Genomic DNA, 144,179 nt, shown 5'->3' with positions numbered 1-144,179 from the left:
ATATATATATAACAGATGCAGTCTTGTATCCAACATTATATTCAATCGATTTGATTTGTATGTTCTAATTCGAATTTTATTTTTCAAACATGTTTCGTTTCTGTTTAGGAAGAGTATATACATTATAACTTTTTGGAAGTACTCTTAAAAGTTAACTTTTTACACGAACATTTATCTGCCCTCAATTATTTCATTGCATTAAACATAAAGAAATTCAGATTTTTTAACAGGATTTCCTTAAAAATATTTTGCTTTGTCTTTGGAAAATGATATACTATGGTATGTCCTGTGATATAAACATATTAGTTACTGGTGTGTAACTGACAATGACAAAATACTAGAAAAAGGGAGACTAACAAAGCGGCAAAGAAAAAAATGTAAGCCGAACACGAGTGAATATACAATAGCGGTAAACTGGAGATTGTTTGTGCGTGCTGTATTTCTTAATTTTTGTGAGATTTTGTACTATTTAGATAATAATACTCACTCTTTATTACATATATTTTACATCCATTATCGATTTACCTACACGAATGTCATGTCTACACGAAGCATGGATTATATTTATGCAACAAGTAAGTTTTATTTGGTTATGAGAAAGATTTATTGACTTTTTACATGACAAAACAACTACACAAATATACATAAGAACAAATGTCGTAACGTTTTTGTTTTAAATGACATCTACTTCCATAGAAATTAAAAGTACAAGTTAGTTTAATAAGCATTATTAATTACGACTTAACTTCTTCCGGAATGTTTAAATAGCAGACATTTGTGTCTTGTATTATGTATGTTTTAAGTGAGCACTGTATTGAACATGAATACAAAATGATGTAAAACAAAATACCAAGTCTATTGATATTAATTTACTGTGTATACGGACCTTGTTCCCTTGAAATATGAGTAGGCATAACCTTTGTACATGTAACGCTTGATACTAACTAGCTATGTTCTTGAACATGTTGAGTATAACTCTCTAACCCAAATTGTATTCTCGATAATTTTTCAAACCCGCTTACATTGTATGCATACCAATACAAACTACGGAATTGTCTAAACTGCTTAAATAATGACTTTAACTATATATTTGAAAAATGTTTGCAAATGCATATTATCTTGCTTTCAACATATACGACAAAAATGCATAAACAATAATAAGCACAGATATATTGCAGTTCTTTTGCTAGTTATTTTGAATTAACCATTGTGATTTAATTTCAAAATCAATCATCTTTGCTACATGCAAATTAGTTTGTTTGAATTTTCCCTAAAATCTCTGATCTACATGTACATGTACCTTATCACTTCTATGGATAATATATAAAAACGGAGAACAGGAATTGCAAAAAATACCACACAGCACAACACATCACACCAAACAGGGTCTAAGGTGCTCGCTGGATCAGGAAACTAGCTACGATAGCTAGCTATTGGTTGGATTCTGTCGCTCAGAAATAAAAAAAATCAGGAACAACACTCCTATGATAAAGTATTAGAGAGATTGGTCCTTCGACACTAGTGGAAAAAGATTGAGTGTGGTAGTTAATAGATATACAGCGTTGTAAGGATCATCTCCCATAGAGTATTGAAGAGATTGGTCCTGCGACACTAGTAGAAAAAGATTGAGTGTGGTAGTTAATAAATATACAGCGTTGTAAGGATCATCTCCCATAGAGTATTGAAGAGATTGGTCCTGCGACACTAGTAGAAAAAGATTGAGTGTGGTAGTTAATAAATATACAGCGTTGTAAGGATCATCTCCCATAGAGTATTGAAGTTGTTATTCCTGCGACATACACCACCAGTAGAAAAAGATTAAGTTTGGTACTTAGTAATATACAGCGTTGTAACGATTATCTCCCATAGAGTATTGAAGTTGTTAGTCCTGCGACATACATCACAAGTAGAAAAAGATTGAGCTTAGTTCTTAGTAAATATACAGCATTGTAACGAGTTTTTCATTTAGAGTATTGAAGATGTTGTTCGAGCGACATACACCACCAGTAGAAATAGATTGAGTATGGGAGTTAATAAATGCATATTGCGTTGTAATGATCATCTGCCATAGAGTATTGAAGATGTTGGTCTAGCGAATTACACCACCAGCAGAAACAGATTGAGTTGGTTTATTAGTAAATATACAGTTTTGTAACGATTATCTCCCATAGAGTAATGAAGATGTTGGTCCTGCGACATACACCACCAGTAGAAATAGTTTGGTTCTTAGTAAATACACAGCGTTGTAACGATTATTTCATTTGGAGTATTGAAGATGTTTTTCCTGCGACATACACCACCAGTAGAAACAGATTGAGTTTGGTTCTTAGTAAAAATATAGCGTTGTAACGATTATTTCATTTAGAGTATTGAAGATGTTGGTCCTGCGAGATACATCACCAATAGAAACAGATTGAGTTTGTTTCTTAGTAAATATACAGCTATGTAACGTTTTTTGTCATTTAGAGTATTGAAGATGTTGGTCCTGCGACATACACCACCAGTAGAAATAGATTGAGTTTGGTTCTTACGAAATATACAGCGTTGTAACGATTATCTCTGGTGATATCTATGTTTGAAAGCCATACGATTCTGATAATCGATTATGATTTAAATGATACTGAGTTAATAGAAAATTGATGTATTGAGTCGAAGTTTAGTAATTTGAACACATTTTAAAAGTACAATGTTAGTAAAACAATATAAATAAGAAAGAATACATACCGCTGATTTTTAAATATTTTTATTTTTCAATAACTATTGATATTCTAATATATTTGAAAAATATTTTAAAATGAAAGATTACAAATTGATTATACACGTCCAATTATTTCGATTTGTTTTGTCCAATGATGATACAATGCAATAAGACTGTTTAAACTTTATTTCACTCATGCCTTTCAAATTAATCACTTTTAATGATGTGGACACAATGATTTATTAACACAATACAAATATATTTGCTGAGGTCATAGGCCAAGGTTAACATATTTTTTCTGGAGTTGAGTAATCATGTATCCAACGATAGGTGTTATCATTATTATCAATATTATCATCAGATTATGTTTCAAAGCTGACCTATTCAAAGTTATAGTATATCAACCATAATTGGAAATAAATGCATTTATATTCTCTATCAATTTTGTAATTTTTCCCCATTAATTTCAGCTGTCGAAAACTTATCGGCTTCATTCTCCGTCGAGACACTCATCGTGCAATTTATTCTGAAGATTTGTCTATATTTATTTTTCAAATAAGAGTTTCTTGCAACATCTATCCAATCATTTATTTTCTATTCACATGAGACAAGACAAATGTTTTCTTAAATCAGAAAAGATTTATAATGCATGAGGAAAATATATGTAAAATGATTACCAGTGATATCGGTTTTATGGTCATATTGGGAATTCCTTGAAATGACTCATTTATTCCAAGGTTCCATTCGTTAAGACAGAAAAAAACTTCTTTCTGACTAAACGGTTGGATAAGCGTTCTTGATTACTAATTAGATCGTTATTACTGTTTTATGTTTCTTTTCTCTCAGGCATATTCTATTTTTCTTCTTCTGTGGTAATTGTACCAAAACAACGATTTTCCTTCAGGAAAATATGATAGCAATGTCAAAACTTATTCATTTGTTTGACATGTAAACTAACTTAAGAAATATTGTAACATATCGATCAGTATTTTCTGGTTTGTTGCTGCCATAACAAAACAGAAGGAAATGAAAAAATTTTAGGCTATGATAAAAGGACAAGAAACGGTTGTTATGACTTTGTGTAGAAATTGTCATTATAGAGTTATAGAGTAAAATATGCATTAAAATCCAATAAAAACCCAAAGACAAAAGAAACAAAAACACACCAATAACAAAAAAACACACAGATCAAATGAATAGAACAAAAAAAAAAGAAACAAGTACAAATGATTATATATTCACGACGAAACAAAGTATTTTATTATGAATTGATATAGCATATAAGCAATTTTAACTATCATTTTCTAGTTCTAGTTGATGACAAAGAATAGATAGTTTATTACGTCTCCTATTTTATCCGTATTTATGTTCAATTATCCTACAAGAGTACACATTTTTTAATTTCAAAACCCAATCATATTAATACTAACGTTTTACTTACGTCGTATATTATCTGCAATAAACAGATAAACTGCTTTGGAAATATAACGGTGATATTTGACAGCAAATTCTATCACGAACTGTTTTAAAAGACCTGTTGTATACGTACACATGTACTGCATATATATATATATATATATATATATATATATATATATATATATATAGAAGTCTATAAAAAGGACCAACCAGCAAATTTACTATGTACCGGATTGTCTAGAATAGACGATACTGTGCAGATAAGGAAAAAAATTATATAAGTCTAGAGATTTGCACAACGATACTAATATAAGATTACCACCATCGACCACATCACTACTTGGAGTAGGGAGGAGAGAACCACTCGGAAACGATAATTGATAAGAAAATCAAAAACTTTGGCACCAAAAGAGATCAATAAAAATATGTAGTTCAAATCGCGCAGTTCTATTTATTTTGGCTGCATATCTACGCAGTCTCTGTTGTAAATACTTAATCTGCGTCAACTTGATATTTTTAGAATCATACCATTTCAGAACGCATGTAGTTCTATTAATTTTGGATGCATATCTACACAGTCTCTGTTGTAAATACTTAATCTGCGTTAACTTTGATATTTTTAGAATCATACCATTTCAGAACGCGCAGTGCTATTCATTTTGGATGCATATCTACACAGTGTCTGTTGTCGATACTTAACCTGTGTGAACTTATTTAATTTTAAGATTATACAAGCGTGGTTCGGTTTTTAATTTGCATTACGTTCAAGTTGTTTGATTAAAACCAGAATAGATTGATATGATTCATTTAACATCATACTGATGAAGAATATATGTTATCCGAAATATTTATTGATACTTATATTTAGTGTTTCCTTTTTTTAATATTGGTGTAGTTTTGTACACTTTTTTGTACTATTTATTTAAAGCGTACAGTTTCGTTTTTTATAACGATCCAACGCCCTCGTTAGAAAGATTGTGGACCAATAAATAGACGTTTTATATATGCTAATATAAGATGGTTATTTGCGAAAAGGATGTTATAAAATCGTGTTGACAAATATTTCGGCTGAACAAATAGCCTTCGTCAGTGTCAATGCTTTTTTTATCTAATGTTATCAAACGGGTTGCCTAAAAGCAATCTTGGATAGCTAGGGAAAGAATCCCTAGCTATCCAAGATCTTTCCCGACCCGACCCCTTTGATAGCTTTTATAAAAAAATTTTTTTTTAAATTGACACTGACGAAGGCTATTTGATCAGATGAAATATTTGTCAACACGATTTTATAACATCCTCTTCGTATCGTCCCCAAAAAAAAAAAAATAAAATAAAAAAAAAATACCAAGGAAAATTGAAAATTGAAAGTCCTTAATCAAATGGCAAGATCAAAAGCTCAAACACATCAAACGAAACAACTGTCATATTCCTGACTCGGTACAGGCATTTCTGTATGTATAAAATGGTGGGGATTAAACCTGGTCTTATAGCTAGCTAAACCTCTCAAATGTATGACAGTCGCATATAATTCCATTATATTTACAACAATGTATGAGCAAAACAAACAGACATAATAGATAAAATGTCAAAAATTGACATTTAGCCTAACAATTTAAGATCTGCAAATTGCATTAGTAAATTTTTGTTCCTCCCGTAAACGGGATTTGAACCCCTGCTTTTGTGACATCGTGGTGATACCAACCGCCTGCACTGTGTCCAGCGCCCTAGACCACTTGACAAACCAGGCTATATATCATAGCTTTCGTTAGTCGAGTAATTCCTTTCCTTGCCGACTTTATCTAGGGTTATAACACAGTACATGATGTATAGTGGCAAGTAGAATGATGGTGTACCTTCATGATCAGATATGTTTGTCTGTCGTAAAGGATGATAAGGTTATTTACCGTCACATCAAATTCTAATTTTATTATATACGTCTTAACTTGTGAAAACTTTACGACAGACGTTCTCCATCGGATATCCATCCATATATATATATATATATATATATATACTAGAATATGCCCGCGAAATCGCGGTACAATTGGGCAAGCGTTGAAACAAAGAGTTTCAAGGGTGCCTGTGTTTACACATAAAAAGGGGGAGGGGTCCGGACGTCGGGTGCCTGTGTTTACACATAAATAAAGGCAACAGTAGTATACCGGTGTTCAAAAGTCATAAATCGATTTAGGGAAAACAAATCCGGGTTACAAACCAAAATCGAGGGAAACACATCTACTGTAAGAGGAAAACAAAGGAACAACAGGAACACCGAAGTGCAACAAAAATAAACGCCAACACACATAGAAACGAACTATTTGATAACAACTGCCATATTCCTGACTTGGTACAGGACATTTTAAGAAAAAATGGTGGGTTAAACCTTGTTTCATGGCATGCCAAACCTCCCGCTTTATGACAATGTTAAAAAAAGGGGGATCACTTCGACACGTTCAACGCCCATTTCATTTTTGGACAGTTCTGCACGTGAATAAAAAGGGTGGATGTCGTTTAATTTAGCAAAATGATGCACTTACAATACAATACAGGAGCCTTATAGGCCTTACTGTCCTATTTTCTATCCTTTCTTCTTACTATCACTTGGATTTCACGGGAAGTACGTCGACTGAGCATGCGCGAAAGCGTATAAGACACGGATCGATAACGGTCTCCGAATTTGGATATTTTCTCAAAAATTGGCGTTTTCTGTTGAAAAAAGATTGTTTCAAAGACAAATTTAGGAAGTATAAAACACTACATTTATACGTCATATCACAAATATTTCCGACTTTGTATGGTTTCAGAGGAGTTGCGGCTCAATCAAATCGGTCTCTTCCTTTAGTAGTTTAGATACATTTGTATATACATCCGCGAATATACACATGGGCCATTAAATATCTGTCATGCAACGGAAGATATTTATTGGCAGTTGTAAAATACATACTCAGGAGAGTCATACGTTTTATCGTAATCTGAATTTGAGCCTAGTGTCGCTATTCTCCATGTAACTATTCTAGCAAATAGAAACAAAATAGTGATCGCAGTATATCTTCTTGTTGTTTATTGATTACAACACCAATTTGCATTCATTAAAGCCTCGTTGTTGTAATTAAATATTATCTTATCTGAAACGGGTTCTACAAAAATCAATGAATGCAATCCATCACTGTAAAGCCACAATTAAAAAAAGAAGGAATTTTTTAAGGGAATCCCTGGATGTTTGAAGGGAAACCCGGAATGTTTGGAAGGGAATCCCGGGATGTTTGACTTGAATCCCGGGATGTTTGAAGAAAATCCCGGAGTGTTTGCAGGGAATCCCAAAAATTTGAAGTAAATCCCAGGATGTTTGAAGGGAATCCCGGGATGTGCTATCCCGTTTGAAATAACTTTTCTATAGGTACAGCCAAACTTCCAAACCAAATATTTGTATCTATGGAAGAATTTAGTAAAGGTGTTAAGTAATTTGTGGTAACGAAATCCTTGACTTAATAATTTAACAGTAATACATAGATTACGTTCACTGAACTCTTAAACGTCACAACAGACACGGGCATAGCGAACGAGTTGTGCTATATTAACACCGTTAGATGCTGATAAAGGAACATCAACGTCCAAAAAAGGAAAATTAACAACAAGGAACGAAAAATCGTACCTTTTGACGTATTTTTGTGTAGAGTTTCCCGTGTAAAACTGAAATATCTAAATCTAGGAAAGGACAGTTATTACCGTTTATATTTTATTTATTCATTGTAAGTCCCCTTAGGGTAAATCGGCAGTATATTTAGAAAATTGTTAATTATTTAACGAAAAAATATCATCAAGATAACGATAATTGTTGTTGAATTTATCAATTAAATGCAATTTAGACGGGTCTTTACTAAGTTTGGTCATAAACTGTGATTCACTACAGTACAAGAACAAGTCTGCTATTGAAGGGTCGCAATTGCCCATAGGAATAACTACAACTTGTCGATAAACTTTATTGCCGGAACTTACATAAACGTTGTCAAGGAGAAAATTAACAGCTTCAATCATCTCATCACACCTCCAGCAAGTATATCTAGCATATTAACCTTTATCATTTGAAAAGAAGGATTTAAATGAGATACAGCAAATATATTTGCAATCAGATTTATCAAACAACGACCATTTAATTGAATAGGAAAACTTTTGTTTGATAAGATTGTGTGAAAGTAAAGTGTAAAGAGTTGAAAAGTCAAAACTGTCAAAACTGTCAACAGAATCAAAAGGACCATCACAATCACGTTATTTACCTTAAACATCAAAAGAATTTTTTACCCTCCAAAAAAAGTTAATTCCACTATTTTCATATGTTTTATATCAAATTAAAGTTAATGATTTAATTTAGTTCTTTAACAGTAGTTAAGGAACTAGTTAAAAGCACTGAAAGATTAGTTGTATCTTCATCTAACACTTACTAGAGGCCGAGATAAAACGATATTTTACTGTTGTTTTGTGTAGTTTAAGTAAGCAACACATAGAAGGGACCTTCAAATGTTCAGAAGAGGCCATAAGCTGTGATGTGGTTATGATATAATTGTTTACTATATGATTCTCTGTGGAGCGTATGGACTTGAATATAGAAGAATTTAAAATTTCATTCTTAAGAACTTATATTTAGTATTTACGGCATACCACCACCACATTGTTGGCTGCCTTGTCAGCCGGTACAAACATAAACCGCTTTGCAAGTACTTGAAGTTCGTTTCTTATTCTAGAAATAGGCGTATTATGTACTCTTTTATTTGTTTCTAAATCATTTTTAAAATGTAATATTCGAATATCCACTACATTCATACATTTATCTGAATAATAATCTAGAGATTTTCCCCGCTTAAACCAATTTTTATAAATCTGTGAAAGAGCGTCTTTTATGACCTGACGACACTGTTTCCAATCTATTTTAGATGGAGGACGATATTTCAGTCCTTTTTTCAAAAAGTTTTTAACCTCTCGGTCTTGAACGATGTTGAGGTCCCCGTAATAACATGACCATAGGGAATATATCTAAAATTCGACGATTCACAATTTCAAGTTAGAGGAGTATTATTTTAACCACTGACGTCTGATGTTACTGACGTATAATTAAAAATATTAAACTTCTGCTGTTTTTTTTTTTTGTATGTATACGATGTACAGGTGGTTCTGTGTTATCAACATAGGGAGATATAAAGTTTTGGATGGTTGAGTCATGAAATATACTCGATAAGTTTATCGATACGCGGGAACAGCCTATGGTGACAAAAAGGTGTAATTATACGCGAATATTCATAGAGTCGACTGAAAACGAGATTGTGTCACATGTCTTGAAAATAACATGTAATTTACTAATTGGTATTTGACCCAGTTTACATAATAATTGATGCCTACCATTGTTTTTAATATAGATAGATCATCAAGTGCATAATTTATACGATGTTAAATTCGTTAATTTCGATTGATACGTTTGCCATGACACCTATTATTACATTGGCTTTTATCAACAATATTCATGATATCAATAGAAGAAGTTTTAAATATGTTTCCTTGTCCCATTATATTGTCATAAGACCCAGGGAATATGATGTCTGCAGTCGTTTAATCCAAGACAGTTCGATAATTTTATGGGAATCTTCAAATCATTTATGCAATTACCCTTGTTGTCTCTGGATCGAGTGTTTGGAGTTTTATAAATTTAATATTGTGATTGTGTTTTCCTAATTGTTGGTAAATTATACTTTTGAATTTATTAGTTTTTCGGAAGCGGTATAGATGTTCATGTGTTCGTCTAAAAAAATTCCATCTTGTTTGTCCTACATATTGTATACCACACTTTGGCTTTGTTCAAGTAACCAGATAAATGAGGCTTTGGGTTTTTCATGTAATGTCGCAGGAAAATGAGAGCAAAAAAGCTCTCCCATTCACTGTTGATCTAACAGTACTATTAGAAGATAATCAAGAACAGGTTGATCATTTTCAGGCATTGCACGGGAATACTTGTGGATATTCACGTGCATTTTTATTTAATAATCTGGCTGCTATTGTCTGCAAATAGTTTGATTTCAGATAACGTTGATGTTTCTGGCAATTCATTTATGTGGGTCAGAAACAATAAAGGTCCAATAACTGTGCCTTGGGGGTACCCCAGGGAGTACGGGGACTTGAGAGAAGACATATCCTTCTAATATTACGCGCTGCATTCTATTTTTGAGGAAAGAACTAATCCATTTGTTAGTTTTAGGGTTACCTCCATAGTATTCCATTTTGTGTTAAAGGCGAAAGTGTGGTACTTTGTCGAATGCCTTTGCAAAGTCAAGAAGGATGATGTCGACAATGTAAGACATTAAGTTCTCAAAACCTCTCTTCAAAGACGACCCGTGCATATCTGTTTAAAAGTGAAAGTCGGAAATCAGAATACCATACATTAGACTGGCTGGTATAATTTACGACAGAGGATATTTCTGCAAAAAAAAAGTAATTCAATTTAACATCAGAACTGCTACCTTTCAATCATTGGCCATCGACATTAGTAATGTGTTTGCTACTAACCCGAATAATTCATTCGTTATATTTCGCTCACCACTATCGATCGATTCATCAAAAATGTCATTGACCTCAAGATGGCACAGAATCATTCGAGTGAGTTAAAAACAAGAATATTGGAATGTTTTACTTACAATGAGAAATCAACAGAACACTAGTTAGTTTGATATCAAGAGTAGTACAATGTTTTACTTACAATCTATAATCCATAGAACTCGAGTTCGAATGGAGCTAAACCACTATTTCAAGGAAAAGTACAATACGTCAAAGTAACGAAGATATTCAAACGATAAAATCTGTCAGACTTTCAAGTCGTAGAAGTTTGTTGATATCATGAAGCTGTGACTAATACATGGATATATTGAATTTAGATATTGGTCCCAGCATGAAGTCAACGAAGAAAAAAAAACATTTCTAAAATGATTCATTTGTGTATATCTTTTAATGTAAGAAGTGTTTTCATACCATTTTATCAATATTTATACAGTTATGTTATATTCATAGAGTTAATGTGGAGTCTAAAAGATACCTCGTGTTACCGTAAAAAAAATCCCAGAATACAATATATTTTTTTTAAATTTCTTTACATTTACACGAGTTGCATAAAAAAACACCCCGTTGTCTGTTTATTCAGATAAGTGATAGGCACCATAATCAGGCGGAGGTAATAAAACAATGTTATGCAAGAACTTGTCGAAAAAATCGATGGCCACAAAAATAAGTTTATCGTGCCTATTTAAAAGCAGCTCTAAACATACACGATTGGGTTAAAACTCAAGTCTATGCATAAATCAGATAAGAAACTTTGCGGCTCTCCTAGCTCTTATCATAATCTTAACGCTACCGTTAAATTTGTAATTTGCAAAAACATCGAAATAGACTTTGCTTTTAAGTCTATATCAACAGATTGTTCTTCATTGTAAATATCGTGTGTACTTTTAATAGCCTTTTTGTGTAGAATGATATCTCGTGTAATGTTTATGACGCAATTAAATAAATAATACAAATCGTATTATACCGCCTGTGAAGGTATCGCATAGCAACTTATTCGTCAAAGAAACGAATAAATTACTTTTTGTAATAGATTCTAAATTCCAAGCCTTTTCAGATATCCTTGGAGTAATAATAAATAAGGCGCAAATTACATTACAAGACTTGCTTATCTCTGTCGTTACAGCGCAGCTGTATACCGTCTTTATTCTAGTTCACATTCCCTTTCTTATTCTAATATAGCCCATACACATAAGAGGATGTATTAAACAGCGATATAGAACAAATCTCAACATTGTCTTAAGATTGGCTAAAACACTTTAATCCTTATAAAACAAAAGATTTGCCTTAATTGTAATACGCTCCCAGATGATATTGAAATTCAATTTCAAAATCTCAATTTCAAAATCAAGCAGTAGAACTTGTCTCCTGTCATAACCACTTTGGAATTACTTTTGATATCAATGGTAAATTCCACACGCATAAACAAAAACATAATCTTTTGTGCATGCACATGATTAAATGCTCTTAAAAAATTTGAAGTATGTCACATCGCCTTATTTTTATATTAAAGAAATATAATAGACATTATTTTGCTCGTATATACTTTACATTTATAAGACCAATAATGGATTATCAATACCAGTTATGGGATGGTTGTTCTCAACAAGATTATGACAATTTAGAAGATATTCAGGTGGAAGCAGGGAGAATAATAACTACGTTGCCCATGTATGCTAGTCACCGAAGCTATTTACTAGTATTTCGAAACAGGCTGGCAATTGCTAGCGGACATAAGAAAGTCAAGAAAGCAAAATATGTTCTATTCCTTGCATACTGAGACTGCCCGTGATTATCTCTGCGATTTAATGCCCCCACTTGTAGATAAAATATCTAATTGTGATTTGCAATTTTTTAATGGTAACAATTATGTAGTACCCGGTTAAAGACTAGATATAACAAGAACATTTCTTTTTTATATCTACTTCTATTGAATGGAATAGCCTAAACTCAGACATACGGACTTCCAAAAATATCAACGTATTCAAACGAAAGTTGAAATTTAAATTAATATAGACACCTCCTTCTTTAGTTGTAGTAATAGAAAATTAAATATTATCCATACACGTTTGAAAAATATGTGCAGGTCTTTAAATGTACATATGCAGCGTTTTAATATTAAACCAAATCCCGCATGCAGCTGCGACCACCTTGTTGATTATTCTATTTGCCATTTTCCGAGTGCCTTTTTCACAATGAAGCCAAAGAAATATTGTTTTTAAAGGTAGAAAGATATATGGTTTATCAATTAAGCATCTATTGGCTGGTGATGGTGACCTTAAATTTAAGCAAAATTTAGAAATATGTGAGTCGGTACAATCTAATATCAAAATTACACAAAGATTCAGAACATACAATTAAGATTCTGAATTCTTACTAACTCACACTTCTTATCTAGTATTTATATTATATTGTATATTTTTTGTTTTTATATTTTTTAGTGTGTACTAGTATTACATGCATTATTTTTATGTTTTCGTCATTATCAAATATATTTTTGTCTTTATATTTGTATAGGGAGGGGACGTTACTAATGTTGTTATAACTAGTGTCATATCCCTTTGCTACTTATACAAATAAAATATGTTGAAACTAAACTAGATCATATTTCCCGTTGAAAAAAAAACATGTCTAGAGGCGATTGCGAATAGGTAAGCTACAGTTTTGGAATATATCAAGAAAAGAGAAAAACAGTTTATTATTTGTTGATCTTCTTCGTAGTTTTTCGGCATCTTTTCAGGGTATTTCAGAAAAATTATTCTTTAGACTATGAACCATAATAACTATTTTAAGCCTTTTCTAATCATTGCAAATAGTAAATATTTCATTACATAAATCATTCTATTACATAATTTTATTCTTAATTTCTTTTACTTGTTAAAAAAAACTACTGTTCTTGATCTGTTCAAAGAAGTTCCGTAGTCAAAAGGCCCGATGGTGGTGATCACTGCTGTTGACCTGTTCATAGAAGTTCCGTAGTCAAAAGGTCCCGATGGTGGTGATCACTGCTGTTGACCTGTTCATAGAAGTTCCGTAGTCAAAAGGCCACGATGGTGGTGATCACTGTTCTTGGTCTGTTTATAGAAGTTCTGTAGTCAAAAGGCCCCGATGGTGGTGATTACTGCTGTTGATCTGTTCATAGAAGTTCTGTAGTCAAAAGGCCCCGATGGTGGTGATTACTGTTCTTGATCTGTTCATAGAAGTTCTATAGTCAAAAGGCCCCGGTGGTGATGATCACTGCTGTTGATCTGTTCATAGAAGTTCTGTAGTCAAAAGACCCCGATGGTGGTGATTCCTGTTCTTGGTCTGTTCATAGAAGTTCTATAGTCAAAAGGCCCCGGTGGTGGTGATCACTGCTGTTGATCTGTTCATAGATGTTGGTCTGTTCATAGAAGTTCTGTAGTCAAAAGGCCCCGATGATGGTGATCACTGTTCTTGATCTGTTCAGAGAAGTTCTATAGTCAAAAGGCCCCAGTGGTGGTGATCACTGCTGTTGATCTGTTCATAGATGTTGGTCAGTTCATAGAAGTTCTGTAGTCAAAAGGCCCCGGTGGTGGTGATCACTGCTGTTGATCTGTTCATAGATGTTGGTCTGTTCATAGAAGTTCTGTTGTCAAAAGGCCCCGATGATGGTGATCACTGTTCTTGATCTGTTCATAGAAGTTCTATAGTCAAAAGGCCCCAGTGGTGGTGATCACTGCTGTTGATCTGTTCATAGATGTTGGTCTGTTCATAGAAGTTCTGTAGTCAAAAGGCCCCGATGATGGTGATCACTGTTCTTGATCTGTTCATAGAAGTTCTATAGTCAAAAGGCCCCAGTGGTGGTGATCACTGCTGTTGATCTGTTCATAGATGTTTGTCTGTTCATAGAAGTTCTGTAGTCAAAAGGCCTCGATGATGGTGATCACTGCTGTTGATCTGTTCATAGAAGTTCTGTAGTCAAAAGGCCCCGATGATGGTAATCACTGCTTTTGATCTGTTATTTACCGAGGCCTGTCCTGAGGGTCGAGACCTATAGGTGGTCTTTTACTTGCAATGTATTGTCCTAAGGTAATATACTAGTATGCTAAATATCAAAAGCCTAACCTAAAAGCATCAAGATTAAAAAGGTAAGACATGAAATTGTCACTTAAAATCAATACGTTGACCATTGATGACATTCAATGATATGCGACACATCGTGTTGAGGTGATTTACCCACATGCCAAATATCATTAGCTTATGACAACAGTGACATGTTGGGGCATATAGCAAAATTCTTTTTTTAATTATCTATCACTTGACCAAAAACTATTTGTGTTATCTTGTAAAACAACAAAGTCCAATTTGCCAATTCTGGAATGGCAAATTTGTATGTTGTACTGTTATATCACTGTCCCAGGTGAGGGGAGGGTTGGGCGCCCGCTAACATGTTTAATCCCGCCACATTCTGTATGTGCCTGTCCCAAGTCAGGAGCCTGTAAATAAACTCATCATAGATACCAGGATTAAAGTTTTGTTTTTGCGCCAGACGCGCGTTTCGTCTACAAAAGACTCATCAGTGACGCTCGAATCAAAAAAAGTTAAAAAGGCCAAATAAAGTACGAAGTTGAAGAGCATTGAGGACCAAAAATTCCTAAAAGTTTTGCCAAATACAGTTAAGGTAATTTAGTGGTTGTCGTTTGTTGCTGTATATCATATTTGTATTTCGTTCATTGTGTTTTTACATAAATTGTTTGAATTTTTTTACATTTGTCATTTCGGGGCCTTTTATAGCTGACTATGCGGTATAGGTTTTGCTCATTGTTGAAGGCCGTACGGAGACCTATAGTTGTTCACTTCTAAGTCATTTGGTCTCTGGTGGAGAGTTCTCTCATTGGCAATTATACCGCATCTTCTTATTTTTATATATAAAGAAAAGTACCGTACGTCAATGTTCCGCCTTTAGTAATATTCAAACGATAAAATCTGTCAAACTTTCAAATCGAAACCTTTGTGAATATCATGAAGTCAATGAAGAAACAAGAACAATTCTTAAAGGTTTCATTTGTGTTTTTCTTCTAATGGAGCCCTTTTTTTAAAGCAAAGAGAGTTTTCATACCATGTTTATCAATATTAATCATAGAGTTAATGTTGTATTGAGTCTAAAATATCATTCGTGTTACCGAAAAAAAAATTCCCAGAAAGCAATAATTTTTTTTTAAATTTCTTTACACTTACACTAGTTGTATATGATTATGTCATGCAAGAACTTGTCGGAGAAATCGATAGCAACAAAAATAAGTTTATCATGCCTATTTCAACGCATCTCTTCAAATACTAGTACACGATTGGGTTGAAACTCAAGTCTATGCATAAATAAATCAGATAAGAAACTTTGCAGGTCTCCTAATTCTTACCATAATTTTAACGCTAACGTTAAAGTTGTAATTTGCAAAAACATCGAAATAGATTTTGTGTTTAAGTCCATATCGACACATTGTTCTTCATTGTAAATATCGTGTAGCATGTACTTTTAATAGCCCTATTGTGTAGAATGATATCTCTTGCAATGTTTATGACGCTATTGAATAAATTATACAAATCGTATCATATCGCCTGTGAATATATCGCATAGCAACTGTTTCGTCAAAGAAACGGATAACTTATTTTTTCCAATAGTTTCTAAATTCCAAGCCTTATCAGATGTTCCTGGAGTATATATAAATAAGGCGCAAATTATATGACAAGAAATTATCTCTGACGTTATAGCGCACCTGTAAACCCGCCTGCAGCTGCAACCACCTTGTTGATTTTATTCGCCATTTCATTCGATTGTCCTTTTCACAATGAAGCAAAACAAATATTGTTTTTAAAGGTAGAAAGATATATGGTATATCAATTAAGCTTCTATTGGCTAGTGATGGTGACCTTATTTTTTAGCAAAATATAGATATTTTTGAGTCGGTAGAATCTACTATAAAAATTAAACAAAGGTTCAGAACATACCATTAACATTCTGAATTTTTATTACTCAGCTCACATATCACTCCAGTCCAGTCTTATCTACTATTTCATATTATATTGTATTATTTGTTTAGTGTGAACTAGTATTACATGCATTACTATCATGTTTTCGTCATTAACAGAAATGTTTGTGAGGGGACGTTACTAATGTTGTTATATCTAGTGTCCAATCCCTTGGCTCCTTATACTAATAAAATATGTTAAAACTAAACTAGATCATATGTCCCGTTAAAAAAAAAACATGTCTACAGGCGATTGCGGATAGGTAAGCTACAGTTTTGGAATTTATCAAGAAGAAAGAAAAGAAAAAAAAACAGTTTATTATTTGTTGATGTTCTTCGTCGTTTTTCTGAATCTTTTCAGGGTATTCCAGAAAAAATATTGTGTTTAGACTATGAACAATATTAACTATTTTAAGACTTTTCTTATTATTGCAAAAAGTAAATAGTTCATTGTTTTTTACTTGGTATAAAAACTACTATTCTTGATCTGTTCATAGAAGTTCTGTAGTCAAAAGTGGTGGTGATCACTGCTGTTGATCTGTTAGTTACCGAGGCCTGAGCAGAGGGTCGAGACCTATAGGTGGTCTTTTACTTGCAACATATTGTCTTAAGGTAATGTACCCGTATGCTAAATATAAAAAGCTTTACCTGAAGAGTATCAAGATTAAAAAGGTAAGACATGAAATTGTCACGTAAAATCAATACGTTGACCAATACATCGTCTTGAGGTGATTTACCCACATGACAAATATCATTAGCTTATGTCAAAAGAATAAAAGTTATGGTCTTGATACAATTGTGTAAAGAAGGAGAAAAACAATAGCAACAACCAGAAGCATCAGTTAGAAACCGAAAAGATTCTGAAAAAGTCTTTATTGTTATATTGAGGGAATGATCGTTTACGCGATTGAAATAACCGATGCTATACCGGGTTGACATTTTAATCTTTTTATTGCTCTGCGACTTCGTCCATTTTGAAAGTCTGATGATTTTGCATTCTTTGGTAGAAATTATTATGTTACGGTAGAAAATAGTTTTGATTAACCGAGGTTGCTATAAAAAATTGCTTTGTTTTTGGAATAAAATCAGGACATTTGCTTTTCCTCAATCTAAAGCTTTTGTGTGGCTCTTCACCGGGATTGAAATCCAGCTATCACATTCGTTAAATCCCAAATTTAAGTGGTATCATTGCAAACAATGATTCATATTAAATTTTATTAACGTATCCAATAAACCTATTAACTTAATATATTTACAGTCAATATTATGAGATTGTAAACGTTACATAATCTGAAGATTACAGGACAAATGAACAAATATCTATTTTTATTACCTGCTAAGAAAATTTCAAAAAAATTAGATATATAATAGCTCTGGAGGGATTCTCCTTCCACTTCTAATGTTTTAATGACTTCCTTGTAATACTATAGACACGTAGGCTGAACGTGTTATTGAAACATTCACGACTAATACAAGTAGGCTTTTGGTCCAGGGGTAAATATTGCATGCATGTTCAGCATGAGAACAAATTAACAATAAATACAATAGGTCGTCGTTGCGTTTGAGTATACCCTTGTCTAATAGAAATTGTGAATAAGTAAAAGACAAAAAAACATCTGCGATCAGTATCTACAATATAGGTACAAAAGAAAACAAAAACACAGGTACAAGTAAAAAAAGTACAATCGATGTACTATATGGTACGGTATCAAAGAATGCTTGCAGTTATTGATAGCACATATATTATATATCTCTGTTGATGGCAAGCTCTAAGTGTTTTCCCTCCGGACATAGAAATGATGCCTCCTTATATTATAGTATCTGCTGTTGTATTCGGAGATCTATTACAGTAGCTATACGAACAGCACACGAAAACACAAAGGCTGATTCGGTCACCTAACAGGTCTAAGATTACTGTTACACAGTGTACTAGTAATCTCAGAACAGAGTTAATGTGAAACAGTTTCCGAGATTATTCCTTTACAGCAGACGTCTGAATACTGTAGCCGGTGCAATAGAGATATATAATTTTTTTAGGATAAAGACCAACAATTAATAATTTAAAATGGTTTGTTCGAGTTCGGTTTCATCTAGTCGATAGATAAAGGCAACAGTTGCATACCGGTGTTCAAAAGTCACAAATCGATTGAGAGGAAACAAATCCGGTTTACAAACCAAAACCGAGGGAAACACATCAACTATAAGAGGAAAACAAAGGAACAACAGGAACACTGAAGTGCAACAAAAACAAACGCCAACATACATAAAAACGAACTATTTGATAACAACTGCCATATTCCTGACTTGGTACAGGACATTTAAAAAAAATGGTGGGTTGAACTACTATGTAATATGACCTCGTAATGTCTGTAACAAATAAAACATAATCTAGAACATTTTAAAACATTCAGATAAACATAAACTCTTTTCCAGTACGTTTATAGGGCCAGCAATTGATTTTTATAATGATAAAAAATGTTTAAAGAGCTTTAAGCACTCATACTGTTGATTCGGTACCATTTAGAATTGGGTCATCAATTATTTGTTTGGTTGTGAAATTTCATTACAATATGTTTACATCATCATGCAATTATTTTGATTCTGTTGAAAATATTCTCCATGCACTGTGCAAAGCTTGCTCCCGGTTATTAGTAAACGTCAATTCGTTACGTGATTTCATAGCTATTTTACAAACTACGAAAAATCATAAATACAAAAAAATGTTCCCATGGGAAAAATATGTGTTCCCATGGGAAGAAAAGTTTCTTTTGGAAAATTTAGAATTACCCATGGGAATAAACAATTTCCTAATGTTCCCTTGGAAATTGCCGTTTCTATGGGAACTTTAAAATTCCCATAGGAAAAGTGTTTTTTCCCATTGGAACTTTAAATTTTCCCATGGGAACTTCTAATATTCCCATACGAATTCTTAAATTTCGCATGAGAAGTGTACTTTTAATCAGCTGTAGTGACAACAGTGACATGTTGGGACATATGGCAAAATTCAATTTTTTTCAATTATCTATCACTTGACCAAAAACTATTTTTGTTATCTTGTAAAACAACAAAGTCAGATTTGTGAGTTCTCCTCACAGTGTTATATGTTGTACTGTTACACCACTGTCCAAAGTTAGGGAAGGGTTGGGCGCCCGCTAACATGTTTAACCTCGCAACATTCTGTATGTGCCTGTCCCAAGTCAGGAGCCTGTAATTCAGTGGATGTCGTTTGTTGCTGTATATCATATTTGTATTTCCTTCATTGTTTTTTACATAAATCAGGTCGTTAGTATTATCATTTGAATTGTTTTACATTTGTCATATCGGGGCCTTTTATAGCTGACTATGTGGCATGGGTTTTGCACCTTTTTGAAGGCCGTACGGAAACCTATAGTTGTTAACTTCTATGTCATTTGGTCTCTGGTGGAAAGTTGTCTCATTTGCAATTATAGAACATCTCCTTATTTTTATATATAAAGAAAAGTACCATACGTCAATGTTCCGCAGATAGTAATATTCAAACGATAGAATATGTGAAACTTTCAAGTCGAAAAATTTGTGGATATCATGAAGTCAATGAGAAACAAGACCAATTCTTAAATTTTTATTTGTGTATTTCTTGTAATGTATTTTTTCAAAGCAAACATTTTTTCATACCATTTTTATCAATATTTATCATAAAGTTAATGTTGTATTGAGTCTAAAATATCATTCGTGTTACCAACCAAAAAACAAATCCCAGAAAATAATACTTTTTATTAATCTTCTTTACATTTACACGAATCAGTCGGAGTTTATAAAACAATATAAGACATTAAGTTCTGAAGTTCTCTCTTTGAGGACGAACCGTGCATATCTGTTTAAAAGTTAAAGTCGAAAATCAGTATACCGTACATTAGACTGGCTGGTATAATTTACGACAGAGGATATTTCTGCAAATTTAATTTAACATCAGAATTGTTACCTTTCAGTCATTGGTCATCGTCATTAGTAATGTGTTCCCTTCTTACCCGACTAATTCATTCGTTATATTCCGCTCAATATCGATCGATTCATTAAAAATGTCATTGACCGCTTGATGGTACAGAATCATTCGAGTGAGTTGATACCAAGAATATTGCAATGTTTTATTTACAATAGATAATCCATAGAACTCGAGTTCCGAATAGAGCTAAACCATTATTTCAAGGAAAAGTACCATCAGTATAAGATATTCAAACGATGAAATTTGTCAAATTTTTAAGTCGTAGAAGTTTGTTGATATCATGAAGCTGTGACTAATACATGGATAGATTGAACTTGGATATTGGTCCCAGCATGGACCCAACGAAGAAACAAAAACAATTGTAAAAGGTTTCATTTGTGTATATCTTCTAATGAATGTCTTTTACTGCATGAAGTGTTTTCATACTATTTTATCAGTATTTATACAGTTCTGTTATATTCATAGAGTTAATGCGGAGTCTAAAACATCATTCGTGCTACTGAAAAAATATATTTCCCTGAATACAATACATTTTTTTTTTAATTTCTTTACATTTACACGAGTTGCATAAAAAATAGTCCCAGCTGTCTGTTTATTCAGATGAGTGACAGGCATCATAATCAGGCGGGGGTAATAAAACAATGTTATGCAAGAACTTGTCGAAAAAATCGATAGCCACAAAAATAATTTATCATGCCTATTTAAAAGCAGCTCTTAAAATATAAGATACACGAATGAGTTGAAACTCAAGTCTATGCATAAATCAGATAAGAAACTTTGCGGATCTCCTAGCTCTTACCATACTCTTAACTTCTACGTTTAAGTTGCAATTTGCAAAAAAATCGAAATAAATTTTCTTTTTAAAAGTCTATATCAACAGATTGTTCTTCATTGTAATATTGTGTAGCATGTACTTTTGATAGCCCTATTGTGTAGAATTGAATCTCTTGTAATGTTTATGACGCAACTAAATAAATAATACAAATCGTATCATATCGCTTGTGAATATATCGCATAGCAACTGTTTTGTCAAAGATACGGAAAACTTATTTTTTTGTAATAGATTCTAAATTCCAAGCCTTATCAGATGTTGAAGCATATATAAATAAGGCGCAAATTATTTTACAAGACTTAATTATCTTTGTCGTTACAGCGCACCTGTATACCGTCTTTATTCTAGTTTATATTTCTTTTCTTATTCCAGTAATAGCCCATACACTTTAGAGGATGTATTAAACAGCGATTTATAACAATTCTCAACATGGTCTTAAGATTGGCTAATACACTTTAATCCGAATAAGAATAAGACAAAGTATTTGCCTTAATTGTAATACGTCCACAGATGATATTGATTTTTAAAATCTCTATTTCAAAATTAAGCAGTAGAATTTGTCTCCTGTCATAAACACTTTGGAATTACTTTTGATACCAATGGTAAATTCCGCAGACATAAAACAAAAACATAGTTTATTGTGCAAGCACAAGATTAAATGGTCTTAAAAAGATAGAATTGTGTCACATCTCCTTATTTTCATATTAAATAGATATAATAGACATTATTTTGCTCGTGTATACTTGACATTTATAAGACCAATAATGGAATATGCATGCGAGTAAAGAGATGGTTGTACTCAACAAGATTATGACAATTTAGACATATTCAGGTGGGAGCAGGGAGAATAGTAACTACGTTGCCCATGTATGCTAGTCACCGAAGCTATTTACTAGTATTTCGAAACAGGCTGGCAATTGTTCTATTCCTTGCATACTGAGACTGTTTGTGATTACCTCTGCGATTTAATACCCCCACTTGTAGATAAAATATCTAATTAAGATTTGCAAAATAGTAACAGTTATGTACTACCCCGTTAAAGACTAGATATATAACAAGAAAATTTCTTTTTTAAATGCATCTACTTCTATTGAAAGGAATAGCATAAACTCCGACATACGGACTTCCAAAAATATAATTGTATTCAAACAAAAGATGAAATCTAAATTAATACAGCCACCCTTCTACTTAAGTTGTGGTAATAGAAAACTAAATATTATCCATACACGTTTGAGAAGTATGTGCAGTTCTTTAGATACAGATCTGCATGCACCGTGTAAATATTAAACCTAATCCCGGGTGCAGCTCCGACAATCCTGTTGAAGATTCTATTCGCCATTTTCACAATGAATCGAGAGAAATATTGTTTTTAAAAATAGAAGGATATATGCTATATCAATTGAGCTTCTATTGGCTGGTGATAGTGACCTTACATTCCAGCAAAATATAGAAATGTGGGAGTCGGTACAATCTAATATCAAAATTACACAAAGATTCAGAACATACAAATTAAAATTCTGAATTCTGACTTACTCACACTTCACTCCAGTCCAATCTAATATTTCAGTACTGACGTTGTTTATCATCTTAATTACGTGTTAAAGTGTTCGTTTTATTTGTTCTTGTATATTTTTAACCTTTACTGTTTATTCTTTTTTTTTTATTATATACTTATGACGTGGCTCGGTACTTATACATCCCGCCATTGTGTTATTGTGATATGGTCAATTTTGAATTATTGTCTTTCATTTTTGCTTATGTACTTTGTGTATATGCCATTTTGTGTTTTTTTGTTGAAACAGTTATTTGTTATTATAGTAATTAAGATTATATTACAATGCTGACTGCTGTACCCCAATTTTTGACGTTTTTAGCTTTTATGTCTGTTCTGTTTCTTTTGCTCACACATTGTTGTCAATATAATGGAATTCAATGTGACTGTCATACAAGTGAGAGGTTTAGCTAGCTATAAAACCAGGCTTAATCCACCATTTTCTACATGAGGAAATGCCTGTTCCAGGTCAGGAACATGACAGTTGTTTTCCATTCGTTTGATGTGTTTGAGCTTTTGATTATGCCATTTGATAGGGGACTTTCCGTTTTGAATATCCATGGTATTTTTGTTGTTTTTTTTTTTAATTTTTTCATATTATATTGTATTTTCTGTCATTATATGTTTTAGTGTGTACTAGTATTACATGCATTACTATCATGTTTTCGTCATTATCAGATATGTTTTTGTTTTTGTAATTGTATTGGGAGATGACGTCACTAATTTGTTAGTGTCCAATCCTTTTGCTACTTATACAAATAAAATATGTTAAAACTAAACTAGATCATATGTTCCATTAAAAAAAACATGTCTACATGCGATTGCAAATAAGTAAGCTACAATTTTGTTATATATCAAGAAGAAAGAAAAGAAAAAAAAACAGTTCATTATTTGTTGATCTTCTTGGTCGTTTTTCAGAATCTTTTCAGGGTATTCCAGAATAAAAAATATTGTTTAGACAATGAATAAAATTGAGAATGGAAATGGGGAATGTGTCAAAGAGACAACAACCCGACCATAGAAAAGACAACAGCAGAAGGTCACCAACAGGTCTTCAATGCAGCGAGAAATTCCCGCACCCGGAGGCGTCCTTCAGTTGGCCCCTAAACAAATATATATACTAGTTCAGTGATAATGAACGCCATACTAAATTCCAAATTGTACACAAGAAACTAAAATTAAAAATAATACAAGACTAACCATATTAACTATTGTAATCCTTTTCTACCTATTGCAAAAAGTAAATATTTCATTACAAATAAATCATTCTATTTCATAATTTTATTCTTACTTTTTTTTTTACTTGGTATAAAAAGTACTTTTCTTGATCTGTTCATAGAAGTTCTGTAGTCAAAAGGTCCCGATGGTGGTGATCATTCTATAGTCCAAAGGCTCCGATGGTGGTGATCATTCTATAGTCAAAAGGCCCCGATGGTGGTGATCACTGCTGTTGATCTGTTCATAGAAGTTCTGTAGTCAAAAGGCCCCGATGGTGGTGATCATTCTATAGTCAAAAGGCCACGATGGTGGTGATCACTGCTATTGATCTGTTCATAGAAGTTCTGTAGTCAAAAGGCTCCGATTGTGGTGATCATTCTTTAGTCAAAAGGCCCTGATGGTGGTGATCACTGCTGTTGATCTGTTCATAGAAGTTCTGTAGTCAAAAGGACCCGATGGTGGTGACCATTCTATAGTCAAAAGGCCCCGATGGTGGTGATCACTGCTGTTGATCTGTTCATAGAAGTTCTGTAGTCAAAAGGCCCCGATGGTGGTGATCATTCTATAGTCAAAAGGCCCTGATGGTGGTGATCACTGCTGTTGATCTGTTCATAGAAGTTCTGTAGTCAAAAGGCCCTGATGGTGGTGATCATTCTATAGTCAAAGGTCAAAAGGCCCCGATGGTGGTGATCATTCTATAGTCAAAAGGCCCCGATGGTGGTGATCACTGCCGTTGATCTGTTCATAGAAGTTCTATAGTCAAAAGGCGCCGGTGGTGGTGATCACTGCTGCTGATCTGTTCATAGAAGTTCTATTGTCAAAAGGCCCCGGTGGTGGTGATCACTGCAGTTGATCTGTTCACAGAAGTTCTATAGTCAAAAGGCCACGATGGTGGTGGTCACTTCTGTTGATCTTTTAGTTACCAAGGCCTGAGCTGAGGGTCAAGACCTCTGGGTGGTCTTTTACTTGCAATATATTGTCTTAAGGTAATGTACCCGTATGCTAAATATCAAAAGCCTTACCTGAAGAGTATCAAGATTAAAAAGGTAAGACATGAAATGTTCACTTAAAATCAATACGTTGACCATTGACGACATTCCTTGATCTGCGACACCTCGTCCTGAGGTAATTTAACCACTTGCCAAATATCATTAGCTTCAAAGGATTTAAAAGTTATGGTCTTTTTATGTTTTTTTTATTGCTCTGCGATTTCGTCCATTTTGGAAATCTGGTGATTTTGCATTCTTAGGTAAACCATCAAATCTTAACCAAATGGTAAAGCGATAAAAAAGTTTACTGGCACTTCATGTTGAGCTTTTCTGGTATAAAATATAAAAAATATAGATAGGGTAGGTCGACTTTTCATCAATGTATTGTCAATCTGTAAATATTTTGTTAATTATGAGAATGTCATGCCATATGAGAGCTTGTCTCGTTCATTACTCGGACCAATGTAATTTAAAATGACATCGGAATGACATTTCTCCCGCAGGTAAGTGCGGCCAGCTCAATGAGTTTTGACAAAATGACAGTGAGTTTTTCAATACGTCACGTATATATCAGTATATGATATAATATAAGTGTTCTTCTTAATCAATATAAACGTTTTTTTTTCTATTTCTTACGAATTTAATTTTATTAAGCTGAATATGTTATAAAGTATGTCAGGATGAGATCGTCTGGTATCGGCTGTGATATTCTGGAACAAAGTTGATATCTACTGTCGAATAAAATTTTCAATTAGCGACGTATCAAACGAATACAACCGTCAAAATTCATGAACTTTCTGTATAATGGTTGTCATTTTAAATTGTTTCTGGTTTTGACATTAGTTTTATATGGAGTCTTGTTGGTCTAATACAAATACTAAAGAGTTGTGTTTTAAAGTCAAGCTAACGAGATAGAAAGTCTATCGCTGAAGATTTAAAGTCAATCGCTGTAGTATAAAGTTCGGCGCAGTAGATGCAAAGTCCAGCGCTGTAGATCTTCCTTTTAAGAGCTGTAGATTCAAAGTCCTGCCATGGTTCCTAACAAATATGGCTTACTGCTGTGTCATGTATGTGCATGTGTATGGAAACAGCATCTTTCCATAGATTTGATTACAATATGTAAAATGGTAAAATATCATCTTTTAGGTGTTTCCATGGAAACAATTTGCATTTATTTGATACGAAATATTGCAAAAAGGGGGATAAAAATGTCACAAATGTCGCCAAAATATAGTATCAAGTAGAAATTCAATCCATTTGAGTGACATCTTTTCTGAAACCATGGACATTTATCTATCTAGATGTCAAATTAAAAACATATGCATTTAACATAATTTTTCGATAAAATTGAATTGAAAAGTTTGAGCGTATAAAAAATGTTAAAAACACGCTTCAATAATTTCTGGACCAAATGTCGGTACGGATGTGATACAAGGACTGTCAAACAGAAACTTCACTATAAAACATGTGTAAAACATATCTTGATGTTCATATAAATCCCTTTTGAAAGTTATAGTATTCTTCAGCTATCTAAGAATAAATTTTATCGCACACCAACTATCTTATTTGACAAATTCACCGGGGCCGAATTGCGAAACCAATATCCTAACTGTGTATTGCTACCTAATGCCTTCAGCGCTCGACCTTACATCTACAGGGCTAGACCATACATCTTGAGCGCTAGACTTTATTTTTCCAGCGCTTACTTAACATCTTAAGCTCATCAGCGCTAGACTTTACATCTCGTTTTCTAGGCTTTAAAAACTACTACTCTTTAATGTCTACCAACAGGACTCGATCATACAAAACTAATGCCAAAACAAGAAAGAAGCTATAATGACAACCACTATACAGAGGGTTCGCGAATTTTGACGGTCGTATCAAATTGACAATTAGTTAGTTGGAAGTTTTATTTAACAGAAAATCTCAACATTATTCAAGAATATTACAACCGATACCAGACAATATCAACCTGAATACTTTATAAAGAAACTAAGGTTTCAACTCCCTCAGGCAAAGTTGACTTTAGATGAATTTGGCTATTTATTTTACGTATTTTTGACATATAGCTCTTCAACGGTTTCGGTACTTATACATTCTCGGATTTCAAATGTTTGGCTTTGAGCGTTCCTGATGAAGGTAAATCCAGAAAAGCGCTTCGGACGCATGAAATTATTAAACGTGTTGTTTTCAATTTTTTATAACATATTCAGCTGAATAATATATTCGTAAAGAAATAGAAAAAACTGTTATTATACGTTTATAGTGACGAAGAAGAACACTTATATACAGATATATACGTTACGTATTGATGAACTCATTATCATTCTGTCAAAAACTCACTGAGCTGGCCGCACTTACCTGCGGGAGAAAAGTCATTCCGATGTCATTTTAAATTCATTGGTCCGAGTAATGAACGAGACAAGCTCTCATTTAGTTATCTATGGCATGACATTCTCCTAATTAACAAAATATTTACAGATTGACAATACATTGATGAAAAGTCGACCTACCCTATCTAAATTTTTGATATTTTGTATCAGAAAAGCTCAACAGGAAGTGCCATTAAACTTTTTTTTATCGCTTAACCATTTGGTTGAGGTTTTGATGGTTTACCAGGCTTGTTTACGGTAGAAAATAGTTTTGATCAGCCGATATAGGTATAAAAATGTGCTTTGTTTTTTTTGGAATGCAATCAAGACATTTGCTTTTCCTCAATCTAAAACTTTCAAGTGGCTCTTCATCGCGATTGAAATCCAGCTATCACATTTGTTTAATCCCTAATTTAAGTAGCATCATTGCAAACAATAATTCATATTATATTTTATTATCGTATTCAATAAACCGGTTAACCTTAAGTATTGACAGTCGAGATAATTAACGTTACATAATCGGAAGAATACAGGGTTAATGAACAAATATCTATTTTCATTACCTGCTAAGAAAATTTCAAAAACACATTAGTGTACGGTTAATGGTTGATGATACATGTAATTAGATAAATAATAGCTCTGGGGGATTCCTCTAACACTTATAATGCTCTAATAACTTCCCTGTAATACTATAGGCATGTAGGCTGAACGCGTTATTGAAAAATTAACGACTAATAAAAATAGGCTTTGTGATCCAGTGGAAAATATCGCATGCATGCATGTTCAGGGTGAGAACAAATTATTAATAAATACAATAGGTCGACCGGGATGAATTAAGGACGGGCTTCTTGATCTGCCGCTGGAAAATGAGGGTGTTTTAGATAGGGATAGAAATAAAGCCTTGTAACGTGCCATATACGGACCCGTCAAAGAGTTTTAGCAAGGGTTCTTAGCGTGCAGACAGCATGGCATTCTCTCTCTTCACAAGGCATTGGATTCAACGTCCCTACTCTGACCAGACGTGTACTGCGTATTTGTACATCCCGCACAGCCAAACAGACGCCCTATTCTAGCAAGGGTGTTACTGTCGGTGAGATTGAGACGAAATTTGACTATATTTATGTACCCAAGTCGACGTTAGAGTACCCTAGTCTAAGGGAAATTTTCAATAAATAAGAGAATATGAAAGGTCTGCGATCAATATCTATAATATAGGTATAAGAAAAACAAAAACACAGGTACAAGCATTGGCGGATCCAGGGTGTACCGTATCAAAGAATGTTGAGTTGATAGCAAGCTCTAAGTATTTTCCCCGCGGACATAGAAATTATGCCTCCTTCTATTCTAGTATTTGCTGCTGTATTCGGAGTAGATCTATTCCCGTAGCTACACGAACAGTACAGAAAAACATAAAGGTTGATTCGGTCACCTAACAGGTCTGTGATTACTATAACACAGATTTAATGTGAAACGGTTTCCGAGATTATTCCTTGTCAGCAGCCATCTGAAAACTTCTAGTAGGTGCTATAGAGATATAGAAGAATTTGACGATAAAGACCAACAAATAACAATTTTAAATGGTTTGTTCGAGTTTGGTTTCATCTAGCTGATACTAGTAGGTCATACTACTATATACTATGACCTTGTAATGACTGTAACAAACCAAACATAATCTAGAACCGTTTTAAAACATTCAGATAAATATAAACTCTTTTCCAGAACGTTTATAGTGCCATCAATTGATTTTTAGAATGATAAAAAAGGATTAAAGAGCTTTAAGCACTCATACTGTTGATTCGGTACCATTTAGTAGAGCATGGGTCATCAATTATTTGTTTAGCTGTGAAATTTCATTACGATATGTTTACATCATCATGGATTATATTGATTCTGTTAAAAATATTCTCCAATGTGCAAACATTCAGCTGTTAATGATGTGATTCCTTCGTGTTACAGCAATACAAAACACTAGTCAAATCATTCTTATGGCTTAAATAAATTCATACTGTCAAAGCATTTGTTTTTGATTATATTTGCTCAGTGGTATACCATGACTTGCCGTATTTTCTCCCGGATCGCGAAGTAAAATCACGATAGAAAATCGTGAATTTTGAGAGGTCATGTTTTACTCGGCTCTCAATTTTGTCAAAATTTACACCTCCCATTTTTGTTTTTACATACAAAAGGATACACAGGCAATTGCCACCGATTTTTGTTTACCTATATACCTTAATATAACATCAAGGTATATTTGTATTTTTTCAGAGACGAGTGCCTGTGAAGGGATACCAACAACAAAGCTTTTCAAATGTTTCCCCCATTATTTCACAATTTCAAAAACAGTCACACAAACTAAATACGTTATTTCAACAAAATATATTAATTTCTAGAGTTATCCAGAAAAGCATAGTTTCTTATATTGTATGTTTTTTATGAGTAATTGTTCAAAATTTCCCTCCTCTTAATAAAAATTATTATACGTTTAAATGATTATTGCCTGGATATTCATGTGTACCTTTGTTTGCTCATTATGTTTATATAAATTCAAGATAACTATTAGGTATGAGTATAAACCAACACTTAGCAATTATTTCAGAACCATACAACAGTTAGATATATACAAAGCAACGAGTCCTTCTGCAGATTAGAAACTAAGTCTAATATTATTTGCCTTTATGAAAGGGTTAGTTACCACCTTGTCAACAATCTTAAAGAGAACAAGAGGCACATCTGTACCTGTATCGCTCACCTGGTGAAATATTTCATTAGTTTGATAATTAGGACTTGTATATGAACGTACCACTGTTAATTATCTTTTTGTTGCTACTCATTTTTTCAATTTACATGATTAACATAGATCGTATGGTTTTTCAGGTAACAGCCAAAACTGCATAAAAACATCAAAATCAACATTACAGGGGCAATAACTCCAAAACGGGTTGTCAAATTTTCAGAGAAGATAGATCTCTTCATTCTGATCATTTTTGCAGTAACAATTTTGTACATCCAATATTAATGGATTTTTTTTTATGTTTCTGTTATGGTTTTGGTTGGATAATCTGTTATGTCTTATCGGTTGTAGTCCAAATAATTATAAAATTGCCTTTCCATACCATCGTTGATTGCATGTTAGTTACGTAAGCGCGTCACTGTTTTTGATATCCTGTGGTGTTTTTCGTTGATGGAATATGTTCGTTGTTGTTCTGTGGTTTGCATGTTGTGTAGACTATTATATTATTTGTTTGTGCGTTTCTCTGTTATGAATGTTCTTGCGTGTGTTTGTGCTGTATTTCTGTCACGTAGTATTTTAGCGATATTTTTTAACATTGTCATAAAGCGGAAGGTTTGGCATGCCATGAAACCAGGTTCAACCCACCATTTTTTCTTAAAATGTCCTTTACCAAGTCAGGAATATGGCAGTTGTTATCAAATAGTTCGTTTCTATGTGTGTTGGCGTTTGTTTTTCTTGAACTTCGGTGTTCCTGTTGTTCCTTTGTTTTCCTCTTGTAGTTGATGTGTTTCCCTCGGTTTTGGTTTGTAACCCGGATTTGTTTTCTCTCAATCGATTTATGACTTTTGAACACCGGTATACTACTGTTGCCTTTATTTAACCTAGCTCCTATAGCTTTCAGAATAACAGCCAAAAATGTATTATTTCAGGGAGAATAACTCAACCGGTTGACAATTTTGTCTCAAATTTTCAGTCTATAGATTTTGTCTTCTGATTATTTTAGTATTTTATACTTTTAATCTAGCTCCTATATTTTTCACGATAAAAGCCAAAAACTGCAAAAAAAAAAATTTCAGGGGCAAAAACTTCAAAACAGGTCCACCCATTTTTTTCCAGTTTTCAAGTTTTCCACATTAACAGTCAATAATAATTTTAAAGGTAGATACATTTTTTCGTTCTGATCCTTTTTGCAGTTCACACTTTCAACCAAGCTCCTATAGTTTTCACAATAACAGCCAATAACTGCTCCAATTTTCATGACGGATACATCTGGTCATGCTAATCATAGTTTGCAATTTACACTTTAAACATAGCTCATACAGCTTTTGAAAATGATAAAATCAACATTTCAGGGGAGATAACTCCAAAAACAGATTCTTTTTTTCCATAATTTTCAGGCTAGATAGAACTTGTTGTGTTGACCATTTTGACCTTGTCAGTTTTTTTCTCTAACTGCTTCAGTTTAGAGGTATAAACAAGAGTGCACATGCTGAAATGTCTCGCCTGTTTTACTGCCCATTGATTTTATGTTGAAAGTCTTAAAGATAAAGGTTTTACTACAAGTATCACATAAACTTAACATATTTAAAGATCTGTGACACTGAGGTCACGGTCCGATTTTATACTTACCAGACAGACATGTTCAATACACCAAATATAGTTGACCTACTGCTTTAATATAGTATTCGAACCTGACCAAAACACAAAGTTAACATTGACCAATGAGCCAAGAAAATGAGGGGTGTGCTCTTTTGTATTTTTAAAGTTATGGTGTACTTATTAGTGAGATAACTTCTCTTATGTGTGCCACATCATTCTCTCAATTTTAGGCCAGTTTGTGTACTAAAATTCTAATAAGTCGCACACCACCTATTCTTGGCCCCCATTTCTATCCACGTTTAATTTTGCACTTTCAAACATTTATGGGTGGGAATAATATACTGTTATTTACACATCAAACCATATTGGTTACCGGAACTTTTGAAATTCAGAGTAGATCTATAACAGTAGCTACACAAACAGTACGGGAAAACATAAAGGTTGATTCGGTCTGAGATTGCCTATCACAGGGTTATAGTAGTATCAGAACAGATTTAATGTGAAATTGTTTCTGAGATTATTTTTTGACAGCAGCTATCTAAATACTTCTAGTCGGTTCAACAGCGATATAGATGAATTTGACGATAAAGACCAACAATTAACAATTCTGAATGGTTTGTTCGAGATCAGTTTCATCTAGTCACTAGGTCATACTACTAAATATATGACCTTGCAATGACTGTAACAAATAAAACATAATCTAGAACAATTTTAAAACATTCAGATAAATATAAACTCTTTTCCAGTACGTTTATAGTGCCATCAATTGATTTTTAGAATGTTAAAGAAGGATTAAATAGCTTTAAGCACTCCTAATGTTGATTCGGTACATTTAGAAGAGCATGGGTCATCAATTATTTGTTTAGCTGTGAAATTTCATTACGATATGTTTACATCATCATGCAATTATATTGATTCTGTTGAAAATATTCTCCACTGTGCAAACATTCAGCTGCTAGTGGTGTGATTCCTTCATTTTATGGAGCTTTTCAAATGCTTTCAGGTTTGATAACTCCAAAACAGGTGGAACGATTTTTTCCCACAATTTTCAGGATATATAGAATTTGTTAAGCTGACCATTTTTACCTATCAGTTTTTTTCTCTAATTGCTTTAGTTTTAGATATATAAATAAAAGTGTTGTTCGGCCCCTTTTGTCTTATTTTAAGACAAGGAAGCCATGTATGTTGATCAAACTGGAAGAAAATCACATAATTTATAGTTGAAATCTTACAGGTGTAGCAGACAAACTTTGGTTTCAAGCAATTGAGCAGTTTCAGAGGAGAAGATCTTAAGACGACTGATGGAGGCATAGTGATGAGAAAAGCTAAAATGGCCTTTAAGCCAGTTGAGCTAAAAATGCATGTCTCTGCATAGCTCTAACTCAATACAAACAAATGTTACAAACACAATAATGATGGAGTATAGTCAGATTATTTTGAAAGAGTACCATCGCCATATTAAAATTTATGTAACAGCTTGGTAAATTAGAAGGCCTTAATTTTTATTTAAAGGAGACATGACAATCATGATGACACGATTTTTAATTTTTGTTATAAAATTCATATGCTCAATTTTCAGCCACAGTTAAATCCATGCGTATAGACAGTTGAAGTCATCAATCATAATTCATATAAAATATTTACTAAAATTTTGCAGCTTTTAATTTTATAAGTTTATAATTTATATAGTAAACTATGATCTTTTTTTTCTATTTCATAAAGGTGAAAGTAATCTTAATAGGGATTAGGTTTTCTGGACAATAAATACATAATTTAATCAAAGTCTAGTAGCAACCGAATAATTGTTTTACTTACTGAAAAAATAAAATTCTTCAAAAAGTCCACTTTTCAGTAATCATAACAGTGTTTGAAGATGATTGTGGTGATTGATCACTATGCTTATGGAGGATAAATACAGTTTGATTTCCCAAAGTCAAATTTATTTGCATTAACAGATGCACCAATATTCCTGTATATACATCTCTTTATTTGAATATTGCTTTTAATATTAAAATAAGTTCAATATCTTTTTTTTTTAAGTAGACTACAATGAAACGCTGCTGAAATTTGATTCTTCATACTAATGCTAATATTCTAGGGGAGTTAACTCTATAGTGCAAGTGTTCATTCAAGAAATATGGTTTGCGCACTTTAAACTCACTGGTTTTACTCATCTTGTAATATTTAATTTTTGGTCATTTTAAGAGAAACATATTTTAGCTATGTCATGATATCATTTGACAGTGGACCAAGAAACAAAAAAATAAAGTAAATTGCTGACTATCCAAGTGAAGTTTCTTGTATAATGAAATAAGTGTGGTCAAACAGGTAATTATAACCTCCTCTTCTGGGCAAACATTATCAGAATTCTAATGTACTCATTCTCATCCCATTTAAGGCTAAAACAGGGAGAACTTGAAATTAAAAAAAAGAGGAACCTTCGTTAAAGACAGCTTATTCCCATGCCAATTATCAACTGTCTTAATTTTTTTATTTACATGAGTCATTAATGAAGGTCAAGGTGAACTAATTTTAGTTTGGACATTCATCACATGATGCATCAACTAACAAAATTGTCCCGAGCTGCACAAAATATATTAACCACTGGACATTAAGCGACATACAATCAATCAATCAATCAATCAATTACAGAAACTAAAGCATTGACTGGGCTATAGCAATAAGGTCATGCAAGGACTTCTCCTGTTTAGGAGGTAAAACCCTTGCTAAAGTGGGGCATCTGTTTTAGCTGTGTGGAATGTATAAATTTGCAGCTATGTCAGATTCGTGTAGGCAGGGTAACATTCTCTCTGCAAGTTAAAGAACCATTGCAACAACTCTTTTGAGGGGTCTGTAAAATTGCAAAATGTCTGCCCCATCCAACTTACTTCATTGCCAGTGGCAGCACAAATTCCCTGCCCTTCATCCAGGTAGGCCTACCAACAAAGAAACAAACTAACAAATGAACTAACAAGCAAATGTAAACTAATGGATGAAACACTATATCCACCCCAAATATTGTTGATCCGAGGGATAACAAGTGAATAATTAATTACTGTTTTTATTTTACTACTAATACAGAAGTTATCTAAAAACAATACTTAAACAATAAATATTTATTTTTACATGTTAAAATAAAATCGTTTCAATTATCAAACCATTTAGATGTTGCTTTAGAGGACATAATTTTCTGTTTATACGAGTTCACAAGTTTATCAAAATTGTCTACTTTGATTGTCTTCTTTTTCTTTTTCTGTTTAACTGGACTCTGAAATATAATGAAAGATTAATTACAATATCATGATTGATTGATTGATTGTTGGTTGCTTAACGTCCAGTGGCAAATATTTCATGCATATTCAGGACGATATCATGATTGAAATATTCCATCTGTTTATCTTATGACTATACACTTGAATAAATGACGAATCAGTTTTGTGGTATTTTTTTATTTTAAAAAAAAAAACTTTCTGATATTTTGATTACTTGATATTTGGCCAAATTTTATCCTAAAGCATTCTATCAACAATTATATTATATTTAAGCTACCCTTATGTATGTATTGTCAAATTTCTTATTGCTAACTGTAAATTCAGAATTTTTTGCATGCATTTATTATTGCGTTTTTTGAACAATGGACAAAATTATGAGATTAAATATTGTGATTTCAGTAAATTTTTCATACAAATAATGCTATCAGAATTTAAAATACAAGTTTTTACTTTTGTGATCTCTATTCCGTTGCAATTTTCGCAAAAACATAAACAAAAACATCGCAAATTTTTCTGAATTAATTTTACAGTATTCTGGTTTAGAAGTGATTTTTTTCATTTATAAGTATTATAGATTATGATAACATATTTGTATTTGGCAAAACCTCTCAGAATTTTGGGTCATCAATACTCTTCAAGTTCGTACATTATTTTGCCATTTTAACTTTTTTTATTTAAGCATCACTGATGATTCTTTTGTAGATCAAACACACATCTGTCATACAAAATTTAAAGCCTGGTATTTATGATGAGTTAATGTATTACACTAATACATGGTTTTGAATACAGATGTATAAATTTCAAGATTATAAGAAAGATGGATGAATGGACAGTAATTTAGACTGATCAGAAGATATTAAAATTACTCCCTAATTAATTCAGTGATTAAGCTTTACTGTTAATGAACAGAAAAAAAAACCAGTTCTTTAAATATTTTTAGAATTAATTGTTATCAATATATTAATCTTTGCAGTTAAACAAGTAAAATGGTACATACAAAAATATGTACACAAGTAGAAGATTTAAAATAACAAATCATTAAACAAAGAACATGCAATGACAACATCTATACAAACACAGATGCCTAAAACATCAATTCATTCAGAATATATATGAGCCTCAAATCTATGTCAGGACTCAAATCTATGTCCTTTCCTCAAATCTGTCCTTTTTTATATTGCATCATAGATGCCCAAATCTATGTCCTACCTTTCCTCAAATATATGTACTTTGCAAAAAACACATTAAAGTCAGAGTCAGAAGTATATGATGTCCTTGCCGCAAAAGAACGATGGTGGAGCAGGACACTATCGTAGATGAGTGATACAGTATATAAAGCAAGAGGAAAAAATAAATATAATAAAGTCCTATTTTTGGAGAAAATAAAACAGATGTATGGAAATTGCCTGAAAACAAAGAAGGTGCTTAACATGCTTGTTGGGGAAAATATCAGTTAGATCTCATGGCAGTCTTTTCTTACAGGATTCTGGCATTAATAAACCTCATCGCAAAAGGATTGAGGACACATTTGGCTAGATAATTGAATTGTGGGTTTAATAAGTTTAGAGGACATAGACTTTTTACACGGACATAGATTTGCTAATGACATAAGGACTAGACGGTGGTCTTGTTGTAGCTTGTTCGCCTCGAGTGCAGGAGGTCGTGGGTTTGAACCCCGGCCGAGTCAAACCAAAGACTTTAAAATTGGTATTTGCTGCTTCTCCGCTAAGCACCCAGCATTAAGGAGTAAGAGCAAAGACTGGTCGGCTGGGAGTCAGAATAATGTGTCAGGGTAAGGTGATAGTCTTCCTGCGGACTGTTACTTTGTGAACTAGCACGTTAAAAATCCGGCTCAGCGTGTCGGTCTAGTACAAAGCAGGGTTCATATTCATATTACATTAAAATGTTCTCGTCCTGAATATGCATATTAATTTGCCGCTGGACTTTATTCAGCCATCCATCATCATCATCATAAAACTAGACACAGATTTGAAGTAGTACTTTTTAAACGGACATAGACTGCGAATGACGTAACAATAGGACACAGATTTTAGAAAAGGACTTTGAGGCTTCTAAATATATATTGACTGTAAAGGCATTTATTCTTGTATTCTGTTTTTTGTGATCTATTGCATAGGCTTTTTTAATGCATGCTTTAATCACATTAGTAAGGAAAAAGATGCATTTCATAGAGTACTAAAATTAAGGATTTAGGATTTTGATTTATTCACTTAAATTTGTACCCCATAAATTAAAGTATTTTTATAGTACCTCCTTGTGTATCTCTTGTCTGTGTTCTGTCTGTTGTCTGTGTTTTCCTTGGTGTTGCTGTTCTGTCTGAGGTCTGTGTTTTCCTTGGTGTTGCTGTCCTGTCTGTGGTCTAGGTTTGTGCCTGACTTTTGGTCCATAGTGAGTAGGAAGAATATTTTTTATACTGCTGCCGTCAGGTAACTTGACATTTCCAATGTACCTTTCTGTTATTTTCTCCTTTTGTTTACCCATCTTATTCTTTTTTCTCTCCTTCTTACTGTTTGTTACTGTGTCTTTTTCATTTGTAGTATCATCAGTTTTTACTGATTTCTGTTGTTTTAGATTTTTCTGTCTTGCCTAAAAATATAATTTTATCCCTTCTATTTACCTTATAAACCAAATAAGATTAAAAATTACAATGCATGTTTGAACAAAAAATTACAAATTGCTTTCAATACTGTTTCACCAGAAAGATTATCAAATTCAAACTCCAAAACTATCATTTCTAGATAAATCTGTTCTGTTGAAAGAGCTACATAGTCTTTTTAGTCATTTTGACAGAAGACTTACTTTAATTCATATACTCATGAATTAGCTATTTTAATACATCAAACTGATACAATCATTGCCTGCAAACATTACAATGTTAACTCAATATAACCTCACAGAAGATCGTGTTTCAATAATGCTATAATCGTGTACCATTTTTTAACCTCAAATCTTTAATACAATGGTTCATAATAAATTTGCAGTAAATTTGTTAAAATAAATAGCACTACAAAAGTGGAGAAAATGTAAAATTTACTTCAAATTTTCTGAAAATGATTCAAAATTAGAAAGTTATCATAAATGCTGATAACCTGAACAAAGACTTGTAACATACCTGGAATCTTTCCAATCTCTTCTCTTTAGCCAACAGGGCATTCTTATTTTCCAATGAAAATTCAACTATAAGCCTCTGTAACATAAGCATGTACTTTTAATTAAAATATCAATGTGCATTTAATGATGGACTTTTCAACTGTAATGGTATGTTAGAACTGGAATGAAATTAAATCCTAAAGCAGATTTTAATGTAATATCATAAGGATGAAAACCTGAGACATAGGTCAGATAGACATAAACAAACTTCCAAGATGTATATAAAGCTCACTGCACAGTGTAGGCTTGGTATTCATTGTTGAAATATCTCTAGTGACAGACTTTTATTTGGTAGATTGTAGTTAATGATCATATCACCATATTTTGTTATTTATTTCATATTTCTTGTTTAACTAACACCATATAAACACTTTGTTCATGTAGTATGTAAATGTTTTACTCTAATTCTTACCCGATTTATACTTCCCCGACGGGTTGATAATTTTTTTTTTATAATCAATGTGTGATTCGTTTGATCTCAGTTATTCATTGGTCAAATTCAATTGGAACATCAAATTTTCTTGCTTCTTAGAATTTGCTATTGTGATGTCACAAAAAAAGTGGACCATGCCTGATGATGTCTGATTAAAAGAACACATCTTTTTGCGCATAATTCATAAATTCATTTTTTATGTTCAGTGGACCGTGAAATTGGGGTCAAAACTCTAATTTGGCATTAAAATTAGAAAGATCATATCATAGGAAACATGTGTACTAAGTTTCAAGTTGATTGGACTTCAACTTCATCAAAAACTACCTTGACCAAAAAATTTTAACCTGAAGCGGGACAGACGGACGGACGGACGAACGGACGCACAGACCGAAAAACATAATGCCCCTAGGTGGGGCATAAAAAGATACCACCACTGAATCTCACTCAATATGATGTTTCTTCATTCTCAACAGCTAAATTCTAAATATTTAAAACGCTCAGAAAGCCTCGAGTTTTAAATTTGAAATTTAACTTTCTCAAATGGAGAAACTTGATGTAGTGGTAGAATCTATGTATAAACGTTTGACTGTTTAACGTACCCTATTATCGTTGAAGAGATCAGGATCGTTGTTTGTTTTCCTCAAGGCTTCTACCGCATGCTGATGGTCACTGAAATTGATGAAAGCATATCCTCTGGACTTTGCCACACCCTTTGTATTCACTCTTTCTGTGTCTCTCATTATCCGACACTAAAGAAAATACAATAATCTTATCATAACATTTGTATATTATTCAGGTACTTCTCTGATAACAAGGTTGTATATGTATTGCAAAATTAACTAAGAATGCATGTGTGTTGTGTTAAGCATAATCCACTCTTAATTCAAAGTACTGGAAAACAGGAAGCAGGTGTCCCGACAGATCCTAAACAAATCATTATAGTTGAGATGAAGATGAAGATGTACTACTAAGCTCAGTCTGTTATCAAAGCCCCAATACAATTTGAGCCAAGGCCTTACCCAAAAAGAAATTTTAACTTCAAGAATGTCTATGAATAAACATGCGTGAACATCTTGTAGCAAAATATCTTTTTGGCAAGGTTAACAGATCCAAGGTCATAGATTTTGTCATAAAGAGAATAATCATAAAAAAAATAAACAAAGTGCAAATTACTTTTAATATTTTAAAATACCTCTGTAATTTTAGCTTTTTTGCCAGCAGCCTTCAGGAAGATTGCTTTCAATTCCTTCTCATCAATAGATTTAGGTAGATTATGAACACAAAGTCTGGTGGTTGATACAAATATGTTGGGATTTTTCAATCTCTGTCTCTTGGAATTTTCAATCTACAATACACAAATAAAAAAGAAATAAAAGAAGAATGTGTTTGAGGACACAAATGCCCCCGCTCAACTTCAAACAAACAAAAAATGGGACGGATGGATGGACGGACAGAAAGATGGAAGGACTGACAGTCAAGGGTAACACTTAATACCACTGTATCCTATGACGGAGGCGTTAAAAAGGCTTTCCAAACAAAAAATGGGACGGATGGATGGACGGACAGAAAGATGGAAGGACTGACAGTCAAGGGTAACACTTAATACCACTGTATCCTATGACGGAGGCGTTAAAAAGGCTTTCCAAATGAAAGTACCGATAGTTATCTTAAACAGATTCTTATTATTTGGAATGATAATCTAATGTAAGTTAAAAGATAATTGATAAGAAATCAATACAAAATAAAGAGGCAATATTTTATATATTGATTACAAGTTTTTAACACATTGAACGTAACGTTTTTAGAATGATCGTCATGTCCTATGCATAATTTATCTTTTATGTTGTACATAGGATTTAGGAAAACCTCTTGAAACTGATTTTTTTTACGCCATATCTGTTATTATATATGACTATATATGTTTCATACAAGTAGTAAAATTTTGTAATTATTCTTTTATTTCTTTGGAAAATTTTTAGACAAATTTCAAAAAGGGACATCTATGTCCCTACTGCTGTCTGCTGACAAGGGACTTATATATCCCTACCCCATTCAAAGGGTTTTAAGTGTTGATAGTTTGTTAAATGTGTCATGTTCTTTAGCACTGATATATAATATATAAGAAACATATAATTTTAATAAATTCTCAGAACATTAGTAAATCTAAAATCTCCTCTTACCTTCTGTCTTTTTTCTATGTCTTGTTTAGAAAGACCAATAGCATCTTTAGTTCCTCCTCGTATTACTAAAATATATTGCAATAATGTATAAGCTTGTTAGAAAATACAAAATGTTCTTTATTCATTATTCAATCAAACCTTATCAAACAATCAGTTCACAAACAGACATACACCTGGCAATACCTTGACTTGAAATTAATTCTGTGATCATGATAGTTTATTTCATAGTTCCTTATATACTGTTATAGTTCAGTTTTTGTAAGAATGTGTCCTGTTAGCATTACACTTTTTCTTTACTATATATATAAAATTGTATTCAGACCCAATTATTCGCTTCAGCTACATCATTTATAAACACAGAATCTTGATTACAAGCCAGTTTGATATCTTGTTCTATGGAAATAGGACATTGTTTTATTTGTTGATAATGACTCATTTTTCCCTTCATCACACGAGTGAGAATTACTTTTCCTAAATGGATATTGTCAAACGAAAATATCTGGAAAACAAAATAAGACAATTTGATATTGTATTTGTAGCTTACATCCTTCCCTGACAAGATGTAAATTTCTTTTATCCTCTTTGACTTTTTCTTCTTTCTTTGCCAATTCAGTGGCTTTCTGTCTGCTTACAGCTTTGGCTATCAGAAGTTTACGACCATCAACAATAATTCCTCCACCCTGTAATGCAAAATTGTATACATTTGTCAAAAGTTTCAACAAAATTGTACAAAACTGGGACTATATAAATGTGCCTTTTAAATAAGGCTTTAACCAACTATACTACAATATTACAACAATCCATATTGAAAAAAAATATTATGGAATAGAAGGTTGTCTGAGCAAAATACTAAATTTTGAATTTGTTGATTGAAAAAAATATGTCATGGTACCAAGGTACTGGCAATCCTAACTTTATATTACTTTAGGGATCATAGATTTATTCTCACGAAGAAGCTCCGAGCATGCTCGGAGGATGCTCGGAGCGTTTTAAGTAGGCTCTTCTCAGCAGTTAATGTGACAATAATTATCATGATCCATTAAGATGTCAATCAAATCTACACCACTTCTATGATAAGGAAAGTAGAGCATTATAGAGGAAGCTCCATTAACACCTGTGTAAACATCTGGTCTATTCAAATACATTTTGCATGAAATTTTATAAAACTATAAAATAGATAAGAAATTCTTCAACAGTGCTGTGTAATGCTTGGAAAGAAATCTCAAGTCTCCACAAAAAGTAAAAGTCATTTAAATATTTTCTTATTATATTTAATAATCATTTCTTTTTATAATAATAATAAAAATCTCAAACTTTATAATTAGATGATATGATTTAAAAATAGTTTATATTATATAATATGCTACATAAAAGTTATCAAGACACAAACAACAGTCTGGTGGTGATACTAAACAAGTAATTTTTTAGTCACTTTAATTATAAGTATTTTTTGTTTTTAAAAATTATTTAATAACTCAATAGATATTTTAAATGTCAAATAAAGCATTGACTAAATGTAGTTTTTAAGAATTTTATATCATTTCATTAAATAAAATTAAGTATTTATCCAATTTGAGATGAGTATAGAGAGGTTACTTTAAAAAATAATGACAAAAATATTACTTTTAATTAATAAATTATTTTATACAACTTCAAAAAACTTAGTACTTACAATTATTAAAGGAATATAAGTAATTGCTTTTGATTAAGATTCAAATTATAAATAACTTCAAGTCTTAATTAAAGGTTCCATATCTAGTTATAACTGTCTATCTCTAAGATTTTAAGGGGAAATGATATTTTAATAGCCCCAAGAGGCCAATCTTTGACCAAGAAGTGTGGCATCAGAAAAGCAATTAGTGCTTGTTGAGGATTTAAATAGTTTTACCAGTATATTTCATGGGGAAAATAACCAAATGTCTGTGAAAATTTGTTAAAGCTAGTAAAACCTGTATGAATGGACACCTGTAAAAATAATATTAACAGAAGTTACGTATTCATGATATAGAAGTAATATTTGAAACAGCCTCGTTTTCAACATAACTTGTATAGGTAATTTTGAAAATTACTTGTTTAAATAATGCCCCTAACTAAACAATGGTAATATGTTTTTTTTAAATAGTAAACTAAGTTCTTTTATGGAAAATTATGGCTACTTTAAGAAAAGTTGTAATTCATTAGTGGAAGCCTGGTTTGAGGGGGTAATACCACCATTGTTTTCCCTCTAGTACGTCTCTCTTTACTTGGGCTTTTTTTTCTAATTGTGCAGATTTAGCTTTGTTTTAAATAAATAAATTCTTGGCATGAGTATAATTATTTTCCCCCTATAAGTCTTTGTTTAATTGTCATGATTGTTATATTTCAAAAAAATGTGCAGAATTTATCTATGTTTTAAATAAAGAAATACTTGACATAAATAAAGTTTTATCCTGTCCTGTACTACAGTGAAAATATAGCATAACTTTTTAAGTTAAAATCACCAGAAGTTAACCAATCAAATTCTCTCCCCCTTTTTTCCCTGTAGAATATAGTATATTTTTATTGCTTTGAAACACCCAAGATACATGTTTACGACTCAAAAAAACTTTTCTGCAATGAAATGGAGGGTTAATTTCAAACAACTGTCGAATTACATGGAATATTAAAAAAGATCAACCCTTTTTCACATGAAACTGAATGTACTATGTTTTGGTTGTATGGTTATAAATCCATTACCATAGTTTGTGTCTTTGATGACTTTTATATTTAATTTTATATAGTATAAATTTAAAATATATTGATATTTTAAATATAAAAGTTGAGTGTTTTTTTTTGTATCATGTGTATTGAAAAAGAATGATCTTGTTCTGCTGAGAAGAGCCTACTTAAAAAGCTCAGAGCATCCTCCGAGCATGCTCGGAGCTTCCTCCTAAGAATAAATCTATGATCCCTTACCTTATCGTCAGATTTCTGTAAACAAGCTTCTGCTGCTTCACTTGTCTGAAACCGTACAAACCCTGAACCTGTAAAATAAATAGATAGTTTATTACTTCTGTTAACATACAGTGTAAACCGTACAAACCCTGAACCTGTAAAATAAATAGATAGTTTATTACTGCTGTTAACATACAGTGTAAACCGTACAAACCCTGAACCTGTAAAATAAATAGATAGTTTATTACTGCTGTTAACATACAGTGTAAACCGTACAAACCCTGAACCTGTAAAATAAATAGATAGTTTATCACTTCTGTTAACATACAGTGTAAACCGTACAAACCCTGAACCTGTAAAATAAATAGATAGTTTATGACTTCTGTTAACATACAGTGTAAACCGTACAAAACCTGAACCTGTAAAACAAATAGATAGTTTATCACTGCTGTTAACATACAGTGTAAACCGTACAAACCCTGAACCTGTAAAATAAATAGATAGTTTATTACTGCTGTTAACATACAATGTAAACCGTACAAACCCTGAACCTGTAAAATAAATAGATAGTTTATTACTGCTGTTAACATACAGTGTAAACCGTACAAACCCTGAACCTGTAAAATAAATAGATAGTTTATCACTTCTGTTAACATATACAAACCCTGAACCTGTAAAATAAATAGATAGTTTATGACTTCTGTTAACATACAGTGTAAACCGTACAAACCCTGAACCTGTAAAATAAATAGATAGTTTATTACTGCTGTTAACATACAGTGTAAACCGTACAAACCCTGAACCTGTAAAATAAATAGATAGTTTATCACTTCTGTTAACATACAGGGTAAACCGTACAAACCCTGAACCCTTTCGATTTTTATTTTCACCTTTATTGGACCAATAAATGATTTTCCAAAACCCAGCACATTCAAGTAAAATGCATAAGGCCAAAAGTTTTGAAATGTGAAAACTGCCTAATTAGAACAGCTCAAACTGTCAATAAATATGAATAAACAGAGACATTGGGTATATGTCTATGAGAACCCACTTTGACAACAAAAAGACATCTGGAGAGCTGCATAGAAAATGTCTCAGATAAATCAAATCAAGTTTGAATTGAATCTAGAAAAGTTGTAAAAATTTAAACAGAGACTACCACAGATCTACTGCAATCAACACCTATTAATTTTACAGATAACAAAAAAAACGTTCCACTATATAAAGATAAAATGCTTCGCTGAGCGCAGCTGGATACGACCGCAGAGGTACAATCCTGAACAGTTGGGGCGAAAATGGACATAATATTCAGGCTTGATACAGGTCTGAATTTGGATTGTAATTAAATATTAGACACATAATAGGTTTCTGACACCGAATAACTGTAGTCAAAGAACTTTCAATTTATATTGGCTAGGCAATAAATACAAGCCAGTCAAATTGCAGTTTTTGTAGATCTTGTAATACAATCACTTTTGCTGTTTATAGTTTCTATCTATCTTTTATAGCTTCCACGGTTATTGGAAAACACACTAAAATTAATCAATAATCCTTGTTTTGAGCAATAACTCCTATAAGGAGTCAATCGAAATTTCCTTCAAGTTTTTTTTTTATCTTGTATTGTTGATCTATTTTTTGGGTTACATTTCCTGCTTTCTATAATAAAAAATCAAGATAATAGGCAATAAATTGCTTCGCCGAGCGCAGCTGGATACGACCCCAGAGGTCCAACCCTGAACAGTTGGGGCAAAAATGGACGCAATATTCGCGCTTAATACAGGTCTGAATTTGGATTGTAATTAAATATTTGACACATAAAAGGTTTCTGACACAGAATAACTGTAGTCAAAAGAACTTAGAATTGGTTATATGATTTGAATTTATATTCAATTTTGTTGCTTTTGTGCAATACACTTTGCTGTTGCGAATTGACCCCCCTCCCCCCTCCACAAAAAAAATAATAAAAAATTTACACCCCATTTTTTTTTTTGCTTTTGTGCAATACACTATGCTGTTGCGTATTAACCAAATGTTGTATTTCGATTACCTCCCTTACACTGCTTTTAAATTGTCTTAATTGTTCATTAGCCATTACTCTATACATAATTTAAAAGCAGTGTAAGGGAGGTAATTCAAATGATGTATTTGAATTACCACCCTTACACTGCTTTAAATTATGTTTTGTACTAAAGTATTTGTCCATTAACCAGGACACCCTTGTTTTTCCCCCTTTTTTGCCCCTAATTCCTCAACGGTTTGAGCCATAACCCCCCAAATCCAATCCTAACCATCTCTTTATGGTATGGAAACTTGTGGTATAATTTCAGAGAGATCCATACACCGTTCCACAAGTAATGGTCTGGAAACTAGAAAAATGCTTATTTTTGGCCCCTAATTCCTTAACTGTTGGTACCATAACCCCAAAAATCAATCTCAACCTTCCTTTTGTGGTATTGAACCTTATGGTAAAATTTCATAGAGATCCATTCACTTAAACTAAAGTTATTGTGCGAAAACCAATGTGTCTTCGGACGACAACAACGACGACACCAACGTCATACCAATATACGACTGCAAAATTTTTTTTTACGGTCGTATAAAAACAAGATATTGTCAAAAAATCTTCGTTTTATTCCTAGAGGAAGTGGCTTCATATTTTTTATCATATTTGCATTTTTGTAGATCTTGTATTCACTGATCAATTTTGCTGACTACAATTTCTTCCTTTCTTCTATAGTTTTTAAAGGTCTCTCACCTGTACACATTGTTACTGATAGAAAATGACATTCAAGATAGAAGTGATTTGAAAGGTAGAAATCAAAAGTTGATTCAAAGCAATTGCCAAAGCAGGTTTACAAGTGATCCTATAGGATTTATGTCATTTACTATAATACCAAGTTTTGTTTATAAATTGTTACAAATTGTTCACCTTTTGAATGTTCTGTTTTTGGATCACTAACAATCAGGCAATAGTTGACTCTCCCAAATTCTGACATTACTTCACTCAATGTTTCTTTTCCAGTATCATAAGACAGGTTTCTGAAATAATAAAATACAATAAATATAGAGTTATCTGTTTAAACTTTTTATTAACAATATAAATTTAATTTCTCTCATTTTTATCACATTTATACTTTTCCAAACCAGTTGATTACTTTTATTTAATCAACTTGTGGTTCATTTGAACTCATTTCTTCATTTGTTAAAATTCACATATGACATCAAATTTTCTTAATTTTTCTCTGAATTTCCTATTGTACTGTCACTAAAAAAGCACACATGCCAACTTTCACGATTTATGGGGGATTCCCCCCATGAGAGATGTCACCTGAATTTTGAAATTCTTTATTATATAAACTTAAACACCTCAAAACAGGCATTCATTTGATTAAAAAATGGTGCATTTAATCACATAAATACTCATTCAAACAATATAGTATTAGATTAAAAACACTTATGACAATATAAGAGGAGCATTAATAAGGTCTTCTTGCACATAAAATCCCCTATGGAGATTTTGAAAAGTTGGCAGGTATGAAAAGGTGACCATGCATGATGACGTCACATATAAAGAACACATTTTTTGTAGCTTATTGAAAAATGAAAGATAAAGATAGTCTACATGTAGTCCAAATTTGTTAGAGAAAGAGATTCGGCCAACGAAACTTGTGCAATAAGATATTTTTTCACTCTCTGCAGTTAAATTTTAAATATTTAAAAAGCATGGTAAGCCTCACCTTTTAAATATGAAAATTTAACTGGTCTCACATGGAAAAATATTGTAACACATTTTATGCAGTGGTAAAATCTATATTCATTGCACCTTTGTAGTGTAGCAAATTATTGGATCTACATCATATGACCGAAAATCAAAGATCTTTTTTTCAAATTTTTTTTAAAGAAACAGGCATGCTAAAATTTTTTAGAAGGTCTCTTAAAGACCAAACAGCCTATTCAGTTCTACCAGTGATTTTTCCATAAAATTTTGTGTGAAGGTATTTCATGATTTGAGGAACAAAATATGATGAAAAAAATTGGGTGTCACCGACTTAGTTTTGTCACTTTAGCAACCTCAGTTTCGTGTTTTCCCGAATATTACCATGATATTTGGTTGTTATTTAAACTCTCAAAAAATCCCATTATATCAAACCTACAAGCATAATTCTTGTTTCACGTTAAACAGTAGATTTGTGTCTATCAAATACAGGTTCAAGAGTTTAAGACTCTTATTGTTTTGATCTTAAAAAATATGATTTATTTCATTCTCGCAAAAATAAAACGTAAGAATGAAAAACGTTTTCAGTATTAAAAAATATTTCTTCATTAAAATTTCAAGAAGGAAAGTGCCATCTGTACTTTTCAAAATGAAGCCAAAAAAAGTATATGTCACTGACCTTTCAAAAAAGTTTTGAGTAATTTTCATGTTTTTTTTCTCGTTCGTTTTGAAGAAAAGAGTTGTCTTTCTTCAGAACACCGAATCTGATGTCATAGTACAAGTTTTCCTTGCTGGCGCACTATTTAAAAAAAATAGCAAATTGGACGTTTGAAACCCACATTTAAATTTCCAAAATCAAGAATAACAACTATATTCACCTACTTTATTTTCCGGTAATACAAGAGATCACATGTATGTATCAGTATCAGATCTCATGATGTTGTTGCCGCATAAAATTAACTTTCAGAAACACCATCCGTCGAAATAACCTTTTATGTCGCTTTAGAAAGGAAAGTCTATTTTTGTCCTCTCCCTCTCATTAGCAAAATAATTGAAAATAAAAAGAGAAATGAAAGATGACACTGGCTATCTTACAGACTATTTGACTATATTAGACTAGATGTGTGGGTTTTTTTTCTTCAGAAGTTTGCCCTAGCGCACTCCTTCGCCACTGTTGACAGAAGAATGGACTTCTTTATACCATTATGTGTCCCGACTAAGACGAGCGTATGCAAACTATTCCATCTAGTTTGTGGATTCATTATTTCTGAATATTAAAAAATTAAGGAGATTAAAATTATAGGTATAATATATGGATTAAAGTTTTCGATTCTAAAACGTTATACATATCATAAAATACGATCCCCGTTATTACTACCTCACGTGTCTTGAATAAACGAGACAGTAAATATAAAATACAAATAAGTTTTTAATTAAAAAATTAATTTAGAATCTAAGAAATAATTTTCCGTGAAAACTATAAAGTATTTCTCAAAACAGGATGAAATATTATGAATCTAAATTACTCGTTTTGGAAATTAAAACAAAGACAAGGTTGTATGTATAGATTGCCGGCATTGAAAATCGAAATCTGTTTTCAATCTTTCCGGTCATTGTAGCTTTTTAAAAGTGAGAAATTTTATGTTGGATCTTATTCTTGAAGCAATTGTTTTTGTCATATTAAAGTTTTTACAACAAGTTTAGTTTTAAATACCGTAAATTTTGATTGGAATTCTCATTCACTGAGTATTAATTTCTTATATTTTTTTACTTAAGCTTCATTTAGATCAGGCGAAATCTTTATTATTTCTCCTTAAGACAATTTGAAATTAAACAAATAACAAAAGACAATGAACCTTTATCAATTATTTAACTTCATTGCAAGATCAGACATTAATTTACGAAAATCATCCAGAAATAAGTTAATCCCAACATGCATTCGTTGCCAGTATATCGAAACTTCTAGAAAGTATTGTTTATCGGCCTAACCTTCTGAAAACTCAATTTTGAAAATCACATAAGTGCAAATTCTAAGCGTAAGTCATTAAAATATACCAGTGTAAAGTTACACTGGTGTACGAGATTTGCGCCAATTTTTAAAAAAAAAATCGATGTTTAATTTGAGCCGATTTGATTCTTTCATTAGCGCCTTTTTTATTCTTTTTATCACTTGCTATATACTATATTTGCTATACGAGTAAATACATGTACATGTAGTAAACCTAGAATGTATATTGGTAATATATGGATATAAACAGTGTTCCCTTTTGTTTAAGATATATTGTTCGAGAACTTCGTTTTGACACGAGAAAGAAAAGATGGACTTTGTTGTTGGCAAGTACAAGTATAGAAAAGATGAAATGACAAGAAAGAAATATATCAGATGTTGAGCATATAAATACTCAGCAGGGGACAGCATTTATATACATGTTATAATTGACAATTCATAACATATGTACAACTGACTAACGGAATAGGTTTATATGATAAAAAAAAATCTCCTATAATTAACCTGTTCACAATCGGCGCAAATGAAAGACATTATCCGCGCAAGTGAAAGAATAAAAAGTGAAATGCAGATCGGCGCAAATGCAAAAAGCCAAGTTCACAATTTGTATTTTGTTATTTTTATTAGAACAGAGGTTGCGTACAGTGAAGTATCTTTTGTGTCCATTTGTGTTTAATTTTAACTAGATATCAGCGCGACGCTTAATTCCACTTTTCTTGGAAGACATATTTTGAAGCGTACACCATGTTGGAATCCGTGAAAAATGCGAAATAGGACGTTATAATTTGACGTTTTTTTTCAACGTCATAGAGTTTTTACGTCATTACCAAGCTGCAGTAGTTGATGCGCATAAACAATAGGCTGTTTGGTCTTTAGATATTCTTCACACTTTACAGGACAAAAACCAATAAACAATATATTTTTACAACCTTAAAAATAATGTACGTCCATCTTCTACAGTGTCATCTCTCTGTACTCCTGTAAATAAATAGAATAAGTTAATAATATTGTAATCTAAAAACTTATTTATGAGAATTCAAAAAAAATTGATTAAATGTACATAATCATGAAATTAATTACTTGAACCTTAAACTACACATTTGAAGCTATGATAGTGTGAATTCAAATTAAGATTTAAGGGCCTTTTGAAAATGACCTTTAGAAGTGAAATAAATAATGGAGAAACTCACACAAATTCTTTAATTCATTTTAGTAGTATTTGACTTTTGTACTACAGTAATGATTTGATTAAGAAAATACAAAATGAATGATGAATACACTATTCCATTGAAATTGTTGAACTGTGTCTTCTATTACTAGTAAGTGAAATGTGAATGGCTATCAAAACTACACAGATAATTGAGAAGAGCTAGCAGTTCCTGCTCCTCTAGTTACAATACAAATCATTTAAATTTCATCTAAAACAGTTTATATGCCATTGATTCCAATTCTAAGGGAGTCAATCAGAATGCTGGTCAGTCTTTTTACTTTTCTGGTATAAGCAAGTTTGACATCATTAATGTATATTTTTTTACTACTGTGAAAAGTCTCAAGATAAAAATGTTTCTATGTGTATTCAGCTATTATTTCTTTTATGAAAGCTATTACTTACTTTTCTTTTTTTCAAGTGATGGACTAGAATCTTGAAACCCCTCGTCTATGGAATCATTGCCCGATGAATGATCACTTTCTTCCTCTCCACTATCATCACTATGAGACATTTCATCACTTTCATCAGATTCCTCGTCCTCTGACTCATCTGATGCTTCTGTATCACTAGCACTGTCATCATCTACAATCATTTCTATATGATTTACATTTACCACAGATCCATATATCTTACTACTGAACAAAGGACAAATAAAAGTTGACAATCAGGAGAAGGACTTGTAAGACCTTTTGTGGCAGTCAAGAGTCTAAAATTAAAGAATTAACATTAAAATTTAAAACAACTTTTGCAAACAAAAAAAAAAATTTAACAAATCAAATATTAAAAAGTGTGACATTATATTGTAACAAGAGTGCACATACAGAAATTTATTGCCTGATTGAATTTATGTTGAAAGTCTTTGAGATCAAATTCTCCTGAGACGGACATTTACACCTTATAATCATTCCATACACCAAATATAAATCACCTAAAGCTTATAATATCTAAGAGGAAGACGTAACAACCAAAATGAAGTGTTGACCAATGAACCATGAAAAGGAGGTTGAAGTCATATGAACCCTGCCAGACGCACATGTACATATTTCAATCATTCTGTACACCAAACATAGTTCATTAACAGTGATATTGTTGTCTTTTTTCAAAACTACCTCTACCATTTTTTTTGGGGAAAAATGCATAATTTTTATTGAAATTGGGAAGTTGGTTTATTTTTTTTTTAAACACATCACCGAATTTTTGCTAAACTTTACTGTCTTTTTTTCAGAGTTTTATCACGTATATTTTGATTGTCAGACATTTTAAACATGAAAGGTACTTTTTGGGGACGGGAAAGAGACGGAAACAATGATGGTACTTAATGCGTTGAAAACCACGTGTTACAAACACCGTGATGATTCTGTTCAGAAACCTGGATCTCAAAAGTGCTTTCATAATATCAAAATAATAACATGAATACGAAATTTACATTCATTAATACCAATGCCATCACTTTTGGGAAAAATGTAAAACTTATTGGGAGGAATTTTAAGTCATTTTTTTTAGTAATTGGGAATTTTCTCTAGGGGAAAAAGCCGAATTTCGGATGTAATTTGAGGCAAACAATATCACTGATTTATTGCTTATATTATCTGAGAATAAGACCTAACCACCAAAACTTAACCTGAATCACTGATCCATGAAATGAGGTTAAGGTCAGACAAGCTTGTCTGACAGACATGTAAACCTTGCAATGATTCTATATACCAAATACAGTTATCCTTTTACTCAAAATAAGTGAGAAAATCATTTGTTAAAGAAACTTTACATTTTTATTAAACAGGCACTGAATTAAAGTACAAAAGACATATGCCATATGGAACTTCACAACATGAGGCATTTGTATACAAGATATGAAGTATCAATGTCTTCTACCTTATGAAATTAAGCTTTACACTGTTGCTGAATTAGCATCCCTGTCTCACACAATGCTCAACCATTTGTATACATATGGCAAAGTGCATGAAAACCCCCCAACACATTAAGCATGTTAAGAGAAAATGTTAAACAGGAGGTTAATCATTTCTTAAATAAATAAATAAATAAATAATCTTTATTTCAAGAGGATAATCCCATTAGTTAAAACTAATCTTCCTGAGAGTCATCATAATAATAATAACATATTCATAAAGTACATACAATATTATAATGATATATACACAATATACAATTTTATATAGATATCAATGAAAAAGCATATAAATCTGCCTTCTTCATGAAAAAATTGTAACATTTTGTTTTAAAAGATACAAGTGTATTTCTCATCTTTATTTCATTTGGTAAAGTGTTCCTTTTTTGAGAACCAGAATATATAAAAGTTTTCTTCAACAAATTTGTTTTTGGCTTCTGGAGTTTTAATAGTTTTTCATCAGCTTTAAGTACAGCAAATTGTTTAAGGATGAGTTGTAGAAACAGAAGAATGAACCAACAGACTATTAAACAAACAATCAGTAATTACTCTCCTATAACAGATGAGGCATATAACAACACAAAAATAAATTATCTAGGCTTGTGGTCATAAAACTTTACTCAATACTCAGAGTACAAAATTTATGCTTACAACACTCAATCCAGTATTTTGATTGGTTGAATTCTGAGTCTGAGTACAATAATCGTACTTGAAATTTTTATAACCACAATGCCTGAAATCAATAGCGCAGTTTTTAAGTATACACTAGATACAGCATATTTTATAAATGAATGCATTCAGATCTTCTGCTGTTTGGTTAAATTTTCAATTTAACAGTGCTAAAATTTTTGAAGCTTTAAAATGTTGTGATGACTGTTCATTTTTGAATCAACCCCTGAATGTTTTAATTTTTTTGCTGGACTGGTCATGATGGACAGTTGTATCAATAGCAGTTGTTACTATCTGTTGAGTTATAACGTTATAACATTACTATACCATGTTTCTAAGACATAGATGATTAAAAATGTCCAATACCTTGTTCCATGCTACTAGAGTCACCATCTGATTCAACTTTGTTGTCTTTCTCAAACTTATTTTTTGGTACTGCCCAATCAACAGCTACTGATCTACCTAAAACAGAAATCATTAGCATGATTATTCAAAAACTTAAATCTGATCAAGCTAAAATAGAGAGTGTTGAGTACTAAACAGAAAAAAATCTCATCAAAGATACCAGGCTTAAAACTTTGTAGGCCAGACATGTTTCATCTACAAAAGACTCTTCAGTGATGCTCTAATAATAAAAAAATGTCAAATAAAGAACAAGTTGAAGAGCATAGAGAATCCAAAATTCCGCATGTTTTGTCAAACCGTGCTTTTTCGCACAAAGGATACCCCCACTATAAGTATTCTGTAAACAGAAAGTTGAGTTCACACATCACATGATATAGCATGCTCTCATGAAGCTAGATAAAAAAAATTTGGAAGCTTTGATTAATAGTTCCTGAGAAAAATGTGACATAAATTTCATACATAGCCATTATGTGTAAGAATGGGTTGGAACAGGGCTTCCAAAAAATATCTGAGCCAGCCAGACATTTTTGTCTTGTCCCGATTTTAATCCATTAAGAATTAGTAACAAAAGGCAATCATGGTAATCAGTTGGGCATCGTTATAACAATGATAGACACTTAAACGATATTAAACTTGACTTTTGATATAAATTTGATGTTCTGACGTAAACTATTAAATTGACAGTGCATCATTCGAAAGTGTGCAACATCAGCGGTACTTATATCTGCCTTAGACTTTTTATTTGTGCAAAATTACGCTGTCAACAACTTCACTTTCGTTTTTAAAAGGCACATTTTCTAATACCTGATGCTGACTTGACAATGGTAAAACACGGACCAAATACGGATACATTTAATCTGTGTACATTTACAAAGCACGATTGAGTTTAAGTAGCTCTTTCCACCTTATTTCTTCAGGAAAATATTTGAAATGAACGTTAGATAAAGGTAACAATGATAATTTTAGCATTTTTGAAAAATTCGGATGCATAATTTAATCTCACACCTGCACACACGTGTACTAGTTCAAACAACGTGGATCTGACGATTTTTCGCTTTAACCATTATAACCACCTTTTTAAATTTTCATCAAATCATATTTATATACGTATTTCTGATAATCTTAATCTTTTTGACTAAATTAGTTAGATGCAATCTGCTGAAATTTAAGAAAATAACTTTAAATAGACTGATCAATGTCCAGTACAAAATAGTTTACCTGTCGCCTGAACAGGTAAAATTCTGCTGTCAGACAACTAATTAACCTTCATTGTAATGAGAGGGTATTAAAGTAGTGTTTTGATAGTAATTATTCATCATGTCACTTTTATGACTGGAAACGTGTGGCTGTTTAAGGCAAAAGGTCAGGTCAAAAAGATTGCATAAACTACTATTTTTTTTCTGAATTATGTATAAATGGCAAAACCACATTATATGTCCGGTTCAGGCTCGACACAACAAGTAAAAAATATACTTAAACTGTCAAGTCCGAACAATACGACCGTTTTGGAAGCCCTCGATTGGAAGGAAGATATAATAAAAAAAAATTGACTAATTATATCAAAAAAAGGTCTCCATTCTTATAAATAATTGATAAATTATAGATACATATAATGAACATTCACCTCTGATCATTTTTGTATTCATTTTCTGTAATGCCTGCTCTGCCGATGTTAAGTCTGTAAACTGTACAAACCCAAACCCAAACATTCTACCATCTACAAAAATATACAAAGGTTAACATATATGTACTTAAGAATCCTCTTTACCTAAAACAAATTTTATTCTTCTAAGAATTCTTTAAAACTATATATCTTCATATTTAAACTAACATCTTCACCAGAGACCACATGACACAGAAATTAGCAACCATAGGTCACTATTTCTTCACCATTGAAGAAAACCCATACTGCATAGTAAGCTATAAAAGTTTATATTCAGAACCTTTTTAAAGAATAATACTGCTATAACTAAGCAAATACTGTGCAACAAGATGATTTTCCTTAAGTTCATGTCTGAAAATCATCGGGTGAGATTCAGATGTTTGTTTTGTTTTATATATTAAAAATTTCATCTTATATACATCAACAAAATATTATCTTAATCTTATGCGAATGAATGATTGATGGCTGTTTAATGTACAGTGGCAAATATTACAGGCATATTCAAGAAGAATGAGAATGAGATATATCCCAGCCATCTTAAAATAGAGAGATAACACTATTTTAGTTTCACTGTTTATGCGTTAATAAATTACACAAATAGATAATACTTACTAGGCTGTTTAGGAATTTTGACCTCTTTTACTTCACCAAACTGACTAAATACTTCTTTTAAATGAGGTTCTGAGCACTGAAAACAAATTTGATATTTCATTCATGCTCTTCAATACTGTACTGTTTCAGATTAATGATCTTGTGAAAGAGTCTTAAAATGGTTTATTTAAAACAGGAACTAAAGTAAATTAATATTTCAATATATTGGTAAAATATTCACAGTGTTTGCCAATACCTATCAAACAATTCTGTAACAGTGCAATAACTTCATAACTTCGTAGAGTGAATTTTAAAAATAGCTGATCAGTAGCAGTAGAATTTTGAAAGTGACTATAGTTCTGATATATTTTAGAGTCAATACACAAAAAAATATCAACCCAACTTTCAGTTATCTGGTAAAGTGTAAACATGGATGCGGTGTAGCAAACGACTACATTTTTGAAAGACAAGCATTATTACTGAGTGTCTAAAAGGTAATTCAATATAAATTCAATAGATGTATAAGGTTTGCTATGTGGTTTCAAAGAAAATTCTTCCAAATAACATCATGAGTTGCTACTGTAAACAGGGAAATTTTCGCGGCAATTTTATTTTCGCTATTTTTGCAGTAAGAGTTGAAACGCGAAAATAAATTGACCGCGAATATTTCAAGGAAATCTGAACATGAATATGAAGACCGTACATGAACGTATGTCAATAGGATATGTAGATGGCTAATTTAAAACATCGGTTTTACAGACGACAGATCTATACCGCAAAACATAACTTTATTTTTAAAGGAAAGTCAGTGTTAGATATCAAAACTTTATCTCATGATAGTCCTAATTAATCCAAGTGGACATTACAGATATTGCTAAATAAGGCCTAAAAAAAAATAAATCTGTGTTTCCGGTAACATCATTTTGAAAAATAGGGTCGGTAGGTCAGATTTTTTTTTTTTTTTTTTTTGATTTTTTTTGACATTGTAAACGAAATCCGGAAAATTATCATGGTTTTTCCAAGTCCGGGTCCGTAATTAGTTTTAAATACCGGAAGTGCGGCCATTTGCAATGTTTTTGAAGCACCTGCTGTGCAAATTTCTTGGATTTTAACCTATTTCATGTATTTGGAATACCTTTTGACATAAATAAAATGTTTTACTGGCTTTCTGTGCCAGTAGAAGCAAGTTAGATAAATAATTATGTTGATTTACAGAAGCCTGTGTCAAAAACAGGGTCGGTTGAAACCAATTTTTTTTTTTTTTTTGAAGATCCAATAAAAAAATTAGGGTCGGGGCTAAAAAAACAGGGTCGGTCGGGTTACCGGAAACACAGATTTTTTTTTTCTCGGCCTAAACAACTGTCGTTACAGTTATGTAAATGACACCTGTCAATCAGTTTTAAAATGATTACCCATTGTATCTGCTGAACAGATCAATCAGATTAAAATATTAATTAATAAGAAGTAATTCTGTCAGCATTTTATTTACTCTTAATTAGGTCATTCCTCTTTGTGTATTGTGATTGTGTTTTTACAAGCAAACATGACTAATAGTTTTAAATGTGAACCAACAAACGGAATTTTGATTGGTTTTATCACTTGATTTAAATACATTTATTAACACTGTACAGTTTCCAAATCATTTATGAAAAAAAAAAACTTATATAGGACACAGACCGGGACATCGCGAATTCAAAACGGCACGAATCTAGATTTTGTTGGTAACTCGTGAAAAAAAGACGGCGCGAAAAATTCGCGGTTTACAGTATCAATTTCTGATAAAAAAATTGCAGGAAATACATATCATAAGATGAAATAATCAAACTGTTTTTCATTATACAAGGTAAATAATTTGTCATGGCAGTAAATAAAGTAAATGTATTTGGCATGACAGAATCTTTAAAGCTTGAAATGCAGGATAAGACAGTGATATTCTGCAAGAAGGCTGAAGTGTGGAAATATCATTATATATTCCATCCTTCCTAAATTCAAGGGTTTGTGGGTTCAAGGGATGCTCTCTGAACAAGCTTTTGATTGAACATCTCCACCCCTACATAAAAATCATAAAACGGAATGGCACTGTCTTATTTGTACAGGTTAAGGTTTGAATCAATATATATATACATTACATGGAATGACAAATTTCTGATGATAAGTCTGCTCTGCTTCAATGACTTTTGAGGAATTTCTTTGTTTTCTTTTGATAACTGTATGGCCTGTAATCCTGCAAAAAAACAAAATTGCCTTATAGAATGAATAGAATTGAATATAATGAAAAAAGTGTGTTTTCAAGATACTAAATCTACATTCAAAATGTGTGACATAAATTGATTATATATCATGTATTACAAACATGTGTTTTATGCATGTATCAAAAGCGATGTTTAAATTTTGATATCTAGTTAATATTTCATACACCACTGATTGAGTTTAGGTTTCATTACAGTTATCTCCCTTTATGTGTACATTAATGTTATCTCTGATCATTTCTTTACATCTAAACAGATAAAAAATCTATTTTTTGTTAACAATTTTATCTGACAAACCTTTAGTAATATTATAATCAAACTTCATTCATGTAGCTTTTAGTCAGGGATTTTCCAGAATTAATTGAATGACGGGGTCGAAAGGCACTTTTATTAAAATTTGATGGGTAGTGGTTATTTTAGACGGATAGCCTTAACAATTACATGAAATAATCAATTAAAATTTTATGCATGGCAGAGTTATATAAAAAGTGCCTTCCAATTGAATTTACCTTTCTTTTCTACCTTCTTTTGTCCTTTCTTTAAATCTCTGATAGACTTAAACCTAACAAATACTGTTAGCTGATTCCTGCCTTTTATTGGATAGTCAATCTTAGATATGTTCTTTATTTTTCTGCAAAAATAAAGAGTAGAAATCTGTTATACATATTGCAAAGAAAGACTAGTTCTGACTGTTTCAGACTTCTTGTGTATGCAATTTTTCTGGAAAATGAAACAAAAAAACATGAACTTAAATTTTCTATTCTTTTGTCATAAAGTTTTGTTCTCAACAGACCCTCATTGTCAATTTCTAGATGTAAGTTATGAAACAGACATAACTGTATCTGTGGTATCCTTTATTTCAAGTTCGATGTGATTCACGCATTCATGAATTAATGTCTTGTTTGGTCACTTGTTGAAAAGTTTTTCATATTTGAATTTTCGATTGGATATTCTATAAGTATTATTAAAACAACATAAAATAAATTAGGAATGTATCCATGGGCTACAGATGATGCCCCCGCTTGCATATAACATTATATCGAGACATAACACAAGAACTGTAAAAGTGACGCTACCCAAATTCTTACTTGATCTGAGTTTTGTTGTAATAAGCATTGTGTGTAAGTTTCATAACATTGGGTTGAGGCAAACTTAAGTTAGAATACGGAAACGAAAAATTCAGCAATTTTTCCATTTGAAAAGGGGTATAACTCTAGAAAGGTAAAAGTGATGCCACCCAAATTCAAACTTGATCTGTGTTTTGTGGTAATAAGCATTGTGTATAAGTTTCATAACACTTGGTTGAAGTAATCTAAAGTTAAAGAACGGAAACCAATTTCGGGACGTACGGACAGACACTACTGCGGGGGCATAAATATCAAATCTTTCAAAGAAAAACATTGTATAAAGAATTACATTTCCTCATGTAGATTTTGCTATGAAGTTTTATTGATGTTTATGGTTTTTGTGATAAAAGGCATTTAGTAAGAAAACATCTTGAATTTCATTCATTGTAATAAATTACCACTATCAATGAATATGTATCTTAAATTAATATTTACAATTTATCAAGAGTTGTCTCCACTTGGTCTTCATCTGGAATTCCTGACACTACTAATGTTTTGGCCTTTAGATAAGATATTTCTTCCTTCTTTGTACCTGTGAAAAAACAAAAGTAAATGTGAAGAAGACTTCTTTATCCTGAGTATGTCTATTACTGCAGTCTGTCAAGGTGATAAAATCATTATTCATACCTGCCAACCTCTTGGAATCTCCACCGGTGATTGCAAGTACAAGAGGACCTGTTGGATCTCTTACGGCATAAGCATTTTTATTTTACTATTCTTTGGTTTTGATTGAGTACATATGTACTTAAATGTCGTTTTAACTCCTTTGATTGTCTGTTTATTAGGTATTCAGTTTATATAATGGAAGATTTCAAGAGTCAGACATACCACTCTCATGGGATCAATTATGTCATCACCTACAATTTTATCTTTTATATTCTTTAAATCTTTGATGGATTAGTTTTTACAGTTTTGAAGCAAATACTTAATTACAATTTTATTTACAAAATAACAAAACAGATATATATATATATATATCGTCTTTATGGGAAATAAAAAAATAAAGTATAAGCAGTTTATTTCCTATTGGATTAAACTTTCTTCAGACATATTTATCTGTTATACCGAAACCAGAAAAATTTCAATGATTTAAACCATGAACTTATGAGGTCATCTCGAATACCAAATGCCAAATACTGTATAAAAATCAGAAATTTGGCAATGTTTTTTTTTTTGCGAAATGAGCAAAGGAATAGGTATCACAAAAATAAATTATCTTGCATTTTAAATTTTGATAGCATTATTTGCATAAAGAATTTACTAAAATCACAATAATTAATCTAGGATTTTTGTTCATTTAAAAATAAAATCGCAATAATAAATGCACACAAAAATTTCCGATTTTATAGATGAAAATTTATAATCCAATGATATGTCAATTTCTACCCATTGATATATTACCTCTGTGAAATTACACCCCATTGATATATTGGACATTCCAGAAAAGTTACCCATACCAGTGTGTGTATATATCTTCAAATAGAAAGAGACCCCCCCCCCCCCCCCCAGTCAAAGTCTAGACCAGAACATAAACAAGAGGCTGTCAGAGAGACAGCAAACCGGATTTTCCTGCAGAGGTTGAACCCTGAACAGTTGAGCAAGTATGGACACATTAAAACTTAAAACAGCTCTGAATTTGGATTGTGATTGAATATTTGACACATCAGAGGTTTGTGACACAAAATGAATGTAGTCAAAGAACTGATATATTTGAAATTGGACATTTAAATACCTATTATGGTCCAATATCCCAAATCTAAGTACATATTAGAATCAGCATATCAAAGAACCCCAAGAATTCAATTTTTGATGAAATCAGACAAAAGTTTAATCTAGGACCCTTTGGACCTCAATGTGGACCAATTTGATAAAGGAGCCCACAATCCAAAATCTCTCAATACATGGTTAGATTCAGCATTTCAAAGAACATAAATTCAATTTTTGTTGAATCAAACAAAGTTTAATGTTGGACCCTGATTTGGACCAACTTGAAACTGGTCCTAAAAATCTAATATTTAAATAGAGTTTAGATTCAGCATTTGAAAGAACCCTATATATATATATTTAATTTATGTTGAAATGAAACACAGGTTAATTTTATCCATAATATTTTCTGTGCAAAGGGAAATAACTCAAACTGGATAAATAGTTCTCTAAAATAAGATATGATGCAATTTTTCAAATTATAATCAATAATATAATAACAACAACCAGTGATGACTAAGTTCTCTAAAATAAGATATGATTTAACACTCAAACATTGTTAGAATCAGCATATCAAAGAACCAAAGAATTCAATATTTGATGAAATTAAACAAAAGTTTAATTTAGGACCCTTTGGACCTCAATGTGGTATTATCTTATTAACAATGAAAAGCTCAACCATTTACAAGTTCTTAAACAGGAGGGGGGGTGGGGTGACCCAAGGGGACTCACCTTATATTTCATTTGATTTGTTTTATTGTCCCATACAAGAATATATATGGTTTCAGGTGGGGATCTTGACCATTTACAAGTTTTCAAAAAGAAGGGGGTGGGGGTTACCCCAGGAGACTTTCCCTCAATTTCATTTGATTTGTTTTATTGTCCCATTCAAGAATATATATGGTTTAGGGGTGCGGATCTCGACCGTTTACAAGTTATCAAAAAGAAGGGGGGTGGGGGTTACCCCCATGGACTTTCCCTATATTTCATTTGATTTGTTTTATTGTCCCATACAAGAATATATATGGATTAGTTGTGGGGATCTCGACCGTTTACAAGTTCTCAAACAGAAGGGGGTGGGGTGACCCCAGGGGACTCGCCTTTTATTTCATTAGATTTGTTTTATTGTCCCATACAAGAATATATATGGTTTCGGGGTGGGGCTCTTGACTGTTTACAAGTTTTCAAAAAAAAGGGGGCTGGGGGTGACCCCCCTGGACTTCCCCTATATTTCATTTGATTTGTTTTATTGTCCCATACAAGAATATATATGGTTTAGAGGTAAGGATCTCGACCGTTTACAAGTTATCAAAAAGAAGGGGGGTGGGGGTTAGCCCCATGGACTTCTTCTATATTTCATTTGATCTGATTTAATGTCCCATACAAGAATATATATGGTTTCGGGGTGGGGATCTTGACCGTTTACAAGTTCTCAATAAGAAGGGGGTGGGGGGGAACCCCATGGACTTCCCCTATATTTTCATTTGATTTGTGTTATTGTCCCATACAAGAATATATATGGTTTAGGGGTTAGGATCTCGACCGTTTACAAGTACTCAACCAGGAGGGGGTTGGGTTGACCCCAGGGGACTCGCCTTTTACTTCATTTGATTAGTTTTATTGTCCCATACAAGAATATATATGGTTTCAGGGTGGGGATCTTGACCATTTACAAGTTTTCAAAAAGAAGGGGGTGGGGGTTACCCCAGGGGACTTCCCCTCAATTTCATTTGATTTGTTTTAATGTCCCATTCAAGAATATATATGGTTCAGGGGTGGGGATCTGGACAGTTTACAAGTTATCAAAAAGAAGGGGGTGGGGGTTACCCCCATGGACTTCCCCAATATTTCATTTGATTTGTTTTATTGACCCATACAAGAATATATATGGTTCAGGGGTGGGGATCTCGACCGTTTACAAGTTATCAAAAAGAAGGGGGGTGGGGGTGGTCCCGGGGACCCCCAGTATTTCATCTGATTTGTTTTATTGTCCCATACAAGAATATGTATGGTTTAGGGGTGGGGATCTCGACCGTTTACACGATAAAACTCAAATTTATTTCCATGAACCAGTAACAAAACACCAAAATAATTCTCTAAAATTAGATATGACTTAACCACTCATAAATCTCTAAAATTAGATATGATTTTATATCTATCAATTAAACACATCACTTTTCTAAACAAATAACTCAAACTTATTTCCATAAACCAGTAAAAAACCAGCAAAATACTTCTCTAAAATCAGATATGATGTTATATCTATTTCCATATTATAATCAAATTTAATTAATAGTTGCTAATATTGTTTCTTTCATGTGTCAAAAAATAATACAGATCTGCAACTTATCTATCAATGTCAAAAACTTTATCTCATAATAAAAATAGATTATTATCTAATTAAAAACAAGTTCAGATTCAGCACTTGAAAGAACCCTAAATGTATTTAATTTGTGTTCAAATATAACACACACAAACTGATTAATTTTCCCAGGGGACCTGCCCGTTATTTCATATGATTTGTTTTTTGTCCCATACAAGGATATATATGGTTTAGGGGCAGGGATCTCGACCATTTACAAGTTCTTAAACAGGAAGAAGGTGGGAATGACCCCAAGGAACTCACCTTTTATTTCATTTCATTTGTTTTGTTGTAACATACAAGAATATATATGGTTTCGCCGTGGGGATCTTGACCATTTACAAGTTTTCAAAAAAAAAGGAGAGTAGGGGTTACCCCAGGGGACTTCCCCTAAATTTAATTTGCTTTAATTTATTGTCCCATACAAGTACATATATGGTTTAGGGGTGGGGATCTCAACCGTTTACAAGTTTTCAAAAAGAAGGGGGTAGGGTTTACCCACGGGGACTTCCCCTATATTTCATTTGATTTGATATATTGTCCCATACAAGAATATATATGGTTTCTGGGTGGGAATCTTGACCATTTACAAGTTATCAAAAAAAAGGGGGGTAGGGGTTACCCCAATGGACTTCCCCTATATTTCAATCAGAAAACAGTAAATTTTCAAATAAATCTGTCACTCCAATGATTATCATATGCTAAAATATTTCAAAGATCTAATTAACAATGAAAATAAATCATTATCATATGCTGAAATATTTATAATATCTAATTGAACAGAACTATGGTTGTTTAACATAGTACTCTAACATAATTAATAATGTAATAATCTTCAAAATGTCTAATTCTCCCTTCATTGAAGACCTGTTGGTGACCTTCTGCTGTTGTCTGTTCTATGGTCGGGTTGTTGTCTCTTTGACACATTCCCCATTTCCATTCTCAATTTTAATGATATAGCCTATAATCATTACCACTTAGGAAATAGATAATTTTCAAATAAATCTGTCACTCCAATTTTTATTCTGAGATAAGACAAATCATAAAAAGATAACAACAGTAAAATATTTTAAAATTCTACTTTTGGATATTAAAAATGAAGATAACTCACAAAGGAGATATACTAAAATCTTGAAAATTAATAGAGACCTTCATTAAGTCCCAGGAAACAACATATTTAAATTTGAAAAAAATTTGTTAAAGCGTTTTCATGTTATTGTGCGGACGCTGTTTGGCAGCCGCCAGAGCTGCCCAGCCGCCCGCTGTATATAACCATTTTAATAACCGATATTTCCTTCGAAAAATCCGGTTAAAAAAGAATATTGTTAAGGTTTAATTCAAAACATAGATTGTTGAAAGTTAAGAGTTGAATTCTCTTCTAGTTTTCGAGCTGAATAAGTTCAAGTCTGACAGAATCAGCAAAAGATCAGCAATGAATGCTTACAAGAGAAAATAAATATGACAAAATGTTAGGTCCCTACCTAAATAATTCACATTGATTGTATTAAATATCAGACAGGTTTGAAAAGTAGTAAAAAAGTTAAATGCAATTAAAATCCGATAAAAGTGCATTTCATATAAGAGACATACATGTATTTATCGAGATTGAAGCTCTAAAAACACCTTGCCAGACAGTGGTTGGTATAATTCATTTGTGAAGCTTAAAAACGAAATAGAAAATTGCCAATTTGGTTTAAATATAGTTTGCAAACAGGAATATCATGACTGATTTACCGTAAATTCAGAAATTATTGCAAGTTTTTAATTAATGCGAATAATGTGACTTGGTGACTATCACCATTATGAAAACTTGCATTCTGAAATCTGACACATTTATTTGTATGTTACATTTCCTGTAATCGCAATAATAATTTTCACATTTTGGTCTGTCATGTCGAAATCGTAATATAAATGTATGCAATAATTTCTGAATTTACTGTATCTTGAAAGGTATTTAAAAACCCAGTGTTTAGCTTGCCGAACAAGTGAAACTGCGAGCTACTGCTCACTGATGATACCCCCACCCAAATATATCGGTAAACAGGAAGTTGTTGAGTGATGAATCTGAAAACTCATCACACAGTATAGCTGACTCATAAAAACCCTGAAACCAAATTTCAGAAATCTTTGTAATGTAGTTCCTGAGATAAATGTGACGAAAATTTTCAACTACTTGGATGTCAAGTGTAAAATGATGTAAGTGTTCGATAAACAGGAAGCTGTTGAGTGATGAATCTGAAAACACATGACACTGTATAGCTGACTTATATAAACCCTGAAACCAAATTTCAGAAATCCTTATGTAGTTCCTGAGAAAAATGTGACGAAAAATATTCATGGGACGGACGGACGGACGGACGGACAGACAGAGGTAAAACAGTATACCCCACTTTTTTAAAGCGGGGGTATAATAAACCTTGTATGATATAGAAAGAAGCTATGAACATACAGTTTCTTTGAAAATGCCACTGTAATTTGTTATGAGTTTAGATGTAGTAAGAATGAATACACTAAATTGAACACTATATATATTACTTACCTTTAATGGTTTTATGATTAGATATGACCCAATATGTTCTGTTAAGCATTGTTACACTTTCAGACAGCTTGTATTCAGCAGTACAAGTAGATCTTATAATTGTTTAGTAAGTTTTTTATATCAAGACTCAAAGAATAGATTAGAGGTCATTAAACTGGTTTTCTTTTTTTATCTAAAAATGAGAAAAATACTTATTTTTTCTGGTCAAACTGATATTGTTTTCCTCAGAAACTGTTATTAGTATTTTTTATTTAAAAAATTAACAAACTGTAAAAGGTCAAGTAAAGACTGTAGATATATTTAAATGTTTTTCTCCACATTACCTACGTAGACCTAATAACAGGTAAAGTGTTAATCTCTTCATTGATTTATTACTGTTTATCAAAAAAAAAAAACAGTATATCAAAAACGTTAAGACTGAAAAAACCTGAACACACCAATATAATGTTGACTTACCTTCACTTTTTTCTTCTTCTGGCTCCTTTGTCTGTTTCTCTTCATTTTCAACTTTCTGTGACAATGACTTCTTTATTTTAGTATCCTTCTTTTTGTTTGCGTAATTAACGTATATTTTCCTTTTATCAACGGACTTTATTTGGTTCTTTGCCTTCTCAGCATCTTCACTGAAATTTATCAACCAAGAAGACATTTTATATCATACATTATCATAATGTCAATCTGTTTAACATGTAATTTATGTTCTGACTCCAACTATACTGATGGCAAAAAGAAAACAACATCCATTTGCTAAAATTTTCAATTGTCAATTTCAGTTGAATTTTTTTGGCAATGCAGGTTCTTAACATATATTTGGCAACTTTCAGCCTTTTTCTGTTTTGTAATTATGAGGTCTAAACATTTATATTTTACACTTTATCTATGGACAAAAAACAAAAAAATTGGAGAGCAACTTACTAATACTTGTTTATAAACAATTTGACATGCAACACATTTTCTCATAAATTTTATTCAAGTTGATTGTTTTGATTTTAATCCCCAGTTTTAATTTTAATCAAGACAATATCATTTATTTTTTTAAAGAAGATTACAAGTATAATTCTGCAAAATATCCAACAAGAATAGATTGAATGTCATTAAATCATTAAACTGAGTGACTAAAATTATACTATTGCATGTAAAAGAGAACGTTATTGCAGTTTGATTTAAGCTGAAGGCTCTAATGGGAATCAATATTGTCTGCTGATATATAAAAACAGTAATATTGAAAATTAGATAAAGAGGAGAGGCAGTAATTAACACTTTATTTGATCCAAATTATAGTTCAAATATAGAAGTCAACATACAAGATCACATTATGTTTTTCGGGCCTTATTTCTGTTTACTTCTGGCACATTCATGAGACATGCCAAAAAAACCAAGATAAAACTATAACCAAAATAATTTATTAATGATATTTATGGTATTTTTTTTTTAGTTCTTTCTTACATCTAGTATCATACAGAGCTAGCAGAGTGGATTAAGGATTTAACTATATACATGTACTATAATATGTCACTGTGATTTGTAGTGGCCCATCGTTAAATATAGTACTTGCCACCAATAAACTGCCACTTTACATCATGACAATACACATTAATTCAACTACATTCAGCACACTGAAATGTGTCGTATGCTTTACTGTTATGATTGAATTTATGTTGAAAGTCTTTATTTAAGATAAAGTTTTTACTTCAAGTATCACATAAACTTAACATTATCAATGATCCAAGTCAAAGAAGTCAAGGTCAGATGAAACATGCCAGTCAGACATAAACACTATACAATCATTCCTTACACCAAATAAAGTTAACCTATTGCTTATAGTATCTAAGAAACAGACCTAACCATTAACCAATGAACCATCAAAATGTGGTCAAGGTCGCATGAAACATGCCGGATGGACATCTACATCTTACAATCATTGCATACACCAAATATAGTTGACCTATTGCTTGGTATGTGAGAAAAGGACATAATCACAAAAACTTGAAAACCTTGATCACTGATCCATGAAAACAGGTCATGGTCAGGTGAACCCTATCTGATGGACATCTAGACCTTGCAAGGATCCCATATACCAAACATTGTTATTCTATTACTCATCATAAGTGAGAAATTCAGATGATAAAAGAACTTTAGTTTTTTTAAGCATTCACTGATGAACCATGAATATGAGGTCAATGAAATGGACATTTGACAGACTGAAACTTTGTAACATAAGGTATCTGTTTACAAGGTATGAAGCAACCAGGTCTTCTATCTTCTGAAATATAAAGCTTTAAACAAATAGTTTACTCTGTCGCCATCAATGGATTGTAATCACTAGGTCTCGCTTTCGTCACTGACAAGACATCTAAAGTACAACCAACCTCTTAATTGTTATCCTTACATCAGAGAAAATGTCACATATACTATAACCTTTAAATGTTTATACTTACATCAGAGAAAATGTCACATATACTATAACCTTTAAATGTTTATACTTACATCAATGAAAATGTGACATATAATATAAACTTTAAATTTTTATACTAACATCAATGAAAGTGTGACATATCCATAACTTTTAAATTTTTATACTTACATCAATGAAAATGTGACATATCCATAACCTTTGCATTTCTCATCACCTGCAATGTTGCAAAAGAATTCTATATAAGAAAAGTTTGAACTATAAAACTACTGAACACATGATAAGTTTATTAGTCATGTTAATCAGACTGAATTTCATTTGGTTTTTGCTGTTTTAATATCACCATCTAAATGGGGGTCTGAAATGTTTTGGAAATGACGATTGTTCCCTATTCTACAGATACATTTTTGTTCCTTTGGACCATCAGATAATTGCCAAACTAGACATACATGACATATTAGTATTGATATCATATTTTTAATCGAATCCAATGTTTCTTTACTGGAACAGCTAAAATTCATATATAAGAGCAATGAACAAATAATATTACACAAAATTGATATTTATTTCTATGCATACTACCCCATGACTATTAAGAAAATGTCTGTAAGGATACAACTCATATATAATATAATATAAAACTTTGTACTCATTAGTGAGGAGACTCAAATTTAGGAAATATATCTACAAATCACAGTTGAATAAATATTTTGTCAGATATTATGCATGACAGTCATCAAGAGTTATGTCAGATGCTTGAGATTTATGTCAGACATTATGCCTGGCATCCATCAAGAGTTATGTCAGACACTTGAGATTTATGTCTGACATTACGTCTGGCATCCATCAAGAGTTAAATGTCAGACCCTTGAGATTTATGATTGACATTATGCATGACAGTCATCAAGTTATGTCAGACTCAAGATTTATAACCGACATTACGCCTGGCATCAATCAAGAGTTATGTCAGACCCTTGAGATTTATATTGTACATGATGCATGACATCCATCAAGAGTGATATCAGACGCTTGAGATTTATGTCAGACATTATGCCTAGCATAAATCAAGAGTAATGCGAGACCCTTGAGATTTATGTCAGTCCTAGCATTGTTGATGAATTTAATAATGATATCCCTAGGAGTTAGTGTTTTGTACATATTTACTTGTGATTATCTTTTAGAAACAGTAACTATCCAAGACTATTGTATTTCATAAAAAGGCTCTTATGACAATCCAAGTCAACAGGAACAATATATGATTAATATCTTATAGATAACATTAAATATACCATATGCTTGCATTTAGAATTAAATCTCTTTTGGTGATGAATGTGAGGGAAAAGTGCCTTCCAATCATCCACTCAACTTCCACTGCAATAGACAGATAAGCCTTGTATGCAACTGTCCTTTGACAGCAAGCTTAGCCCCAGCTTAGCCTCAGAAGCCAATTTAATTGTCCATGAGGTTCCTTCATAACCAGTAGCAAAATACACAAGTAAAAAGATCCTGTAAATCTATTGTTGGAGAAAATATACATGATATAGCTCAATCTCTATCCAGCTATACAAAATTATCTCCCTTTGCATATTTTTATAATTTTTTTGTTTTTTATTTATCATTCTGAATTGCAATCTAAAATTGCAGACATAATCAATAGGTTCATCTGAACATAATTATGTAATAAACTATAAAATTATTTTACTTTTACTGCAAACAAATAATTTCCCCATAAAATCATGATAAAAGCTGAAATTTTATGCACAGTAAGACTCCTCCGTGTTTTGGACTTATGCCTTCATAAATTTTAGACTGAACTTTTAAGCATTATATTGCAGAAACTGAAATTTCAGATATGGTAAATATCAAAGCGAAAAAAATTGTTAATTGGGCTAAGCTCAAATTGTAGATTAATTGTACTTAATAAAATGTTCTGTTTTCAGTGCCACTAAATGTGGCTACATGGAAATATTAAAGTGCATCATCCAACTTTTTCAAATGAAGCCTTTGTCATTCTAAGAAAAGTGCACTTTGGGGTTTACATGTTAGACTGTCCATTTTCAATCAGAAGTTTGTTTACTATTGATTGAGGACTTCTTTGTACATGTTAATGTAAAAAGAAGTAATTATGGAGATCTCTCTACAGCAGTTTTGTCCTCAATCAATAGTCAACAAACTCCTGATTGAAATTATTCCAAAAAGAGGCCTCTGCATATTATTTCTCACATCATTTTTCCTTATTGTATCTTTAAATCATTAAATTTAAAGTACTGAAATGTTAAACATGGAATTCATGGACTTTTCACCAGTATTATAGTTCTTTTAAGAACAAACAGTGAATTTTCTGGGTTTGATGAGATTTCATAAATAAATTTTCTTCAGAAATGCTCAGGGTCAAAATCCTTAGTTGTGTTAATACAGGCCAGTGTCTCAGTTTTATATATAAAAAAAAATCAGTCTATAATTAGAACACAATCTTTTATTAATAAAATATGATATACATATATATTCATGTCTTTATATGAACATAATATGTAGGTGTTATAATGAAGAAAAAAAGTTCTAGACCTCACTACAGTAAAAAAAATCAATAAAAAGCTAAGGAAAGCTGCTGTGTTAATTAACTTTTTCAAATCTTTGTAAAAAAAAAGAATAATAACATACTGTCTTGTCTACCCTTTCTTTGTTGTTTTTGTTTGATAACATTACAAGAAATACATGTATAAAGAAGGTTTTTTTTAATAGATTGGTAATGATTTCATGTATATCAAAGTGATCGAAAACAATGCTAGTAAGATTGGAACTTGGAAGAGTAGTTTGAACATTTTCAAATCATATTTAGGTATGGTATGGACCTTGACATAGCACTATTGCAGACAGTTGCATTTAATGCAGTTCTTACGAAAAAACAGTATTTTTCAGTGGATAAAATGAGCTAATGTGAGTCAATGATTGTAGGTCCCTTAATTTACATAACAATTTTGTTTAAATTGCAATGTAATATTTGAATCAAATAATGTTCCTGGTTTCATGTTTTATGTTTTCATTTTTAGTACAGACATGACAGAAGAAAGTACCAAATCAAGATTCTTCTAATAACTAAAGTTTATCAATTATCCTTGTACATGTTGTAAGACATATGGACCAATAGATTCTAAGATCTTTGTCTCCAAAAATTATCCTGAAAAGGTTGTTTTGGGGGTATTTTGTATGTTAAAACATAGGTTTACTATTTTTCTTTTCTAAGGATTGCTTATTGATTTTGAAAACAAAGATGAATAGTTAGTGTACAATAGTGTAGGGTGGCACATGGGAATTTCTTTATGTCTATAACTTTCATATATAAAGTTTTTAATACTGCGGTTTCATTAATATTCGTTGGATATCAATTTTCGTGGATTTCGTGGGTACAGGGCAACCACGAATTTAAATGTTCAACGAATTACACATTTTCTAAAGGAATGTATGCAGACTTTGCCAAAACAACGAAATTAGATATCCACGAAAATGCAAGTTTTCCTCAATCCACGAAAATTGGTATCCACGAAAATAAATGAATCCACAGTAAACTGTTGACAGAGATATGTCTCGCATTTTGTAACTTTGATAGTATAATGCAAATGTTGAAATTAAAATGGCATTATTTAAACAAACTTTAACTACTAAGTTAAACTAGTCAACTATGTAACAGTTTCAAGGTCAGTAAACCATGATGAGGGGGGGGGGGGGGGGGGGGCCATATCATCTCCATGGAAATGAGACTTGCAAATGCCAATACATCTGCATACCAAATATCATTGACTTAACATTAGTGGTTCCCCTTAAACTGATCTAATCACAAACTTTAACATGTAAACTATGCCAAACATTCAAGTGAATAGACCCTGACTAAGGGCGTGGGGCCAAATTATCTCCATGGAAATGAGATATGCCAATGCTTATACAACTGCATACTAAATATCATTGACCTACCACTAGTGTTTCCCCATAAACTAACCTAATCACAAACTAATACATGTAAATTAAGCAAAAGTTTCAAAGTCAATAGACCATGACTGAGGGAGCAGGGCCAAATAATTTCCTGTCAACTGACTTAACATTAGCGGTTCATCTGAAACTGATCTAATCACAAACTAATACATGTAAACTAAGCAAAAGTTTCAAAGTCAATAGACCATGACTGAGGGGCGGAGCCAAATAATCTCCATGGAAATGAGATATGCCAATGCTAATACAGCTGCATACCAAATATCATTGACCTACCACTAGTGGTTCACTATAAACTGGACCTAATCACAAACTAATACACCGACATCGGAAACAGCATACCTATTTCTCGCTTTTTTACTCTGTCAAGGCAAGACAAAAATTGTACATATTAAAAATTATTAAAAAAAAATAATTTAAATTCCAAGATACACTTTATATAAAGATAACCTGGAGTGCAGTGGCTGTCATTTGTTACTGTATATCAATCTATGTTTACTTTCATTAATGCTTTTCCTTCATACACGATGAGAATCATCGTGTCAAACATGAACTAAACCATGACACTACTGAATCAAACCAAGACACTGAATTGTCAGTTGGCAAAAGTAGTTATTTTTTCAGAAAAATTGACTGCAATTGTACATGTATATTATAACAAAATATGTGATTTTTCATGGTTGGTAAACGAAAAAGCAACTTTAAAATTTTTACATACACAATCATTATTCTGTGTCAAATTATTAACTATATGATACAAATTTCGAACTTACTAACATACAATGTATAAGCTATAAACACAGGGCCTAATTTAGGATTTTGGAGAGGGAGAAGTGACTTCTCCTTCCATGAGAGAGAAGGGAGAAGTGGTCAATTTCTTGGAGAAGTGAGATTCCATTACCGTTTCGGTTGCATAGTGTTCTCGTGCTTATTACTTAGGAAATTGTTTTATATGCAATAAAAAATATACAGTTTTTTCATGTTATTGTACAAAATGTATATATAGAAAGTTCTTAATAAAAAGGTTTAGACAATATAGTTGTTATTTATTCATTGATACCATTTGTACTGTCAACTTAAATTTAAGTTTAAATAAAATTTGTTGCTTGGGACATGAGGGAGTAGCCTAGTAATATTATGATGCATTAAATTCATGTGCCTCTGCCTCAATTTATTTTTAAATGTCCAGAAAAATATGACTCCCAGTTTACCCGATGAATTTCACATGACTGGGAATTTAATTTATATCACCACTTGTCATTATTTTTTAAAACATTATTGAATGTCCAGGACATCATGTTACATGTAGTTGTAAATTGAGATTCTCGTTAAAGATTGTAAGCCTATAAATGAAAATATCTGTCAATCACATATCAATTAACCGATGCAGAGCTAATTTCTATCATTTTTTAAAGATATCTTCCCTATCAACGAAATTGTCGTGAAAAAAAATCCACTGCTGATCACAGCTGGTCGAGTGTCGTACGTTTGCAATCACATTATCCATCAGCTGTCTTTCTACCTTTTATATTTCAATTTTTATGCAATGAATATAATAAATCTACCGTTATTTCCCACCAAATAGTACAAATTGATTGACTCGTAATAAATAAAAATAAAACAAATCAGCTGAGTGATTACGCAACATCCTCAAATAAATATCATCGTAAAATGATAACTTTAACAGACGGTCAGTTTTCTGATTGAATAGTTTTAAATGTTATATCCAAGGATGTTCAAAGTCGCCGTTGTATTTATTTAATTTGATCGTCGACAGTATTAACATAGATCATTACCAGCCTGAATTCATGTTCAGAAGATTCTCTAGAAATAAATGAGGAATGTGTCCATGTCCAATGATGCCCCCACTTGTATATAACATTATATAGGGACATAACTCAAGGACGATAAAAGTGACGCTACCCAAATTCATATTTGATCTGATTTTGTGGTAATTTAAGCATTGTGTATAAGTTTCATAACATTTGGTTGAGGCAAACTTAAGTTAGAGAACGGAAACGAAAAATTCAGTAATTTTTCCATTTGTAATTTGTGATATCCCTTTCATAGAGTTTGTCAACCAGCTCCTGAATTTAACCACGCTTTTCTTCTCATGCCAAAAGATAAATAAATTTCAAAATTGAAATGTTCTCCTTTTCAATACAGTGAAATTGCAAGTAGTTAAAGTTCAAATTTAGAGCAGAAAGGAGACTTTCAAAATTAATGGCTGGAATTGTGATGTGTTTGGTTCATTTGGTGCACCATCAAGTTGTTCTCTTCTTGCTGCACAGTTGCAAGATACAACATTAATGTCCATATCAAATGGAAATTTTATCCTTTAGTGACTAGATTCATAAGTGACGGTAACTAGTCCTCTTACTTACAAAATATCATGCAAAAATCACCACTTTTTTAATGTTTTTTTTTTATTTTTTCGTTGCTACATTGTAATAAGAAAAGTTACATAGATATAAGAAGATGTGGTATGAGTGCCAATGAGACAACTCTCCATCCAAATCAAAATTTATAAAAGTAAACCATTGCCCACACCGAACAGTAAGCTATAAAGGGCCCCAAAAAATTACTAGTGTAAAACCATTCAAACGGGAAAACCAACGGTCTAATCTATATAAAAAACGAGAAACACTTATGAACCACATCAACAAACGACAACTACTGAACATCAGATTCCTGACTTAGGACAGGTGCAAACAAATGTTTTAATGGTACAAAACGTTCACCCTTTTTCTGAAACAATAGTGTAACATCACAACATAGAAAGACACACTATAAAATATCAACTGAAATAGCTTAACTCAATCAAAGGACATATTAACACCATTGAACATACACTGAACAAATAAATTTGACCTATGACACAATGTAAATACAAAATAAATAAACTAAGGGAAGAATTAAATAATAAAAGTAACATGTTATACATGACTGAATCCATGGTGTTTAACTTATTTTTGGCAACTCTTCATATGTTACAACAATATTTCCAAACAAGAGTTCAGGATTGACAATACTGATGGAAAACTGTGAATTTCTGATGGTAACTGGTACAATTGGTATCAGGTCGTTCCGGCCCCAAGTCGATCTGATCCGTCCTAAGTCGATTCAGCCCCATAGCAGTCAAGGATATAACTCTATAGGGTTATTAGAGAAAAATAACATACATTTGTTGTTGTGGACTAAAAAATCAAAGACCTGTGATAACATATGTATGTTACATGTTTCAAAGGGACAATATATACATCATTAGTTTTGTTTAAATGTATACAAGTTTTATTGATATTACTGTTGTCTTTATGTATACTTAACTATAGAAAGATATAGCAGTTCATATTTTGCCAATAATGCATAGTACACCTATGTTATTACAGAAAAAATATGCCTGTAATAACTAAAGGGTGTTATTACAGCTTCTCTTTATCACTCCAAAGCATTTGCTCAGACATACATCATGTTTAATTACAATATATTTTAATTCGTTGTAAGAAATAATGATCAGAGCATGTAATGAGGTTCTGCGCAAGCTTCCCAGTAATTCTCAAGTGCCTCATATAATAAGTTACAAGCCTTTAATAACTAAGCCTTGTTATTACAGTTAAGATTATCACTTAAAAGCCTTGTCTCATTGATTTACCATGGTTAATGATAAATGTATTAATTTAATTCAAAAATTAGTTATCAAGGCTATGCATTTAGTTTCTGCACAAAGTTTCAAGAGTTCCCTAGTGTCCACTAAAAGTTAAAAGGTTGATGATTTATTTTACAAATAACAAACATATGTTACAGATTTAGAAAATTTAAGGATTAAAGAGTAGACAACTCATAAAAATATCTGTAATAACACATGCAAGATATTTTCTGTAATAACCCTATAGAGTTATATCCCTGACTGCATAGTAAAAAAAATTAATAATCATTTTAAAAAATCAGATAATTAAGCGACATATTTGTAACAGGGTAAAAGGAAATTGCACATGATAATTTTTTTTTAAATTTCGCCAATGATCGGAGGAATATTTTAAGTATTGATGTCAGATTAATGAAATAATAAGTGAAATATACCTAATATTAGAGGAACGTTCAGAGGATTTATTTTAAATCGATATGAAAAGGAGTGATTGTGAGGTCAGATCATCAGCATGTAAATATGAAGTTATTTTCTATGATAACTTGGAGTTATATAGTTTTTACTTAATTCACACATTTAATATATACATGTAAGGAGATGATTACAGTCCAATGGAACATATAATTATGTAATCATCGTAATGACTTGTTCAAATGAAATCAATGTGTATAATTGGTTTGTTTATTTATCAATTATCGGAGGATCATGATACAAAGTAACATGTACCGGTCATAATCACTTAATTCAATCAAATATAATAGAAAAATAATCAAAATTATTATACTGCATAATCATCCGTACTTATTAAGGTGATAAATAGATTTGAATTCAAATATTTTATATCAAAATAATAATACAGGGCTCACACTACTTCAGAATCACAGGGAGAAGTGACTTCTCTTTTTGAAACTGATAGGGAGAAGTGGTGAGATTTGAAAGAGAAGAGCTCATTTGCTCGTGCGCTACAATGTCTGGTTTTTGTCGAGCCTGCGACTTTTGTCGCAGAAAACTCGACATAGAGATAGTGATCAGGCGGTGGCGGCGACGGCGTTAGCTAACTTCTTAAACGCTTTATATTTTAGAAGCTAGAAGACCTGGATGCTTCATACTTTGTATATAGATGCCTTATGTTACGAAGTTTCCGTCTGTCTTATGTCCATTGTCCTTGACTTCATTTTCATGGTTCAGTGACTACTTGAGAAAAAAGTCAACATTTTTTGTAATGTTAATTTCTTTCTTATTATGAGTAATAGGATAACTATATTTAGTATGTGCGTACGTCCTCATGCTTGTCAGACAGTTTTCATTTGACCTCGACCTCATTTCATGGATTTTGGAGTTTTTGTGGTCAAGTCCATATATCAGATACTATAAGCAGTAGGTCTACTATATTTGGTATATGGAATGATTGTAAGGTGTACATGTCCAACTGGTAGGTGTCATCTGACCTTGACCTCATTTTCATGGTTCAGTGGTCAAAGTTAAGTTTTTGAGTTTTGGTCTTTTTTTCTAATACTATATGCAATAGGTCAACTATAAATGGTGTATTGAAATATTTTATGATGTACATGTCAGTCTCACAGGTTTTATTTGACCTTGACCTCATTTTCACGGTTCATTTTTCAGTGTTAAGTTTTTGTGTTTTGGTCTGTTTTTCTTCAACTATAAGCAATAGATCAACTATATTTGATGTCTGGAAGGATTGTAAGGTGTATATGCATATGTCTGTCTGGCAGGTATCATCTGACCTTGACCTCATTTTCATGGTTCATTGGTCAATGTTAAGTTTTCATGGTTAAGTTTGTTTTTTAGATACTATAAGCAATACATTTGTAGGTCAACTATATTTAATGCCTAAATTGATTGTAAGGTGTACATGTCTGTCTGGCATGGTTCATCTGACCTTGACCTCATTTTCATGGTTCATTGGTCAATGTTAAGTTTTCTTGTTTAAGACTGTTTCTTAGAAACAATAAGCAATATGTCAACTATGTTTGGTTTATTGAATGATTGTAAGGTGTACATGTATTTCTCGTTTGGTTTATCCTACCTTGACCTCGTTTTCTTGGATCATGTTAAGTTTATGTGTTACTTGTAGTAAAGCTTTGTATTTAGGACCATCAACATAAAAGCAATGGTTAGTAAAGAAGGCGAGACATTTCAGAGTGTGCACTCTTGTTACTATAGTATTAAGGGCCATATGTATCTTATTTTCTTTTTATATTGTTCAATCCATATCTGAGTATACAATTAAAGTAACAGTTCAAATTCAAAGTTGTTAAAGTTTATCATATTTAATTGTACAATTATATTAGTCCTCATGTGAGAAAATACCAACTAAATATCTAGCACTAAAAAGATTTTTTGTGATCAAAAAGGAAAAGAAAGTATAATATATCAATTACAATTCAATTAAAAAACTGTTCTGTTTATCATGTTTATGAAATTCAGTGTTTCTAATTAAAAAGATGTATAAATTTAACAAAGTTTAGCTGGGCCATAATTTATTGATATTAGAGTAATAGTCCTAGAGTTAAGCAGCTTTAATCAATAAATTCAAACAATGCATATACAAAATGTACATGGAAATATATCCATTAATCAAGTAGATCTAACTAAAAGTTTGTTAATGCATGTGGAATGCATAATTTTTCCTTTTGGATCAATAATCTTCTGTCAGCTGTGTCATTCATGCATCCGTGGTTATTATCGTAAAAATACGGATTTCGGTCATAGCTGGTCCGTTTCAGATGAATCCCGCCTCCGATCCGTAGTTCGGACACATATTTCAATGGCGGACAAAGAAAATTTACAAAAATAAACGATGTTTGACAAGCTATTTGGAAAGGAATATGACGTTTTTAATGCAATAAATGGATTAAACATTTACTGAAGGCAACTTTCAACACATTCTAATGAAGTAACAAACTTATTTTGCTGAAAGTTAGAATGATTTGATGTACGCTCTTCATTTTCTAACAAGTACTGGAAGTGATAAAAAGTTCTTTTTTATAATATAACATGCAACATACTGTAAAGTCAATGCTTTAACCAATTTTCTAAAGAAAATAATCGTTTGTGTCTGAATTTCTTTACTTTAATATAAATGAAAAATTGCTGTTTCATCGACTTGGTAAAAATTAAAAATTGCAGAAGACGAAAGCGACTGAAAGAGAGTATGGTGAACAACAGTGGGATAAGATATCGCTTTTGACGGCCGGGAAAGCGACTTTATCGCCCCAGCCGCCTGCTAGCGTGAGGCCTGATAATATATTTTGATATGAAATCTTAATATAAATATTTTAAAAATATTCCTATGTCTCATCTAATGAAAATTATATATATTAAAATATGCTGCAACACAATTTTTCATCATCCACCATTTATATTATTATACAATTCATTTACATTTATACATGTATTCTACAATTCAAGTAGATGTTTTTATTTTTTTATTCCTTATAAATATTTTTTTTTAAATTGGGGCCAATTTGACTTTAAATATGGACCAAATCGACATAATAGCGTATAATTTAATCATGTTAATTTTACAGATAGAGATAAATTTAAACTGGTATGACTATTGATGCATCATAAATTTATTTAATTGTGTAAGATATAAAGAAGACAACTCGAATTAATGAGGCAAGAAGTTTGATAATATTTAACAAAACCATCAACAGATATCTAAAATAATCTTACGCAGACCATATGTCTATATTGATAAATAGTTTAGTACCATCCTCTTCAAAACCCTGTAGCTAAAACACTTGTGTATATATATGCATTCTTTATAATAATCACCTTTGTTTTTCACAACAAAACATTGCTTGAGCGGTCCAATATCACTAAACGTTTTCTCTAAACTTTCATTGTTCGTACTAAATGGTAAATTTCTAATAAATAATGTTTTGCTTTTTCTCTCGTCCATGCTTTGCAGTTGTACTGGTTCTAACCTCTAATGCTGCTAACGGTAATCATACTTGTTTCTGACAAGGAACCAGTGAAAATGGTCACATAATAAACTTAGAGTCAAAGTAGGTGACAAAAATCCGAAAAGACTGCAGACAAGCGTGAGATTTTTATTAAACGCATATGAGGGTCTTGATGGGGTTTATGGATTAGAGAAAAAACATACAAAACGTGCAGAATAAAGAGACAATAAAAAATAAGAATAGAGAATAATGGACCAAAAAATAAAGAATAGCGAAAATGGGCTAAGAAATTAAAGAATAGATAGAAGCTATTTTGTCGGCGCCGGCAAAATAGAAAATATGCTATTTTCCCGGCTCTGATTAAAATATCTTAAATAAAGCCGGCAAAATAGCATATTTCTATAGAAATGACTATTTCGTCGGCGCCGGCAATATGATGAATTTGTTATTTTGCCAGTTCTTTACTTTGGAAAGGATTATAAAAACTTCAAAAGTGAATAAAAACTTATATGAGAGTCTGGTTGGGGTCCTTTGTTTCTATATTCTTTAATTTCTTAAGCCATTTTTCTCTATTCTTTTTTTTGCGTAAACCCCTGAGGGTTTACGCAGTATATATTGGACGACCTCCGTAGTCTTTCGGAACACCGGAAGTCTTTTCGGAATACATCTGTTCTTTTCTATGACCACCTGCGTAATAGGTAGTTAATTGAGTGGTGAGTTTTCAAAGGGACACTGACCTGTGTCGTCTACCCTCTCCAAAAAATATAGTTACAAATGGAAAAATCCATTCTTGTGTTTTTATCATGTGAAACCCCTCCCCAAATAAACCTAGTTAAAACATAATGTAGCAGGTGCACAGCTTTGTGTCTTATAAGTCTTATAGATGAAGTTTTGGGAATTCCGTCAAATCATTTACAAGGATCGGCCGGAGTTGCGGCAATCTGTATTCATAAGTCAAGTTAGAGGGTCTAGTTGACAGAGGCCCAAGGCGTGTTTGGCGAAAAAATAGAACGGAATGTTATAAGCAAAATAAAAACACACATAAAAAAACCCAGCTTAGTACAAATTATTTATCTTAAAATGAAAATCAATATCCTTATTCAAAGGACAGGCGGTTGCAAAAACAACATTTTTTTTTTAAATTGCGTACTGGACATGAACTACATGTATACTGCATTGGCCTTTTCATTCCTGCTTCCTTCTCAGTTTCTATCACACAGTCGTTTAAAACAACAAAGCTACAGCATCTTTTTATTTGGGCTTATTTACAAAAGGACAAGCTAGAAATAAAAAAGTGAGATTTGTTTGAAAAAGTATAAAGTTCCGGTTTCATACTGTTTCACTCAAAAAACTTGGTTTGAGTTTTTTGCACGTGCATGGTATTTATAAATTGATCAACAATATCGTGAATATGATAGCCAATGACCAAACAACAAAACAACACCAATATTAAAAAAAGAAAACATTAAATGTAATTATCTATAAGTATTTCGGCGAGGAAAAAACTAAAATTTGCTTCCGCAATTTGCAGATTTAACATTGTTGTTATGATATTTAGAGTAGTTATATGTATATAAATATAAATCATTATATATATATATATATATATATATATATATATATATATATATATATATATATATATATATATATATATATATATGTAAAAAAAAAAGTGTGCAGCTTAGAATTTTTAACTATTTTCAAACTGGCTACAAAAACAAATAATCATGATTCATTGATTAAATTTCTTCACATTTGCATTTGAACTTTAGCCTGAAAACTAACTCTTTTCTAAAAAAAAAACCAGCACCTTAGAATGGAACATCCAGTGGGTGACTTAGCATGTTGTCTTTAGGGAGAGAGGAGATAAACAAATGATTCCTTTAACAAGAATATTTCACTCCACATTGAACAAAAGTTACATTAAGTAAACAATCAATGTCAGTTTCTAGTTCTTATACATCTTTATTAAACAATTATCTGATATTTAATGCCAAACAAGCATTTGGGTTTACGATTGCATTTCTTTTTTTAAAGAAAGCAACTTGTTTTAACCATTATTCTCTATTCTTTATATTTTTGAAACCCATTATTCTCTATACTTTATTATTTTTGCCTACTGTTCTCTATTCTTTATTTATTTTTTTATTTTTTTGCTCTTTATTCCGTGTTTTTTTTTTACCATATTCTCTAATCTGTACATTTTACAAGTTATCCTATATCTTTTATCTTTTTAAAGAATATATTTTGATTAATTGATTTATGAGATATCTTGTATAGTTTATAAGATATCTTATTAGTTAAAAAGAGATATACAATATCTCGAAAATTGGAAAAATATAAAAACGGCTTGCCATACATAACACAATTATAGTAGTCTCAGTCTCAGGAGACATCACGGATCGGTTTTAATTGTATATACATTTGGTTCAATTCTTTGTCCTTCGATGCCGCAATAGACATAGACAGATAAATCCTTATTTGAATTCAACATAGTACATTAAAGCTTTGATGAGCTTTTTCGACGGTACCAAATCTTGATAAAAACGTATACAAACACAAAATAAACGTGACAAAGCATCATGCACATATAAAACAAACAGCTGAATACATCCATGAACTATATAAAAAGATTTATAGCAAACTTTCTTAAAATTTACACGGAACTGTAACAAATCAACAGCATCCATCACGGTGGCTAGACCTCTATTGCGGACATCTCACGGCCTGGAACATCCGAGCGCGTGTAAAAAATCAAAAGTTTAAAATAAGCTAGATATAAGAAGATGTGGTATGAGTGCCAATGAGACAACTCTCCATCCAAGTAAAAATTTATAAAAGTAAACCATTATAGGCTCTAGAAAGCTAAAACCTGTCATACTAGCTAAACTAATGAATTAATAAAATCATTGATAAGCAATTTATAATTTATGAATAAATAGATAAGAGTTGCAGAGCTGACAAAATTATTACAAACTGACAACATGAACCAGTTACACTTCGGCTAACTGACCATTCAAGGACAGAATCAAGATTTTGAAATGCAAAAAAAAAACTATTTCCCATCCTGACTCGGATGATCCGGAAGATTTTTCTACAGGGTAGCTGCCGCAAATCTGAACGACTATTGTAATAATAATAATATGTTTTTAATGTTTGGGGCAACTTGTATATTCATGTGGGAAAAGTTATACAAACATTTACGACAAAAGAGACGGTTTTTACGATTTTTGGGTTAATTTTTCTTCCTTTGTCCCTTTCTTACGGTGTGTATATTACACTTATCGTTCGCTATGCCCATGTCTGTAGTATTACACTTATCGTTCGCTATACCCATGTCTGTAGTATTATACTTATCGTTCGCTATGCCCATGTCTGTAGTATTACACGTATCGTTCGCTATGCCCATGTCTGTAGTATTACACTTATTGTTCTCTATGCCCATGTCTGTAGTATTACACTAATCGTTCCTTATGCCCATGTCTGTAGTATTACACTTATCGTTCGGTATGCCCATGTCTGTAGTATTACACTTATCGTTCGGTATATATGCCCATGTCTGTAGTATTACACGTATCGTTTGCTATGCCCATGTCTGTAGTATTTACGACAAAAGAGACGGTTTTTACTATTTTTGGGTTAATTTTTCTTCTTTTGTCCCTTTCTTACGGTGTGTATATTACACTTATCGTTCGCTATGCCCATGTCTGTAGTATTACACTTATCGTTCGCTATACCCATGTCTGTAGTATTATACTTATCGTTCGCTATACCCATGTCTGTAGTATTACACTTATCGTTCGCTATGCCCATGTCTGTAGTATTACACGTATCGTTCGCTATGCCCATGTCTGTAGTATTACACTTATCGTTCGCTATGCCCATGTCTGTAGTTTTACACTAATCGTTCGCTATACCCATGTCTGTAGTATTACACTTATCGTTCGCTATACCCATGTCTGTAGTATTACACTTATCGTTCGCTATACCCATGTCTGTAGTATTACACTTATCGTTCGCTATGCCCATGTCTGTAGTATTACACTTATCGTTCGCTATGCCCATATGTCTGTAGTATTACACTTATCGTTCGCTATTCCCATGTCTGTAGTATTACACTTATCGTTCGCTGCCCATGTCTGTAATATTACACTTATCGTTCGCTATACCCATGTCTGTAGTATTACATTTATATCGTTCGCTGTGCCCATGTCTGTAGTATTACACTATCGTTCGCTATGCCCATGTCTGTAGTATTACACTATCGTTCGCTATGCCCATGTCTGTAGTATTACACGTATTGTTCGCTATGCCCATGTCTGTATATATTACACTTATCGTTCGCTATGCCCATGTCTGTAGTATTACACTATCGTTCGCTATGCCCATGTCTGTAGTATTACACTTATTGTTTGCTATGCCCATGTCTGTAGTGACGCTTTTAAAAGATTTCAATGGACGTAATCTATGTATCACTGGTACGTTATTGTGAGGGGTTTCCTTACCACAAATTATATAAAACCTTTTCTAAATTCTTTCATAATTACAAGGAGTTGGTTTGAAAGTTTGGCTGTACATATAGACACTTTGTTATGTTCTTCTCATATATTTTATGATGGTATGATACTAAACCCCTAACGGGAGGGATTGTACTTGATTTTCATATGATGAAGACATAATCTTTCAATCAGTTTAATTGAGGTCTGGAGCTGGCATGTCAGTAACTGCTAGTAGTCCTTTGTTCATTTATGTATCATTGTCATTTTGCTTAGTTTCTTTTGTTACCTATTCTGACATCGGACTCGGACTTCTTTTAAACTGAGTTTTATTGTGCGTATTGCTATGTGTTTCTTTATTCTACATTGGCTAAAGGTATAGGGGGAGGGTTGAGATCTCACAAAACATGTTTAGCCCCGCCGCATTTTTGCGCCTGTCCCAAGTCAGGAGCCTCTGGCCTTTGTTAGTCTATTATGTTTTTTTAATTTTAGTTCATTTATATGTTTTGGAGTTTAGTGTGACGTCCATTTTCACTGAACTAGCACACAATTTTATTTAGGGGCCAGCTGAGGACCACCTCCGGGTGCGGGATTTTCTCGCTGCATTGAAGACCCATTGGTGGCCTTCGGCTGTTGTCTCCTCTTTGGTCGGGTTGTTGTCTCTTTGTCATATTCCCCATTTCCATTCTCAATTTTACTTTGGTATATATACAAATGGGATATCCTAATTTTTACGGCGATGTTGTTTATAGGGCCCGTAAATTAAGATATATGATCCATGTATGTAAACCTATTGATCCTTTGAATAAACTTATTCGGAAAGTTCATCAATTCAACTCTGTATTAAGATATTTGAATATTGTCTTCATCGGTTCTAACATTGGTTTTGTCATTAATGAATCAAAATTTAATTTGTGAGGTTCGAGAAGTTATCAACGACGTCCCAATATGAGAGGTACCGATTATCAGGTTGTCTGCATATATATTGATATCGTAAAATATCAGCTGCGAGTCACAATATGAAGCTTTTTGTCAAGCTTTTTTTTATTAAGGCCGGGTCAACGTATTTGACGTCACAAAGCCGTGATATGCAGTTTTATGAAGAGTTGACACAGACAAACCTTATCAAGCTTTCTTTTTTCAAACGTAAAAATATTGTCTAAGCGAGATAAAAAAAAAAGACTAGAAATAGCACGTCGAACAGATTATTGGGTTTTCTGCTAATAGCTTTCGTAAAATATCAGCGCTCGACACAATGTGAGATTTTTTAAAATGACCTAAAATATTAGACAGTACAACAGACAACACCAAGCACAAACAACCGACTCTTCGAGAAAATAGAGGTACACCAAAGACAAACAACAATTAATGAACAACACAATCTTACTCGTTATGAACAACACACAACAACGAAAAACATCACCTTACTCATTATGTACAAAACAACAACGCGAACGAACAACACAACCTTACTCGTTATGTATTAAGCAACAACGAACATGCAACACAGTCTTACTCATTCATGTCATTATGTAAAAAACAACAACGAACTACACAACCTGACTCATTTTGGAAAAACAACAACGAACAAACAACACAGCCTTGGTCATTATTTACAACACAACCTTACTTATTATGTACAAAACAATAACGATCAATAAGCCTTACTCATTATGTACAAGAACACACAACATTGATTGATTGTTGGTTGCTTAACGCCCAGTTGCAAAATAAAAACACACAACAGATCCTTACTTTTAATTATTATGTACAAAACAACAACGAACAACACAGCCTTACTCACTATGTTCAAAACAATAACGACCAACACAGACTTACTCGTAATGTACAAAACAACAACGAACAACACAGCCTTATTCGTAATGTACAAAACAACAACGAACAACACAACCTTAATCGTAATGTACAAAACAACAACGAACAACATAGCCTTACTCGTTATGTACAAAACAACAGCGAACAACACAGACTTACTCGTTATATACAAAACAACAACGACCAACACAACCTTAATCGTAATGTACAAAACAACAAGGTCAAGGTCAGATGAAACCTGCCAGTTGGACATGTCCACCTTACAATCATTGCATACACCAAATATAGTTGCTTATAGTATCTGAGATAAATACTTGACCACAAAAACTTATTCACTGATCCATGTGAGGTAGAGGTCAGGTGAACCCTGTCTGTCTTGTAAGGATCCCATATACCAAATATACTTTCGCAAAATAGAAAACTTTCTAATTTTTGCGGTCGTATACAAATATGGCATATATAAATCATCACGAATATGCAAACCCTGGGTCTGTCCTAACTACATCAAGTAAATTTGAACATCTCGAAATTAGATAGCAGAGAAGTGGGCTAGAATGGGCTACAATCTGTCGATTACTGTATCTTGGCATTGCTTCTCTGACTGTTTATGACGTCTTTACACTAAATCCATTGGATGTTGGATGTGTACTGATCGATATTTCAGTCTTAGATGCATGATTTTTTTTATTAGTTGTTATTGGCTTTGAACTAGCTGTCAGTAACTGCGAGTACTCTCAGATCTGTACTTAGTGTCTTTTTGTTGTGGGGATGTACCCTGCCACGTCCACTCTGTGTTTTTGTTACTTGTTTTTGTGCTTTGTATCTATCTGATGAGATAAGCCCTTTTCAACTGATATTTATAGTTTGTTGTTCATATGTTGTAATGTTACACCACTGTCCTAGGTTAGGGGGAGGGTTGGGCGCCCGCTAACATGTTTAACCCCGCCACATTCTGTATGTGCCTCTCCCAAGTCAGGAGCCTGTAATTCAGTGGTTGTCGTTTGTTACTGTTTTCGTTCATTATTTTGTACATTAATCAGGCTGTGAGTTTTCTTGTTTGAATTGTTTTACATTTGTCATTTTTGGGCCTTTTATAGCTGACTATGCGGTATGGGCTTTGCTCATTATTGAAGACCGTACGGTGACCTATAGTTGTTATTTTACTGTATATGTATTCCAAAGATTTCCCTATGAAACTTAAGTTTCCTATTGGTGGGCATATTGGTTGATCGATGGGCACAAGGGTAAACACCAGTTTTAAATATTACAAGGATTCTTTGTCAAAATGTGGTTCATTTGACTCGGGTGGCTAGTGTGTTGCTCAACACCAAAGAATTGGACTTTTATAAAACTAAACAGTACTGTTTGGTCTTTTATTGTATATTTGTTTCAGCTGTTGTAGACCAGGCCCAATGTGCTTAAAGATAGAGCATTACTATTATATTAATACCTAGGGACAGAGGGCCCTTCAAACAAAACGTATGAATATGTAATTTAATTTATCAACAAAATAGCAGTTTTCTGTAATTATCTTTAAAACTTTCTCAAGTATTAGCAATAATGTTAAAAAGGAAAAATCAAAGTGAGTGGAGGCTTAAGTGGACATCAGCAAACATCTTAATATTAAATTAAAATTTCCAAATAAAATGTTTTCCTCTTTTTCCAAAAATTTGTAAGGGTTCCACGGAACCCAGTGTCTCGCCTACTTTTGCTGTTAATTGCAGGCTCAACAAAAATGAGGAAAAAAATTAAAAAAAATATTCCTTTTTATACCATCTTTTGATTGTAAGTAGCTTCTGTCCAAGTTTGGTACAAATCCAGGATAGTTTATGAATCTAATAAATGTTTTAAAAACTTAAACTGCAGACTGTATGTAATGTTAACTGGAAGAAAAACTAAGTCCATTTATAAGTAAAATACGGAAAAAATTGAACAAAATTTTAACAAAATTTCCTTCTAGATACTAGCTTTTAATCATAAACAAGCTTCTGTCCAAGTTTGGTACAAATCCAGGATAGTTTAAGAAAGTTGCTAAAATTTTAAAAACTTTAACCACAGAGTGAATGTAATGTTAACTGGCAGAAAAACTAAGTCCATTTATAAGTAAAATACGGAAAAAATGTAATTTTTTTTTACAAAATTTACTTCTGGATACTATCTTTTAATCATAAACAAGCTTCTTTCCAAGTTTGGTAGAAATCCAGGATAGTTTAAGAATGTTATTAAAATTTCAAAAACTTTAACCACAGAGTGAATGTAATGTTTCTTGGCAGAAAAACTAAGTCGATTTATAAGTAAAATACAGAAAAAATGGAATTTTTTTTTAACAAAATTTACTTTTGAATATTATCTTATGATCATAAACAAGCTTCTGTCCAAGTTTGGTAGAAATCCAGGATAGTTTAAGAAAGTTATTAAAATTTCAAAAACTTTAACCACAGAGTGAATATTTGTGGACGCCGCCGACCAATACGACGACGCCGACGGAATGTAGGATCGCTATGTCTCGCTTTTTCGACAAAAGTCGAAGGCTCGACAAAAATGAATGATAATGACTAGGTTTAACACCCAGTGGCAAATATTACATACAAATTAGGACAAAAACATTTGAAATGAATCTGAACCCTGCCTTGTACAAAACACACTGAGCAGGATTTTTAACATGCTAGTTCACAAGGCAACAGTCTGCACAGGTAGACAGATATCCTTACCCAGACAAAATATTCTAACTCTGGGTCAACCATTCTTTGCTCTTTACTACTTATTGCTGCCTGCTTAGTGCAGAAGCAGCAAATTCTAATTTTTTAAGTTTTAGGTTTGACTCAAGACTGGAGTAGAACCCACTAACTCCCAAACTCCAGGTGAACACCTAACCATGAAACCACCAAGGTGTGCCAAAATTGGATAGTAATGGCATATGCAAATAATTGATTGAAACTAATGTGTATATATTTTATTATAAATATATTCTCATCATAAAATAGTTAACAAATTAAAATAAGACATATGTACAAAATGTAAAATTATCTCACACACTCTCACACATCTACTCATGATTGTGCTGAATGTTAGTAAAAATGTTTCTGAAGTGTTTATGCTTAACAGAACAACAAATCAACTTTAGAACACAGTTCTCAAAAAAAAAAATATCGGAGTACAAAGTACCTTTGAAAGTAAAAACATTGCATATCAATTCAAATTTTACCTACTTACAAATTATCAAACAAAGAGTCTGGCTTTGCTCTCTGATATCTTGGACGACATGCACATTGAAATATCTAAGATTGATTTACATGAGTGACTGTTGTTCTTTATCAGACATAAAAAGATACTATTTATCATTATTAGAAAAAAAAGTAAACTTCATGTATGAGCAAATGAAATAAATTTGAAAACTTTCAATACTTTAACTGATGTAGAAAATTGCTTCTCTCATAAAATCTACAAAAGAAAAATCTTTCTGTTTCAGCACATAATTCTCCTTATATATTTAACAAAACATGAGAATGCAAAATTATTGAAATGTATATTATATATTCATGTGTTCAATATGTGTGGACGGATGAAATGCATGCATAAACATTCACAAATAAATAATGTAATTATGGCATTTATTTCTCAGCTGCGCAATACTCCAATAAAGATGGCATCATATAGAATGTTAGCACTTTGATAAAACTATGTGAAGTTATTTGTAAGAAAGCTGATTATTAGTTATAAATCATACAATTTCTAAACTAAAGAAAAGTTAAAATTTAAAAATGTATTGTTTATTGAAATGATTAAATGATGCAAGAATAATTGATTTACAACAGGTTTGTAAGTTTTCACATTATCAACCGACCTTCTTTTTAGAAAAATGAGTGCAATTTTGACTGATTGCAGGACATTGAGTATGTTATTAAGTATAAGATGCTACGTTAAATGATTATTTCCTGAGTATTCTTTTGAGTTTCATAGATGAGTTTTTTTGTATTTAAATATAAATAGCAGTAATGATTCAAGAGAAAAAAAAACGACAATTCTACATGAGAAATATTTCAGCAGAAATAATAAATTGAGACTGTCTCTTGCTTTGGCAATTGAACTAGTTTTTAAATGACACAACTATAAATGAATTTCTCCACTTTAAATTTTTTCTTCAAGACAATCAGTGTTCACATTTTTTTTTATGTAAACATAATTTTATCTGAACCAAAAGCTGACATTTTAATGAACACTACATCATGGTACATTTTACTACTTTGCAAAACATTTTTTAAGAGGATATATTTTTTATTTGTTCCTAGACATTTTTTTAATCATGATGATCATCCAGAAAACATTATCTACAAGAGTAAATTCAATGCAGAAAATAATAATAATAATTGATTAAAAGGTTTGTATACATTCACCAAAAATTCTATGAATCAATAAGAAAGAATTATACCTTATAATTGTATCATTTTCTATTGATGACATTAATGGATCCAAGATATATAACTTTGGATATTGATATTATGTGAATGTACTGGCCTTCCCAAACATGAAATAATTAGATAACAAATTATAATTAACGAAGGTCTAATCTAATACCAATATAGGATAATTTTCTACCTTATATAATTTTTTAGTTATGTCTGGTAAATTTATACTACTTAAAAGATATTAGTAATACACAAAATAAAAGCAATATATTTCTTACTATTTCTCCTTAATTTGTTTAATTTATCACTGATTTTTCTTATTTTATAAATTTTTTCAATTTTTAAACAGACTGCATTGTATTTTATCTATGAATTGTATGTTACTAATAACCAAAGTGTTTGAAATCAACAGAAACTATGTCAATGCTTTTACCATCACCAAATGGATTCATATGATGATAATTATCATACATGTAAAATGTAGTATGATGTCATAATAGGCAGAGTGGCTACGATACATTTTCTTATATATTAAACAATAAGTCCTATTTTGGCCCATGTGTTGTTTGAGACTTTATCACAGATGCTAAGACTAGTTCTTCAAGGTGACTGGACATCCTCCATATAATCAAATCCATCATGTTGAGAGATTGTTCTGTCTGTTGTTAAATCATCACACTGAAAAACAAACACATCAAACTTATTAAATTTTGAAATAATCAGTGGTTTTGTTTAAGTGATAGAAGTCAAAGTGGTCTCTTTTGGATTGACCTATGACAGATCTGATTAGTCATCTCATTCTAACTACTTTTTACAGTTTGTTCTTGTGTTGTGCAGTTATAGTACTGTCCCAGGTTAGGGGGACAGTTGAGCTCTCTCAAGGATGATTAGCACTGTGACATTCTTTGTGCGAAAGTCCTGTGATCTAGTGGTTGTCTTGGTTGATGTCTGTTTTAATTATCTTTGTTTATTGTTTAAGTGTAAACCAGGACGTTTGTTTCTCTTTTGAATTGGTTCACATTTTGTCATTTCAGTGTCTTTTATAGTATGAGTTATGCTCAATGTTGAAGGTCATAGGATGACGTGTAGTTATGATCATCCTTGTCCTTAAGTTTTCAGACCCATCTCCTCAATTGTATATGGATAATTGTAAGATCAATACTATTACACACGCTCATACTCAAGATCAAGAATTTTGGCAGTAATGATCCAATTATGATATTATGACAGGTTAAACAAAATTAAATTTCTTGCTTCAAAGGAAAAAAAAGTTTTTTTGATAAATGTATAGACTTAGTTTTCCCCCGATAACCTTACTTTAAAATTCAACATCATCATTTAACCTTTTATTGGTTACCTTATCAGAACAATTAAACAGTCTATGTGAATTCATTTATTTTGGTTTGTATCAATTCTTGTGGATGGACAAACATTATCTATTTCCACCTTATTTAGCAGTTTTATCATTTGCTAATACCAAAGTATTAAACCTAAATAGAATTTCATTGAATACTTCAATTCGTGACATTCCCCCTAAAAAAATCCACAAAAATTGGTCTCATGAATTACATGTATGACAAAAAAACAGATTAAAAATGATCACCAAGTTATTTAGGACAGATTATAAATAATCTATAAATTGATTATATTTCTGATAGCTACAATTTAGGTCCCTTACCCCACTTCTTTCACTTCTTAATAAATCATCAGCTTCAATGGAGACATCATCATCATCGATCTCCTCTTCTATTTCCTCTACAATACTACCATTCTGTTCAGACCGTGCTGTTCTGGGACTATTTTTACTCATACTATGCCTGAAATGAAAAATGTATTATTATTAATACACTTTAAGATCTAATTGTTCAAAAGATTGTTCTATATCTAATATACATATTACATATTCAACACTTCTCCCATTCTAAACATAATCGCCAATTTTGGTTTCATTTTTTACCCCATAACTGAGTTGGATTAAAATATGTTTTCTGTACGAGTCCTTTCTATTAACACCTTGCTGTTATAATACTAATTGATCATGCTAATGTATGAAATAGAAAATATTTTAGTCACTTCTTTTGTTTCAGTCAGTGTTCTCCCCAGGCCCTTAAAGGACCGCGGTCCCGCGATGTATAATTTTTTACTGTGGTGGTATCGTTCTAACCCGATGTATAATTTTTCTCAGTGGTGCTAAATTTTCAGTTAAAAAATCGTAAATTGGTTTAAGTTTTAAACGACTTGTTAAATCTTTTCCGTGCTGTATAAAATTCCAGGTGAAATTTGACCAGTTGGAACCAGTTCAACACAGATTGTTTACACCACGTGATCAATTTACCTTATGAGGTTAACCTTGTTGATTGGATTTAATCTATGCACTTGTAACATGATTCTTTTGTGTTTTAATTAAGAGATCATAACTTTATGATCACAGATAACTATTTTATGGCTTCACTCACTATCCAAGCACTGACCTGTGACAAGTCGGCAAATACTTTGTACACAAACAGTGTCTTGACTCGATAGGTTCATTTTTTGTACATCATAAAGGTGGCTCATTATGTATTATTGACAATTATACATTTCTCAATTCTTATAGTATAGTAATATATGTTTCTGATTAAACCATGGCCAATATTATCTTTAATTATGACATAGTTATTGCATGATAGTCGGGTTTCAAACTGTACATATCACATGACCCAGTTAGTTCACATAGAATATTCAAGTTAATTTACAATTAATGGCAATCTATTCTATTTTATAAATAAAATACATGACTGTACCTTCAAACTGGATATCTATATCCATAATTAATGAATAACAGAAGTAATTTTGCAAATTTTATCCATAAGCACATGTTAAATCTATATCTACTTCCTGTCATTTAGGCGGGAAAATAGGGAGACTTTGTTGTTAACATTGAATATGGTTACTTATAGATCTATAGACCAAAGATAAATTTATAGATTTAGGAATTCTTTTTAAATAGGTCATGACAAATAAAGATTTAGATTTCAGTGCAGTATAAAGTCTGTATCTATGTTTTATTATCACCAAAGACAAGAAAGGTTAATATTTACATGAAATCTATGGAAAAATTTTCTTAAATTTATGAAAAATTTCTTTTTATTAAAATCTAGGAAAGAAACTGGTTCAAATAATAAAACAATATTTGCAATTGTTCTTGTTAATTATATATCTTCTTATGACAGGAAGCCTTTCACATACAACAAATTTCTTTCTAGAAACTAGAAAGTTTTTTAAATTGAACATTTTTGTTCTCTTTTGAATGCTATTTTATTTTTATTGATCATGGATTTCATAAAAGGTTTAATTACTTTAAATTCAGATGAATATTTTATTATGAATCATAATTTATTTATTTTTAAAAAATATTAAAGTATACAAACTGTTTTTTGATTTACTTCTTTTTTACCAATAATTTTCTGACTCAATGTCTACATAACACAGTACCACAGTATTAAAACAAAACAAGAGACATAAAAACTACAGTAACTACAAATAGAGCTAAGCGACACGACGCGACACAACTGATTGTATGAAATATTTCACCAAGCTGTCCACACGTGTTACCCTGGTGCTATCCAAAAATCCTGGGGAGAACACTGTCAGTCCCACTGAATTGGTGACACAAACTCATGTTCATTTAATTTTAATTTTTTGTATTAATTTGGATGCCACTTTGCATTGAAAATTTCTCTTAAGACTGACATTAGTTTATAAAATTTTCATGCACTTTATCGTTCTTTCACATATGACGAGGAATCTCCTTTTTTCCTCATTATGAACATAGCAACAGTTTATCCATCTATTGTCCTTAAATTTGTCATTTTATATCTTATCTCTGTTGCTCTTTAAAGTTCATTGTATGCATTACAAAAATAAATATACTCCACTGGTAAATACCTACCCTGAGCTTTGGAAGTCATCATCATAATCAAAATCTGAAAAATATATACATGTAGTCAAAATATGAAATCAATTAAAATTGCTCATTACTTAGACCAAATAAACTTTAAGAATATTTGTCTTTTATTACTTTAAAAACAGTTTTAGTAAGGTAGTTTTTATTTTTTTAAATGTACATTGTCAATTCTATTACTGTATTAATGTACCTTTCTTTAAAAAAAAAAAATAATTTGCAGGCAATTTTCATTCTAAGCATACCCCTCTCATAATTCAAAGTATCGAAAACAGGAGGAAGGTGTCTGACAGATCCTAAAAGTCATCCCAGTCTAGCTGAAGACCAGATATGAAGTAATTCTGTTCCATTGTACTGGAGAAATGTGAGACGAAAGTATTAAATTCAGTTAACATTTTGAAAAATTTAAAGAATCTGCAAACAAAAAGGATGTCTGACGGATCAGAAAAAAGGCTAACACATTACAAGTCATCACAATCAAGCTGCTGACAAAATATAAAATCATTTTGATTGGTAGAACCTGAGAAAAGTGTGACTGAAATATTTGTTGGAAAAAATGACAGACAATGATCTTTTGAAACATATTCTTTTTTTTTGGTTTGAAATTGTGTAATTATTTTGATTAAGTTTTAGTGCCAGATTAAAGTTATTTCCATTGAATGAAAAAAAAAAAGTTCAGTAAAAGTTGGATTAAGTGTGAAAATCCATTTTGTTGAAAGTCTTCACACAATTTGGTCAATTAAAAAGGTGGAGAAAGGGTATCTTTAAAAATGACTTTTGCAGTTTTCAAACATTTAGAAATAATGCACACAGCATAGTTAAAATTTAAACTAAAGCTAGAGAAACAAACAATTATATCAATGACCTTTGAAATAGTTATGGATTGACCTTTCATACTAAATATCTCATAGATTTAGAAACCAGGACAAACAATTTTGAATAAATAAATTGGTATGTCTGATGGTTTAACTCATCAAGGGTGTGCTAAAGAAGGTGAACAAGTGTACAGGTAAAATCCCTTGATTAATCAGAAAGATTAAGAATAAATAAATGGAGTTCAAAATCATCTGATATCCATTGTAATATAAATTCAATTTCATTTTTTTTTTAAAGATCTTCACGAAAAACTCATTCTGAAATGGTACAAGGGATGGACAGGAAACAATTGTCCATTTTAAAATAAGGTTTTTGAAACATTAACTATCCTTATATTATCACTAAAAGCGGGTGATTTTTCTAAAAATAGTATGCATTACGAAAATACTAAAAATTTCAACAAAGTATTTTTTTCTATAAGCGCTGTTTTTCTACACTAGTTTGCCATTGGGTCTGATAAGGTAGGTTTCTAGCAAATAAAATAAATCCTATAACCCATCAGTTAAAAATTCTAATAAACTATCTAAAAATTCAGATTAAATCTGATGAATTTTTTATTGTATTGTATTTATCTTAAAAATTTTCTGAGGATTTAACTTCAAATGTATATACATGTATAGCATATTTTGGACCTGGCTTCTCTTCTTTGCTCTCATATGTTGAAATTCAGAACGGTAAAAACTTCAATTAGAGACAATAAACACAATCAATTTTTGTGTTTGTTTGAATTTCAAATTATCACAAGTCAATTCAGTTCTTTTTCTAATAAGATAGAGGTAAACAGCAATAAAGTTATAAGATATTTTGTATCAGTGATCATTTTCATAGATTACTGATGTGCCAAACAATTTGGGTGAAGGTTTGTGAATTATCTGTGCTATATTAGAGGCTAGACAAGTTAAGTGCACCCACCACCTTCTAATCCCAGATCTGCCATACCCCGATCCATAGCACGTAGGTTTTCCTCGGTGTCACTCTCAACTGTAAAGAGATAAATAAAAACAGTGCTACCACTAGCCACTTGCCAAAACTATTACTTTTACTCATACAATGTGATGTACTCATACAATGCCATGTACTTATACCTGTATGAGTACAAGTAATATGTTTCTCCATTCTGCCATTTCTAATGCAGTCAGTCATCAGCAAACCTCTACATGAATTTTTCCACAGATTTATGAATTAAAAATTGTATGCCAATGCTTCTTTAAGAATCGAAAATGTTTTAATATAGTTTAAAATTTTCTGATTAAATTCTTTTCAATTGAATATTTCTTAATCAATAACAATTCTACAATATCATGATATTAAATTTTAATATACAAACACTATCATTTTTTTTCCATATTGCATTGTACATTGATCAAGTAAAATAATAGAACTGTTAACAGAGATATGTTTCACCTGCTATGCAGCAAAATCAGAAACAGAAATTTGCCATATTACTGCATATTACTGCATATTAACTCCTGAAACTCGTTTCATTAAAACACATAACAATGAAATAACTTCATTGTAGCAAGAGCAACATGCAGTTAAGCCTCACAATCTCCTGTAAAATTATTGTTCTTGGACTTATTGTACTTGATAGCATTTCAGCAATGGTATATCAGAAATTATTCTTCTTAATAAGTAAATAATAAAATAATTTAAGACTTCAAAGTTTATTGCTTATATATTTAATGTATTTTTTTTTTTATATAATGCACCAATGCTTATGCAACCATATACCAAATATCAATGGTTTGTTGTAAGTATATCCTCAAAATCAAACCATACTGGAAACCTTACATTTAATCAATGTAATAAATTCCAATCATTAGGGATATATAGCCAACTGTATCAAGGTTTAGTTAATGTACTTAAGCTGCTTGAAGCTGAAATACAGGAATACAAATGCAACAGAATACCAAGTATCAAAGGTTTGATAAAGTACTGATTATAAACTCATTCAATCAGAAAACTTGGTACATAATTTAAATGGTTACTTCAATACTACTGAGGGAACTTAGCCTTCAATACTACACGGAATTGAGTTGGATGGATGCTTAAGCAAATGGACCCGTCCAAATTATATATTCTGAAATAATTTAGTTTTGGATGTAACATGTCTTCTGGTTGGCTGAAAGTTTTTTGTCTATCAGCTTATAGACATAATTTTGTAGTGTGACCGTGACGTCATCAACGTTTTTTCATGATTTACTCCTTAAAAATGGAATTTAAAATTAAATTATAAGGACTGACTGTAATATTTTTTCTGTCTATTCGAAATAACCTAAAAAATGTGGTGCACACTTTTAAATAACCCACTATGCAGGTTATACAGTGTGCACCACATTTTTTATGTTATTTCTTCATAGACAGAAAAAATATTAGTCATTCCTTAAATGGACCTTACCTAAACGCTTAAAATCAGGAGTGGAAAAACATATGATAGCAATACCACTGCAGCAGGTGAGACAAAATTAGTAATTTTAATATAAAATATTTAAATATCGAAGAGTTTATACACATGTATCTTTATATTCAGAAAAACATTAACATTCAAATGTTACGTAACTTTAAATAAGATAATACACGTTTAATACAATTTGAAAAAAAATAATTCTGAAGACAACATGTTTAAAGCACCCAGTGTATTGTGAATGTGATGGACATGTGAAATATTAACTGGAACTTGTGTACAACTATCTCAATTCAACATGGATCTTATTTCTTATTTTGATTTACTGTAACCATAGTGATATAGTTAAATATACTGTTTTCACTTGACTTAAAAGCTGTGCAAATCATAGTACATTTAGCAAGCAAACAAAAACAAAAGTCTAACTAATTCATTACTTAATTGTTGAACTCGAGCTGTCAAGAAGAAAAAAAACAACAACATTATCTAAAAATATAACATATATCCATATTAAGAGTTGTCATTTTAATCATTTGTAAGTAAACATAGGAAAACAATATGAAATCTTTCTTTTTCGTTCAAAGAAATCTACTTTTTCCTCTATTGATAGACTTTGACTGGAACAAAAAAATTGTCTTAGCTGATGAATGATACTCATTAAATAAACAATTCTAACATAACTTGCACTTACGAGACTTCCGTGGTGACTTTTGATTTAAGGCAGGAAGACCTTGAAGTGAAGACAAAGCACCAGTTCCATAACCAGGAGATTTTGTACCATTTTGTCGAGTATCTTTACTTTTAGACTGTTCAACGCTTAAAAAATGAAATGTTTGTAAAAGGTTTTAATAGGATTTTATAAATATTCTTTGAATTTGCGATCAAAATGATGTTACTGTGAGGGGTTTTGACAGAATTATGATAGAAATTAATTAAAAATATATGACCATTCAATAAGATATTTAACTTTAGTCTAGATTATATACATTGTTAATGCTGCAAACAAACGTGCAAAATGTTTTATTCTATATGAAAAATGACAAACATTCAAATCATCGTTATAAACAATACATCAACAACTATTTTCACAAGAATTTTCAAGATATGTGAAAAATCTTTATTTACATTTTAGAATCAAAATAAAAATCTTCTGAATGATCATACAAACTGACAGTAAATAAAAAGAGGAAAATGCAGGGAATAAAGCAAAATAAATCTCATGAATTCAATTCTAAAGGAGTAGGAAATTACAAAATAGGTTGCTTAAGCAGATTCATAGGGAAAAATAACTTGTTATTGTATGTATGTGTTAACACCAGTACAAGATTTTGAATGAATTTATTTGTAAGTGAAAAATACAAATATAAAAAAAGAGTTATTCTTATACATGCATAAGGCATTAAACATATCTGCAAGCATAAAGATCAATAAAAAATTAGTTGCATCCCCAAAATATCCCTTTATCTTATAAATTTAATAATGAGAGATGTGGGGTATAGGTGAATGAATCAACCACTCTAGGACACAAAAAAAGACATCTAAGGGTCAACATAAGTCTTCAACACTAGATTTGTCTTTTTAATATATCTCTAAATTGCTCCAAGTTTATAATATTTGAGAATAAATTTAACTCAGACTATTAAATTATCCTTCTCTAGTTAAATCCATACAGTCTTTAAGACACAAGCTAACTTTCCTATTTTTCTTGAATGAATTCTTTATTTCTGAAAAGGGGGAAGGTAAGAAGATTATTAAAATATGAGGCATTTTTTTTAAAGATCATCAAAACATGTAATACTGATTGATTAAATATGTTAAAAGCACTTTATCTCATATAAAAACTGAATATCTTTAGTAAGCAAAACTGTTATTAAACTTTTAGGTCAATTTAATAACTTTTTCTTCTTTGGAATATGTAATATACCTGGCTAGTGATCAATTTTTGGTGTGAGCAATATAGATATCTGCACATTTAAGGACAAACATTCAGAACTATGTTAATTCATATTTAGGTGTTAAAGATATTTGTCATTTTGCTCCTAATGCCAAAAACAAAACTCTCATACATTTATTCAACTATCATTAAAAAGAACAGAACAAAAAATACACACAAAAAATGAAGTAGATACTATTTCATCATATAATATATATATATATATACTAAGAATGGGAATCACACATACACTATTATAAACATGTACTGGTTTTAACATTACACATATCTTTGTTAAATACACATATTATACACAAATGATAAAACATGATATACAAGATTTATTAAATACATAAATATAACAGGTTTACTATCTAATGAATATCACTGTTACTTTGCATAAGCATATTATTTAAAACTTGTATAGATCTCTCTTGTACCATTTAAATGAACTATTCTCCATGTCCAAACATGAAAGCTACAAGTCAGAGACACTACCAGTAAATGTGAATCCATCAAAGAGAGACAGTCAACTAACATGCTCCAATCAAAAGTGGTGATCAATAGAATGTGTTTTTGCTAAGAATTTCAGACCGCTATAAATAGTTACAAAACTAAATTTAAATATCAGTGAATTTGTAACTAAAAAGAAATATTTTGACTATTTCTTACAAAATATTCTACAGTTAAAAAATAATTGTTGTTCTGTTATAAAATGCAAAATATTCTTGAAGTTAAAGTTCTTTTGCATATTATTTTTTAACATTTAATAAAGTAGAAAATATTAAATGAAAATGAACAAAAAATGTATATGGGATGACAGATGAGATCAGAATCTGCTAATCAAACCACACTAAGGACTGAGGGGAATGGACACCATGCCAGATATTTTGAAAGCAAAACTATACTGAAAGAAAATAAATAAGTGCCAAGGTAGATTACATTAACCAAGAAGAAAGTATCTGTATGAAAAAAGAACAAAAAAGGGTAATAGTAGATAACAATCTCCATTGTATAAGGATAAATGTGTAAAGGGCTATAGAGTGTAGTACCAATTGTTTTAATAGCACAAATTATAAAGAAAGCCTCAAGCAAATGAAAAATCTAAATGCAAATCAAATGTAAATCTGGGCAAGATATATCTACAGTTCTACTCTATATGGATATGTTAGCTTGGGTTAATGGTTCAAACAAGTGTTAAAATGATAGAGCACTGTTAGGCCAGACTTACAGGCAAAACGTTCCAACCACCGCTTCAATTATATATTCATGACCGAATATTGTAATCTTAATTTCTTTCCCCTTAGATAACTATGCAGAATGAAGGGCTACATTTTTGAAATCCAACATTTAATGCCAAATATTTCAATTAAATGACTGGCTTATGAAAAAACTTAGTACCCATATAATTTTTATTTTTGAAAAAAAAAAAACAAAAAAAAAAAAAAAACATTTATAAAAATATGAGAAAAAATAAATCAGTTTAGATTTTAAAGCACAATTCAAAGTTCAATATTTCAAATTCTAAGTACAAATCATTTAATGATTCTGAAATTCAAACAGAACATATATTCCCTTCCATTTTGATAAAAAAAAAATTAAGAGGAAATTTAATGAGCCTGGCCTAACTTGACTGCAAGGAATGACAATGGAATCCGTTAATATATGTGAAACACCATGGCTTAGTGGGACCACATACAACTCAGACCTCCTGAAGTTTGAGTAGACAGGGATTTGAGATGGCCTTCCAATTCCTCTTGGCTCCTGGTCTGCATGTCTGTGTAAATGTATTATTAATTCATTAAAATGTTCCAGACAATTATGAAAGTTACAAGGTTGAAGTTCAGAAAGAGAGGGAGAGAAACCAATCTTTAGATCAATTCATTACAAGATAACGCTTTGAAAATTAATACTTATAAGATACTGTATGTCACAAACAAATTAATGTTTATCATTTTCTAGATTTCTCTAAAATCTTGCTATCAGAATATTTTTAGGTAAATACATCAAAGAAAACAATTAATAACCTTTTCAATTTTTTTTAATGGAATATACCATTAAAATAATGAAATTAAATCTAAAAAACATAAATTTAAAAACAAAAAAATATAAATTAAATCATTGTACAAAACTTCATGCAATTAACATGATTAATTTGTATTAAACTGATATATATAAATTCATGCTATTACTAACGAAATTCAAAACACAAAAATTAAGTTTGTCAATTATTGTTGACTTGGTTATTTCAATACAAATGGTAACATTTACTGTGCTGCTTTATAGTTTTAAGATATCTGTGCAGATTCTGAATATATCAAATGACATACAGCATGCAATGTTAAAATACCAAAACATAACTAAAAACTTTATTGCGTAAAAAACAAAAAACATACTGCTTCAGGCTTCAAAATTTATACTTTTTAAACTTTGAAAGGTTATAAAAGAAAATACATTACTTTTTTAACAATTTTCAAAACTTAAGATTTTTATATCCTATGCAATTGAAACATGTCTCTAAAATGGCAATGACAGATTAAGATGAATATAAAAGCGTTTAGCAGTTACAAGGTACTTTTTTGCAGAGGTGTGAAATGATATACAAATTTTTATGAAGTAATATTCTTGATGGATTTCATATTTGTGCATGGGTATTAAGCCAGTGTACATTGTCTTCTTTCATTAATATGCACATATAAAAAATTTAGAAAGGACAGACTGGTTTTTTTTAATAATTTCTGTTTATTTTTTTTTATGGGGATAAGAAAATATATATCTGAATTTAAAAAAAATTATATTTATTATCTGTTACCCATTGTAACCCTTTTCAAATTTGAAACATGTGTAAAATCATGTATTATTTTAAGAAAAGCTTCCCCCACAGGCCCACACAAACATTGAAATGAAACTGTAAATTCAGAAATTGTGAGATCAATTATTGTCAGTTCATGCAAGCTTCATACAGATATGTGTATCCAATTGCATTATTCACATTTATAAAAACCTCACATAAATTTCTGAATTTATAGTACTTATATATGGGAAATTTCTTTACCAATTAAATAACTTTTAAGCGACCAAATTAAATACTTCATCAGTGTATAAAAAAATTCATAAAACCTTTAATAAAAAAAATACTTTTATTTTATAAAGTAATCCATCAAGTATATATTGACAGTTTCTGAGGCAGATATACACACAACACACACAAGATTAATGTACATATTATGAATTGATGTTTTATTATATATTTAGAGTGACTATATATGTAAGAAGCAAAAACAAAAAGATATATATTTGCTACAATTAAAATAATACAATGTTAAAACATATTATTTTCTATTAACAAAAACAGCTATTTATGTAGATGAAACTTAAACAAGAGAAACTTTTGCATCCAAACATGTTTCTACAGATAGTTACAAACAACATTACAAAACTCAAAATTTGTGGACATTTGAAAAGGTAACTAAATTACCAATAATTTAAAGTGTATTTTCTTTCTAAAGTCAAATTAGAAATCTCTTTGCAAAATGTTTTAAAAATATAATTTTTATTTACCTTCTGTTGTATGATTTATTGGATGGGATAGCATCATCAAAGAAAGGGTCCTCCTCTATGTCACTTCCATCAGAACCAAATCTGGGGCCATTCCTCATATCATTCTGTTTACTGTTCTGTAAATTCTTTTGGTTTTTAGAGTCAACATAACTTCTGTTTTCTGAGATACTATTACTCTGTAAGAATAGGAAATTTCAAATGTACTAATGCTCAAATATTTCCCACTGAACATCATTGCAGCAATTGACTGTCATTGTCCTGACTTGATGCACATAGTTAACAAAGCAAACATATACCTTATAGATAATGTAACAAGAATGTGTCAATAGTACACGAATGGCCCACTAGCACTATCGTTTTCTATGTTCAGTGGACCGTGAAATTGGGGTCAAAACTCTAATTTGGCATTAAAATTAAAAGATCATATCATAGGGAACAAGTGTTCTAAGTTTCAAGTTGATTGAACTTCAAATTCATCAAAAACTACCTTGACCAAAAACTTTAACCTGAAGCGGGACAGACAGACGGACGAACTGACCGAAAAACATAATGCCCCTAGGTGGACATAAAAATAACAGATTAGATGATGATGAGAATTGACAGTTTTCTCACAGCCAGCGACAAATTAATAAATGATTTACCACTCACATGAAATAAAATATTCAGGCCAAGAACATGTTAATGCAGTATAAATATGAAGCTTGCTTTATAGTAGACCAACGTACTGAGCCAGATTTTAAACTAGCTAGTTCACAAGGTAAAAGAAAGACATGTCACCCTTCCAAGACACATTATTCTGACTCTGAGCTGACCAATTTTTGCTCTTACTTCTTAATGCCACACGATTAGCAGAGAAGCAGTAAACAACAATTTTAAAGACTTTTATTGACTTGGCATGGGATCCAACGCACAACCGCCCCCATTCAAGGAGAGCAGGCTACCAAAAGACCACTGAAGTGGTTAACCCATCTTTGAGGACATCTTTGGTTTTCAAAAAAGATCCTTTTTAGCATCAACTTTACATATTTATAAAAAAAGAATGAATGCAAGGTTAACACAACAATTCTTATATTGTTTTGTTTTGCTCAACTGTAATACTAGTTGTATCATCAACATTATATTTCTTTTATTGCTTGACTGTTAATTAATGAGATATATCATTTTTTAATAGTCATCCATTGATTGCATATGTTGTATCAAATGAGTACTAAACTGTACTTGTTATAATTTCTGATCTTGAAACAAAACCACCACCACCATCCAGATATTACTGAGGTTTTCAACTCAGGAGAGATAATAATTTTACTTTAGTTGTATACAATTTCAATACTTAAAATTACTTTTACCTTTTGTGATGATTTCTGAGGTAAAATATCTGACACTTCTCCTGACACAACCGTTCGACAAAGTAAAAACAGACGTTTGTACATATCAATAAATTCATCAAAGCTTATACCTGTAACAAAAACAGCATTGGAATGTTAAAACTTCGTACAAAAGATTAATTTGACAACTAAATTAATCCTGATAATTATACACATTATAATCACATGACAGTTTGATATCAAGAACAATTATACCATGAAATTAAAGATATCTTGATATCTCCATTGAAAGTATAGCAGGACAACTTTTATATTTCTATGATTTAAAAGTATTTAACCACAAGACAGATGAATTGAATGATTTAACAATATCCACAAAATGTGACATGATCATTAATATTTTAGCAACCTACTTTATTCATATAATGAAAGGCTATCCAAGGAAATAGTTGCAAATAGAAAATTATGTCAGAATTTTTTGTCTCTTGATGAAGTTGATGTGATAAATATTGTAAAATATGACCAATGAATGTATATACTTTTTATATCCATACAGAATGATCAAATTTGATGATTATTGTAACACTTTTGTATTGAAGAATCGTAAACACCTATGTAAAATACATAACATATTTATGATCTTAAATGTTTGTTATTAAGAATTATCAATCATCCATGCAGAGAGCATCCTTGGAATTAACAATTTGTAGGTTACTAACAAGAAGGAAATCTTTAGATCAAGTTCTTTGACATGTCTGACAGAATCATGGCATATGTTAAGCATAGATGGACAAATTTTCAAGACATAGACATGCATAGCATTCAAAATAAAGGACACAGTATTCTTTCCATGCAAAATGCAAGAGCTATATAAACATATTAGAAAATCCAGTCAAATTCATCACCAACAAAAAAGAAACACACTCTTTCACAAAAATGACTGATAAATCATTTATTAAAGTTCAATAAAATTCTTAGTCTATGAACATGCAGCATGATGCTACATTCTTTTTTTTTACCTTGTGGCATAAGTGAAAAGTATCCTTAAAATACATGTACCATATTTATCAATATTAAAGGAGTTTTTAGATACACACGAAGATGCACCTGTTGTTTTGCTTAGAATACTCCCACTCATAATTTAACTTAGCAAAAAACAGGATGTAGATGTACAACAGACCCGAAAAGCACTTACACATTACAAGTCTGAACAGTTACAAAGTCAAAATGTTTAGAACTTGAGAAATGTGGGACTACATATCCAGTTACTTCAAAATATTGAGAAATTTTAAATATCAGCAAACAGTCTGAAAAGTGCTCAAGCATTTGATCTCAGAAACTGTCAAACTGCTGACCAAATATAAAGTCATTCTGTTTAGCAATACTTTGAGAAAAGTGTGACTTAAATATTTGATAGACAAATGTATGGAGATGAACAAGTTGATGACTACCACTTCTAGAGTGGGGTATAATACACAAAATGACATGATAAAAGTTTAAAAAGCTAAGAAATAAAGAAGTAATGTGCAAAGAACAGAACTGGCATCTGCAATTCATGAAATTAAAATATAACTGCTTTATAAGGTATATATCTGGTAAATTTTTAATACAAAGAAAGTGACGTGTAATTAAAAATAAAATACCAACAAGTATACTTAAAATTTTACATTTTTCCATATACATAGAAAGTAAAAGGAAAGATAATTAACTTACTACTACTAAAATTTTTATCAGCTGCCCTAAATTCATCATTCACGTAACGGTCTAACATATTCCTGAAAATAGTAAATAAGTAAAGCGTTAAAATATTTCTATATGAAAAAATACACTATTTTCCAAAAAGAAAAATATTTTTTTTCCCTTTTGTTTTTAAAAGAAGCATGTTCAAACATAAAAGCGCTGTTCCCTTTCTTTTTGTGAGTTTTTTGCTGTGCATGTAATAACTTTGTGTCATGGATAGATACCACATATGCTTTGTTTTTCTAAAATACTTTTCAATGATGAGATCCAATTTGTCACGTTTCAAGTCTTAATGGCAAATTGATAATTGAATACTAGTACAAAAAAGTATTTTCAATGAAATAGAAGTACATCCTATTAAATGCATTACAACCCTTAAATCATAGAAAATTCATTTACCGGTAGTAATGATTTCAATCCAGTTTTAAATTGCTCTAGACAAATGAAATATACACTTCTTTTGAACTATTTTTGTTTTGTTGAGTACTGTCCCATTAACACTATTAGATGACTGGACCAGTCTTGGGGTTGAAAAAACAAACAAACAATAGATATTTTGTAAAATATATCTCAATTAATTGTAGTTGATTCTATGTTCTTGTAACCTACAAGTATACCTATTGAATGATGGAAAAAGATCTATAAATAAGTCTCTGAGTTCATCTTTGTCTATTTCACCATTACCATCCTGGAAAAAAATATATTATATTCATTTAATTATCAACATCATATGTTTATATGATCAAATTTCAAGCTTTGGAAATGAATTCTATGGAATACATCCATATTATCATGTTTACACTTATGTTTCCATGAAGACATAAAAAGAACAAAACCGCCAGAATAAACAGTAATGTGAATATCTATTCTCTATAACATGAAATCATGGTGCCTATACACACTGTATGAGACATTTCCGCTGGACCTTTTAAAAGCTAGTAATCTTTGCCGATTGAATAATTTTTCATCAATAGAAGACAAATCTAATCTTCATTTTTAGTGGTAGTGCTAGTTAGAACAAGGCAATGGAGCATGAAATATGTCGAGGACATTCTTATCTATTTTCAATTCTGTTTAGACTAGGAATTCAAATAACAATTATATCATATGTAGTTTTCAAGTGAACTGTGATGGATTCAAATCAATTTAGACTATACCAAGGTAAAAAGCTGGATACTGAGTGAAATCCCTATCCCATACCACTATGTCATATCTGATTGAAAACCTATCTGCAAGGTCAAATCTAGACCATATGATCTTGTCTGATGACTTATACAAGTCTTTATAATCCGAATAGAGCTGGATTATTTTTGCATCAACTGCAGAGCTTCATTATGTAACTTACCTGTAACTTGCGGAAAGGAAACTCTTTGGGCAGGAAATATATAATTTTCCTCTTTATTTACTCTATAGAGAGTAAGTATTTATCACATTTTGTATTGGTAGTGTTTGGGTTAGCTTGTTTATACACAGAAAAATTGCAATTTGAAAGATTTTCCACAAGAAATTTTAAAGTTTTTTAATTTCTTAGTCATAGACTGAGGTTAGGATGAGGTCAATTTATGACAGAACTGTTTCCTTAACTCTTTCAACACTGCATAACTTTCAATGTATTATACCCTTCAACACTAAGTAACTTTGAGAATTTTCATTTATTTAGCGTAGGTACTTTTAAACTGATGTATATTTGTACTCAGTTGTCCAATTCCATCATCATGAGGTATCAAAATAATCAGCATACTTTGTACTTGCTGTACCTGTTTGTCTTATGCTGATATACAGGTAAAAATACAGGTAAATCAGGTAATTTTGATAAACTAGTGTTTTAACTATGACATCACTTTTATTTTGTTTGAATTTATGATCTAATAGTTTATGATTATTTAAAAAAAAATTGTAATATTGTCTCAATTGACAAAGTATTTGTACTTCGTTAGCACAGGTAAATGTGTAAACTTTCATGCATGATTTTCGGGTGGCGTTCAAATTAGTTAAATTGAAGTGAAGACATCTTCAGTATAAAAACATTGAAAATAGTTCAGGGCAGATGCTGAAGTGTCAAAATTTCTAACTGGGCCCACACGTTCCCTAAATTCACGAATGTTTCTTTGAGTTTCTGCCTTTCTCCATGTGTCAAAATTTTTGTCAACATGTCCGCGGCTTCAAACCCCTCAAAGTCATCTTCATAATTACTGTCCCCTACTATGTTTCACTATTGCCTATCTAATTCATATAAGGGGCCTCGGTGGCCGAGCGGTCTAAGAAGTTTCTACTGTAATCACTAGCCAGTCAACACTGAGGTTGTGAGTTTCGAACCCCGCTCGTGCGGGTGCACTTGACTCCAATCTTAATTGACTAGGATTGTCAGTTTTTCTATCGAAGGTCGGTTGTTTTCTCCGGCTTCCTCCACCAATAAAAACTGGCAGCCATGAAATAGCCCAAAAGCGGTGCTTAAAAGTGGCGTTAAAACACCAAAAATCAAAATCAAATCTAATTCATATAGTGTTTATGGAAGTAAAATTGATTTCCCGGTAAAGCAGGTCATAGTGCTGAAAGAGTTAAAAGAATCATCAACCAACCAAACTAAAAAAGATGTATTTTTATTCTTGTACTCACCTTGTCATAAAATTCAAATTTTTGGTGTGCATCTTCTAACTGTTTACTGGTTAAATCCTGAAAAAAATTAGACCTACAATATTAATAACAGGGAATCAAAATTAGATGTGACAACATCAATGATTAATCCACTCTGCCTGTTACCAAAACAACTTCTTGTTAAGTTTAATCAAAATATGTTGTTTATATTTTGGTCTATTGTAAATGATCGTCTCATTTGCAATCATGCAACATCTAATTTATATTGACATATGTATACTAATTGTCTGGTACCTATCTGTTCTCAAGCAAGGAAGTTAGGTTTTAGTGATGGGAATCAGTCAGATTTTTTAGATCAATTATCCCTGCATTGGAATTGAACAATGATCGATACAACATCCCTTTTTGTTATCTCAAGTCTCATAACTAACAGTCATTCAATATAGATGATTCTACATTTGGTCATTGCTGTCTCGTTTTGAAGTTGTAATCGATATGCAAATTAAAATATTTTTGGAATTATTTTGTGTGACCACAAATGCATGTTTTGTGGATGTTGACCATATAGATTTATATCTGTTCAATGAAATAAATCAATCTCTTGTTTAATAATGATTGCATGATACGTGTTTGGTCTTTTCTTAATCATGATTATTGTTTCTGCCTGTCATAACCCCTACCGGAAAAATTTGATAAGCACTGACTTTTGAACTCATCTGAGACATTGATGATGTAACCCCTTTGAAATATTTCAATGATAATTTATTTGCACAAGAGCACTTTCAATAATTATCAATATATTTCCAAAGATGCTGATTTTCAACACATCCAAATAACTAATGTAAACCTTGGACATACATTTTATTGAATTATGATGAGATCTGTACTTTTGAGAGCAATTTCAATATCAGACAAACAAATAACAGCATTTACATATCACCAGCTCTGCTTGTAGAGGGGAGGAACACATATCATCATGGGAATCATAGATTTCAGAAAAGAGCCTTAGATAATTTTTTAAGTCTCCAATATGTTAACAAGTATCAATTACTTCATAGAATCATATTAACTGTGGTATATTTTTATTTTTAACTGTAGTGCTTGCCCCAGAATTATCAAATAGATATGAAATAGCACTGTTTCCCTAAAATAATAGCCCAACATATAAAATTAAAGCACCATGCTACCCTGGTACTATTTCTTATGAAAAATTGCAGCTCATTTGACTATAAATGAATTTAAATACTACACAGTTTACCTTAGGTATGCACTGTTGCCCTTCCTCAGAACTGATCTGTTAGCCAACAAAAGGTGCATAAATAGAGATAAAGTGATGTTAATCATAACAAAGTGTTAATTATAGTTAAAGCAGGTTAGACAACTCTGAAATTATAACTTGCTGAAAATTTAAATAGCTGATAAGTGCAATAAAACATGATCAACACAAGATATTAAAATCTTTCAGACACACTAACATTGTTTTACATTGCAAAATAAAGAGATTTCATTATTGTTTAAAAACTACACTCAAAAATGCTATAAACCCACTTCAAACTACATTATTGTAAAAATTAAACCCACTTCAAACCTCATTATTGTAAAAATTAAACTCATTTTCATTAAAACATTAGACATCTCCCCATATCACATCAGTGCCCTGTTAACACTACTGAAACCCCTAGTTATATTTACCCAATAATATTGCTAAAACATGATAATATATTAATAATCATACATTTATGTGACTGTTTCAAATCTTTAACCTTCAAATTGTTGAAGTTGAACTGTGAAAATTAATAATATCTTTTTTGTGTGTATAAGTGTGACAACTGTCACCTGTGATGCTGTACATAATGGTCACCAATTAGGCTATGAAATGACCAGAAAGTCAGGAGCAGGAGATCAATGCAACTTTTTTACTTAAAAGGTTACTGTTACAGAATTCTTTTTTCTTTGCTTATCATATTAAGGCAAATAAGTTATAATTTAAGATGAGAGTTTTGTTAGAAACTAAACACCCTTTCAAAAATATGTATCTATTATCTTTTGCTGTTAAGTATGGCAAAATTCAATTTTCACACGTAACAGACAGTTATGATTATTCATTTCTTAAGGGTACTACACAAAAAAGCTTCTTGGAACATTTGTTTAGTACAATGAAATACTCTCATCCATTTATTTCTCAAAACTTATATAAAAACACAATCTTAAAAAGACCTCTGGCAAAACTACAATACACTTACATGTGTAGGGGTTCTAGATCTGGGTGCTGGACCTTTCTGTTGAACTAATTCTGCAATGAGGGGTCCAGCTGACTGTCCCGTATCTGCTACATTTAATTCTTTTGCAAGTGTATCTCTTGACTCATGTGGTATGTTCTGAATTATATTGGGATTATACTGTGCTCAGTTCAGTTACAACAACTCACAAGAAGCGGTTTAAAATTTGCATTACTGAAAAATGAACTTGACAGGAATTCACAAGAATCACTGGTGGAAAGATTGGCAAAGTTGTGTACATGTACATAATTTAAAATTCTATTTCAGTATTCATTATGGTACGAGTGTTGTAAAAAATTTATTGATATATCACCAATGCATATAGTTTCATTACTGCAGTTCTTTAGAAAGTTAGCAACTTTTTTCAGTAAATAATATAAGCTTAATGTTTGTCAATGTCAGTAGGTCCTTAAATTTGCATTACAATTTCTTTTAATTCCAATTTAATATTTCTATCATACCAAGTTCCAAGTTAATAGAAGAAATGACAAAAAAAAAGGTTTATTCTTGTAGTTCCTTTACAAAACCTGGGACCAATATAGACCTGACACAAACTCAAATAATTACTGCAGCCTCTCTCCGTCACAGCCCCCTAGAGGAGTGTGGATCAAAAGAACTAGGTAAAGAATAAATCTATCATCTCAAAATATACTGAACATCTAACTTACTATTGAGGTTAAAAATTGTGTATAAATAAGACATAACAAATCTAGTTAAAACTATCTATAAGGATTGCTTGACAGTCTTCATTTGCATAAAATTCTCAAAAAATTTACCAGTCCAGCCTCAGGTTCAAACACAGCTAGTGTATATTCTAACTGGAAAAATTCTAGGAATTCTTTTATCAAACCAGCTACAGCTTTCCCTGTTAAATATATAACAAATATGAAAAAATGTTACATTTTATCTTTTTAAATGGATTACCATTTAACAAATCCTTCAATTAAAGCCAAAATTTATAATTTATATCATATTTCTAATCAACAATAACCAGAGTTATCTCCCATATGTAACTTCTTAATCCCAAGTCAAAATATTAAATGATAAAACATTGTGTTATGCCTTTTGCTGTGCCTTCATTTTATTCCTTGATAGCCAATTATAACAGAGTTTTATTCTTATACATTGTTCAAGCTGTAAGAAATGTACTCAAAAGTACAGCAGCCAGCATTAGAATGTAGGATTTGCTAATCACATGTCAGCAGGTTCAATACATGTACTTTGCTTTGCATCTTTAAGTGCAATCATTTTTTATTTGGTATGATATGGTAATGTTTTCCTTGTCTCTGCACTTTTGTTGTCTACTCTACTGTAATTATAGAGTTTTAAAAGTGTTTCTTATGAACTGAATTTCATTGCAATTTTCCATTTATTTTTTTTTGTCACTTTACTGATCAAGATAAAAATTGGGAGGTTCAACACTCACACATGTTCTTGTTTCTGTCATAAGTCAAAAACTTTGTCAGAATTTGTCTTTCGTTATATCTTAATGTGATTTGGTGTTGAAGGCAGATCTTTGATAGTGTGTGTTGAAATTATTCACAAGTTTTCTAAATTCAGACGATTTAGAACTACACATACTGTATAGACAGACACTGGTATATCACTGAAGAATGTTTCATGTATGTACACCACATTTCTGTCATACTAGTCATCTACAAGATAATTTACCTTCCTTTGTACCAAGAAATTTCCTCAGGTCATGGTTTGCAAATGGAGTCTTATTCTACAAATAAATAAAAAGATAAATCAGGAAAAAAACACCATTATCGCATAAACAAATGACAATAAAAGCCTTATTCAATCTCAAATATGACAAAATTCAAATTTTTATATAATCTGTAAGCATACAAGATTAGGATGACATCTTTGATTAAAAATCTATATTATATAATATATCAAAGTCTTTTTTCGTATATGGGACATAATTCAGATCATATAAAATTTAGGTAAAATGTGTAAATGTGATACATCTATAACTTCTTAAATAACTTTTTCCTGTGCAGTCTTCATACACACAAAGATAATATCTTCATACATGTATATCTTACTTTTCCAGATTTCAGCTTGATTTTGATAGACACTGGCAAGTTATAAATAAAATATAAACTTCTGAATGTCATGGATGTTAAAAACAATCTCGCCCATTTATTTGTGAAATATTTATTCAGCTGAAGATCAAACCCAATATGTCATAGTGGCCTATATTAAAGGGTCTAACAGTCTTCCCAATAAACTGTTGAATCTACAGCTTAATTTTTTGGAAAATTTTAGTTAAATTCTGTTGGCCTGAAGAGATGATTTTTACAGGCACAAAAGCAATTTTACAAGCCTGGGCTGCTGGGCCTGTGGTTCAGCGTGAAGACTGGTCTAATTAGTGCATCTACAGTGATCACTAGCCTGTCAATACTGAGATTGTGGATCTACTCAAATCTTAATTGTCTAGGAATCTAGGAGGTACTTTCTGGGTACTCCTGCTTCCTACACCAATAAAAAGTTGCTGCCATGATCAAGACAGGTGTGCTGAAATCAATCAATCAACATTTTACACATGACAAAATAATGCAGTCTTCTAGAATTTTTGGCAAATTTGCTATTCAGAATTAAATAATCCTGAGTTGCCAATCCACATAAACAAAAACAGGTAATAATCTTAATACATTAAAAGCAAAATCTTGATCCAAATGAAAATCATTAAATGCAATAATTAATTGAGATGTGTATGTTGAAATTCTGATCAAGTTTAGTGTACAACAATGTAGAAAGAAATGGTTTCTATTGATTTCTAAACAATTGCTCAAAAAGGGTTATATCAAAGGTAAAGCAAATAGGAGTTATTTCAGCATAAAAAGTGTAACAATTAAACCAAAAATGTATTGGTCCACAGGTCTGTTAATCTCGTATCTTTTTTTTTTATCAGACTAATGCCAAATGATTCTGTTTTGGACAAGTTAATTTATTTCAGGATTTGTGTCCATACAAAAATGAATACCTGTGAAGACTCTTGTTCTTCTAAAGCTAGGAACACACTGGCCCTCAGCTGTGCCTGAAAAATAAATTTGAGAAATTAAGCACTGTTTTTGGAAAAGTCTTATATGCCTCTCATCATATCTATGTTTATTTACCTTCAAAATCTCTTTACACAGTAACTAATAGGATGTAAATTCAGCAGGATGAGAAGAAATCAATGAAACAAGAGTTTACATTATATTTTCTATTTCAGTCATAGAAAAGAATAGTGTTGTTGGCTAAGGCCTAATAAAATTGGAGACTACAATGTCAATGGCCACTTTACAACATACAAATGTAATAGACTAGAATATAATTCATAACCAAAATATCATTTTTGTTGATCTTGTATTACTGATCACTTCTATGTTGACAGTTTCTCTCTGTCTACTATAGATTTTGCCCAAAATGAAAGATTGTGACAATATTACTTTTAAGATGGGCACTGTAAAAATACATTTTTTTGCCTAATGTGACAGTAAGGCTCCTAAGGCTTTAGGTTATTGTACATGGTGATAAAATCAAAGACTTCTTACATGTCAAATGTTTCAGGGATGTAAGGAATGGTGAACAGACTGATATATTTCTTATATTTATTTCTTAATAGAATAACCAATATTTCAGACTACACGAAATTCGTCGGACTGTCGGACAAATCCGGTGAATAATGGATTGGTCTGGTAAAATTTTGTTGAATTCCAGTCCGAATGTCCGGTGTTGTTTTTTTTATTATCGTAATTCCGGTAGAATACTACTTCCGTTGTATTTTCTAAATTTATATATGAAAGGATAACATGATTGGATTATTAAAATATACGGAAGGAGCCATTCCTGGTAAAGCTGCAAAAAAGAAAATAACGGACGATGAAAGGAAAGAAAAAAGCAAAGTATATGAGACACCCAGACCATCATGGAAATTGAATAAAAAATGGCAAGAAAATCGGCCGTGGCTGAAGTTTGAAAAATGGAGAGGAGTAGGGCACAAGTCATAAGTTTGTTGTATTTTGTCGGATAATATACAATTAGATGTAAAAAACATTGGTCTGGTAAAATTTCATTTGGTCTGGTAAAGCTAGGTTGTTTACCATACTGAATGTCATGTAAAAATAAAATTCATTCGTGTAGTCTGATATTTTCATTAATTGTCATTTGTAACAATCCCAATGTCAAGCCTACAACTTTAATGATTTTAATGACTTTAAATTGCAAATTTAATAGTAACAGACTATGCAACATACATCTTTTTGATTCGGAATGAGAAACTGATTGTACACTACGAAATGAATTTGGAATTACGATTAGAAATTTCTTCAGATTATCAAGTTGGAAGTTAATATTCATGATTTACTTTTAAACTTGTAAATTGATTCAATATTATCGATAATTGTTTTACTCGTGTTACTTGGCATAAAATTATGTTCTGTTTTACGTCTTATTTGTACTTGTTTAAAAAGGGGGATGCTGATTGCGTAAGTCAATATAAAAGCATATAACTTTTTTCTTCGTAACTGGATTTAAAAATTATTATTTAATCTAAATTTTCATTAGCATTTGCTTAAATATAATTAAATAATGCAATCAATCTCCTATCTTGGTCAAGTCTTCTCCTGTCAGGTGTGTTGATCTACCTGTACAAGTGATTAGCGATCTTTAGCCGGATATCCCTCAGCAGCCGGTTGTACGAACGTGGCATTAGCCTAATGAGTCATTAAGTCTTCATTAAGCCTTTATGATGCATTAGGCTAAAGAAGACTTAATGACTCATTAGACTAATGAAACGTTCGTACAACCGGCTTCAGGGCTTTAATGCTGTAATCAGGAGGACCCTTTGGTTTATAATACAATAAGGGTTATGCAATTACATGCAACTGATTGTAATTTCTAACAAAAATGGCATTGGCTAGCTATACGAAAACAAATTTTGACAATGGCCTGGATTATTTAACGATGGTGGAAGATAATTTAACAATGGCGGGGATCATTTGACGAAAGCGGATGATATTCTAACGATGGCAGTGCACCATCATAAAACAGGGCATGCAGATCCCTGTTTTTCATTGAGGGGATGAAGAAAAATTACAACATATCAATCTTAAGTTCAACAAGTCATTTGGAAAAGAATATGACCTTTTCAATGCAATAAATGATTCAAACGTTGACCAAAGTCAAATTCAATTACAGTCCTATATGCAGGGCTCACACTACTTCAGAATCATAGGGAGAAGTGACTTCTCTTTTTGAAACTGAGAGGGAGAAGTGGTGAAATTTGAAAGAGAAGTGCTCGTTCGCTCGAGGCCCTACAATGTTTGGTTTTTACTATAATACAGAGAGCCATATGTACATGTATCTTATTTTTTGTTATATTGTTCAATTTGTACCTGGGTATACAATTAATGTAACAGTTCAAATTCAAAGTTGTTTAATTTTATCATATTTAGTTGCACAATCATATTAGTCCTCTTGTCAGAAAAAAACAATTAAATATCTGGCAATAATAAAAAAGTTTTTTTTTTATATCAAAAAGGAAAAGGAAGTTGTTATATCAATTAAAATTCAATTAAAAACTACTCTGTTATCGTGTTTATGAAATTAAGTATTTCTCATTAAAAAGATATTTAAATTTAACAGTTTTATTTAACACAGTTAAGCTTGGACATAATATAATTATATAAGTGTAATAGTCCCAGAGTTGAGCAACTTTAATTTATAAATTGAAACAATGCATATACATGGAAATATATACATTAATCAAGAAGATCTAACCAAAAGTGTGTTCATGCTTGTGGAATGTGTAATTTTTCCTTTTGGGATCAATTTTCTTCTGTCAGCTGTGCCATTCATGCGTCCTTAGTCATTATCGCAAGAATCCGGATTTCGGTCATAGCTGGTCCATTTCCGATGAATTCCGACTCCAATCCGTAGTTGAACAATAATTTGCCCAAAAATTTAAATGGCTGACGAAGAAAAATTTACAAAAATAAACGATGTTTGCCATGCTATTTGGAAGGGAATATGACGTTTTTAATGCAATATAAGGATAACCAATTTACTTCAGGCAAATTTCATCACGTTCTAATGAAGTAACAAGCTTATTTTGCTGAAAGTTAGAATGATTTGATGTACACTCTCAGTAACAAGTACCAGAAGTGATAAAAAATTGTCTTTATGAAAATAAAATGCAACCAACTTAAAAATCAATGCTTTAACCTCTTTTCTAAAGAAAATAAATTGTTTATGTCTTTGAATTTCTTTACTTTCAAATGAAAAGTTGCTGTTTTATCGACTTGGTAAATGTTGAATATTGCCGATGACGAAAGCGACTGAAAGTGAGTATCGTGAACACCAGGGCGACTAGATTTCGCTTTTGACAGTCGGGCAAAGCGAAGTGACGGATGGGAAAGCGACTTTGTTGCCCCAGTCGCCTGCTAGCGTGAGCCCTGAATAAGGCAAGGCAACTTATTTTTAAACAAAAATAAGGTTCTTTTGATGTACCCTCGAGTAACAATGCTGGTCCAAGTGAAAGGAAATACTTCAATTTGTATGCATAAATTGTTGTTTCTTTGAAATAACATACATTCAATCTGTGTAAAGAAATAAATTGTCTTTATCTTTGAATTTCTTTATTTATAATTTTAATAATTGCTGTTTCATCAACTTGGTAAGTATTGAAAATTGTGGATGACGAAAGTGGACTGTTGTGAACACCCGGGTGACTATACATGGCTTTTGGTGGTCCAGAAAAGCAAAGTGACGGGCGGATAGCAGTCTCTGCCAAACTGTTTTACGGTTTGTCTGACAGAAAAAGGAATTTGACGTTATTCTACTATATTTTCAACTAAAAAATCTGATAATTTCTGTCTGACCGAATGACCTTTTTGTCTGACATTTTGTCGGTCAGACAGAGTTTAGGATACACTGATAGTAGATTTTTTCACACGAGTCTCCCATAGCATGAGCCCTGCGGTGGACAGCTATGATTGTTTTGATAAATATAACAGCCTAGTTATCACCAGAATGGAGCTTTATTTCCAAAATCAGGAAAAATGTTAGCTGTACTTATGGACAAAAAAGAATGAAAAAAACTAATGTCATCAATCATCGTGGTCGAGGGTACATGTCATAAAAGAATAAATAAATATAAATACCTGGGGCATTGTGTTATCACTATTTTTGCAGACTATGTCATACAATTGTTACTGCAAAGGGTATATTGTAATTCCCTTATAAATTTGATAAACACAAACTGTCATAGTATTTGTTTCTAATTTAAAGGGAGATAATTTGAAGAAAAAGTTTAATATATTTTTTTTTAAGATTGTTGGTTTATCAAATTGTGGTAAACATCACGATTATGGACAAATACGAAGTAGAATAAATATTTATGACGTTCATGCATTGATAATCATTTGTAAACATGTTACAAATGTTTCTACATTCCGTGGAAACTTTGCCAACTTCTTGTCAGTACATGCACCATGGATGCAAAAGCGTCATCAGCAACGTCTTAAAATTCAAATAGAAAGGCGTTCTGACTATGAGTGCGAAATGTTAGCTCATCCACCAATAATATTCGATATTTTCTTTGGTTTAAATTACCCTGATTTTCCCTAAAACTCCATTTGTCTCTAAAGTTTGTGCTACAAGATCGCGAAGCTCGGTGTCTTCGTCTGCCGACATGATTGTTTTCGGAAATCTGTATCCAGCGCATGAACGGAAGTGGCACAATATTTACAAAAACAATTTTTTGTTGATGAAACTTTAATAATAAAAAAAATCCTGCACTTGATATTTCTTTGAAAAAAAATTGTTTTTAACAGTTATTCATAGGAAAAATATATTTCCGCAGAACAGGTGCTTGTTTCGAACCACTCTAGACTTTCCCTATAGACAGAGAAAAGTCTTGAAAATATACCTTCGGCATGTTTTGTTGCTAGTGGCTACAACCAATGGAAATTATCTTTATTCCCTATCATCCAATCAAAACGAAACGGCAAAATGACATTTTATATTACCCGGAATTTTTAAAAGGCAGTTTACATTAGTGGAGAAAACAAGTATTGGCTATTGCACCAGAAACCAATTGAAATTTTAGTATCTTATTGAAACAGTATTAACGAAGAGATCAGTATTCAGGTAAAATGAAATTCAGTATTTCCAAGTCGAGATATTTATGACAAAGAACCTAAACTTTACCAGCTTTAATCATTTAATTTTAATTTTAGGGTCTTGTTAAAATTAAATTACTTTATCCTGTTTAATTTTTTTGGCTATAATAGTATTATTATTTAGAATCATTATAATCATGTCAATCAGCTCTGCATTTGTCGTTTTGGGTGAAGTGATTAGCAATACTGCCAAAAGACCTAAGAGTCATTATTCTAATTTATACTTGGAATTCATGCAGTTTTTAATTGAATAATCTTTTATTTAATCATCTTAGTTTTAAACATTGACAATTTTAAATGCTTATTACATTAAACCAGTACTATTAATTGAGCTCATTTATCAATCCCCCCTTTTTTGTTTGAAAACTAATATATGTGGACATATGGTTGGAACCCCCCTTTTTATATGACTTGCATGTGGGCTTTTGATAAATGTAATCTTTAATCAGCTTTAATTGATTACATATTTTTCAAGAAATCATCGAAATCATTAATCAGCCAAAAATCTGATTACATTTAATTTAATTTAATCAGTTACTTTTCATAATACCATGTAATCCGAATCCAGGTCCGTTCGCCCTAGTACCTGTTCGCCCTGGGTCCATTGGCCCTAATACCCAGAGCTCCAGATAAGAATTCACAAATTGGGGTTTTTACCCACCATTTTTTTATGTTATTGGGTGATAAAGTTTTTTAATTGCATTATCAATTCCAATTCACCCCTCAAGCAAATATCAAATTGGGTTTTTCACCACCAAGCTCCTTAATGTATTGGGTTTTTTCATCAACACAATATTGAATATTTAGGCATGTTATAATCACATTATATCAACCACAGATGTGTTTCCATCTTAAATGTGTTTCTTTCTTTGTATATGTGCTTAGCTGTTTTATTTGGTTTATTCACTGACGAGCAATTGTACGTTTAATTTGTGTCCCGTTTTAAACGTTCTGTCAGTTTTGTATTTTCTCAAAACTTATGTAAACTGCAGCTGGTGTCACTAGTTGGACAGTAACTAATTGCCTTTCTAGATCCCATATGATCACCCTACAGTTTATAGTTGGGGTAGGTGTGGTTAAGTGTTTAGATTTTTATGTAATATATGTGAAATTTAGGTGCTGTAAGAAAGTTTTGCCAGTCCTTTCACCTATTTGCCAGATCTACTTTTTAATGAAAATAAAAAGTAGTTCCCAGATTTAAGATATACCCCAAAACCTTGAGATTTATAGGGTGGTTTAATGATGGAGACCACATTCAACTTAAATTTACAAATAATTCTGCAACATCAAGTAAATAAATGACAATGTTATACTGCACTTGCCAATAAGACAACTATCTTAAGCATCCAGAACAATTAGACCAAAACAAAGAAAGTGTCAAGCTGCATAATTTGACGTAAAAAACGGATATGTGTATTCATTCATCAACTAAAATGAAAAAAAAATATATAAACTGTTTTTGTTTATTTAAATTTACATAAATCTGGGTTAAGTTGTCCCTTATCAGAACTTTTGGTTTCCGACGCTTTCCAACTACATATCATGTCATTATTGAATTGGCCTTTCACTTTTTCCAACTGATTTCGTTTTTGACGAAACCCCGTGTTTATCGTTCTATAGCAATGTTCTCGTACCTTCAAACACGCCCGTGCGTTCAATGGACGCTTCCTAAAATCACTAGCTGAGTCTTGTTATCATCATAACTTTCCCTCAGCTATCAAAAAGAAGCCGAAAACATGCTTCTATTCAATATTTTTATCGGACATTTACTTTCGTTTTAATTCATTGTATGTTATGATAAATCCCGAGCAATTCGAAAAAATATGACACCATGTCACACGCTAATTGGATAAACGCCGAGAAGATCGAAATGTTTTCATAAACACGTGTACCTTTTGAGCAACGGAAAATTCCAACAGGGACCCATTACAGCTACTTGATGCAGGGCTCTATTTTAAGAACGAAAGGACATTTCCAATTATAAATATTATAAAAATAGATTTACGCGACGACTGTAATCAGATAAGGGTAAATAACGCAAACGATAGCGAATAAAAGCGTTAAGAACTCATGGTTTTGGCATATAATTGGGTTTTCCTTTGAATTAATTGGGTTATTGAACCCTGCAATGGGCAATTGCATTGGGTTTTTAATTATTTGTATTGCGTGATCACGCAAATACGCAGCTTATCTGGAGCTCTGAATACCTGTTCGCACTGAGTCCGTTAGCCCTGATTTCTATTTTATTTTGTTGTCTTGTATAATATAAATTATTTGAATTGATAATGTTAAAGTTTGTTGAAGAAGAAGAAGTGTTCAGGAACTGGAGACCAAGTTATCTGTATGAATTTATCTTTTTTGAAACCTTGTAACAATTTCAAAACAATCCAAACAGGTATAACAAGATCCAACTCACTCAATACATCATTGTTTTAACTTATTCCAAGCTGACTTGTTTATTTAAAAAAATTCAATTTCAATATTAATCAATCAAAAACAATAACTACAACAATCGGTGAGATCAAAGACATCGTAATCATATCTAATCAGCATTCTAAATTACAAAACTGAATTTTCGGAATACTAAGGCTTTTCCACCTCAGAAATATATTACCTTAGCTGTATTGACAAAACTTTTAGGAATTTTGGGTCCTCAATGCTCTTCAACTTCGTAGTTAAATTGGCCTTATTATCTTTTTTGATTCGAGAGTCACTGATGAGTCTTTTGTAGACGAAACTTGTGTCTGGCGTACAAAATCTTGGTATCTATGATGAGTTTATTTACAATCAACAGTCATTGAAAGTAATTTATTGTAACAATGAAGCCAATTAGCCTGATAAATGCTCCAATACAAAAACTTTTTTTTTCAATTTCAATGTTTATTCATGAATTTGGAGATTTATATTTTTAATATTTACCATTTAAATATCTGAATAAGATTACAAAACTTTAAATTAAACCATTAATATTATTTCTTTTATAAAAATTAGGGCGAACGGACTCAGGGTGAACGGACCCGATACCATGTAATCCTGATTACTTTTTGTTTACATTCTGTTTAAAATAAAAAAAAAAAATCTCTAATTGTGTTTATGGACAATATATTATGTCTTAAATGAACATTTTTATTATTCATATTTAATAAATATATATAACTTGTTAAAATAGTTTTCTTTTATGCATGTTAAGGTATTATGAAATATGGATATACATGTACTTTGATACCAATAAAATGTAATTAAGATGAGTTTTATGTCCCCACAACTGAGGTTTTTTTTGGGGGGGGTGTGTGGGCATATTGTTTTACCTCTATCCGTTCTTCCGTCTGTCCCATTATGGGTATTAGTTATTCCAGATAACTCCTGCTACAGTTTCAATGAGTTTGAATGCTAAGAATTTTTCACTTTGCTTGCTGTTTGTACATGTATTGAAGGTGTGCATGTGGTCAGGGTTTTGATTTTTATTGATATTTGCTCTTTTGGGAGATAGTTGAACTATTTCATTTTTTGAGTCTGATATACTTGCATTTAAGAGGTGCATAGCGTTTCTGGATAACTCCGCCTACAGTGAACCATAGACCTATGTGCTCCTATGGTCAACTTTGTGTATTTTAAAATAACACTCTGCATCTGCGGGGGCATCATTTGTGTCTTCCAGACACAATATCTCGAAGAAAGTCCTACATTGACTGTTATAATACAGTTACTTCAGAGTGGAGTGCAGGGGCATCACTTTGTCTAGTTTTAATCTTTAAAAGCTTTATTCATTAACATCGTTCAAATGGGTAATTTTGAAATTCATTGCTATCAGATATAATCATGATTACTTGCCAATGGCAATGTAATCATTAATTTAATTTAATTAACAATTAACAAAGTATACAAATGTAATTGTAATTTAATCAATTACATTGAAAGTTATCAGACCCATCTCTGCTTGCATGTGTTGGTTGGTAACCCCCCTCCTTTCCCCTTTTAAAAATGGTTGGATCCGCACCTGTTGTTTGCCTCTTTTAGTTCAATCATTTGTGCACTACCAATGCATCTTTAATGATATATGCTATGATAATCATTGTGAAATTGTTATATTTTGAGCATATGCCCTATGAGGGTTGATGATTGGTCAATAAATTCTGAATCTCATGAATAACCAGAAAAAACTCTTTTACTAAGGTTAAGCTGATTTCTTATGTCAGTGAAATGTTTTATGGGCAATTTGATCCCTACATTGTTGGACTGACGTCTTTTGCCTGCTTGACATTTTTCAGACATTAAAAGGTCTTTATACAGGTCTATAGGAACATTATCTACATGTAACCTTGCCTAAAGAAATAAATTAATTCTATCATTTTAACACATTTATAGAAGCAGTCATAAGGAAATTATCCCCATTATAATTCTTATCCCTTTGCTCAACTTACTGATGTAGATTTCTGCCCCACAAACGCAAAAATAATTTTGAATAACATCACCTAAAACCAAACACTTTCAATCTTATGTGCCTACACCTCCATATCTCACTCCAAACCAACACTTTCAATCTTATGTGCCTACACCTCCATATCTCTCTCCAAACCAATTGCTAGTTTTCATTAACTGTTTTTTACAGGATTTTCTATGGGTAAATTTCTTTTTTGCCATGTCTTTGGCCAAAACAATATTTTTTTCACCACTCAATTTTTAAGCCTCACAATCTGAACATGGCGCTCTAAACCTGATTAGGACTGATACTGATTTTCCATGTCTGGACAGTTCAGCACTCTCGGTTACAATCCATAGGATTTGAACAATTCATTCAGGCCAAAAAAAAAATATATGTCTGTTTACGGTTACCTGACCGACCCCAAGTCATTTTATTCCCGTCGTAAAGTGAAAAATTAAACTGAACTCGTTTCAAAAGCCAAGTTAGAGTTGCCAATAAAATAAATCCATTGCCTGATACATCTAAATGTTCAAAATCATGAATATGACAGCTGTTATAAGAAACTCGCGACTCTTGTGATGAAATAAACCATTCATTAAAAATATGGGTAAACTCGGACCAAGGCAAGACGGAACCGCACGACTCAAAATCATGTTGGAAAAAATATAATAAAATGGAAATACCGACCTACAACTGTACCTACCCTATTTTTTTATTTATGTAACCTTAAGCAGACACACATTTTTTGGCCTTATATTGATACATTGTACATCTGAATCTGGATATATGTCATAAGGCCTAAAAAAAAAAAAATCTGTTTCCGGTAACATCATTTTGAAAAAAAGGATCGGTAGGTCGGATTTTTTTTTTTTTTTGGACATTGTAAACGAAATCGGGAAAATTAACATGGTTTTTCCAAGTCTGGGTCCGTAATTAGTTTAAAATACCGGAAGTGCGGCCATTTGCAATGTTTTAGAAGCAACTGCTGTGCAAATTTCTTGGATTTTAACCTAGTATTTGGAATACCTTTTGACATAAATAAAATGTTTTACTGGCTTTCTGTGCGAGTAGAAACAAGTTAGATAAATAATTATGTCAATTAACAGAAGCCTGTGTCAAAAACAGGGTCGGTGGATACCAAATTTTTTTTTTTTTTTTGAAGATCCAATAAAAAAATTAGGCTCGGGGCTAAAAAAACAGGGTCGGTCGGGTTACCGGAAACACAGATTTTTTTTTTCTCGGCCTAATTACAATTGAATAAAGTTCTGTTCATTTCAGATTTAAAAGAAAAGCCTTAAAAGATGCCTTCCAATGAAAATGCTCGTATTAAAACCTACAAAAACAAAGGAAGAGATGTCGACGTAAGTGAAGAACTGAGTAATTATAATGAATTTTCATGATACACATATTAAAGTAATATATTTTTTAACAAGTGTTGCAATGAAAAGGAAGGGTAAGGCCCCAAAATATAGAAGATCCGATTGTACAAAATTTATTGTAGCAAGTCCTGAACAGAAAAAAAAAATGCCAGAGTTGGTCAGTTATTGACAAAACCACACACATATTATTGGTCTTAGAATGAATAATAAAAAAATAAGATATGGTATGATTTCCAATGAGACAACGGTGGTATGATTTCCAATGAGACAACTATCCACCAAAGTTCAAATGAAGTGGATGTAAGCAATTAAAGGCAAACGTACGGCCTTCATCAATGAGAAAAACCCATACCGTATAGTCAGCTATAAAAGGCTGACAAGAAAAATATGAAACAATTCAATTCAAAAAACTAACGGCCTAATTTATAACAAAACACTGTACGAAAAACAAATATGACGGACATGAAGCAACAACAACCACTGAACTACAGACTCTTGACTTGGGACAGGCACATAATGTGGCGGGATTAAACATGTTTGTGAGCGCTCAACCGTCCCCCTAATCTGGGACAGTGATGTAACAGCACAACATACATGTAAGAACAAACTATAAAATCAGTTAAAAAAAGGCTTAACTCATCAGATCTAACCTCATTTCTAGACCTCCAATAATCCATTTGATTGGGATATTTCCCTGATTTTTACGAGCCATCTTTATCATTGATAATAACATGGAAAAGACCTTGTTTTGTAATTTTTAAATAGTTTCGCAATGATGGGCATCATTTGAGGTAACTGCTGTAATTAGATATCATGGTCCGTATCATAGGTATATTAAATTTTTTAAAATGATTAACAATGAATAAGAATATATATTTCAGGAGATGAGAAGACGTAGAAATGAAGTATCTGTAGAACTAAGAAAATCCAAGAAAGATGACCAGCTGTTAAAAAGGAGAAATGTGGCAATAGATGAAGAACCTACCAGTCCTTTAGGAGATGCCACAAATAAAGTAATTGTTTTATTCCCATATAAACATGATGAAGTAGTCCCAGTATCAAATTTCTTCTTGCTTTATATTGAATCATAGTTGTATCTTTGATAGGTAAACATGCAAAACATTACAGACTTTTTATTAAGGAACTAGTAATTACCCATCACAATGATTTCAGAGTTCCCATACTCTTTTTCTTGTTGGTCCTTGAACAAAATCTGCTAATCCTCACTTTTTATCCCCTATGGAGGGGGCATTAAGTTTTACCCCTGTACGTCCGTACGTCCCGAAATTGGTTTCCATTCTCTCCGTTAAATTTGCCTCAAATGTTATGAAACTTGTACACAATGCTTAATACCACAAAACACAGATCAAGTTTGAATTTGGATGGCCTCACTTGAACCGTTCTAGAGTTATGAACCTTTACAAATGGAAAAATTCAGTTTCCGTACTCGAACTTAACTTTGCCTCAACCAAATGTTATGAAACTTATACACAATACTTATTACCACAAAACTCAGATCAAGTATGAATTTGGGTAGCGTCTTTTTTATCATTCTTGAGTTGTGTCCCTTTATAATGTTTTATGCAAGCAGGGGCATCATCTGTCCCATGGACACATCCCCATTTATTTTCTATTGCAAAATAGACTTAAAACGTTTGGAGAGCTCTCAGATTTTCTATCCGATTGGTTTCCCCAAAAAATATTAAAAGTTCGACAGTGTCTAAGTTCTACAACAAGGGTTTATATGAAATACATCTAACTAGTAGTTATTGTTGTCAAATATTTGATCTATTAACAGTAAAATGTTTGTTTTTTAATTTTGACAGACCAATGCCTCTGGACTGACCTTAGTTGAGATTATAGCAGGCATTAACAGTACAGATGCTGCTACACAGCTGCAATGTACACAGGGGGCAAGAAAACTGCTGTCAAAGGAAAGGAATCCTCCTATTGATGATATTATCCATGCCGGAGTAATACCTCGAATGGTGGAATATCTCGGTCACAATGACAGGTTACAATTTTTTCCTATGATTAAATTTTAATTTTTTTTTATTTTGGTTGCAATGAATGGAAATAAAAACCAATATTTGATGTGAAATAAATCCTGTAATTTCAATTCTGATGTCATGCAACAAGAGGTCTTGTAAACGACATTGCATCACAACAAAAGATGTACCGTAGAAAGGCTTGTATAGTCCGCGGTTTTATTCTCCAAAATTGGACCTTCCAGACGGGGTGCGGACTATAGAGTACAATAAGCAAGAAATAAGAGAAAAATTTCAATTTCGCGGGCCAGGTGGTTTGTTTACGTTCCGCCATCTTTGTTATTTATATTGTAGAGGGCGCTCTTATCATTTTTCAAACTAATAATTTTAACTCATCCATATTAATAAGTTATTTCTATTCAATACCAAATTAATACTGATAAATATAAAAACTAAACCTTTCATTACAAATTTCTCGTTTCTTTTCAATGCATTGGTTGAAATAAACTGGTATCTGCTTGATTGAAACGATACAAACATAGTGAAAAAGACAACCGTAAACCAGCTTAGAATTTGTAAACTACAAAACGTAATCGGTTATTGTTCGTTCCGTTTTGGTGTTTCATACTGACTAATATAGTTTGTATTAGCTTAAGACCCTTCAAACATTAATGTGATAGATATATTAAAGACTGTTTTACAAAAGGATGGAACTGTTTTACTTTCAAAGTCGTATTATAGTGATATCTGTTATGTACGGATTTCGACTCTCACCGGTTAGTTTCTTCTTTTACGCGTGCTTTTTAAACTTCCTGTTTAAACATACACAAGTTTCAAAATTGTTTTTTAAGTGAATTAAACTTATTTTAACAATCATGAAGCGTTCTAGAATCATTTACAAGCAGTTTCAGCTTCTGTTTGATGATGGAAAACAGGTTTTCCCAAGAAAATACCGCTAACGACCGCACAGGATTTGAAATTAACGGAGTTTCATTAGACCTTTTCTAACAGTTTCAAAAAGTTTTTTTGCCTAAAATTTCGTGGGGAGAAGAGGTGCGGACTATGTACCAGTGTGAACTATACAAGCCTTTCTACGGTAGGTAAGGCAAAAATGAATAAATTGTGTGCTTCCTATTTCACCCCCAAAAAATTAAGTAGAGCCACATTTAAAAGAATGTCCGTTTCCTCTCCCCCAGGTCTACTCATTGTAAACAGATCAGACAGGCAGGTACTTTTCCCAACTGGATGTCATGGATGGTTTAACTTGTCCACTGGAGGCCACTTATCAGTTGTTTGTGCTCAGTTTGAGTGTATTTATTTAGATTATCAATCCTTTTGCTTTTCTCGTTAGGACGTCAAATGCATTTTGTGCATTACTATTAGTTGGATTATTGTTTTTATCATCTGAAAGTGGTGCATCCCTTATAATGTCAAATTGAACATATTTGAGTCATTTGTTAAAATCAAAACCTTCTGAGAACTGTTGACAAGGCTGTTCAAGACTCTTTTCTTTGAATTTAAGACATACATGTACATGTATATAAAATGTACATATAAAACTCTTTGCTACATTTTGTTTAAATTAATTTCTCATTCAAATTTGACTTTCAATCATTCAATATTTTATTCCTCATTATTGTTCATAATGTTTTTTTAATTAGCTAAGCACTTATTTCATGTCTGGCTAGTATCAATTCTAAAATTTTTACAACCAGACAAAAACTTGCCACCTTTTCCCTGCTCCTTGCAGTAATTGCAGAACATATCACTCTCTTTGTCATACTGAAGAAAGGGACAACTTTGTGTCCAATGGCTCTTGAAAGCACAGACTCGTTTGTCTTCACACTTCTTTTTTGCCTCTGTAACTTGGTTGGACGGGCGAAACCGCCTTTTTGGTGCCTTTCCTGATCTTGCACTATCCAACCACCTCAACATTGAAGCCATGTTTATAAACAGCTGATTAACTGATACCACTTCTTCATAAAAATAATGGTAACAATAGCTAGTCATCGAAGTCGTCCTAATAACAATGGTCTATAAAAATACACAAGATGTCAAGTGGACAGTTACGAAATTAATGTAAAAGAGTGCACATGGATATGCACTAGACCGGTTGGCCTATCGGTAGTACATGTTCACTAGTCGGAGGTAATTTTAACTAGACCGGGGCTTCAGGCTTCCGCTTAACGTTGCAGACTGGATTCAGCGTTCGGCCATTGTGTACAGTGTTCTCCCCAGGCCATTAAAGGACCACAGGCCCGCGATGTATAATTTTTTACCGCAGTGGTATCGTTCTTACCGCAATGTATAATTTTTCTCCGTGGTGCTAAAATTTTCAGTTAAAAAATCGTAAAGTGTTAAACGACTTGTTTAATCTTTCCCGTGCGGTATAAAATTCCAGGTGAAATTTGACCAGTTCAAACCAGTTCAACACGGATTGTTTACACCACGTGATCGATTTACCTTTATGAGGTTAACCTTTGTTGATTGGATTTAATCGATGTTATTAACACTTTTACATAATTCTTTTGTGTTTTAATTTAGAGATCATAACTTTATGATCATAGATAACTATTTTAATGCTTCACTCACCACCTGACAAGTCGGCAAATTCTTTGTACACAAACGGTGTTGACCCGATAGTTGTACACACGACGGTACATATTTTGTACATTAAAAAGTTAGCTCAATACTTATATTATAGTTTTATATGTCTCTGATTAAACCATGGCCAAAATTATCTTTAATTATGACATAGTTGTCGTCTGATATTCCGGTTTCAAACTGTCAACAAGTAATTCAAAGGGGAAGGATCACATGACCCAGTTAGTTCATGTAGAATATTCAAGATTATTTACAATTAACTGCAATCTATTCTATTTTATAAATAAAATGCATGAACTGTACCTTCAAACTGGATATCTATATCCATATGATCATTAATGAATAACAGAAGTGATCTTGCAATTTTAATCCATAAGCACATGTTAAATCTATTTATATCTACTTCCTGTCATTTAGGCGGGAAACTAGGGAGACTTTGTTGTTGACATTGAATATGTTACTTATAGATCTATAGACCTAAGATAAATTTATAGATTTAGGAATTCTTTTTAAATGGATCATGACAAATAAAGATTTAGATTTCAGTGCAGTATTAAGCCTGTATCTATGTTTGATTATCACCAAAGACAAGAAAGGTTAATATTTACATGTACATGAAATCTATGGCAAAATGTTTTAAAATTTATGAAAAATTTCTTTTTTATATTAAAATTTAAGATAGAAACTGGTTCAAATTATAACACAATTTTGTTCTTGTTAATTTTACATCTCCTTATGACAGGAATCCTTTCACATACAACAACTTTCTTTCTAGAAACTAGAAAGTATTTTTAAATTGAACATTTTTGTTCTCTTTTGAATCTGGGAACAGTAAATCTAACAATATATATGTTCCTGTTTGAAAGATATTATATTTTTATTGATCATGGATAAAAGATTTAATTACTTTAAATTTAGATGAATATTATGTAATGAACCATGTTTTATTTATTTTTAAAAAATATTAAAAAGAATACAAACTGTTTATTGATCTTTTTAACCAATAATATTCTGACATAACACAGTACCACAGTGTTAAAACAAAACAAGAGACATAAAAACTGCAGTAACTAGAAATATAGCGACGACACAACTGATTGTAAGAATCATTTCACCAAGCTGTTCACACGGGTTACCCTGGTGCTATCCAAAAATCCTGGGGAGAACACTGGTGTATACACATTGCCTTGTTTAAATCCATCAACTCGTGAGATATTGATACATTATAAGCGATAAAAATAGACACTGTTTGGAAGTTGTTATCAAAGACAACTTGTGAAAATTGAGCATGTGGACAAAAGCAAACAAATTGAAATAAAAGTAACTAATGAACATGTGCAACAAGTACTTACGTAGGAATGACTCCTAGAAAAACAGATAAATATCACCAACTGTTAAAGGGGAGTGAATACTGTAACTGATTGTCCCAAATAGTTCTTTGAAGTTCTGATTTATTTTTCTCAAATCTCCCCCATACCGTCTACTGCATGATGCTTATTACCACCAAGCACAGATCAAGTTCGAATGTAGATGGCGTCATGATTCAGAGAAATTCCTTCTGCACTCTGTTGTATGTACTGACCATTTCCATGCCTAAAAGTTTGAATTAGTAAACACACATGGTAAATAGGCTCTTGCATATTTACCAGCAGGGGCATCTGTGTCCAATAGACACATTATTTTATTTTTAATATTTTTACTAACAAGTAATTGAAAGTAGTTTATTACATTTAAAAATGGCTGGCAATGACAAATTTGACAGTTAACATCAGGAGTTCATCTTAAATCTGGAGAATTTACTTGCAGATGACTTTTGTTAAGTTCTGTTTACAATGAAGCAATGCTTTTGTAAATGAAAAAGGCAAATGTTTTTGAATTTAAAATAGATTGAAATTGTTTTTCTATATGCTAATAATTGAACTTTATAAAATTTCAGGCCAGATTTGCAGTTTGAGGCTGCCTGGGCTTTAACCAACATTGCCTCGGGAACCAGTGATCAAACTAAAGTTGTAGTAAAGGCAGGAGCTGTCCCTCCATTTATAAAACTTTTAGAATCTTCTCATCATAATGTTTGTGAACAAGCTGTTTGGGCTCTTGGTAACATTGCAGGTAATCTTGAAATGTGTTTGTCTCAGGATGACAATAAAAAAAAGTTACTGTAAATTCAGAAATTATTGCGATGTTTTTATTAATGCGAATAATGCGACTGGTTGGGTATCCCACTAAAAACTCGCATTCTGATATCTGATATATATATCTGTATGCAGATTTTCCTGAAATCGCAATAATTAAACTTGCATATATGCATTTTCGTCCATTCTTTAAAAAACGCAATAATAAATGCACAGATTAATTTCTGAATTTACAGTAACACGAGTCATATAAATTATTCTTCAGATATTTAGTCTCAATTTTGTCCTTTCATAAGTTTATTTCCACTTTGATAGCTGTTTTTGTTATCGTATATGGACCAATATAGGGACAAGGAAGGAGCAAGCAAACTTTGTAATTGTAGATTACCAAAGTTTGACTCTGCTAGAAAGCAGGCAAGACCTATAATCATGATAATTGATGTAAATGTGAAATGTAAAATTTAATATTTCATGTTTTGAAATTTTAAATTTGTGGTTGGAAATTTAATTCTACATGCATCTCACTTTACAATTTATAAGCTCATTTGATCCTTTAGGACTATATGAGATATTGGCATCTGGTTTGAAGTCTGTCTGAAACTTTTCCAAAGATTTGATTAGGAACTACTGAATCAATTTAAACCAAACTTTACATAATTGTTACATATCGTTTAAAAATGTTAGGTTGTGATCTATGTAATCCTCTTTACTATAAATCAATAACTGATGTGTAACATCTTGAAATATTTGATTCTAGGTGATGGACCAGAGCTTAGGGATTATGTTACTGAGATGGGAATTGTTGAACCACTGTTAAGATTAATAAAAACGGATACACCAGTAAGTACTTTTGTCGCAGATCAAACTCAGGTTCTACAAGTTGAGCATCTAACTTCATATAAAAAAGAAATGCGAGCTTATTGCCAATGAGACATCTATCCATGTTTAAATGAAATGGATATAAGCAACTACAGGTCACTCTAAGGCCTTCAATAATGAGAAAAACCCATAATATAAAGTCAGCTATAAAAGGCCCGACATGAAAAATGTGAAAAATTCAATGAGAAAACTGGTCTAATTTATAAAGATAATTTATAAAAAAATTACCGACATGATCCAACGGTAACCACTGAATAACCGGCTCCTGAATTTGGACACACAGTGTGTAGCAGGGTTAAACATGTGCTCATACCTCCCCTTACCTGGTAACAATACAATTTAAGAAACACTTCCAGTAAGTTTAACTGCCATGTGTTATTTGAGACAATTATGAATATTTCGTGCTCTGGACCTGAAAAAGAAAGACAAATTAGTCTCTGAAATCTCATTGTTTTGCATATCTGATTATCAAACTTATGATTGAACACACTATATTCTAATGCAATTTACTAACTTTGAACAATGAATCTGTTAATTAAAACTGTCTTTTTCTCATTTTCAGCCTGCATTTTTGAGGAATGTCACATGGACTTTGTCCAATCTTTGTAGAAACAAGAATCCCCCACCAAAGTTTAAGATAGTTCGTCAGTTTTTACCAACATTAGCCAGACTACTACATCATACAGATAGAGAAGTATTAACAGACACATGCTGGGCTTTGTCCTATCTCACTGATGGTACTAATGATAAAATACAGGAAGTTGTAGATAGTGGTAAGTGCAGCATAGCTATGTTCATGAAAAAAAAAATATTGAAGCCTTTGCTATGATGTATTTTCCTGAAGTTAGCATTTTTTAGAAATAAGAAAGAACCAAAAAATTTCAAGTTTCATGCTGTTTTATTCCCACCACCTTGCAATATACAATATCCTGAATTATGTGTTATTTTATAAATAGATTGTCAAATTGAAATGATTACACATTGAATGCTGTATTTGTATTAATTCTAAAAAGAAAGATTTGAAAATAGCCAATAGTAGCTGATTGGGAAATGTTTTGTACGCCTATTCATTTACAGGTCGAAACCTATATAAATAGTCCTTTGCAACAAGATATTTTTTGTTTTTTTTTTTGTCATTCTGTAAGATTTGATTTCAAAATATTTTGGAATGGCTACTACCAACATTTTACTTGCAATTCTTACAAAAAAAAGTATGAAATTACCACCACCTATTATTTAGTTGTGTACCCCTTTTCCTCTAAACTAAGATCAATTTAGGAACATGCTCTACAGAATGACCAAAGCAGATTAAAGTTAAATGTAATAAAGGTGAAATATAGTCATGACAGTAATGTTAAACACATGTATGTCTAACCAACCAACCAAAACTTTACCCAATAATTTATGAATCCTGGCATAAATTTTATAGTTCCCGATTTTAAAAGCATGTGTAGATTTCAACTTTTTCACATAAGGCAAAGAATAGTAAAATTTAGCTGATCTATAATCTTGGCATAATTGTCTCGCTTGACGGAGTCAAAAAGCAAGACATAGGTATGCTGTTTCTGGCGGCAGCGTCAACAATGAATTAGTTTGTAATTAGGTCTAGTTTGTGGTGAACCACAAATTGTAGGTCAATCATATTTGGTATACAGTTGTATTAGCATTGGCACATCTCATTTCCATGGAGATTATTTGGCCCTGCCCCCCTCAGTCATGGTCTATTGACTTTGAAACTTTTGCTTATTTTACATGTATTAGTTTGTGATTAGGTCAGTTTATGGGGAACCATTAGTGGTAGGTCAATGATATTTGGTATACAGTTGTATTAGCATTGGCACATCTCATTTCCATGGAGATTATTTGGCCCTGCCCCCTCAGTCATGGTCTATTGACTTTGAAACTTTTGCTTATTTTACATGTATTAGTTTGTGATTAGGTCAGTTTATGGGGAACCATTAGTGGTAGGTCAATGATATTTGGTATACAGTTGTATTAGCATTGGCACATCTCATTTCCATGGAGATTATTTGGCCCTGCCCCCTCAGTCATGGTCTATTGACTTTGAAACTTTTGCTTATTTTACATGTATTAGTTTGTGATTAGGTCAGTTTATGAGGAACCATTAGTGGTAGGTCAATGATATTTGGTATGCAGTTGTATAAGCATTGGCATATGGGTAAAGCCATAAAGGTGGTCTGGAAAGTGTGACATTAGGATATAAAATTGAAGTTTTTGATATCTCTATCAATTCACATTATTTTGTTAGCAACCATCTGTATCTTACTACCTCTTTTTATTTGAAATCCATGGTCTTGCTATGTTTTTGTAAAATTGACCTTCCTTGTATATTTTGTGTAAGTTATATTGACAATAGTGCAATCTTTTGTTTTAAATAGTTTCTTATGGGATTAATGAAATGTATCAATACTTAGCTGCACATAATATCTTTCAACATCATTATATCATAGACCAATTCACAGAGATATCCCTGATGTTCTGAAATGTCAGTGCTCTGAGCAAGATCAGTATGTTATAGATGTCCAAAATAAAGTTTTCTTCTAGTAACTTGTGTAAAACGTTTTTTGAACAGCAATTATATTTGTAAACATAATTATTATATTTCAAATGAAATATTTTATGTAGTTGTTGTAAACCCAGATCTTCGTTGACATAATTAAATCCAAATTCAATGTATGTTATTTTGACAATAACCCTTTTTGATAGTTTTTCTGCCTTAATTTTAAAACAGGCCACTCAAAAAACAGGGGGGCAACACTAGCTGATTTTTTAAGTAGGGGAAAACTTATCCAATACAGCTTAATCTTCTAAATGAAGAAGATGACTATAAATCTTGTATACCATATCTTACATGTAGGTTATATTGACGAATAGTGTTTAAATTTAACCTTTTTCAAAATCATTTTTATTAAAGATTTTTTTTCTACTGTTGTCTAGGTAACTGATGGTTATTTTTCATTTTACCAAATTATGATTGAATGCTTATATTGCTCACAACACTACCGTCTTTTGGTTGTTATATTGACACAATGTCAAGTAACTTACTGAAATAAAACAGGAAATCTGGTGTAACATCTGAACACAAAGAGTTTGATCCATTATGTTTATTTTGATATAAACTTAATTCTTGAATGCATGCAGGGGTTCATGTTCATTATTGTTCAGCTAATAATGAAGTCACAAGCTCATAACCAAAACTATCTGAGATCTATCAGATCAAAGTGACAACTATAGATACAAGATAAATAAAGGTGCACTAATTCACAAATCCAAAAGGGAGAGGAGAAATCAAGATAAATAACAAGAAAAGAACAAACCTTAAATAACAACTCAAACCCAATAAATAAGCTTTATTTTAGAGTCGGCAAGGTATACAAACAGAGACAACATAAGCTCTAATGAGCTTTTAACCGACATACTTTTAACCCAATAAAACTATCCGGTGCACTGCAAGAGTTAGCTTAGCCTGATGGTAAACAGACACTTAATGAATTACTCACAGTATTTAGGGGAACATATTGTTTACTGTTGGTATTTAGGAGTATTGTTAATTAGGCTCACTTAAACTGACTTTGTACTTTGGTCAAAGGTTGCTCATTTAATATGTACAGTTATGATACTCTTGGCTATGTCAGATGGTGACTTTATTGATCAACTGTTTTCAACAATTTTTTTTCAAGAGCTTATTAAATCAACACTTTTGAAAGTAAAGTATAAAACACATTAACATGATTAATGTATGACAATACTAATAATTAAACCACTATTCAAGAATCAAACCATAAATCATTTATTTAAACAAATTAAAAACATTTTAAAGTTCATTCTGCTGTCTATTCCACTGTTCATACTCAGTTGATTTATCTCAAAGATCTGAAAAGCAAATAAATAAAGTTAAAATAGTTTTATACATGATTTTAAATTGAAATGAATGAAAATGTGAGTCAAGGCTCCATGTTGAAGGCCATAACGTGACCTTATAGGCTATTATTGTTTTTTTCTACTTCTTTAGGTCTTAGGTGGAGAGTTGTTTCTTTGGCAATAATACCACATCTTCTTATGTTTATGATGTTGTATGTTATCCATGTTGAAAACAGCATTGGAAATAAGTACCACTTCACATTGATTTGCATTGTGTCTACATTCATGTTTTTATTGTCAAATTCAAGGGTATGGGGAGGTTGAGTGCTTAAAAACAAACTTGTTGCACCGTCTCAAGACAGAAACTTGCATGTTATAGTCTTGTGACAATTTTCTGTTTTCTTGTTTATTGTTGATGTTCTTTTGATAAAAGGCTGTATTTACATCTATAAAATTAATGTGTCAACTAACTCTCTTTTGGACCATGGTTATATTGACTTGAATCCTTTAGTTGTCAACTTATGCTCTATTTCAAAGAAGCAGGAAATATGCTTACAATTTCATTAAAAGGCTTTATTTTTTTATTGTACAAGAGATTTGTAGGCTAAAAGCCAAAGTCAACATATTTCAGTAGTAATAGTAGCTTTAGGACTACTGAGGGAGTAGGAGTTATATTGACCCTTACATTAAGGTGTCAACTAACTCTCTTAATGACCCTGGTTATATTGACTATGCATAAAATTGTCAACTAACACCCTGTGAAAAAGCACTGAAAATTACTTCACCCTTTTTAAATGTATATTAACTTTCCCCCTTTATTATCTGTAAGTTGAAATAGAAGTTAAATGAAAAGAATGGTGCAGTATATCTCTACAAAGATCATCTACATCCTAGGTGTTATATTGACTGGGTTGACAAAATTGGTCAAGTAACGGTCATATCGATGTTACCGTAAAAAGTGAACGAATGGTTTGACTTGGGTTCTTGAATGCGTTATATTCGTTAGTTCTTATCATTCTAAGCATATTATTTTGGCAAAAATTATATAAAACAGTGTCAATTTGACAGAATGGTTTGGTCGTTATACTTTGTTTGACGCCCTGGTCGTTATTAGTTTGACATTTTGCTAAAAACTTACCATCGAGTTCTTCTTCCATTTTCATCCATGAATGATAGTGATGCTTACATTTAGTTTCGTATATATAGCAATTTTGAAATGAAACAAAGTATTTTTTTCTCCCTGGATAAACTCTTTCCGTTAATAATAAGGAATAAACATTTACGTACGTTATACGTTATTTTGACATTACAAACTTGCCATTCTATGCTTCTCATAAAACGGAATACGAAACCAAAATTAGAACTATTTGAAACAGCCGAGATACGACGGCGCATGAATATGCCAGGAACCAATCAAATGTTATGCAGATGACGATATCGCGGAAAACCCCGTGCGTTATTTTTACCATAGTAGTCTATTGTCAATATAACATTACTAACCCTGTCGAAATAATCGTTTCTTTGATTAATTTTACTGCATTTCACGCAAAACTTTGACGGATTTATAGTGCAACATCACTTTTCTGACGATTTAACTTACTTTCCGTTTTTCTTTTGCCCATAAAAACAACCAGGTATATTTTTTGTTAGAAGGGGGTTTCCATGTCACGCTTGGGACACAGGAACGTACAGATCTACGTTTGACAAACTTCAATAACAAGACACATTGAATTAGCGGATATTTGATATTTATCAAATCTTCTACTTCATCATGTCACTGATGCTCAATAACAAGTTGTAATCAAATAACATATATTAAATATTTTAAAATTGGGATTTAAGCTTCAGATGGTTATTTGACCAATTTGGAGCACCTTTTTGGCTTTACCCATATCTCATTTCCATGGAGATTATTTGGCTCAGCCCCCTTAGTCATGGTCTATTGACTTTGAAAATTTTGCGTAGTTAACATGTATTAGTTTGTGATTAGGTCAGTTCAAGGGGAACCATTAGTGGTAGGCCAATGTTAATTGGTATTCAGTTGTATAAGCATTAGCACATCTCATTTCAATGAAGAATATTTGGCCCCATTCCCTCAGTCATGGCCTATTGACTTTGAAACTTTTGCTTAGTTTACATGTATAAGTTTGTGATAAGATCAGTTTAAGATGAACTGCTTATGTTAAGTCAATGATATTTGGTATGCAAATTAATTGGCATTTGTAAGTATCGTTTCCATGGAGATTATATAGCTCCACCCCCTCTTCATGGTTCATTGACTTTGAAACTTTTATATACTTTACAAGTCAATGTTTGTGTTTAGGTTTATTTAAAGGGAACAACTTATAATAAGTCAATGATATTTGGTATGCAGTTGTATTAGCATTGGCGCATCTCATTTACATGGAGATGGTTTAGCCATGTACCTCAGTCATGGTTCATTGACTTTGAATATTAGCCTAACTTCTTGTTAAGTATTGCCATTTTAATTTCAACATTTGCATAATCAAAATTACAAAAAAGCGAGACACATCTCTATGATAACAGTTTATTTTACAAAAAAAGTATATATTTTTTTTATGTTTGTAGGTGTGGTGCCGCGACTTGTTGAATTACTGGGTAGTAATGAAGTCCCTGTGATAACTCCAGCATTACGTGCTATCGGAAACATTGTTACTGGTGATGATCATCAAACACAACTTGTTCTGGATCATAACTGTCTTGACCCTTTCCACGACTTGCTCAAACATCCCAAAATCAATATACAAAAAGAGGCTGCATGGACGATATCAAATATAACTGCTGGAAATACTGCACAAATACAACAAGTTGTAGATAAACAGTTGTTACAACCTATACTGGAAATACTGATCAAGGTTTGTTATGTTGATGTGCATTAACATACAGTTTGAAAACTAACTGTTTTAACATAGATATTTGATTCTTTTGCAAGAAAATGTTAAGTATTTCTGTCAGAAAGGGCACACGAACCTTGAATTGAAGGATAGGACAATATATGTTTAAAATTTAGATGCAACAAAAATCCACATTGTTTTGAAAACAAGACAAATGTTGCAATCAATTATTGTTTTGCTATTATATTAGTTTTCTTCTCACATGCTACCAATGAGACAGCTTTTTGTATAAACTTCCATTTTGCTGGTCGTATAGCTAGATAAACCATATCTGGTATACAGATGCCTTATGGAAAAAAAATGTATAGCATTGTCTGTTTCATCAGTATATATATATTAAAATGTGTATCCAAGGAACAATAATGAATTCACAGTTTTAACTATAAATTGTGTTGTATTTTGGTATCGTGTGATGAAGTTGCCAAGTGAGAGCTGAGTAAAGTCTTCAAGTAGCAACTTAGGAGAGTCATTAGCTATTTACTTCAAGTTATACATGTTATATGCCAATTTTCTTTCAGGGTGATTATAAGAGTCAGAAGGAAGCAGCCTGGGCAATTACAAACCTGACATCAGGAGGAACTGTAGAACAGATAGCCTATCTAGTACAGTTGGGAGCTATCAAACCACTATGTGATTTACTGACAGTCAAGGAAGCTAAAGTCTCACTAGTTATTCTGGATGCTGTTAATAATATTATAACAGTATGTACGATAGAAAGTATTTATATTAATGAATGATTGGAAAAATGACAGTATTACCAAACGTGGACATCTGGTGTGTTTAATATATGAACATTTCTTATTCTTTAATTTAGTTGTCTGAGTTTTTTTCTTGTTTTTCCTTTATAGTTGTAGATATTGATTAGTTATCCTTTATAGTTGTAGATATTGATTAGTTATCCAAAAGAAGTATGGACCAAAGCCAAAAAGGGTCCATACAAACTTGATAATACAGTTTATGGCCTTTTGTGTTATGTTTCGGATTGCCCTAAACATTTTATTTTTTCCTCAAGTTGATTCAATAGTTAATTATAGTTAAATTGTTATGAACAGTTTTCCAACTTATATCCGGTGGTAGATTTGGGGTTGAATTTCAGGCTAAATTTTTCTCATGAAATTAAGTTTATGAATGTTTATCAATTATTGAATAGGCAGCAGAAAAGATAGGCCAGCAAGAGATTGTATGTGTAATGGTTGAGGAAAGTGGTGGTCTAGATAAAATAGAAGATTTACAGAATCATGAGAATGAACATGTGTACAAGGCAGCTTTAGAATTGATAGAGAAATGGTTTGGTGGAGAGGTTAGTAGTTGAAATTGTATTTGATATAAAATATATATCTATATGTAAAAATTAATGCTCAAGTTGAATGCTTCATTTATAATCATACTTCAAAAGCTGGCAAATAACAAGAAATCCTCAAATCAATTGATTAACTTGAAAAATAAAAGTGAAATATTTATATCGGGACAATCCATTCTTAATGAGGATGTGACCTTCTCATATTTTTAACTCCCTTATTTTGTAAGCCTTGGACTTTTTCTTTTGACAATGTATCAAGATTTATACCTTCTGAAAACCCATTATTCATTAATTTGTAAAATGATACATCTCTAGTACGCTGTTTAACTATTTCCATCAATTTTGTTTTTTAATGCATGGATATTTTTCTATTCCAAATGAAATATTTTGGGAAAATCAACATTAATAATTATAAAGCTGAAGATTTAAAAATTTACTGATACACATTAATGTCACATACTAGACTTTAGTTGTTCAGTGAATGTTATAATCAAAAGTTTATAGGCTCAATGCATTTGCATGTACAGATAACTTATGGTATATGAATAGACTATTTTTTTTTAAATGTTATTTTAATTTCACCTACAAACATGTTATTCCACATTGCAAAAAATATTTTTCATGTTCAAAGTCCAGATTTTTTTTCTCAAGAAACACATTATTTAATTGTTGGAAGTTTGAAAATAAAGATTTGGTCTTTTATTAACCTTTTCCACTGTCTAGATGTTAACTGGTAATATTTTGACTTATTTCAGGAAGAGGATGAGAGTTTAGCCCCAACATCTACAGATGGTAATGCCTATCAATTCAATGCAGCAGCAACCATTCCACAACAAGGTTTCTCTTTCTGATCTCAGGGTCTCTGACATTGTAAAAGTAGACTGTGATATCAATTAAATGATGATGATGATGTCTTGGTGAGGTTGTATGCTGAGAAACATTTTAAAAAGAACAAGAGAAGCATAATACTGCAGTGGAATTATAATAGAAAACAAAAAGTGCTATCACTGTTTTGAATGTTATGTCTAATTGTAAAGTGCTCAATTGTATTAATATTTTTAATCTGGAAGAATTTATGATTTTGAAAAAGTTAATATATTATTTCTTGTCTAAAAAGAGGCAAAATATTGCAAATGTTGATTTATATTATTTTTAATACAATGTGATGTATCAAAAATTAATTCACTCTGATGCAAAGAGGTGTTTAATATAGAAAGTATTGGGAAATATTTTTGTCAACTGAGAAAAATAAATGGACATTAGGGTTGCAATGACACATATATGGATTTCTTCATTTTAACCAATGCTTTACAAATAGTTCAGTATCCTTTAGATAGAATAAGTTGGAACACTTCGATTTTTCTAACTAAGATGTAAATATAGAATCTCCTTGATTTACACCTATTTGACAAATTTCAAACCATCTTAGGAGAGTATGGTGGTTCTATACATCATTGCAATCCTAGTCTATAACAGAATAAATGTGCAATACCATATAAATGCTCATATTGTCATGCTATGTTTATAAACTCAAAAATTTATTTGTAAGCATATTATTCATGGGCTTGGGGCTATTCCAAAATTAAAATGAGGACAAACAGAGTGGGGTTTGAAGAATGTTTTCATTCCAAGAACAGTGCTTCAAGGAAGTAATCTGTTCATGTATTTTTCATTTTTAGTGCATTCCAACACATCATTTAAAAAATATTTCTGGAATAGCTCTCAAAAGTTTAATGATCTCAATTTTACTGTAACATTGTCTCTAATGCTCAGTTTTGAGTTGTGGGTACAGTATGAGTCACTCACAAAACCAATGAATATATGTAATGTCAATACAATATACATGGATACACAGCAGCCTTTTGAGTTTGCTGTTCAACTGTACCTATATCAAAATTAAGTCATTCATGTGAAGATGCTAGTTAATAGTGCTATTAATTATTTTGAAAGGAGTTCTGGCAACTTTCTGTAAATGTATATGAAGTATGAAATTTTATTCTCATTTTTGTATGAATGTCCTTTCATCTAGTCTTTCTTTCGATCTTGTTTATCATTTTGTACATTTCATTCATATCAGCAGATAAAAAAACTAGAAACATATTTATTGTTTTGTTCATGTTAAGATCGCCTACCTTTTTAGCTCACCTGGCCCAAAAGGGCCAAGTGAGCTTTTCTCATCACTTGGCGTCTGTCGTCGTCCGTTAACTTTTCCCTGCCCATCAACCAAGATGGCCACCATTGCTAAAAATAGAACATGGGGGTAAAATGCAGTTTTTGGCTTATATCTCTGAAACTAAAGCATTTAGAGCAAATCTGACATGGGTATAAATGTTCATCAGGTCAAGATCTATCTGCCATGAAATTTTCAGACACATCCAACAACCCGTTGTTGGGTTGCTGCCCCTGAATTGGTAATTTTAAGGAAATTTTGCAGTTTTTGGTTATCTTGAATATTATAATAGAGATAAACTGTAAACAGCAAAATTGTTCAGCAAAGTAAGATCTACAAATAAGTCAACATGACCAAAATTGTCAATTGGCCCCATAAGGAGTTATTGCCCTTTAAAGACAATTTTTCACAATTTGTTCATCTAGTCTGCTTACTTTAAAAAATCTTTGAAACTGCTGAATCAATTTCAGCCAAACTTGGGCTGAATGAGTTTCAGAGTATCTAGTATAAATTTTGTATTTTATTTCCTTGTACGTCAAGAAACATAGCCACTATGGCTAAAATGAAACATAGGGGTAAAATGCATTTTTTTGCTTTTGAAGAAAATATGACAGATACAAAGAACATTTAAATGGCATTTTTAAGGTCAGATATAGTTGGTGTATGGAATAATTGTAAGGTGTACTTGTCTTTCTTGCAGGTATCCTCTAACATTGGCCTCAATTTCATGGTTCATTGGTCAATGTTAAGTTTTTGTTTTTGGTCTGTTTTTCATTTTCCATAAGCAATAGGTCAACTATATTTGGTGTTTGGAATAATTGTAAGGTGGACATGTCTGTCTAGCTGGTATCATCTGACCTTGACCTCATTT

At 31.8% G+C, this 144,179-nt stretch overlaps 3 protein-coding genes and 1 long non-coding RNA gene across 11 annotated transcripts; 1 reads left to right on the top strand and 3 right to left on the bottom strand.

Moving 5' to 3' along the window:
• Positions 1 to 35,015: 35,015 nt before the first annotated feature.
• On the bottom strand, positions 35,016 to 80,102 carry LOC127725570 (RNA-binding protein 28-like). Its single transcript, XM_052232627.1, has 20 exons — positions 79,935 to 80,102; positions 68,672 to 68,717; positions 66,544 to 66,710; positions 59,918 to 60,014; positions 58,865 to 58,986; positions 58,236 to 58,330; positions 56,128 to 56,203; positions 55,477 to 55,569; positions 53,814 to 53,909; positions 51,275 to 51,454; positions 50,592 to 50,640; positions 46,869 to 46,978; positions 43,961 to 44,028; positions 41,571 to 41,706; positions 41,027 to 41,091; positions 40,039 to 40,191; positions 39,446 to 39,595; positions 38,376 to 38,450; positions 37,514 to 37,849; positions 35,016 to 35,238 (listed from the first exon to the last, which is right to left on the bottom strand). Exons 1-20 carry the CDS (start codon positions 80,059 to 80,061, stop codon positions 35,116 to 35,118), a joined length of 2,364 nt encoding a protein of 787 aa, XP_052088587.1. The 5' UTR covers positions 80,062 to 80,102; the 3' UTR covers positions 35,016 to 35,115.
• Positions 80,103 to 89,338: 9,236 nt separating this feature from the next.
• LOC127725571 (centrosomal protein 43-like) lies at positions 89,339 to 119,171 on the bottom strand. Of its 8 annotated transcripts, none has more exons than XM_052232628.1 (18): positions 119,068 to 119,171; positions 114,455 to 114,508; positions 113,134 to 113,188; positions 112,239 to 112,327; positions 111,427 to 111,561; positions 110,442 to 110,477; positions 109,205 to 109,261; positions 107,206 to 107,276; positions 106,562 to 106,623; positions 104,870 to 104,979; positions 103,524 to 103,699; positions 101,671 to 101,739; positions 98,721 to 98,845; positions 98,467 to 98,484; positions 96,538 to 96,606; positions 94,738 to 94,771; positions 92,485 to 92,623; positions 89,339 to 91,484 (listed from the first exon to the last, which is right to left on the bottom strand). In XM_052232628.1, the coding sequence occupies exons 1-18, from the start codon at positions 119,146 to 119,148 to the stop codon at positions 91,407 to 91,409; spliced, it is 1,458 nt and encodes a 485-aa protein (XP_052088588.1). In that variant the 5' UTR covers positions 119,149 to 119,171; the 3' UTR covers positions 89,339 to 91,406. The 8 variants fall into 8 exon arrangements, with proteins under 8 accessions (XP_052088588.1, XP_052088590.1, XP_052088594.1 ...); XM_052232630.1 differs by having other exon boundaries at positions 96,565 to 96,606; XM_052232634.1 differs by lacking the exon at positions 96,538 to 96,606.
• Positions 119,172 to 119,483: 312 nt separating this feature from the next.
• Positions 119,484 to 142,634, top strand: LOC127725568 (importin subunit alpha-1-like). Its single transcript, XM_052232625.1, has 11 exons — positions 119,484 to 119,604; positions 125,338 to 125,420; positions 126,320 to 126,451; positions 127,265 to 127,452; positions 131,967 to 132,139; positions 132,920 to 133,002; positions 133,604 to 133,814; positions 139,513 to 139,799; positions 140,357 to 140,539; positions 140,989 to 141,138; positions 141,894 to 142,634. Exons 2-11 carry the CDS (start codon positions 125,361 to 125,363, stop codon positions 141,987 to 141,989), a joined length of 1,563 nt encoding a protein of 520 aa, XP_052088585.1. The 5' UTR covers positions 119,484 to 119,604; positions 125,338 to 125,360; the 3' UTR covers positions 141,990 to 142,634.
• Positions 136,829 to 138,319, bottom strand: LOC127725569 (uncharacterized). The gene is made up of 2 exons (XR_007993040.1): positions 138,062 to 138,319; positions 136,829 to 136,935 (listed from the first exon to the last, which is right to left on the bottom strand). It is a non-coding gene; the product is annotated as an uncharacterized LOC127725569 (long non-coding RNA).
• Positions 142,635 to 144,179: the final 1,545 nt, after the last annotated feature.

Source organism: Mytilus californianus, unplaced genomic scaffold (genome assembly GCF_021869535.1).
Source record: "Mytilus californianus isolate M0D057914Y unplaced genomic scaffold, xbMytCali1.0.p SCAF_15, whole genome shotgun sequence".
Classification (NCBI taxonomy): domain Eukaryota; kingdom Metazoa; phylum Mollusca; class Bivalvia; order Mytilida; family Mytilidae; genus Mytilus; species Mytilus californianus.
The sequence above is the reverse complement of the archived record's forward strand: the minus strand, read 5'-3'. Positions and strand labels throughout refer to the sequence as shown.

Excerpts from the sequence above, each read along its gene's own strand:
- LOC127725570 (XM_052232627.1), bottom strand. The coding sequence starts at position 80,061 with ATGGACGAGAGAAAAAGCAAAACATTATTTATTAGAAATTTACCATTT. Across the intron at positions 68,718-79,934 it reads TTTTGTTGTGAAAAACAAAG|GTGATGAGAAATGCAAAGGT; the intron begins GTGATTATTATA and ends GCAACATTGCAG. Across the intron at positions 44,029-46,868 it reads AAAAACAGAACATTCAAAAG|GTTCAGGGTTTGTACGGTTT; the intron begins GTGAACAATTTG and ends TTTATTTTACAG.
- LOC127725571 (XM_052232628.1), bottom strand. The coding sequence starts at position 119,148 with ATGTCGGCAGACGAAGACACCGAGCTTCGCGATCTTGTAGCACAAACT. Across the intron at positions 112,328-113,133 it reads ATTTCTTGGTACAAAGGAAG|GGAAAGCTGTAGCTGGTTTG; the intron begins GTAAATTATCTT and ends TATATTTAACAG. Across the intron at positions 101,740-103,523 it reads AATAAATCATACAACAGAAG|ACATGCAGACCAGGAGCCAA; the intron begins GTAAATAAAAAT and ends ACATTTACACAG.
- LOC127725568 (XM_052232625.1), top strand. The coding sequence starts at position 125,361 with ATGCCTTCCAATGAAAATGCTCGTATTAAAACCTACAAAAACAAAGGA. Across the intron at positions 126,452-127,264 it reads TAGGAGATGCCACAAATAAA|ACCAATGCCTCTGGACTGAC; the intron begins GTAATTGTTTTA and ends TAATTTTGACAG. Across the intron at positions 140,540-140,988 it reads CTGTTAATAATATTATAACA|GCAGCAGAAAAGATAGGCCA; the intron begins GTATGTACGATA and ends ATTATTGAATAG.